This window comes from Podarcis raffonei, chromosome 1 (assembly GCF_027172205.1).
Source record: "Podarcis raffonei isolate rPodRaf1 chromosome 1, rPodRaf1.pri, whole genome shotgun sequence".
NCBI classification, from domain to species: Eukaryota; Metazoa; Chordata; class Lepidosauria; order Squamata; family Lacertidae; genus Podarcis; species Podarcis raffonei.
The window spans coordinates 70,157,770-70,274,222 of NC_070602.1; the positions used below are offsets into that span (position 1 = coordinate 70,157,770).

General features: G+C 41.9%; 3 protein-coding genes and 1 long non-coding RNA gene across 4 annotated transcripts; 2 read left to right on the plus strand and 2 right to left on the minus strand.

The window, feature by feature from the left end:
• Positions 1 to 16,310: 16,310 nt before the first annotated feature.
• On the minus strand, positions 16,311 to 38,717 carry COPB1 (COPI coat complex subunit beta 1). Its single transcript, XM_053392203.1, has 22 exons — positions 38,496 to 38,717; positions 35,482 to 35,632; positions 33,956 to 34,185; positions 32,615 to 32,784; positions 31,118 to 31,232; positions 30,014 to 30,106; positions 29,131 to 29,268; positions 28,268 to 28,387; positions 27,933 to 28,040; positions 27,610 to 27,756; positions 26,594 to 26,739; positions 24,778 to 24,874; positions 24,229 to 24,389; positions 22,539 to 22,659; positions 21,982 to 22,209; positions 21,674 to 21,853; positions 20,599 to 20,743; positions 20,387 to 20,506; positions 19,800 to 19,945; positions 19,210 to 19,299; positions 18,501 to 18,656; positions 16,311 to 16,640 (listed from the first exon to the last, which is right to left on the minus strand). The coding sequence occupies exons 2-22, from the start codon at positions 35,570 to 35,572 to the stop codon at positions 16,581 to 16,583; spliced, it is 2,862 nt and encodes a 953-aa protein (XP_053248178.1). The 5' UTR covers positions 35,573 to 35,632; positions 38,496 to 38,717; the 3' UTR covers positions 16,311 to 16,580.
• Positions 38,718 to 40,836: 2,119 nt separating this feature from the next.
• Positions 40,837 to 52,064, minus strand: PSMA1 (proteasome 20S subunit alpha 1). The gene is made up of 10 exons (XM_053392218.1): positions 51,821 to 52,064; positions 49,899 to 49,943; positions 49,038 to 49,139; positions 47,901 to 48,004; positions 47,134 to 47,222; positions 46,230 to 46,300; positions 45,053 to 45,182; positions 44,064 to 44,143; positions 42,806 to 42,910; positions 40,837 to 41,169 (listed from the first exon to the last, which is right to left on the minus strand). Exons 1-10 carry the CDS (start codon positions 51,821 to 51,823, stop codon positions 41,113 to 41,115), a joined length of 786 nt encoding a protein of 261 aa, XP_053248193.1. The 5' UTR covers positions 51,824 to 52,064; the 3' UTR covers positions 40,837 to 41,112.
• Positions 52,065 to 52,114: 50 nt separating this feature from the next.
• LOC128415677 (uncharacterized) lies at positions 52,115 to 54,483 on the plus strand. The gene is made up of 2 exons (XR_008331037.1): positions 52,115 to 52,205; positions 54,224 to 54,483. It is a non-coding gene; the product is annotated as an uncharacterized LOC128415677 (long non-coding RNA).
• A 6,647-nt stretch (positions 54,484 to 61,130) lies between these two features.
• Positions 61,131 to 110,876, plus strand: PDE3B (phosphodiesterase 3B). Its single transcript, XM_053392238.1, has 16 exons — positions 61,131 to 62,503; positions 85,880 to 85,930; positions 90,395 to 90,643; positions 91,148 to 91,287; positions 93,213 to 93,319; positions 94,824 to 95,028; positions 95,576 to 95,652; positions 96,770 to 96,870; positions 98,995 to 99,132; positions 100,794 to 100,905; positions 102,732 to 102,845; positions 104,187 to 104,386; positions 105,652 to 105,855; positions 106,623 to 106,784; positions 108,804 to 109,050; positions 109,697 to 110,876. Exons 1-16 carry the CDS (start codon positions 61,487 to 61,489, stop codon positions 109,921 to 109,923), a joined length of 3,351 nt encoding a protein of 1,116 aa, XP_053248213.1. The 5' UTR covers positions 61,131 to 61,486; the 3' UTR covers positions 109,924 to 110,876.
• Positions 110,877 to 116,453: the final 5,577 nt, after the last annotated feature.

Sequence of the window (116,453 nt, forward strand, 5' to 3'; positions counted from 1 at the left end):
TTTCCCTCCCTCCCCAACGTAAAACATACAATAATAATATTTCATTGCTGTTTCATGACACCCAGAATCAGCTACTTGCAGTGACCACCTCACTCTCCTTCATGGTAGGACTGCCGCTGCATAGAACCACACATAAGGTGACAACCCTTTAGCACAGTGGCTCCTAAACTTTTTCACTCATGGACCACTTGAAAATTGCTGACAATGATTTTTCTGCCTCTTCTATTGTGTGATGCTAGGGGCTGCATGATTTTAAATTGTATTTTTACATACTTGTGCTAAAGCAGGCTTCTCCTTAAAAAAAGCTCCTGGCACAACAAACCAGCATCCCGGGTCCCTCTCCCCAACTCCACAATCATCACTCTTATTAAAAGTTCATTTACTTCAGGGAGAGTCATATCTGGCTTAGACAGGAATGTCAGAGGCTTGGTAACTGCAACAGCATGCAAAGCACAGCATGCGCAGCCACTGGTAACTCTGCAGCACAACTGAATTTTTACACACTGATGTCAGCAGCATAACAAATGAATCAGTTGTCACCTTTGATGTTACCACAATAATGGGAAATCAACTCATCATTAGCAATGAATTCTTCAGTGTATACTAGTGACACCGCCAGCTTTTCCAGCAGTAGATCCTATCTCAGTGATTGTTGGTTACTTAGAAAACCACACCTCAGGTCTTTCTTTTCTGTTTTTTCTTTTTTTAATTCCTGGGCTCAACACCTTTATGAAACTACACTTTATCATATTCAAGCAGGATAATAATCCACAGAGTTTCTCTGGGGGTCATGGATGTGGTTTGCTGGTTTATTTTCTTAAGGTCTGGTCCAAACCCCAAATCCAGTGGGCTGGAAGGTGTTAAGATGTGGTACATCTTCCCACCAGCTGAGAAGAGCCTCCTCAGGGCAAATATCACCTTCTGGCAGAAGCCCACCAGGCAAAACCACACCTGCTGGAGATCTTCCTAGCATAACTTTCCCCAAAGGACAAAGATGGGGCAGGATACAAAGAGTTATTGACATGTGGGGTTGTTGATTTATCTTCTTCATTTCCCTCCCCTGCCCCACCATCTTATTTTTGTCCACCTCCCCATTAGCCATGTACATTTATTTCTGGGAGGTTTCTTTTGAGAGCTCTTTAATGGATATTGTCAGCGCTGCCCGAGGTCCCAGCTCACAGAAGACCAACGCTGCTTCGTTGTTTAGTATAAAAGTCTTTATTGAAGTTCAGTTCACTTCCACAGCTGCAGCGTGCAGCACTACGTCTCAAACTTTAGACCGCCGAAGCTCCGTCTGAATCTCCTCCCCCCTGACACCAGTTTAAGACTCTAGCCTTGCTCCACCTCTTCCTCTGTTCCTTCCTCCTCTGGGTCCGCCTGCCCGTCGGGGTCTCGCCCTTCCTAGACTCTTCTGACACTGAGTCCCCTGACTCTTCCCCCTCCCTCCGTCGGGCTTTAGGACCTGGCTCCCAATCCGGGTCTTCTGCTGTCCCGCGCGCCTGCACATTTGAACTTGGCGCGCGCGCCCAGCCTCCCACTTTCCTTCTGACCGTTACACTGCTGTCACTGCTCCCTCCTTCGGGGAGGCTAGCTGGACCTGACTTCCCCTCCGTTTCCCCACTTTCCGATGGGGGCGTGGTCAGCCCTGACTCATCTTCTCTCCCCGCTGGAGGAGAGGCTGGTCCTGACACATGTGACTCTTCCCCCCCCACTGCGCTCTGGTGGGGGAGCTGGTCCTGATCCCCCGCTGCTGCCTTGGGAGTCCCCGCTGGCCCCTTGCTTCTGGTGCGTCCCCCCTGGGACCCCCCTTGCCCTCACCATCGGCGCCCCCTTTTGGGAATCTTCTGATTCGCTGGAGAAGCTCATGGAATCTCTCGGGTCACTGTCATACTCCCCTACGCTCCCCTCGGATTCCTCTCCTTCGCTCTCTATTTCCTCTTTCCCCTGTGCTTCTGCTCCTGAGCCCCTGACAGATATGTATGTCACTTTCTGCCTCTCTCTTCGCAATGGAGTGACTTGAGCCCTGAAAATTAATAGCTACAAATAAAACAAACAAACAAACAAACAAACAAACAAACACACTGACAACAATGTTGTGGTGCCTGGTGACATGAACAACTCCTTATATAATGTTCACGGTTAGTTATTAAAGGCATTTTATAAAGAGAGCAACTTATTGGTTGGTTGGCATCCATATCGGTCTCCGCAGAGAGCAACAGTTGCTCGTGAAAATACAAGCTGTTTCATCCTTGTTTTTGTAAGCAACTGACAATGAGCTAAAACCATACTTTATTGAGGAAATGACAAATGACGGATCAATGTTGTGCTGGGTATGCTGACTTCAGATCAGGGAGGTACATCTTCACATCCATCCCCAGAAAGAAGGGACTCTAAGCAGGCCAACTAGGCATGTGTGTGTATTCAGCATCTGCCCGTCTGTTTAACTGCCAAACAGAAATGTCGGTCCTTTTTATCTCAAAGAAGGATGCAGGTGAGGAGAGCAAAATCTGCTCCCTCCCATCCCTGCTGAATCCAGCCAATCAGAGACAGTTTTAGGGTAGCACAACCAGTTTGGCCACACTGGACTCCGTGCTGCAGGGGGTGCCACAACAGTGCTGTTGTCAGGCTTCAGGAAACCTGATCCCTCCCCCTCATGGCAGGCTGCCAGTAATAAAGAGACAAGAAGCTCTTACCAATGCCTTTTATTCAATGTTCACAGAGAGAAGCTTAGAAATGTCGCCTCTCAGGTAATGGCATTGCTCTGAGTAATCTCCCCCCCCCCCCAGTTGTCAAAACACCCTTCCAGTGGCTGCTTAAGGCCATTTGCCTTTTAGTTTTCTGCTCCACCACTTTCACTGTTCTCCAGGTTCTGGGAACAGCAGGGTCTGGAATGCTTTCTAATGATAACATGTCAGCCTGCTGCTCCCCGCCCCCCTTCTCCCATTCTCTCCCAGCTTTGCCCCTCTTCTCTCTCAGAGCCACGACCTTCTGCAAACCACTGTTGTAAATCAAACTGTCTTCTTCTCTGGAAGGTGCAGGGGTGGGGTTTCCACCATTCCTCCTCAGTCCAGTCCTTGACAGCTGTAGAACAGCGTGTGAGAGGTGGGGGGCACCAAATTTTAGCATTGCACATGGTGCCACTGAAATTTGAGAGCCCCAAGTCTGCCACTGAGCCAATGGCTTATCTGGTCCAGCATCTTATTCTTAGAGTGGCCAATCAGAATTCTGTAGAAAGCCTACAAGTAGGCCATGAGTGCAACAGTGCTCTCTCCATGTGTGATTCCCAGCAACTGGTATTCAGAGACAAAGCTCACTATACTTCAGTGCCATAAAAAGCCACCACCCCCATTCCCCAGTCCTACTCTGATACCGGCTTAAAGGATCTGAGTACGATGAGGCAAAGCAGATTTTGCTCCCCCACAACACTCCATGTGTTCAACTTTATATAAAAACCAGGCAAATGCTTTTTTTAAAAAAGGAGCAAGCTGTTCAGCAGACGTAGGTTTGGGATTAAAAAAAATACAGCTTGTCTTAACATGTTGTATTTCATTTCCGTCTCACCTTTATCCTCCAAGAAACTTAAGATAGTATACATGGTTCTCCACAACCACATGTTATCCTTGCAACAACCCTGTAAGGTAGATTAGGATGGGAAACAGTGACTGAGCCAAGGTCAAACTTCATGCCTGTGTGAGGATTTGGCCTGTGGTCTCTCAAACCTCTAATGAAAGAGCCTGGGACAATGGACCATGCCCCCTCTCCCATTACATGACTGGACACGCAGTTGAATCTTACTTCAACACTGGCAGTGGGATTTCCAGTGCACTTGACAGCCTGGCAGTATGTGATGGGCCTGTGGTGTACATAGATTTGCTCCCCAGCAGAGGGGAATGGCCAGTGGTCTCAAGAAGAATGGCTGGGAGGTTGTCAACTGCTGCCACCTGAGGCACTTGCCTCACTCTACCCAGTGGTAGGACCACCCCTGGCCAATGTCAACTCAAACTTAATATTATTTAGTAGAGGGAGTACATGCAATTGGTTGAGAGTTGCTAAATGCTAAGCAAATAAGAGGTGACAAGTGATGCATACATGGATGCGTGGGTCAGCTTAAATTCTAGGTGGAATGAAGCCTATGGCAGTCAAAAGAAGCTAAGAGGCAAGAATTCAAGACAGGCAGCAGGTGGAAGGACATGTTCACAAAGGGTGCATGGTAGGAAAAAATGGAAGAAAAGAAGCCCTCAAAGCAGTTGGAGGGAGGGAGGGCTCACAGTAAGGTGCAACGTGGTTGTTCTGAACTTCTGAGTAAATCTGATAGCCTCAGATTTATCAGCAGCCTCTTCCTGCTTCCTTCTGCTGGGGTTTGCTGGGAGGCTGAAGTGCACAAGGCAACAGGGACCCAATCCGGTTATGCCTCATTGCCTCTGGTTGTCAGGGCACATTTGAATACCAGATGGTACAAACAGAACTCCTGGAGTAGACCATGTAATCCAGTACAGTGGTACTTTGGTTCTTGAACTTAATCTGTTCCATGAGTCTGTTCGACTCCTGAAACCATTCGAAAGGAAGGCACGGCTTCCGATTGGCTGCAGGAACTTCCTGCACTCAAGCGGAAGCTGCGTCGGATGTTCGGCTTCCGAAAAATGTTCACAAACCAGAACACTTATTTCCGGGTTTGCAGCTTTCAGGAGACAATTTGTTTGACAACTAAGCCGTTCGGGAACCAAGGTACCACTGTACTCTGTTTTCAACAGCAACACCTCAGGGAAGAACATGGGTGGGGCACAAATGGACCAGCCCATCTCTATTGAAAGGGAGGGAAGTCTGGGGCAATAAGCAGAGCAAGTCTGAAGAGTTACTGCTTGCACTCTAAAAAATCTTATTTCTTTTTCCTTAGGCTGTGTAAAGCTTTCTGGCTGTAAGTTGTGTAACTCCTCAAAGCATGACACACATATGATACATTTACAGAGAAGTGTTGGGAGGAAGAAGGTGGCCACGTGCTTATGCCAGAATTATTATTGGCTTTTGTGGGGGCCAGCCCCCAGAAAGAAAGAAAGAAAGAAAGAAAGAAAGAAAGAAAGAAAGAAAGAAAGAGGTGGTAACAGCTACCTGAACTAGGTCCCGGGGGGGGGGGGAGAGAGAACAGGGCAACCCAGACTTGCTTGTGAGAATGCCACAAGAGTGTGGGGAAATCCAAAGTAGCCTCCAGGCCTGTGGCAGGATGTGAGAAAGTGAAATCTAAACTAGGACCACAGGTCATAGACAAGAAAGGATTTTACCCCAAGATGGGGCGTTGACAAGTCTGTGAATCTTCCTTCTTGTGTAATGGTGATTTTGGTAATGGTAATGATGTTGAAAAATGTCAGCTGCTTTACATATTTCCTTCTAAAATTAGGCCTGCTACAGATAAATCCAAGAAAATCAGGTGATTCCCTGAACTCTAAAATATGAAACTAATGCTGAGTCCCACAAAAAGACCATTGATATATCTTAATAAGGAATTTGAGGCTTCTTTTCGCCATTACTGTTCTTGTGCTCTTATTCTTGGCATCAACATTTGAAAAATATTCATGCAAAGGGGTAGGTTTTCCATTACTAACAGTTTTGCAGACTAAAAGTTTTATAACACCAGTATCAAACAAAGCTCCTTTCCATATGCAGCCATTATTTGTTGCTCTTCATCCCTTATCCCATTTAGCAATGCAGGAATTTTTTTATGATTCCTCTCCGATGATACAAGCCAATGAGACATTTCAAGCTGAAAGAGTCTGTGTTCTTCTGGAGTGCAGAGTGCCCAGTTATTTGGGGTTTCTTTCATAATAATAATATTATAATAATTTATTATTTATACCCTACCCATCTGGCTGGATTTCCCCAGCCACTCTGGGCATCTTCCAACAAAATATTAAATATTAAAATACAATAGTCTGTCAAACATTAAAAGCTTCCCTAAACAGGGCTGTCTTCAGATGTCTTCTAAAAGTCTAGTAGTTGTTTTTCTCTTTGACATCTGGTGGGAGGGCGTTCCACAGGGCAGGTGCTACTATTGAGAAGGCCCTCTGCCTGGTTCCCTGTAACCTCACTTCTGGCAGTGAGGGAACCACCAGAAGGCCCTCAGTGCTGAACTTCAGTGCCCGAGCTGAACAATGGGAGTGGAGACGCTCCTTCAGGTATACTGGGCCAAGGCCGTTTACGGCTTTAAAGGTCAGCACTGAGTGATAATTGGCCATATTGGCCACATCTAAAGATGGTTTTTTAAGAAGTGGTTTGATAACCACCTCTTTCAGCGGGTCTGGGAAGGCTTCCTCACAGAGAGAAGCATTCACCACCCCGCGAAGCCCATTGCCCAGCCCTTCCCAGCTAGCTTTTATAAGCCAGGATGGGCAAGGATCAATGAGACAGGAGGTTGGTTTCACTTGTCCAAGCAGCCTGTCCCCATCCTCAGAGGTAACAGATTGGAACTGATCCCACACAACTTGACTAGACAGGACTCTAGCACCATAGCTGTCAACTTTTCCGTTTTCTTGCAAGGAATCCTATTCGGAATAAGGGAATTTCCCTTTAAAAAAGGGAAACGTTGACTGCTATGTTCTAGCACTCTCCTGCCCTGGCCCTGCTCCCACGGTGGAGTCTAACTCTTCCCAAATCTGAGCAACTTTATGTGCAAAAAACTTTGCATATCATTGCAGGAGATCATGTGGCCTGTACTGGGCCCCGATGGAGCAGGTGGTTCCACCAAATTGCGAACCACCTGAAAGAGTCTCCTGCTTCTGTTTTCTGTAGATGCAATAGAGGCGGCGAAGAAGACCCAGGGTGTCATCGACCTGGCTGCCGGCTGCTGCTTCAACTCCACCCGATTCCATCGTCTGCACCCCCTCTTATCCCCATGAAGCCCCACAGCAGAGGTGGCTTCCCAGTTCCCTGCAGAGCTTGCTCATCAGAAATAATATTTTCAGCGTGATTAATTCTTCCTTCCATTTCTAAATCTCTCCCCCACAACTGGCAGAATGTCTCCCAGTTCGTGTTGTTACAGAAATAGCACGAGATGGCATATGTTAGTGTAATTGCTTTAATTGATCATTTCTCTTCATTTGGAGAGCGTGCTTGAGCTCTTATCCCCGCAAAATGAAATTTAAATGGAGTTCATCTTCAGATGGCAGACACAAGTACAGGGAAGCACAGGAGACACTGCCAAGAGCAGCCCTGCCAGAAGGCAGGGTGAAGCCTCAGCTTCAGGCTGTAAATGGAGGCACAATTAATGGAGGAGCTCCGTTTGACAAGTACCAAAACACTGTATCTCTTTAAAAGTGCCTTGACTGCATCATGCATGCTTCTCTGGTACCAGGATGGAAAGAGGGGCATAATGATGCCAAGAACATGACCCTTGCACACACAAACAACAGTGCATTGCACACAGACACTCTTGAGAAGTCCCGTGACATTCTGGATGCATCATGCCAAGAAATATCAAAGATACCAGTGGATTGGGTGTGCATGTGCAAAGGAGAGTGGCTGGATATTGTGTTGTTGTTTTTTACCTTTGCAGAATCAGGTACATCTTCTGATCAGAGTATAGACATTTACTGATTTGTTTTCATATTTTGCATTCCTTTTCATGTCTATCCCACCTACATTAGTTATTTACAGGGCCACAAGGAAGATTATTGCTGAAACATGATTGAAACGCTTCGGGCAATTTTGTTGCAACAATAAAATTGGGGAAAGGCCATAGCAAAACAGCTTGCCTCCAGGTTTCAGGTTCAAGTTCCAATCCTCATCTTCTCTAGGAAGGGATTGGGGAGATCCTTGAATTCTGGAGAGTGGCACCCAGTCTTAGTAGACAAAGGACCAAGCCCAAAGGATCAAGAGTCTGACAGCTTCCTGTGTTCCTTATAAGCAACTACTTTTGAGCACCAGTCTAAGGATCCACCCCCTGCTGTTTTCAGCTTCTAGCCCTTTCCCCTTTTAGCTGGATTTCATCTGCACAGTGAGAAGGCTAAGGTTGCCCCTTTATGGATGAGTTCCCTCTCTTTTTCCCAAGCACTGGACTCTTCCAAACATCCTCTGAAGGATCTGTTTTCTGGGGAGGAAATAGAGCACTCTCAGTGATTTTGTAAAAATGTTTGCATTTGCACACCTATACTGTATTTTTCCGTGTAGAAGACGATGCTTTTTGCTATTTAAAAAAATGGCAAAAATTGGGTGTCGTCTTATACACGGATAGTGAATGCAGAGGGGGGACGTGCGATTAACAGCAGCAGCAAGCAGGAGATTGGCAGCAGCAACTGGGTGGGTGATTGGTGGCTGCGGCAAGGCCTGCTGGCGATTGGCTGTGGCTGCGGCAATTGGGCAGGTGATTGGTGGCTGTGTCAAGTGGGTGAGTGGGCTGTTGGTGGCGGCGATAGGGCAGACAATTGGCGGCTGTGGCGAGGTGTGCGATCAGCAGTGGCTGTGGCAAGCGATCAGCAGTGGCGGGCAGGCGGGTGAGCGATTGGCGGAAGTGACCTCTCCCCCCCCAAAAAAGCTAAACAACTTAATTTCTTAATTTTGGGTTTAAAAAAATAGGGGTCGTCATATACATGGGGGATTCTTATACATGGAAAAATACGGTATATTGTGAAGGGAGGTTTAGGATTCAGCAGCAGGCATGGGAAGTACCAGTAGCAAGAGAGAATCAAGAGAAAATTCCTTCAGAACATACAGTCTGAGAGCTTAGCAGGGCACCTCTGCCAAGGCTCTGTCACCAGCCTCTAGAACCACCACTTAAAAACTACTTATTGACTGCCCTCCAGGCTGCACCTGCATTCCATGTATCAGGTTTCTAAGCAAACTCTAAGCATGGCATGAGGCTTTTTGGCATCCTCGTTTCCCTATAAAATGGTCACTTGTTTCCATTAAGAATGAATCCTATGAATTGCAGCAGGAAGTGAATGGAGGCGGAGTGGGGAGGAATGATCTTCACAATGTGCTATAAATTTATCTGGCCACACTGTCTCATCATGCCATGTTGACCATATGAACCTATAATGAGAAAAGATGGTCAGGTTTGATCACTAGGTTTCATCCTTCCCAGCTCTCTGATGCTAGGACACTAACCTTTCAAACTAACATTTTGTTGACAACATCTGCAACTTCTCGAGTGGTATTCCTGGGGTCTTTCTTTTCCCTTTGTAACACTAGTTAGTTGAGCATCTCCTCAACTAGCAGAGAGCTGGTTTATGTCACTGAATAGATTCACATTGTACTTTGTTCACGAGACTTTATCGATTTGTTTATTTGTGCCTTATGCCTGGAGAGAATAAGGTCCATAGCTCAGTGGTAGGGCACCCTCTTGGCAAGAGATTCCAGGTTCAATCCCTTGTGTCCCAGCTGGGCCTGGGGAAAACCTTCATCTGAAACATGCTAGTCTGTGTCAATAAAGGTCTGACTCAGAATCTAAGACAGTTTCAGTGCATGAGTTTCATGAGCATCTTCCGTCGTCCCAGCCACAAATCTTAAATTTCTATAAAAACCAATGGAAATAATAAGGCAAATCATAACAATAATGCAGCTGAGACAACTGATATTACCGTATATAAGCAGCAGGAATTCTGAGAGATTTTGAATCTCCCTTCACCTAAAATCTCATCAGGAGTGTCACTCTTGTATAATTGGTGTGTTTGTTTCCACCCTGAAATGCATGCATGCTTGCACGCTTATTTAGTTAAAGCATTTACCAGCTGCTTTTGCATTTTTTAAAAAAATGTTCAAGGCAACCTATAATCACAGTACATTCTCATTTAAAAAATAAAACAAAAATTAGGTTAACAGAATCTGTTTGGATCTGTTTTGTGTAGCTGCCAAAAGACACAACTGAAATCTATGGGACTCCTACAAAGCAAACTGCTCACATTGAGCAGATTTATCTACTTGTTTTCCTTGATCATTGTCAGCCATCACTGCTTCAGGGTAGTTTTTTTACCATACTGCCTTACAGTGTATATGCTTTCCTTTTTAAAAAGGAAATTCATCTAGTGAGTCAGAATCCCTATAAATGTCAAGCCAGAGCTTAATGTTGTTAAGGTTTAAACCGGGAGCTTCATCTAATGAAATGAAATACTTTTTACAATCTGGGCTTCTGAGTCATGATCAGGTGAGATCTCGGAAAGGTGAGTAACCACAGAAGCAACTTTTCTTCTGGGAAAACTCAGAAATCTATTTTTGATGTTTGCATCCATCAGTGTTTTTAAATAAATATTTTAGATTCTTCTATGTAAACCGCTTGGAGGTTAAATTTTGTTGATTAAGTGCTATAAAAATTTCAGAAGATAAAATAAAAGAAAAAAATATTAAAGCACCAGTGGGAATTTCTTACATGGAAGGCTAGTTGAAATCAAAGGGCTCCCATGGGACTTTGTGCAGGAGAAATGTCCAGAACTCAATGTTTTCAAAGAATTCTGGGCACTGTCGTTTACCCCTCACAGAGTTCCAATTCCCAGCAACCCTTAGCAAACTACAGTACCCAGAATTATTTGAGGCTTCAAATGTGCTTTAAAGGTACAGTGTCCACATAGTCTCATTATTTGAAAGCCTTCATATTTTTATTTTAATAATATTCATTCATAAGCAATGCTGAAACAATTATGAAAGGGGGAAATGGTAAATTTTCAGGAAGACAGCAAAAGAACCTCAAAACCATGGTCATACAAGGAACAGCCACCTTTCCTGTTGTCCCATCCTATGCTGTGAGAGGAGTTCAATAGTCTCTTTCAGCATAAAATGACAATACAGAGAATGTGTCTTAGTGCTGCTGCAGTGATCACATGATGTTCCCATACCCTCCAACATGCCACAAAGGAAAATTGGGACGTGCGTCGTTCATAGCTGCACTCCCACACAAGTCATGTGACTCGCACAAGAGCGTGACCCCCTCAAATGTGCATCTTTTGTGGCCACACTCCTGTGTGAATCACAGCAAGTATGTGATCCCCGAAAACATGCATCTTTGGGGGCTGGGTCCTTGCAGGAGTCAGGTGACTCATATGATAGCATTTTCTGGGGCCATGCTCTTGCGGGAGATAAAATGGGACATCCCAAGATCCAATTAGAAGCAGGGATGGTTTCTATAATTCCAGCATACTCCACTCAAAAGCGGGACAGTTGAGGGGTATGTGTTCCCTGTTCTCCAACATGACACTACAAGAGGCAATGAAACTTCCCTTGCAGCACAGTATGGGAAGGCACAACATTGCCCAGTTGTCTTGGCAACTCAGGAGCCTTATACCAAGCAAGACTATTGGTCCATCGAGATCGGGGGTTGTCAACCTGGTCCCTACTGCCCACTAGTGGGCATTTCCGGATTCTGGGTGGGTGGTAGGGGGTTCTACAGCACAAGCTGAATCCTCCTTCTATCGAACACTGCTGGGCGGTAAGGAAATTTTACCATCAAGAAAGATGCATTAGTGGGCGGTAGGTATAAAAAGGTTGACTACCCCTGGTCTAGATCAAGGTCTCAGATTGGGAACATTACAGCCCTACTTGGGGATGCCATTGATCAAACTTGGGAGCTTCTACATGCAAAGCAAATGTTCTACCCCTGAACTAAGGCCCCGGTGGTTAAATCCTTTGCCACTTGGATGTTCCCTGAAAAAATCACTCAATTGCAGGAAGGTGCTTCATTGGAGGGGCAGTAAAAAACATTCCCCGTTTCTGGTTAGACCAAAATAATTACTCAATCTTAAATTTGAAAAAAGAAGAGAGCAAGAGAGTGTCCAATGAACATAAAGGAACTGAAAATCCTAGAGCTGCACTTTGGTGATTTCAAACAATAAGAGCATGGGTAGGCAAACTAAGGCCCAGGTGCTGGATCCGGCCCAATCACCTTCTAAATCCGGCCCGCAGACGGTCCATGAATCAGCGTGTTTTTACATGAGTAGAATGTGTTTTTATTTAAAATGCATCTCTGGGTTATTTGTGGGGCATAGGAATGTGTTCATTTTTTTCTTCTTCAAAATATAGTCTGCCCCCCCCCCAAGGTTCTGAGGGATAGTGGACCGGCCCCCTGCTGAAAAAGTTTGCTGACCCCTGAATAAGAGCTCCCTCGTCTTCTCTTTTTAGATGTCACCAAACTATGAAGCTGGGAGCAACTGAAAGGGTGGTCGAAATGACTGATCAGGGACTTTTCGCTCGAGTACCCATGATATGTCATGACTCAAAGCCAAACCCTCCACTACTGAAATCAAAAAGCTGTTAATGTTAGATATTTTGGTAGAGGGTCCCATCCAGATGTCTTGAGCACTTCTCACAAACCACCAACACCGGTTGATCACCCAGACTTGTGTGAGCAGCTCTAAATGCAGGAGGCAGGTGTGGATGGGCAGAAGTAGGTTGGGTATCTCAGGAAATGGCAGAGCATTTGGGATGAACCTTAGGGGCTACAACCACCACCATCGGAGCTGTCCTTGTTTATGAGTGGAAGTAGAGGTAATAGTAAAAATTAACTGTAGTGTGTGTGTGGAAAATGTGTGCAAAAGTCAACACAGCGCAGGACTTAACAAATCCAAAGCAGATGGGAATGTGCAAGCATCCCTATGGCTCGTCAACTTCTTAAAGGTAAAGGTATCCCTGACCATTAGGTCCAGTCGTGGCCAACTCTGGGGTTGGGGTGCTCATCTCGCTTTATTGGCCGAGGGAGCCGGTGTACAGCTTCCAGGTCATGTGGCCAGCATGACTAAGCCACTTCTGGAGAACCAGAGCAGCGCATGGAAATGCCGTTTACCTTCCTGCCGGAGTGGTACCTATTTATCTACTTGCACTCTGACGTGCTTTCGAAGTGCTAGGTTGGCAGGAGCAGGGACCGAGCAACGGGAGCTCACCCCGTCGTGGGGATTCAAACCACCGACCTTCTGATCAGCAAGTCCTAGGCTTTGTGGTTTAACCCACAGTGCCACCCGCATCCCTCATCAACTTCTTACACCCCAATATCTACACCACTATCCTGACTCTGAAGCCAAGATTTAGGTCACTATTGGAGAATGAATGGCCCTCCAACTCCCATCAGTCCCAGAGAGCATGGCCAGTAGTGAGGAACGCTGGGAGTTGTGGAGGGCCACAGATCCTTTATTCATGATTTAGGTTGTTGTGGTCACTGGGAATCTCTGAGCTAGTGCCAAACATGCTACATTTCAGTAAGTCAGCAGGGATCATTTTCCATGATGATATTTAGGTAGGGAGGCACACAAAAATATATTAATTCTCTTCCTTGTAGAATAATAGATGAAAATCAGTGCAGTATAGCAGACACATATTCAAGCTCTTCCCTTGGATAGCTGAAAATTAATCTAAATTAAGGGTCGTTGTTCTCAGAAATGACACGTTCTGCTTCCTCCAGTAATGACCATGTTGTGGAATGAGCTACAATAGCTCGGATATGCTCATGGGAAGAATTCAATTGAGTGACCCTATAATGATCCAAGACAGCACAAACACAATTAAGAGAACCATAGCATTCATTAATGAATGAGAGCATTAGGACAAGAGGAAGCTGGAGCTCTGTTAATGAATGCTCATGCCATTTAGGAGCTGAAGCTTCAGAGAGTTACTTAACTTGTGTGTTTTGATGCTAGCAAGTGAGGTTCTTTGTTGGAATCAGGCATTTATATTGGACACTCTTTTAAAAGTCCCCAAATTCTAATTTCATTGGAGCTAGTATTGCATCATGTAGGGTATGCAGAACTGTAAACATAATCCTAATAAAAATGCAGCTTGCTTTTATGTTCTTAAGCCATTTAAAATTGCCAAAAATGATAAAAGCCCCCCAAATGCATATTTTTATTATAATTGTGCTCACAGACCCCCATGCCATGTATGATGCAATGTGCTAGCTCTAGTATATTGAGCTAGTAGAATGGGTTATTGCCATCATGCCTTCCTTGTGAGCTTCCTGGAGGCATTTGATTGGCCGTTGTTGGAAAAAAACTCCTGGAGAAGATGGACCTTTGGGTTCATCAAGCAGGACTCATTCTTGATGAAGCAGGCCAACAACATGGTGAACCTTGTGTTGTGGGCCATCATATAAATCTCAGTGAAAGGAAGGATTCCATTCTTCGTTGTTGTTTAGTCGTTTAGTCGTGTCTGACTCTTCATGACCCCATGGACCAGAGCATGCCAGGCACTCCTGTCTTCCACTGCCTCCCACAGTTTCGTCAAACTCATGTTAGTAGCTTCGAGAACACTGTCCAGCCATCTCGTCCTCTGTTGTCCCCTTCTCCTTGTGCCCTCCATCTTTCCCAATATCAGGGTCTTTTCCAGGGAGTCTTCTCATGAGGTGGCCAAAGTATTGGAGCCTCAGCTTCAGGATCTGTCCTTCCAGGGAGCACTCAGGGCTGATTTCCTTTAGAATGGATATGTTTGATCTTCTTGCAGTCCATGGGACTCTCAAGAGTCTCCCCCAGCACCATAATTCAAAAGCATCAATTCTTCGGCGATCCATTCCATTCTTAGACATCCTTAATAAAACAACTGGTTGTGACAGGCATGAAATGCATTCCACCCTATAACTGGTGCTCTTAGAGGTTAGCATTTCACTGGATTCAACCTCTGGGGTTTTTTTTCTGGGGGAGGATTGTAAACATAAAGCAGTTTAACATAAACCTTTTGAACAATAAATACATAAATAGACTTGCAAAGTTTCTGTATAGTTCACCAAGAACCAGCAAGTCAGAACAGTTGTTTTTGTTACAGAACAAAAATTAATAACCACTGGTGATGTCAATTATTTGGAAACAGAGAACATCAATATGAACAACACCCAGGTATCTTATCTAATCTTCCAACTCTCTTTATTTTACTGGCATACTGGGTTCTTTGATCCTGCAAAGAACCCTTAACGACAACACTTGGTGAGCCCCCCCCCCCAATCTCTACAGGTGGCAAGGCACTGATTAGTTCAGAGGCAATTCTTCATTCCTTCCTTAAATTACAAATCACATCTCACACTGTTGATGCATTCGTTTCCATAAATAAATGGACCTTACTGACTCACAGATGAATGCCTTCATCTGCTCCTCATGCCAGCCTGCTGACAGAACAGATTTATTTGGTACTCCGACACATCATAATTATCCTTTCTAAAAGCGACAACGTTCCTATGGCAACATTTGCATTTTAGTATTTAAGATCTCACGAACATTCCAAAGTGAGAATATGTGTAAGGAAGAGTACAGGGGGGGGGGGGAGGAAAATTCTGAGCTGTCACTTATGAAGGAGGTGGCATAAAAAGCCAGGTGCACTTGTCTATAATGTGAGATGTCCCGGCATATCTGGAGGAACACAATAAATTTCTGGTATGCACTTGCAGGAGAGTGTTTATCAGTTTGTTTTTAATATGTTGGAAGTGATCTGACAAAATGTTATAAGAGCCTAACACTGAGACAAGGCATAGATTCCAATGGGAAGCAGATAAGGCTGCACAGGAAGTACCTTCAAGGAATGTACACCTAGAATTAAGAACCTAAAGAAATACCTCACACTGACATTTTGACCTCAAGTACAGATTTCAAAACTGCCCTGAATTTTTTTGTCTCTTAGAATCTAATGCTGGGTACAAGGCTTCTATTAGCCAGATTAAGATGCTTTGAAGCAGAGTGTTGGTGATTTTTATTAATTTCTTACCTGCCCTTCAGCAGGCTACAACAATTTTAAAAGACAATTTTTAAATCAATTAAAATAAATAATCTGGTGCAGTGCTTGGACTAAGTCCGTTGCCCCCAAAACCTGCTGCAGTAGACTTGTTAGCACCTCGTGTGGCGCTGGCCCCCTCCATCCTCTTTCTGCTCAAAGGCAGCACACTGAATTCAAAACATGTGGAGCCCAAAATGTTCTGCACAAATTACTGTCTCTGTTATCAGCACCCAATAATCACATTGATCACAGCTTGATATTGCATCAGTAAACCAACATGTCCCAGGAAGGAAGGAAGGAAGGAAGCAACTGCCCTTAAGTAGGGAACAATCTTGATCATCCCCCCTCCTTTTCATGTATTCCTTCTCAGCTCGCTGCATGGATCTGATAACAGCACGTTGTTGACTTAAGAAAGCTCACCACAGTGTGGACCACTTAGGACTCTAAACGATACCAGAATATGTTTGCCTTCTGAGTACTTTTTAGTTAACTGAGAGGCTATAGTACATATCCGCCATACCTTGGCCAGTGCACTGCTGACATGTGGCTCCTGGAAGGCTGACTGAGAGGGAATATGGTTTTCAGGTCAAAAAAATATTCCCCATCTCTGAGAAAAACAATGCAGATTAAAGTACACACCAGAAGAGCCAGACTAGCAGAGAATTTGTTTATTTTATTTGAAATAGTACATAGAGAAGACAACATTACTTCTAGACATTTGAGAGAGAGAAAATGTAGATTTAGAGTTTTATCAACAATGATCTTGGAGTGATAAGTAAAACCTACAAATTATTTGCTGGAATGCATTCAGCACAAGAAGATCAGCTTCTACAACCAAAGAACATAGAAGAATACAAGATGTTCTGAATCCAACAAGCGAAATTCCAAGCATTTAACTGCAAATAATCAAAAGAATCTTACATTTATAGATTAGTTTTCTTCTGAGAGAGATTGATTTTGTCACCGAGACTGAGAGCCATTCCCTGCAAAAGAGATGAGAGATTAATGGGTACATGTCTAAATTAATTATTAACATGCAAAAGAAAATTTTTCTCTCTATTTATATATCCAACCAGAAATAGCTGTCATTCACAGTTCAAAGCAGGGTTTCTAAGGTTAGGTCTGTTTTCTAATAGAATGCTGAAATAGCTATATTGCAGGCAACCCTTGATACAGAGGGAAACCTAAATCAGCATTGGCTACTTCAATCTTTCATCAAATTAAATGCTGCCAGGACAGCAGCAGAGAGTGTCATAATTAAAGGAGGAATGTGTTACATGGAGAAGCTTTACTGGAGGGAAGGGGGGAGGGGCTCTCAAAGGCAAGTTTAGTGGAGAAATACCCAGTAATAATTCAATTCCTATATTTTGATTGAGAGCAAATACCTACATTTCCATTCCCTTCCAGTAAGGACCATATTATTCGGCAGATTCCCTCCTATATGTCAGGCATTATAACATCATGAAGAGTGAGATGGGCAGAGCTTTGTGATATTGATACAATATTCTATTCTGCTCCTGAAGTGAGAAGGGAAGACAGCCTTTGGCTCTGGAAAAGAAGTTTCCTATCCCATTCTGGCTCATATTTTGCAAACTACAAAAGATTATTGTAAAGTGGTGGTCATTTTCATCATGCAGTGTGGGCAGATAGTTTTCCATCACTGCTTTTAATACCACTGCATGCATTAAGGCAGAGATGGGGAAACTGCTCCCCAGGAAGACGTGGTCCTTGGAAAAGGAAGAGAGCTTGGTGGAAGAGCATCTGCTTTGAATGCAGAAAACCTCAGCCCTGAAGCATTTCCAAGCGGGGCTCAGAGAGACTCCTGCCTCAATCCCTGGGGAGCCACTGTCATCAATGTAAACATTACTGAGCCAAAGTAGAAGGCAGATTTCCATGTTGGACTACTGCTTCCATCGGCTCTGACCATTGGCCATTCTGCCTGGAACAGACAATGAATTGGTGTCCAGGACCATCTGGAGGGCCAGGGGTTCTCCATCCCTGCAACATGCATGTGAATCCTCCTGCAAACTGCTTTTATCCTTTTTTTCTGGATTCCTTCCTCATTTCACAACTCCCCAGCAGAAACCTCTTTTTTTTCCTTTTCTTTTTTTGAGGGGAGGTGGCAGTGGCATGGGGAACTGCAGTGAGGAAACTTTATTGCATAAGTGTCCTTCTGCTTGCCTAAGTTTAGGATGCAATCTTGAGCGTTTCATCTCATTCTGAGATTTCTTAGCGATAAGATGCTCAAACTCAAATCCCCCCACAGAACTAAATAGTATGTGCTGGAGGCAAAAAAGCGCCACTTCTGTCTCTGACACTGCTTCTTCCATACATAGTTGAGACACAGAGGAACTTTTTTCTGTGGAAAATGCAGTTTCTATCAAAATAGCTTCTGGTGCAATGCAAGGAGCCATTGTTAGAAGTGGACTTTGTTGACATTCTAGTATGTCCATGAAGGGACTGGATACATACTAGAATGTCAGCCAAGTCTGGTGCTCCTTGCATTGCACTTCTGAGAGTCGCCTCAGTTTCATGAGCACATTTTCCAGTAGACTGCGATGGTATTTACAGGTCCAAGAATTTGTCACACACCTGGAAAAGCATCATTTACAACCAACTATTTCAGACACCATCCTGCTAAATAGAGATTTATGTCTCAAATGTTTACTTGGAAATTCATCTGTAACTCTATTCCAGGACACAGTTGCCCACTCTACCTAGATAGCCTAACACAGAAAGACATTAACCCGTTTACCAATTAAATAATATTAATTTGTAAATTTCAAACTTGCAACGTCAGTTTGCGAGTTGACTATTTGAAGAGACATATAAAATATAATTACCTGACTTTTTGCACGAATTCTTATGTGTCCGGTGACTGGAGCATCAGGCCCAAGATGAATGGGCTTTTCAATGCTGACATTTGCAAGGGCATCTTCTCCGAATATGGACCGTGCATATAGATTGGCTGCCATGAAGCCACAGTAACCAGAAAGTGCCTAGAAAGACAATATTTTATACACCTTTTACAAGGGCATTTTATTTATTTCTTTTATGAAATTAACTCATCACTACACAGCGTCTTAAACTACATATTTACTCACAGGCACGCACACACACACCCTGCACCCCATAAGGGATTAAAGGCAGATGGTGATTATTATAATAATTCAATAATAATAAATGCATGGACTCAATGCGGAGCTAAATTACACTTAAAAAAACCCTTCAGTTTCTAAACCCAAAAGACAAAGAGAATCATATAATTGCTTGGATCCTAAGTTGCTCTTCCATTTGTACCAAATGTCCTTTCATTTGTAGCTCTTAGCAACATAACCCAAACGTCTCCCAAACCTCGGAAGAAAATTCTCGGGGGGGGGGGGTTATAGAGGGCCGCTGATGGAAAGGGAGGTGGGAAAGCCCCACTCCATGAATGTAACTTGATTCATTCACAGAAGGGAAGTTAGGTAACAGAACAGATTTAAATTCAATGAAAGTGGTTTTATTTGTGATTTGAGATCAAAGTTATAATTTATTAGCAAAAGTTATTACCTTTTCTGGAGTAAGGCACTTCATATTAGTTGACTTTAATATATGTTGCAAATATTCATTCAGATCTATTATATTCGTATTCACAGTGACCTTGAAAAATAAATAAATACAATGACAATCATCGTACCAAGAACCTACAGAAGCTAAATTCACTCAAGGCTGATAAGATCTATGTGGAAGGCTGTTAATCTAACATGGAAACAGGGGCTGTTCTACCTCGTAACAAGTTCTATTCTATTTAATGTGATCAAACAAAACAAAATAGCCTTATATCTGAAAGGTCCTGCACAACTCAAAAGCCTGTATTTGAAACAAATTTCAGCCCAATGAAAAGTGTATTGCCATGGGAGGTGCACCTGAGCCAGAGTGGTAGTTTTTCTGAAAGCAGTACAGTAGCTCAGATGCAAAGACCGGCATGCGGTGTTCTGCATGTATACTTGGGCTCTTATGCTCCTGCAAATAGCTGCATATGTTCCCTAGAAAGCTGCTTCCAAGGGACGAAAACAAACAATACCACATGAACACCTGTATGGTTTCTTAATAATATTCTATTTTAAAATGTGGATAAACAAAGGGTAGTGAGAGCTTACTTTGTTTTCCCATTCAAATTCTGCCCACATCTGACGGAACTCAGCATCAGTACAAGTAGCAGGCTGGATATAATCCATGATGTCAATATGGATGTCACTGAGGACAACACAGTTTCTGTCACTAGCTGCTCCAGAAACATCATACACTAAAAGAGAGAGAGATTAGGAGAATGGAGACCATTACATAACTTGCAACAGATTTAAAGGTTGAATGAAACTCATACTCCTTCCAATTCAAAATAGTGTTTTCCTAAAGCTAAGTTTGTGAAATAAATACAGTCACATTCTTATAAAATAGAATCAAAGCAACACACTTTTAAGACTCCTTAGTTACTGTATACTATCAGACTTGTACCCAGTATTGCTCAGTAATTCTAAGCAATCAATCAGTGCAGCTTTGAAAGGTAAGGTCCACCATCTTGATTCAAAATGGGGTTCAGCCATATCCAAAAATCTGTTCCTTGATCTCAGAAAACATCATGCAAAATTTGGTCACAGAATCTTAAAAGGTGTCCAAATGAATAGAGAAGAGACAGACAAGACAAACAATATTCCAAAATATATAGCTGATAATACAGAATACTTACCGATATTACCAAAAATTATTCCATTCTCGGTGGAAGCGACTTTCACATTGGCCTTAATATTGGCAAAATCATGCGGAGCAAGTGTCAGAGGAGATGGTTTTTCCACAAGCTTCAGATCACCTGTTTAAAGAGAGGATGCATAGAAGTTATCCAGGGGGAAAACTATTACCAGTAAAGCATTTTACATAATTGTTATATCTGTAATTGTTTACCTAATGTAGCTAATTCTAGTGTGCAATTCTGCAAAGTATCACTGGTCTGGTTTACCACGAGCACATCCAAAACAATATCATATTGGTTGACATGAACGTACGCCTCTGCATAGACTGGATCTGAGAATCCTGTCAACTGAGTCACCTGCCAAACATAAATAGAGAGTTAGGCTGCAATCCTATCCTCACTTAAATGGGAGGAAGCCCTGTTGAAATTCAATGTGACTCACTTCTGATCAGAGAGGTATAGGATTGTGCGGTTAATGTCTTAACAAAAAGCTGGCATACATTATTGAAAATGAAGCATCACTACTGAAAACTGCATTATTCCCTTACACTATTCCCTTCCATTTAGGTCCATAAGGAGATTTAAAATCTTCCACATCCCAAACCATTTCCGATTATTAATACCAGAACACAGCTACCCTCTCTGGCATCCATATATTTCTGTAAACTGTACACTTGGGAGATATGTTAAATAAGACACTCTAATGAACTAATGTCATTTCTGTGTTTTGCCCAGTAAAAACAACTTATCTTGTCTGTTCCATTCTCTTCAACCACAGCAAGGCCCCCGAGTTGCACAGATTTTTCTCAAGGCTTTCCTCTGCTTGTTTAAAAAAGCAGCAAGAATCCCTACAGGACTGACTGCTGTAAGAATGCAACTTACAAGACTTTTCAATACGTATTCTAATAGCACAAGCCAATGCAAGGGTAACTGAAGCATTAACTGCCTAATTGGTTTGCTGCAGGGGAAAGTGACAAGAGTATGCCAGCACTGTGTCAATTGTAATTATGGGACTAACTCAGTGCTGCACTTTGTTATTTGTTCCACCAGGGCATGCATTTCAGCTGTGCCCTATTCTGAAGGTTCACCTGACAACCCCCCAAGGGAATACTGGGGGAAAGCACTGTTGGCTCAAGTGGAAGCCTTTGTGCGGGCTTCCGATTATGGGAGTCAAAAGCTGAATCCTGCCCATTTTTTAATAATTAAAAAACAACAACATGGAAAGTGAAAGGATTTCTTTTGCTTCAGTCCTAAGGACCGCCTGGGAAAACGGATATTTGACATCACCTTGTTGAGCTTGGATGCCAGTGGATCTGCAGCTTCTTTCCTTTGTGTGTTCCCCATAGCTGCTAGAAGACTCAGCTGAAACTGATCTTCCTTTGAGCTCATTTCATTTTTAGCAGTGAGTTGCATAAAGGAAATGGGATCATCTGGCTGAACTGTCACACTTCTCTTCTCAGACTCTTTCTGTGGTAAAGAGGAATAGGGATGAGTTGAGATATAACATACACACAAGGAACAACTCTCTGTTACCTGGGCTTTTTGTCAGAGGCCTACAAACCATTACAGTTACACGGGCAATTTTGAGCTCTCACCTTCTGCGAAAGCTTCTCCTCTTCCAGCTTAGCAGACAACATGTGAGAAAGGGACTGCCTGCACTCCTTGTTGAAGATGTCATTCATTAGCGGGGAACATTCTGAGAGGACCTTCAGGCAGAGAGAAATCCGATCCACGTCATCATCCGTTATTGGTTTCTTGGGAAGAGATGACTTTCCCAAATGGAGGATAGTAGCCATGAGCAACATCGCCTCAGCTACAAAAGACTGAAGGAGGGGGAAAGAGGAGAATATTAGGATGTGCATTTCCTTTTGAATTCCAAAAACTGAACACTCCCTCTTAAAAATAACATGCAAAACCCAATCAAAAACGGGGGACACAGATTATATCTGAAGCTGACAGCAGCAATTTGTTAGCTTGAAACTAAGTAGTACATCTTCACACAAAGCGAGCTGTAAAAGCAGTGAAGGTGCCTTGAGTGTAAAGAGACTGTCCAAAAGGTGTGATCTTCAAGTAACTAAGAGAGATGGCTGTCCTCTCACCAAGTATCAGAGGCAGGAATCCCTTAAGCACAATTCAAAGAAATATAACGTACATTTTGCTTCTTTTTTTCTTGAACCAGCATCACATAACGTAATGCAATCTTGGTCAGAGTTGTGGCGAGGGAGGCTGCGACAAAGAAATCCCCATCCAGCAAAAACCCTCTCAGTGGAGGCCTACCAAAAAAGAGAAAAGGGCAATTTAGAAACAGCACCCAACATATTGCTTAGCCATGTGACCTATATGGCAGACTTCAGAAACAAAAGAACTCATCTTACTGTACCTAAATGTTTTGAAATCAGGAGGCTATGTGAGAGAAGCAGAAAAGATAGCCTGAACATCTAAATCAAAGTGCCCTGTGGGCTTGTAAGCTATATATGTTTAAATATTTACAATACTTTTTTATACAAAACAATATAAAAGAAGGAAAAGTTATTGTGGTGCCCTCAAGATGTTGAACTACAACTCCCAGCAGCAAGGTCACTGATCAGGGGTGATGTGACTTTTAGTCCAAAACATCTGGAGGGCACCACACTGGCTGCACCTGATGTAACAGACTACCTATCATCCCACCCATAATAAACCCTCAAAATACACAAGTACACAGAAAAGGGGGGGAATGGGGGGAGTGAGCCACGCAGGTTGACTGATACATACTCATCTATTAAGTTACTAATTAATTTTATGAAATGATGCATTTTCAATTTTTCCCTTCCATACAGAAGAACAGAATGGCCAATAATGTTCCATGTTGGATAAAAATTCCGCCCCACACTACTGGCTGGGACTGTAAGTACTTGGTGGGCTGTTTTTTTGGGGGGGGGCGGTTATTTTTTTGTAAGCAGCTTTACCCAAGCTGCAAACAACTCTTTGCTTTGTGTCTATGCCCTGGGCCACAGCAACAAGATTCTCTTCTCTAATGACTCAGCAGGACTCGCTGCCAACATGCAGATATCCCGTCTGAACTCAGTGTCTCCTGCCAATGATGTGCTTTCCAACTCCTGGCTGCTTGCTAAGAGAGAGAAAAAATCTCCAAGGAATTTTGTATTGAGTTTTGTTTCTTAAAAACTTGAAACAATATACTCGGCTCTGACCAAATGGCAGTAAAGGCACACCGCCCTCTTCTGTCCAATATTCACAGACAATAACTGCTGCAGTCTGTTTAAGCGTCATTACTGGAAAGTTGAGACAATTAGAGAGATTACAGGAACAGAAAGAATTGCATCAAGCATTATATATCACTTGGATTCTTTGTGTTCTTGCCCTTTAAGGTGGCTTTAGTCTGGCAACTGTGTTTTATTGACAGGTTATTGTCATTTTTATACATATTTTCATATTTGGCAAGTCATTATGAGCAGCTCCTTTCTGGAAGGGAGAAACAAGGTATACATTTTTGTATAAATAAAATGTATCACATTGGCAGACTTGTGTAAACATTGATTTATTTATTTTTAAAGATAGGTTTATATATATATATTTAAACCCCACTAGTGCTCCTGCTGCTGTTGCACCATCTAAGCACAGAAGTAGTGGGGATTTCCTTCAATTCTCTCTCCCCACAAAGTTCCTTGGACCCCATTTCCCATCTAAAAAAATTGGGGGTGGCAGCTGTGGAGTTAATGGGGAAATCAGCTCCACACATTTTACGTGAGTGGACACCTCCTGCCAGATCTAAAGCCCTTGCACTCACACAATAGCACCAGTTGTAAATCATCCACTACTAACAAAGGCAAAAGCCAAATCACCTGTCTTCTTCTTTTTTGGCAGGTCTGGAACTGCTAAGAGCACTCTGTGTAGCATACGTTCCCATTTCAGTAACCAGTTTTTGGGCTGGACCCACAGTAATTTCCTCCTCAGGCTTCATCTCACCGGCTTCTTTCTTGATTTCAGATTCTACTATTGGGATCTGAAAGATTAACAATGTGACTGATAAACTTCAGCCTGAAAGATGGGGCTATATTCTCCCAGATGCCCCAAAGAAAATAAGCTTAACCAATCTCCTCCTGTACGCACCTCCATATATTAATTTCTCTCCTTCCATTAAAGTACTCTCTGTTCCATTAACTATTAATGAAATGATGAATTATTTCAATACGATTAATCTTTGATTAATTTGTTCAGCAGAAACTACAAGTTGGTATTAGCATGGTATTGTTTTTCATTTGTACAGTACATCCTCAAGAAACCACCAAATGTAACCAATTTTAAAATCCTGTGGTTTCCAAAGGCTTATTTCCCCCCTGAAGTGTATAAAAACAGAAATATGTGTTTTGATTAACAATACAGACACCTACCTCTCCCAGTGATCTACGAACTTCTGTCATTACGCTCTGTATATCTTCCTTTGTGCTACAGTATTCTCCAAGGATCCAGAGGGCTCCGCGATAAATTCTATAAAGCACAAATAAATAAATAAATCAGCCTTGCAATTTTATACAGATAATCGATTCAAACTGCACCCTCATACATTTCATGGGCACATCAGCCATTCCGGCTCAAAAGGATTAAGTAGCCTACAAAAATTATTAGTATTTGCTTAGCAGAGGCTCAGTTGTCCATTGATCTGCTTACCAGATATATGAACTGCCAAAGGTAAAGGAGACAAGTGGAAGAGCATCCTCCTCCCTCCTTCACTCTTTCAGTTACCACTCTAGATTTATTTCCCAGTGGCAGAAAAATATTGCAGGAACAGTAAAACTCATGGGATATAAGCCATTGCTAACAAAAGCAAAGTCTAACCACCTATCTTTCGGGGTATTATTGTGAATGCAAGGGCTTTTATCTGGCAGGAGGCATCCACTCATGGAGGAGGCAGGAAGGTGAGAGGAAGTGGGAATACAAAATACATGTGAATGGGCTGTCAGAAAGGCCAGGAAGATGAAATGTTGGCACAAAACTATATATATTTACTCACAATTAAGTTACACTGGTCTACTGAACACAATGAACATGTGAGCAGGACTGCAGCATGAGTAACCTTTTAATATCACTTCCCCTGCATGCTGAGCAAACACGTACTAAAACAATTAACCTAATGAGGTTTCTTTCCCAGCAACCCAAGTTGCTTTTGAAATTTGAGAGGAAGGATTACTGAGTACAGTTGTACCTTGGAAGCTGAATGGAAGTCCGTTCGACTTCCAAAACTTTCAAAAACCAAATCAAAGCTCCTGCAGCCAATCAGAAGCCACAGAAGCCCCGTTGGACGTTCAGGTCCCAAAAGAACAAACCGGAACAATCACTTCCAAGTTTGCAGCGTTCAGGAGCCAAAATGTCCGAGTTCCAGGGTGTTTGGGATCCAAGGTATGACCGAATCAGTAAGGTAAATTTTGCACAATTTCCATCTGCACAGGCATTGCAGCTTCCTATATAGAATGGTATTCCCTGTCCTTGGGGGCTCTCCTGCCTCCCACTCCAAGCCACGGTTGGGAGGTGTGGTGGAAGTAGGAGGAGAAAATCCCTGTTGTGCTAGCAGACGTCCTCACACAAGGCTGCTACTGATGCGGCTTGTTATGTGTCAATCCCACCCAATAATTTATTTAGAAACAATCACATGCTGCTGCAGATGTATGTAATGGAAACAGATTAATTTAACTGCCCAATCACTTCAGGTTTATAAAGGCAACACAAGTAAGTCTCGTGACAGTAAGAAGTAAGCCTTTTTAGCAGTGTAGCAAACATACGATTTATTTTCACATCTGTTCAGAGGCACACCAAAATTTGAAGGCAATAAAATGAATTAAGAATTTTAGCCAAAGTCCTATGCGCCCACATCGGTTTCCTCAACTCGCTTCTATTTTAACAACTTAAAGCAGGGGTCGGCAAGGTTTACCTCGCCTGGGCTGGTGCACTCCAGTGGAGATCCCTCCATGGGCCGGATCCTGAGCGCGCATGCCCATGATTTACGGCATCAGCGTCTGCGCAGACATGATTTCCGGTGCCGCAAAAGCGAGTCCCCGTGCCGTGTTGGTTTAGTGCAGCGCATGGGGACTCGCCAAGCGGGCGGCTCGTGGGCCAGTTAAATGACTCCTCTGGCCTGCTTGTAGCCCATGGGCCTTAGGTTGCCGACCCCTGACTTAGGTTGCCGACCCTTGAGGCATATGTTAAACTTACTTGACAGATTTAATACAGTGGAACACTTCCAGCATCTTCTCCACAATAAGTAGTCTGAGATTATCAAAACGCTGGATGGCTTCACGCACAAACTCCAAGACATCAGCAGCCGCAGCTTCATTATAATCACTGAGGAACTCCATCAACTAGGATGAGAGTGAACAAGTCACACAATTTGAAAGACATCAGCACCCTATTAGCCAGATCAAGAACTAGAAGTTAACAGGATTTGGATTGACTGTACATGTACAAGAGTGCTTTAGGCTCAACTATTTCTGTAAGACACAGTGCACGGAACAAGGTGGCAGTTAGGTACAATTCAACAGCCGCTTTGCATGCATAGAGGCCAACAGCTGCACAATTCACATGGAGTGATATTCAACAAATGAGTACCTTCAACAGAAGCCCTGTGCAAAGACTTCCGCTTGTGCAATGGGCTCCCCCCCCCTCCAATTCCTCCCTGCACAACTGGCTCGGGTTGGGGTCAGGGAACCCTTGGAACAACATGGTGGGAGAAAAGGGGGATAATTCCATCTGGCAAGCCATATTGCTTGCACTGACAGAACTATCAGAACAGCATGATATTGAATTCTTTCTAAAAACTTTAGTAAACTTTGGCCAGAAATCCTAAGGAACTCAGTGCTTTCTGACTCAATAAAGTTGTTCTGAAGCTTTTATAATTCAAAATAAAGATGACAAATTCTTGTTTAAACATCTACAATGTTGTCTTGTTACTTTCTGGCAGTAATACAGTTTGTTCTTCCAACTACAATTCCACAAAAATAAGAACCTCTTCTCACATAACGAAATTATGAAAATTTATAATAAAGTGTGTGCTTTAACTAATAGAAAACAACAAATTGGGAACAAGAATAGACTTATAAAGGGGGGGACCAATCAGGGTTACAAGAAAAGTAGCTGAGAAGGTAAGCAACTATTAAATATTAAACAATTATTGCAAGTAAATGTAACAAAATTTGTGGAACAGGAAGCAAAATGTTGAATGAGTTGCTTACCACAGGAATGACATTTGCAGCCATATCAGGGAACCGAACGCTACAGGAATGTAATGTCCGAACAAGCAACTGTCTGTATTTATCAGTATCTTCATGCTCTGTCACATTATTTGTTTTAATTACTTCTTTCTTCAAAACAATCACCAGCTAGACAAAAGCAAAGCATAAAGCAACAATTACCTTTTTTAAAAAAAGGTCAAAAAATTAAAGCTAAAGTATTATGTAGTTACTCAAAAGTAAGCTAAGGTGAATTAAGAGAGACTTTACTTAAACATTAACAGGTATAGGATTCAGCTGTGGAGGGAAAGGAACATGTGTTTTACCTCTTCTACATTTCTGGAAGATACAAGATCGAGAGCCAACTGCAAGGTCTTCTTGCGCACTTCCAAGTCTGGTGTACTCAGAACTCTTAGTATGTCCATTACTAGATCCTGAAATAAAGTACACTTTGTTTGTAGGCACGGGCTATTTCATTTCTGTGAAATGCGCTGTTTATATTTATTTCTATTTTACTTTATTTATTTAATCTCTATACCACCCTTCATCCAAGGATCACAGGGAGGATTAAGATATAAAAAAACCAAAAATGCATAACACAGTTTTAACATACAACATACATTTGGTTGTATAGCTTTGAATTTGGGAAAACTATGCCTACCTGCAGTACTCTTTCATGGGCTGGGTGATCCTTGAGTTCAATCAAGCGGTCCAACACAATGAGCTTCACATTGTTGTCACTTTCTTTAATAATTAGGTCAATATAGCACTGAGCTGCTGCCTTCAGTTAAAAGAAAAATGAAAATGCTTAAAGCATTCCAATTTGTGATATAGGAAAAGAAGTTGACAAACAAATTAGGCGCAAGAACACAAGTTTTTCTAAATTGACAGGAAATGTTACAAACTAAGGAAGATGGGCAAGCCTGCACAATAATTCTGAGCACTTGAATTGATTTGCCTGTTGGACATTCTCTGGTAGTTTGCACGGATATTTGTGGCACTATATTTTCCATTAAATCTTAGGCATCAGGATGAAATATGGTGTACACATTCAGAAAACAATTGTATGTATATTTCAAGTGCAAAATGCAGCTCAACTTTTGCATCCATTTCTGGGGGTGGGCAGGATGCAAATACGATGCTATACTATATCTCAGCTGAAGAATAAGATACTGGAGTGTTCTATTACCATGGTACTTTTGGTCAACATACAGTTTGAAGTCCTTCTAACTTGGCCTGTTCCTGACTTAGTACAACATCATGGAATTGCAAAATGGTCACTTTGTCTCTGATCACACAGTATGCTCAAAATGCTTTCTTTAAATTATAAATTGGATAATGGTTCATCCGATGTTCATATTCATGTGCCAATAATCAATAAACAAAGCAGTACCTTGGTGAGACACTCCTAAACTTTACCTGCTGTTCCAATTCACAAGCCTTAAAATGCCTTAGTACCAAACGTATACTGATGTCCAAGACACTTAAAAAAATATTTTGATGTGTCACAATACGATGCAGTACCTTGATTGCTGTTGGTGCACTGGAAAGTGTAACTAATGTTCCTGCTGCTTCATATTTTACTGCAGGGCTCGACGATTGCAGTAAATTGTAGATACAACGAATAAACCGAGCTCTTTCTGATGGATTAGCATGGCAAACCTAGATTTGGAAATGAAAGATGCAGAAGCAATGTTCTCTTGCTGAAGGAGGAATGGATTATCTCTTTTTTAAAAAACAACCCCCCCAACTGCTTAGTTCTCTTATTACTACACTACAGCTGGTTGTCAAACACCGGGGAAAACCTGAACAAACGTACTAACCATACAAACATTAGCAGTACCAAAATGAAGAATATCACTGATACAGAAGTCTTATTCAAACAACATTTGTTTCTAAAAATACACCAGTTTGAATCTGACAAACTACAATAACTCTGATTTTGGAACATTGCTTTTTTGTCCTCTCCTTGCTACAGCTTCCAAAAATCACTTCTGTGAGTTGGGAGACCCTCGTATTCAGCCTGGGTGACTACATATGGAAATGAGTTTTATCAGAAATCACAGAATCCTATTGTGTCAGTGCAAGTTCCTTCTGATTGCACTTGCATCCAGCCTATCATCTTTCCATCTGATGATGTGGAATCTGGCACACAAAACTGTAAAGGTTGTAAAGGTCTATTGTAGACCTACTAAAATGAATGGGCACGACTAACTTAGATTCATTAGTTTCAATGGATCTACTCAGAGCAAAAGCTAGCTGGAGAGAACTCTCAGTTACTAACACATTTGTTAGTCCTTAACTTCCATTTTCCCAGTATTTGCAACAAACGAGCTGAGGCTCATTTAATTTTTTTTAGAAACAATTTCTTTCCCAATGAAAGTTGAAAATTATTTCTTTCCTGTACCTTATAGATCAGTTCCACAATAACAAGTTGTAGAATATCACCAAATGTCTGGACTTGGTCAATACAGGTACTCAAGTAATCCAAAGCACGATCCTTCAGAAATAAACAAAATAATTTTCACATTTGAGTTTTGCCATTTCTCATTATAATCCAAGTAGTATGTATTCATTTTTACATTTTATATCCTTTCAGTTTACCAGGGACACTCCAAATTACAGCAGGTAGTTTTATTTTTAGTCATATGTTGCCATCTTTGTACATGGATGACACTGTAATAAAATAATAGGCTCAAGAGGCTTACAATCTAGAAAAAGACAAAAGGGAGACAACAGAAGGAAATGGAGGTGGGCAGGCCTGGAAGATAATGCGTATATTGAAGTTACACATACATGGGCATACTGGGAGTAGGAGACAGTGCCAAAGGGATCATTGAAAACCTGTGTTTTGAAGAGGAATTTGAAGAAAAAGAGAGAGATGGCATCACAAAAGGCATTCTGGGAGATGTTTCCAAGCATAAGGGGCAGGAAGGGAGAAAGGTTGCAGTTGTTTGATGAAGCAGGAAACATTTAGACAGCTTCGGGTGATAAAGCTGGATGAGTGAAGGCAAGGCAGGGATATGCCTCTTAAATTAAAACACAAATTCAAAGTGTTGGTGCTGACCTTTAAAGCCCTAAACGGCCTTGGTCCAATATACCTGAAGGAGCGTCTCCACCCCCATCATTCTACCCAGACACTGAGGTCCAGCACCAAGGGCCTTCTGGAGGTTCCCTTGCTGCAAGAAGCCAAGTTGCAGGGAACCAGGCAGAGGGCCTTCTTGGTAGTGGCACCCGCCCTATGGAACACCCTCCCACCAGATGTCAAAGAGAAAAACAACTACCAGACTTTTAGAAGACATCTGAAGGCAGCCCTGTTTAAGGAAGCTTTTAATGTTTGACATACTATTGTATTTTAATATTTTGTTGGAAGCCGCCCAGAGTGGCTGGGGAAACCCAGCCAGATGGAAAGGGTACAAATAAATTATTATTATTATTATTATTATTATTATTATTATTATTATTATTAATAATTCAAAACCAAGAAGGATGGAGGGACATTTATTTTTACCTGATCAGCATGAATAAGCATCATGAAGGCATTTCTTTTGCAACTTGCATCTTTCTCATTCACCAGAAAATCATGGATCAGTTCAGGGGCATCAGGTATAAGATGCTCAAAGTTTCTTTTAAAAGAACAGAGATAAAGATTACAAATGTAACGCTCAATAATGCAATTGGATTAATACAAAATGTAGATGTAGCCTTTTGAAGAAAAGTTAAAGAACAATTGTTCTGTGCTCAATCTTTATATTCAAAAAACAGCAAAATAGGTAAAGTTCTTTCAATTCTTTTATCCGATGCCATTTCTGCAGGGTTACAATTATTTACCTTTCCTGTGAGCTTGTAAATACAGAAGACTACTAACAGGGTAAATCTGTAACATTGTAATTGTAACTTGGCTGCAATTCCTGGGCTACACACCAAACTCCTAACAATCACGATGGCTTCAAACCTTTCCTTATGCACTGCTTGACAAACCAATTTGAAGAGTTTCAAAACTATAATCTGCTGCAAAGAAAAAAGCCACATAGAAAGGAGTTCCATGGATTGCAGCCTCAGTTTATTTAACAAGCTACAAACAGTTGTGTTAAGTCTTATGATTTTATTTTAGCCTGGTTTACATTAGCTTGGACCAAAAAGTAAACTTAAAATAAGTATTTCTGAAAATGAAGTTAAATGCTCCCACTTTCTCACAATGGCTCAATGCCATTTCTTAATTAATGTGAATGATAGACTGGGTCACAAGCATCCCGCATAAAAAGCTATCAAAATTGTGGTCATTAACTGTTTTTCACCAGAACCCAGTGTGCTATACCCCTAGCTCTGCAGGTCTGTGTGTACTCGTAAAGGGGCTTCTGGACAGATTGGAAAACAACTGTGGCATCCCACTTGTGCAATGGACTTCCACTCATGCAAACATTACTTTCCCTTCCTCTCCTCCCTCCTGTGTTCCTCCAAAATCCCCTGAGAGCTACAGGGAGAAGGAGAGATCACACTGCATTAATTGGTGCAACAATGGATTTCATCCACTAGGGTCAAGGAAACAGGACTACTTTCCATACTTGATTTAATTTCAGTGCACACAAAACTGATAAAGTTCTTTCATAAGTAACACTCCCATGCAGCATGTGTGAACAGTTTAGTAAAGGCAAAATAAACCAAACTAAAAAGTATTTAGAAACATTTCTCTGCTAGAAGTAGTAACTGAATTGGGATGTAGAATCCACAAAAATATAAAAACCACAACAGATATGAATTATGAATTCTTCAAGCATTTATTGAAATAAGATTTTAAGTCGGTGTTTTTAACAGGTGATGATCAAGCTTAATTTTATAATTTGAGCATTATATAATTACTAAATAGCTTTAATGCATTAAGAAGGGGGAAATATGAAGTGTTAAAATGATGAGCATCATTTTAGGTTGTCACCCCCCCCCCCCAAGATACAGCATAGCTATGTTCCTAGTCTGACAGCTGGGACTTTAGTAAATTTGCAAAATTTACCTGTAAATAGTGTAGATTGCAAGGACTGCATTCCTGCGCACATAGCTATGACGATGTTCCAGACATGCACGAATAGCTGGCATCAATGGTTCCAGCAATTCTGCTTCTTTAAGCTTGCAAAGGAAACGGAGAGTGGATCCTCTGATGAACTCGTTTGGATGTTGAAGATCCTGAAACATCAAAATCAAGATGATATACCGTATTTTGCACCCCATAGGACGCTCCGGCCCATAGGACGCGCACCTAGTTTTTTTTTGGGGGGGGGGAAATATTTTAAAAAAAATTATTTCCCCCCCAGGTGCGGGGCTGGAAGAACCAGGTCGGGGAACAGCGGGAAGGCGCGCTCTGCCTCCCCGCTGTTCCCCGAGCTTGTGGGGCTGGCGATGGGGAGAAGTGCGCTGATCCCGGGACTGCAGGCAGCTCTGCGCGGCCATCCGGAGCGGGGCGGGACTTCGCGCCCCGCTCCCGATGGCCTCGCAGAGCTGCGCTGATCCCGGGACTGCAGGCAGCTCTGCGCTGCCATCCGGAGCAGGGCGGGACTTCGCGCCCGGCTCCCGGTGGCCGCGCAGAGCTGCGCTGAGCCGGGGACTGCAGGCAGCTCTGCGCGGCCATCCGGAGCGGGGCGGGACTTCGCGCCCCGCTCCCGATGGCCGCGCAGAGCTGCGCTGATCCCGGGACTGCAGGCAGCTCTGCGCGGCCATCGGGAGCGGGGCGGGACTTCACGCCCGGCTCCCGGTGGCCGTGCAGAGCTGTGCTGATCCCGGGACTGCAGGCAGCTCTGCACGGCCATCCGGAGCGGGGCGGGACTTTGTGCCCGGCTCCCGGTGGCCGCACAGAGCTGCACTGAGCCCGGGACTGCAGGCAGCTCTGCGCAACCCTCGGAGCTGGTCTCCCGAGGGTTGCGCAGAGCTTCCTGAAGCCTGGAGAGCGAGAGGGGTCGGTGCGCACCGACCCCTCTCGCTCTCCAGGCTTCAGCGAAAGCCTGCATTCGCCCCATAGGACGCACACACATTTCCCCTTCATTTTTGGAGGGGAAAAAGTGCGTCCTATAGGGCGAAAAATACGGTATGTATTTGGAAACGAAGGACAATTGCATTCTATGTCTACTAAATCTGGACAAAATAAAAATCAACTAAATCTGGGCAAAGGCAAAAATAATCTAAAACTGAAAGTCATTTTTACAATAAAACCACATCTTGGTCCAAAAGAACAAGACAAAAACATTCCACTTACAAAGCGGGTTATTTGGATATATGCTATAGCATTAGGATGGTTGATTACAAATTACGTTGATTACATATTATGATTCTATGCTACAAGCAGAATAAATAAAAGATTAACCTTTCTGTAGGCATCACAAACAAGGATCATTTCTTGCAACAGTCTACCATCTGGAGTGGTCTTGGGAACAATCTCCCAAAATACTAAAAGCAGTTTTTTGATGGTGTGGTCCTGAAGTGGCAGCACAAACCGAATAATAGTCATCAAAAGTCCTGGCAGCTTTTCACCATTTAAAATCATTATGATTACTTTCTTCAAGGCCTCTGTCTTAGATTTCACATCTCCTTTTTCTGTTAGACAAAAGAAGCTGCGTAAGTTACATTAACCACAAACTATGATAGCAGAACATTTTTTAAACGTTGTTGCATTACATACTATCATTCTGAATCTCTTGTTCTTTATCGTGCTACTGCTACATTTTGTTACATGATAAACACTATAGAGGAGACTTCTACACTTTGGCATAGTAAACCGTAGCCTTTGCCAACCTGGTGCCCTCCAGAGGTAAGCCCTAGCCAGTATGATCCATGCTGGCTGGTGATGACTGGAGCTAGAATGCAGAACACCTAAAAGGCAACAATTTGGTGACGGCTATCTTACTGTGTAGGGAGGCGGGTGGCGCTGTGGGTTAAACCACAGAGCCTAGGACTTGCCGATCAGAAGGTCGGCAGTTCAAATCCCCACGACAGGGTGAGCTCCCGTTGCTCGCTCCCTGCTCCTGCCAACCTAGAAGTTTGAGAGCACATCAATGTGCAAGTAGATAAATAGGTACTGCTCCGGCGGGAAGGTAAACGGTGTTTCCGTACGCTGCTCTGGCTCGCCAGAAGCGGCTTGGTCATGCTGCCCACATGACCCGGAAGCTGTACACCGGCACCCTCGGCCAATAAAGCGAGATGAGCGCCGCAACCCCAGAGTCAGCCACGACTGGACCTAACGGTCAGGGGTCCCTTTACCTTTGCCTGTCTTACTGTGTACTACTCCAAACAAAGGAACACAAAAGTAAAGGGGAAGGGGAAGCATTTCTGGGTAGACACTATTGGGCTTACATGTGCCTCACATTACTGACAATTCAATTTAGGCAAAATTCTTACATACAACCACCACACACAAAAATGCTTGAAAAGTTCCCATATGGTAGCTCCTCTATGCAGTGGTTGTAATGCACAAGAGTTGCATGCTATAGAACACACATGCACTTACTCAGCAATGCCTGTACTTTTGCTGCACTCCACTTTTTCAGTAGAGCTGCAACAGAGTGCAGAAGGAACTGAAATTTAACTTGTCATTCATCACTGTTTGCTCTGCAACATGCTTACTCCACTTCCCATGTTATGCCAGTGAGACCTTATGTATTTCCTCACACTGATGTATGGTCCGTTAACCGTTTCAGCTGCTACTATATGCTTAAATTAGTTTTTTTCACTTTTTAAAGGCTGTTTTACAGCATTTAATGTTTAAAATATTTTCATTTCATTTTTTTCTTTCCTAACACTTCTCTGATTGCCATGACAGCAGAACAGGCAATAGAATATTTGAAATAAATGCACATACAACTATAAAAGTATGGTCCAGAAAGCATAACATACCCAAGTCATTCTTTAAGCTCATTTCAGAGGGTGGCTCCGAGTCCATTGGAACAATGATTAATGTATAGCACACATTTTCTGCAGCCGTCATTTTGTCTCTTTATCAAAGTTCTCTCAATGCAAGATTTTTTTTAAAGATGTCTCCCAAACTCTGGAAAAGAATTCCAATAATGCAGTTAATTGATAACTATGCTTCTACTGTAGTCCATGCATTGCCATAAAAAATCCCCAAATATCTTCAAGTCTGTATTTTGTCTACTGTACTGAGGCCTGCAGGACAATGTACTCTATTGAAAATAATGCAACAAATGTGCAAATATATGCAACCATATTTCAAGGGGAACAGTGCAGCCTTATATTCAGGCATAGGCAAACTCAGCCCTCCAGATGTTTTGGGACTATCATCATCCCTGACCACTGGTCCTGTTAGCTAGGGATTATGGGAGTTGTAGTCTCAAAACATCTGGAGGGCCAAGTTTGCCTATGCCTGCTTGTATTTAACAACTCTCCTGCTGGCCACAGTAATCCAGGAATGCCATACAGGTGAGGCTAGTAACTTTTGTGGGCTGATTTACAAATCTAGAATAACCTCATCAGAATGCTCACGTGTACCAAAGCTGCAGTCTCATATATGTCTATTCAGCAGTAATACTGCCCCATTTGATTCAGAGGGATGTACTTCCAGGTATGTATGAGATTGCAGCCAAAATGCAACAGAACATCTGAGTAGAAAGTGTTTTTTAAAAAAGCAGTAGCAATATACAGTATCCAGTTCTCAATTGTTATTTAGACATTCCAAATGCTTAACTACATTATTACAAACCCATCTAGTAAAGAATACATACACAATAAGGTCCTAAGAAAACATAGTTGGCTGTATAGTCACTAAAATAAGTGGACACTGTATCATCAAAATAAAGTACCAAGTGCTTTATAAATTTCAGTGCTAGAATAAAATTCATGCTTAACCTTTGACGGGTTCATACGCACTGAGACATTATTCATTGAGCAGTCAAATGCCAAACCCCAAGTTATAGCCAGTGGGGAAACAACCTTTTGACAAAGTCCCTCACTAAAAGCTCATAAATAAACTTAGCAGTCATGGAATTGGAGAAAACGTACCCTTGCGGATGGGTAACTCCTTCAAAAATAGGAAGTGTAGGATAGGTACAGATTGTTCTCAAAATGAAATGCAGTATGAAAACACACAAGGTTCTGTATTGTGATATTTGTTCATAAACAATCTGGAGACCAGGGCTAGCAGGAAAAGTAGCCAAGTTTGCAGTTGACACCAAATGATTCCACGTAGTGGTAGCTCAAACAAGTTTTGAGTGTAGCAAAATAACTTCTCCAAATGCAGTGAATGCATTTGCACAAGATGGCAAATGAGATTTAGTGTAGCTTTAAGGTGATATACATTAGCACGTGAAAAAATCTAGATTCACATATACACCAATACAGCATACATTGATGGGAAGCAACCAGACAGGGGAACTTAAAATCATAGTGAATCACTAATGAAAACATTGATTAAGTGCACCACATCAGTAAGGGAGAATTCTATGCTAGGGATTATTAGGTAAGGAACTGATGACGAAGTGATCTGTGCAATAAATCCACAGTGTAGCCATCTTCAGAATACTGTGTTCAATTCTGGTCATCCCCCGTCCCACCCACTTGAAAAGTGGTCCTCACACAGCTAGAAAAGGTGCAGAAAAGGGGGAACAAGGCTATCAGGGAATTTAAGTAATTTCTCTACAAGATTAGGTTTAAACTTAAAAACAAAAGAAATTAATAGGGTGGCATATAAGATTATGCATGGCATAAAGAGAATGGAAACTTTTTTATTTTTATGCCTTCTCCTATAACAAAGACTCACTCAGTGAAATTGATTGGTAGTGGATTCAGAATTTTAACCAATTGGTGGAAAAAACAAATCACTCCGGCAAGTGAAATCACTGGGCCAGATAGTTAAAAACAAACACACACGTGTTATTGTAGAAAATTGTCCTCATATTTTTAACCAAGAAACACAGACCCTCTTCTATGAAACTCACGAGTACAAAAATGTACATGGATAGGTCAATCAGTAGTTCTCACCCATGGCCACCAAATGGAACCTCCATGTTCAAGGGCAGTGTGCCACTCAATGCCAGCTCCTGGCAAACCACAATGGGAGAGGGCTGGTGCCCTCATGTTCTGTTTGTGGGCTTCCTAGAGGCACCTAGCTGGATACCAGGAGAAACAGGATGTTGGACTAGTGGCAGGTCCTTGGGATCTGATCCAGGCATAGCCAAACTTGGCCCTCCAGATGTTTTGAGACTACAATTCCCATCATCCCTGACCACTAGCCCTGTTAGCTAGGGATGATGGGAGTTGTAGTCCCAAAGCATCTGGAGGGCCGAGTTTGCCTATGCCTGACTGATAAAAGGAAGGAGGACGCCTCTGCACACCAGAGCCAACGAAACAGCTTTCAGGGCCAAGATTCTCTTTTTTTAAGTTGAAATCAAACTTCCAACTTCTCCCGTTCCCCCGGTTTTTCATTAATCTCCGGACTAAGCAACCTGGCAAAGAACTGAACCCGGGTGTTTCCAAGCTGCTCGCCGCCCACCGACCCAGCAGCAACGACGCGCCCCTCTTGCGCCCGTGTAATCCAGGGGGAAATCCCACCGCCTTCCGCCCCCCCCCCGGCTCCTCCGCCCTGAGAAGGCAGAGCCAGACTCGCGACCTGAGGCTCCTGACCGACCCCCGTGTGACAAAGAGGCGCCCTTCTGCCTCCCCCTTCTTGGCTCGGCGACGGCGCCCGCTCGGCATTAGGCCCAGTCGAGGGATTTGGCGCCCGAGCCTCCTGTGAGGGCGCATGTTGTTCCAGCCTGAGGCTGGAGACGGCGGGGAAGGTCCCTCTCTGCCTCACGGCGACGCTGAAGCCCCTCAGGAGACTCGGCGGGCCCCGACGCTCCGTGCCTCCCCGGCATCCCTTTCCCCGCTCGCTCGGCTGCCCCACTACTACTAACCTCCCGCGGCTCCGGGTCGCTTCCCCTTGCTGGCGGTCCCCGCTGCGGCCTCGGAAAACGGGCGCTGAGGCTGCGCGGCCGCCGTCTAGTCGCTTCGGTAGCGGGCCGTAGCGGGTCCTCCCCGCCTTCCTGGCTCCTCCCGGCGCCGCCGCTGCCTCCTGCAGCTGACGTGGAAGCACTCGGCGCGCAGGGCCACATCGATAGTACGGCGGCCCGGACGGGACACGCCTCCTCCGCCGCTCGCCGAAACGCGCGTTCGCCGGAGGCGGAGAGCTGAAGCGCGGCCTCTTCCGCCTCACGCCGGGTCGCCGTGTCCGGGTTGGAGTCCAGCCTGCGAGGGCCGAGGCTGCTTCCCCACCCGCTCCTGGGAGCAAGACGTGGGCGCCGACCGCACCAGTGGCGGAGGGGCCGTTACACTGCGTGGCATTCAGTGGCCCCGCGATAGGGCTTTCGGGGTTCAGGCGCCCGTTTCTTTCTAAGAAACTTCAGGACCAGGGGTCAAATTCAGCCCCTCTCCATCTGGGCTGTGGACCTCTTTCTCAGGCCGTGTACCAGTGCCGGATTTCCGTATAAGCTAAACAAGCTATAGCTTAGGGCCCCACTCTCTTGGGAGCCCCCCCCCCAAAAAAAAAAATTAAAGGGGAAACTGGATGTACATTTCCAAAATATAAGATAAAAAACAAATAAAATAAAACCTACATGTAGCAGCTGTGTTGTGTTGGCTCCTATTTGTTATGTGCAAATGGCTTTAGATACCTATTAGGTCCATGAATTACCGTATCGCGTATATTTAACACAAAAAACAGCGGCAATTTGTTGTTGACAAAGGACAGCTGGACATCTAAAGGGCCCCATTACCTTCAGTAGCTTAGGGCCTCATCAAACCTAAATCCGGCCCTGCATGTATCCTTCACCCCAAGGAACGCCCCTTATCAGTCTTTGCTCAGCCTTGTTTGTGGTAGCTGGAATGGGTCCCTGAACTCTGACTGCTTGCCTGACAGGTTGTGTGAGGGTGTGGAAACTAGGCTAGGGTACAAAGGCAAAATTCACATCAGTTGCCCCATCCAACACTGGCATACTGGCTCAGGGAGGGGGTGTTGCCTTTGAACTGAAAAGAATTCCTGACAATGGCATTAGGTTGCAATCCTAAAATGCTTGCTAGCGTAAGCCACATTCAATTCAGGATCACTTCCAGACAGACACGCATCCAGTATCCTATTCAAAACTTGTGCTTTTTATTTTTGTAGAATCATACAATGGTTCATAAATTATCTAGAGTTAAGGGTGAGTAGTGTGGTGGTCAAGTTTCCTGATGATACTGTTCAGAGATGTTAAAGAGATTGTGAAAAGCTCCAAAAAGACCTCTCTGAACTAAGTGAATGGGCGGTAAATGGACAAGTGAAATTCAGTGTAAACAAATTTAAAGTGATGTGCGTCAAACACAATCTTAATTTCTTATATATGCTCATGGAGTCTGAACTGGTGGTGACTGACAAGCAGTAAGACCTTGGAGTCAAAGTGAATAGCTCCATGAATGGCCCAGCGTGTGGCAGCTGTGAAGAAGGCAAATTCCATGCTAGGGATCATTAGGAAAGGATTTGACAATGAACTGCCAATATCATATTGCAATTATTCAAATCTATGGTATATATACTGTGTTTCAGGGGTCGGCAAAGTTTTTATGGCTTGGGCCGGTTCACGGTCCCGAGGATGCCGCAGTGGGCCAGAGTGTGCGCACGCACGCATGCGCAAACACTATTTCCAGCGATCCTTCCGGCGCGGAGAAGGCGTGCGCAGCTTCCTATTGGTTGCAGGAAGGCGGTCCCCTCTGCTCCGTGCCAGTTTAGCGCAGCGCATAGGAGCCAACCAAACGGGTGGCAGGATCCCTGAATGGGTGGCGGAGGTCCATGAGCTGGTTAAACGACCCCCATGGGCCACTTGTGGCGCATGGGTCTTAGGTTGCCGACCCTTGGTTCTGATCACATCTCAAAGGTCAGAAAAGGGCAACGAAAACGATCAACGCCTCTGAGGAAAGGTTGCAGTATTGAGGTGATTATGCATAGCATTATTATTATTATTATTTATTGATTTTATATACCGCCCTATACCCGCAGGTCTCAGGCATGTAGATAGAGGATAGAAAAAAGTCCTTCCCCGCCTCATAACACTAGAACTCAGGGCCATCCAATGAAACTGAATGTTAGACAATTCAGGACAGAGAAAAGAAAGCACTTCTTCACACAGTGCATAGTTGAACTATGGAACTTTCTCCCTCAAGAAGCAGTGATAATGATTTTGCTTTTCCTGATTTAAGGAATTAAAAAATAAAAACCAGAACAAGTTGTTTCAAGAAACAGGTTTATTTAATCAATGCCTTTATGACAGGAAAACAAGCTTTTTCATATAAAACAATATTCCATAGTTTCTAGAAAATGACATCTCAAGAGCAGTGGTCAGTTATTAATTCTTTGCTGCCAGTTTAGGATTTTTGGCAATACATTTTTGTAGACCAACTCACTAGAATGTATCACTACAATATGCATTTATCTCAGAGTTATGTTAACAGAATACAAATGCATGCTCTGGCATTCCTGTGTCTGCAGTGCATGCACAATGATTAGTGCTCCATTGGTTCTTCAGCCTTTTCTGCAGTTTCTTCAGCAGGTTGAGCAGTCTTGAAAAGGTAAAATAAAAATATTAAATACAATTAAAATTATGTCAGTTTTAATTGTCACTGGTAGCAAATTATAGAACAAAATCTTACAAATATAAAACCCCAGCAATATTTAATTTTAGAGGCCAAGTCAATTCTGATTTTCAATATTCCACGATTCTGCACTAAATAATTGCATAGAATCAAAATCAAATTAGGCCATGATATATCTTTTTTAATCAAATCTTTGCAACTTTAATATAATTCCCATTTAGTTCCCAAGCCTGACAGCAGTCATACTATACATGCCTGCTTTAACTGTAATTTGTTCCTCTTATTTAAAAAATGGTTCTGACGTTCCAATATAGATAAGAGTGTCCAACATAAAAAACTTTTTAGATAAACATGATTCTGTGACTGAAAAACCCAATAATGGTTGTATCAAATAATTTCATACTGGAGCCTATTAAGTGTCCTCTCATTGTCCCCATTTACAGGACAACTTCCTTAAAAAATACTTTGTGATATCCAGCTTATCTTTAGTGCCATGGCATCTGAAGGGGCTATTTTTGTTGATTCCCCCCTCCTGCAGCCGTCAGAAAATGTATTCTAGAGAGTTAGAATCTGTTCAGAACAGATTTTGAGAGCTGCTGGGGTGGTAGATAGGGAGGAGAAATCAGCAAAAGTTGTTGCCTTTCATTAGCAGATGTCTCCTGCAGGACCAATAAAATAATTACCTATTAACAATTACAAATATAATTATGGCAATTAAGACAGTTAAACATAGGCAAAGTATAGGAGTCTCATTTCTCCAGAGGTTAAATATTGGACCAGGCTTGTTAATTTAAAATAATGCCTTTTTCTAGTGCCAAAAGGACAAAAAGCATATCTCAAGAGAACTACACTGGGGACAGCTTTCCATAGAAGGGGTTGCACAACCCCGAAAGATCCTCTCCCCAATCACTACTCCTTCAAAGACAGGGAAACTAGACAAATGCCTCAGCGGAAGATTGCAGAATGTGGCCAGGTTCATTACAATTGAGGTGGGGTGAGGTGGATAGTCCCAAAAACTTTTGAGATAAAAGAAAATACCGTATTTTTCGCCCTATAGGACGCACTTTTTCCCCTCCAAAAATGAAGGGGAAATGTGTGTGCGTCCTATGGGGCGAATGCAGGCTTTCGGTGAAGCCTGGAGAGCGAGAGGGGTCGGTGTGCACCAACCCCTCTCGCTCTCCAGGCTTCGCGGACCTCTCCGCAAGCAGCGGGAGCGCTCCCGCTGCTTGCGGAGAGTTGCCTGCATGCTGAAGCCTGCGCGTGCTGAGCTCAGCACGTCCAGGCTTCGCGGACCTCTCCACAAGCAGCGGGAGCCAGCGCTGGGCTCCCACGGCTTGCAGAGAGCTGCCTGTTTGGGGGCTGGGGTCGGGGGAAGCTCGGGTGGGCCTCCCCCGCCCCAGCCCCGCGCCTGGGGGGGAAATAATTTCCCCCCCTTTATTTCCCCCCCCAAAAAAACTAGGTGCACCTTATGGGACGGTGCGTCCTATAGGGCGAAAAATACGGTAGTAGTAGCAAAACCAGAGTTTACAGAACACTAAAATCAGGTATTTTACAAAATGTTACTGTATAAGTAAATTCAATGTGTTGTATTAAATTTGCATACCTTTCTCTGGGGTCTTTCTTCAAGTCCTTCTAGGAATGGTGCTACATCATCATCATCATAAATAGTGAACTCCATGTCTTTACCAACAATCCCAATGGAAACATTCTGTTAAATGATAATTGTAAAACTAAGAAAGGCGCCACTGTCTTTCTGCAGCACAGATTATGCACATCTGTTCAAAGGGAAGTCAGGAGGATTTAGACCATTCTTTCCGAACATTGTGCCCGTGCAGAAGTCTTTGTGTTGGGCTTCTGCTGATGAGGCGGGTTAGGTAAATCCTGCCATTAAAGCAAAAGATTAGCCACCTCCATGACAGACACCAAGCAACACCTCCTGTTCATTTTAATCAGGCATCCCCATACTCGGCCCTCCAGCTGTATTGGGACTACAATTCCCATCATCCCTGACCACTGGTCCTGTTAGCCAGGGATGATGGGAGTTGTAGTCCCAAAACAGCTGGAAGGCTAAGTTTAGGGATGCCTGATTTTAATCATGATGACAAGCCAGCATAAGTGAAGCAAGGTGCACCTTAGCTGGCAAAGCATCTCACAATGTATGAATTGCTATGAAGGAGCAGTCCTGTACCCTTGTGGCCTCACAAATCAGTAAAATGACAGGATATGGAACACCACCATGGAGTAGATACAAAAGTGGCAGGTACATACAGGACATTCCCCAATATATATAAGCCTTTGATCACATACGTATGTATTTGACTGGAATAGGTCCAGAAAAACCTGCCCATCCAAGAATTCCTGCAGCAGCTCAAACATTGCCTTTATTACTTTGGCCCCAAACCCCAGAATTTCACATAGACCTGCTGTTATTCAAGCTATCCAGATAATCAGAACTAGTGTTATTATGCATACAAGTGTCTCCTTGCTAGTGCTGGTCAGTATCCAATATTAGCCATATTCAGAGCAGATCCACTTGAATCACTGGCAAATGACTTACTTGGCTATCACCTGCTATTTATAAGTAGGTAAGCACATTTCCAGTGTTTGCACAAACATGTATAAAAGTGATGCATGCAAGTGCTGTTCAAATGTAGCTGAGTTGCTTAAGCTAATGATACAGTTCAGGAGTTCTGGGTGCACTGGTAAAAGGGTTATTTTGTATCTTTTTACCTGAATAATCTTCACTACGTACAACTCTTCAGTTGTGAATTTTGGCTTCCACTTACACAAATGATAGGATTCATCCCCCTTCTGTACTGTGCTTTGCTAGACCACAAATAAAAAAAGGTTCCAGCACTTGCCTTAGTAGTCAGATCCTGTTCTGCAGGAAGAGTCTCTCTCAAGGCACGCAGACCATGCTTAACTAGCTCATTCAGATTACCTGTAAAATATGTTTTCAGTTATGACCAGTTCAGAAAATCAGTACAGTCGTACCTCCGCTTACGTATCCCTCTGGATACGTAATCTTCAGGATGCAAATGTGGCAAACCTGGAAGTATTTTTCCGGGTTTCGTCACGTGCGCATGCGCAGAAGCGCTAAGCTGTGCTGCGCACATGTGCAGAAGCAGCCCTCCAGTTGTGAATTACTCAGGATGTGGCTGCACCTCCAGAACGGATCCTGTTCGCAACCGGAGGTACCACTGTATTTCTCCGGCAAGGAAGGAGAAGTTTCAAAGCGCTGTCTCCCTCCCTCCCCATGCCTGTGATTACCAGTCAGTCTGCTCAGCAATAAACCAGGAAAACAACATGTACATGAGAAAGGGGGAGAGCAATATGTGCAAAACATCATACAGTCAAACCTCGGTTGTCGGACTATATCCATTCCAGAAGCCTGTTCGGCTTCCGAAATGTTCAACAACTGAGGCGCGGCTTCTGATTGGCTGCAGGAGCTTCCTGCACTCAAGCAGAAGCCGCATTGGACCTTCAGCTTCTGAAAAACGTTCAAAAACTGAAACACTTCCGGGTTTTTGGTGTTCAGGAGCCAAAATGTACAGTAACGGAGGCGTTTGGGAGCCTAGGTTTGACTGTAGAGTGGTACCTCGGGTTAAGTACTTAATTCGTTCTGGAGGTCTGTTCTTAACCTGAAACTGTTCTTAACCTGAAGCACCACTTTAGCTAATGGGGCCTCCTGCTGCCGCCGCACCGCAGGAGCACAATTTCTGTTCTCATCCTGAAGCAAAGTTCTTAACCCGAGGTACTATTTCTGGGTTAGCGGAGTCTGTAACCTGAAGCGTATGTAACCCAAGGTACCACTGTACTACAAATCAGATAGAGGAGACCAAACACTTACAGTCAGCAAATTCTGTCATGTGTCGCTCCAAGTAAGTTCGAGCTGACTGGGACCTAGCTCCAATGGACATTGCTTTGCAGTCAAAATAATTTGCAGAAGGACAGGTCTGGAAGATATGGGGACCCATATCCTAGTAAAACAAAGGGACATTATTTATTTACCATGAAATAGCATAAAGATATTTCCATTCTATTTTATTTCAGAAGAATGCAACATATAAAATCTGTAATTAACATATATGGGTACATATACAATTTTCAATTTTCAGGTTTCCTGACCAAAGGCCTAAAATAATACGGTGCTAATACTATACCATATGTTTCATGCCTTGCATATAGGATGAAATACAACTGATTCTCCTTGTATTGTTACTGCAGCAGTGGAGTCTTCTTATTCTTATTCTTAAATAAATTTGTATACCACCCTATACCTGTAGATCACAGGGTGGTTCACAACATAAAATTACAATACAGTCATACCTTGGAAGTCGAACGGAATCTGTTCCGGAAGTCTGTTTGACTTCCAAAACGTTCAAAAACCAAAGCGTTCAGAAGCCCCGTCGGACGTTCGGGTTCCAAAGAACGTTCACAAACCGAAGCACTCACTTCCAGGTTTGCGGTGTTCAGGAACCAAAACGTCTAAGCACCGAGGCGTTCGGGATCCAAGGTACAACTGTATAAAAAGCAGAATAAAAACAAGAACAAAAGCAAACCAATAATCCTCCCTTCCACGACACAATTAAAAGGGCATTGAATGTCAACCGGCCAAAGACCTGGTTAAAGAGAAACGTTTTCACCTGGTGCCTAAAGGTGTATAACGAAGGCACCAGGTGAACCTCCCGGGGGAGAGCATTCCACAAGCGGTGAAGAAGTGGGTTTTGCCTATTCCCCGTCCTCCATCCCCCCAAAACGTATTCTGGAGATTATGGCCTGTGACAGTATAGAATGGGGGGGGGGGAGAGGCAATCAGCAAAAATCACTTCCTATTAGTGGACACCTCCACTAGATCAAAAGGTCTTGTGCTCACAGGAGGACAGCCCTTGGACAGAACCCACTGTTTACTGCCATGTTGCTAATATAGTATCATGCTTCTTCTAGCATGAAAAACTCTCATTATACTTTAGAATAAGGTATCATCCAAGGAATATGTGATAGACAAGTATGAAAAGCAGCCTTACATCATAGCCTGCAATGAGAAGTCCGACACCATATGGCCTTCTGCCATACCGTTGTGTTGGTATCTGTGTTTCTTGGACAAGCTGAGGAATGTGTCTCAAACGGCATGCATATTTCAGTTATAAAAACATGTCTATCCCACTTTTCCACCCTCAAGGGGGCCCTAAGGCTTATAAATAGAGAGAATAGAAAGACAAGTAATGCTAAAAGCAGATAGCATTTAAAAGGAAAGCTATTAAAACCATCAGCAACACACATTTCAATTAAACACAGCCCACAAAACAGCTGAGCAGAGAAGCCCCCCACTAATCCAAATGCCTGTGAATACTCAACACAAATATTCAAGTTATATGCACCTGATTCATTGTGGCAACTACACACAAGTTATCACTTACTGCTCAAGTAACATGAACATGCAGAACCATTCAAACATTCTGAGTTATACTCAAGGGTGTCACTCAGTGGATATTAAGACCTCTGATAGCAGAAGATAATCAATTTTCAGATATATTCTCCCTCCCTCATCTGCTCTGGAGGACCTCCCAATCCTCTAGAGCAGAATTTGGGGGTTATGGGTGGGCTGGAGCTGCAGAAAATTACTTCCCTCCCAGTTTTGGTAATAGAAGCCTTACCATCAGCTGAGTAACACTGTTGAATACAACTCTTCAACTTTATCATTTGGTTTTTACCACTACCATCTGTGGCTGAAATTTTCCAGGGATCAGTGGATCCAGCACCTTTAATATTAAAGCAAAAGGTCTTCAATGACCTGCACTAGTTTAGTTCTTACACAAGTCAATACATTGATCAATACACTTATTGAAGTAGTAAGAACATTGGTCAAGAGCAGAGCATAATCTTGACAACTATGAGCGTCTCACGATAACAATCACAAAAAAAGGATACTGCTTCCAATCAGAGATACTAGTCGAGACACTGGAAGAGGTCTGTCAAATACAAATCTAGAATCCAGACACTCCTGGCGCATGAAATTGCTGCAAGATTCAAAGAGAGAAACAAAATACACCAGTAGATGGCTTGTGATGCACAGGTTTCATTCTAGGTGTAGCTTTGATCCTTGTTATGATTACTGGAGTGCCCTGCAGTAGCCCCATCTAGAGGGCATCAGCTTAGGCAAGCCGTTCAGCTACAATTATATTGCTTGGGGGTCACAGCAGCAAGCAGTGCTCAAATCTCACCTCTCCAAGAAGTTACTGGACAGAGTGTGTTTGGCCATTGTGTTTTATACGAGGTTTTAATGTTAGTTATGCTGCAAATCACTTTGGGACATTCTTCTGCATGTGAAAAGCAATGAATAATAAGAAATAGTGTTTATTCAGGCTGCAATCCTATATTCACTTACTTGGGAACAAACACCACTGAACTCAATGGCACTTACTTCTGAGTAGACATGCACAACATTGCCTGGCAAGTCACTGTTCTGCCCATTTCAGCCCCTTCCCCTGCACCCTCACAATACTGGTTACCTCTTAGCTGAATCCCAGACAATGTGTTTATAAATTTGCTTTAATTCCAGTCAATGGTACCACTGGGGTTTATATGCAATTTTATGTACTCTTAAAAGGAGGCATATAAATATTTGAAATGCACTAAAATATGTGTAATTTTATCTCTGTGCCCTATATATGAAATAAACCAATTTGCAAAATTACCATAGAAGTCTTGCATCAGCAGTAAGCCCAGCAATTGAAATACCGATATGGTTGTCAACATATAAGATTTTTTTCTGATGAGCTGCCAGCTCAGACTGTGCCCTCTAAACACAGAAAAAATAGTTGTGAGTCACACAAACATTTTGACAATGACAAGTATGGTTATAGTAACAACTGAATGGAGAGTCTTTTATCCATCCCTTCTTATGAACACATGAAGATGCGGTACACTGCCAGATGATTGGTCCAGACCAGTGGTTCCCAATTGGTGGTCCACAGACCCCAGGTCTGCATAACCCACCCAGGGGGTCTGTTGCACCATTCACATAACAAAAATTACCATAGACATATCAAAATTTTCAAAAGTAGTGGGTCCATGGCTTGGTTTTTGAAAAACGGGATCTGCAGTACTTCGCCAACTGGGAACCACTCTTCTAGGTAGCTCAGTATAGGCAACTCCCCATTTATGTTGGGGTTACATTGTGAGGCACAGCACATTTTAGTGAAATCATGTATATTTGAAGCATGACTGAAAAAGTCTGCAAACATACCATTCTGCCCCCGCCCCACTTTTGTGACGTTTTCTAATCACTTCCAGGTTTGGCGCAGTCGTGCACATATCAGACACGCCTAAAACCATCACTGCTTGTACTGTCTATCTGGCAGCAGCTCAGCAATGATTAATGGTGGGTAGTGTATTTAGAAAGGAAAAAGCACCATTATGTTCTATTATTTCCAGAGCATTTAGAATGCAGTACTTTACTTCATGGTAGTTAGGCTTACAATTGTATAATAGAGGAGTTCAGATATATTATAGAATCATAGCATTGTAGAGTTGGACAGGACCACAAGAGTCATCTAGTCCAACCCTCTGCAATGCAGGAATCTTTTCCCCAACATGGGGCTCAAACCCACGACCATGAAATTAAGAGTCTCTTGCTCTACCAACTGGGCTCTACCAGTTACAAGGATGCTTGGCAGCGGTGGGATTCAAACCCACACTTCCAGAGATACTTGCCCTATACAATAGTCCCTCTTACCACTGACATATTATTATAGTAGGAAAGAATTGCATGCATCCTCTTCTGATTTTAAAGAGGGTGAGGGATTAATTCCAAGCTTTACCCTAATGTTTACCTTTAAAGCAACTAGAACAGCATGGTTCTTTGATTTTAGTCCAACAGTTGCAGAGCCTTGCTTCACAGCCTCCATTGCATATTCAATTTGGTGAATTCGCCCCTAAAGAAGAAAACACAGATTAAAATGTTGCTCTTTTAAAACGTGCTGACTCCAGAAGTACATTGATCATATTGCATACTGCAATAAGCAACCTTCTGGCACCATTGCAACTGGGAAGGTGAAAGAGATAGAGAGAGAGAAAATACACACCAAGTTACAGTAACAAGGAACTTCTGAACTAACATAGTTAAGCGCTGCAACTTGGCTTGTATGTGCATTCTCTCCCAGCACCAAACCTTCCTTCGTTTTTTTTACTTTGGGCTGCCAGATATATTTCATTCCAAATATATATATATATGCCTTTTGTAATTCCATAGTTTACCAACCAATGGAATATAACAAATGCCTTTTTATGTTCAAGTGGAGTTAATGGCTTCACAAGACAGTGTTTGGCACATTGATACAATTATGTTCTGACCAAGCAGCCCTAAATACTTTTCACACCAAGTTAAACATAAAATACCTGAAGAATTACCATCCATTTGGCAAGGATCTCTGTTGTTCATTCACAAACAGCACATGCATACACACAAAACAAGAATTGGTATAACTGTGTACACACTAGTTCCTACAACTTTCCCTTTAAAAAAAAAGATTGAACTTTCCACAATGGCAATCAATCAAATTCATATGGAAAACTGTTTACTAGCATATTCCTTTGGCTATTAAAGTTAGGTACAAATCACTGCAATGAGTTGAGAAAAATAAATAAATAAATAAATAAATAAATAAAAATAATAATAATAATAATAATAATACCTGAGGGCTCCAAACGGTGACATCATTGTCATACTGGTTGCGAAACTAAAGTGCACAAAATAGAATCTATTAACATGAGTAGCATTATCAGCTACAAAGGTACATTATGCTTTAAATCATTTTAAAGTAAGACATAAGAACAGCCCTGTTGGTTCAGGCCAAAGGCCCATCTACTGTAGCATCCTGTTCTCACGGTGGCCAACCTGATATCTACGGGAAGCACACATGCAACACCTGAGTGCAACAGCACTCTGCCCACTTGTGATGCCCAGAAACTGTTCAAAGACATATTACCTAGGGCAGTGATGGTACAGCCAGTAGCCACAAAAATATACAGGCAGGGACAAATTTTAATTTCAAGATAAGACTGAAAAAGGTTTGTTTGTTTAAATGTGGCACTTCACAATTATTAAGGTTTGCTAAGAAGCTCAGAATGCAAAGCTAGGCATAGGGAGGAAGGGAGAAGTAAGGTAAGGTATGGGAAAGGAAGAGATTAGAATTACTCAAAGTTATTGCAAACAGTGCAGTAAGTAGCATAGGCACATGGCCTAATCATGTTATCATGGATTAGGGGTAAGAAAGAACATTTTAAAGGAGAGGAGCTTTAAAAAAATTATTCGTCATCAGCAACCCAATCCTGAACATGCTGCACAGAAACAAGTCTGACATAAATACTGAAGTCTAACACTACAATCCTGCTTCCTTAAAATCAAGGAAAGTTTTGCTTTAGATTACAATAAGAGCAGCATCATGCCTTTTTCAGCTGATCAGAGGATGAATCAACACACTACTAGACAACTGCAGAATAACAGCTTTCTACAGCATTAACTGCCCCACACTAGCCATGTTGAATCAAATGGTTTCACTTCTCTTTGAAGGGCTGCATTCAGGGTCTACAAGACATTGAAACACTTTTAAAACAAAATTCAAAACTCCTACTTGAATGAAATTTTAACAGAACACTTTTCTGCTATTTTAGTGGGGATCAAGAAAATTCTAAGATGTCTAATTCTAAATTTTATTAGAATTTTACAAGAAATTTGCAGATTAAAATTTGATAATATGAAGGTGCGTGTGAGGGCTACATGAAGGCCTATATTAATTCAAGAAATCATGCTGAAGTACATGTCTCTTGCTCATAGAATACCCGGAAGAAGTAAAACTGGAGACTGGCACCACCGGGGCTCTAAGATATTTGATACAGCCACATACCTGTTCAACTTTCACCCTGAGAAAAGTCCTCCCCCGCCACCTCAAAGTCAGAGGAAAACAATGGAGTCATGAAGCAGAATAAAATGCTGCATCATTGAGCAATGGTGAATGATTCGCTCTTTGTGCAAACTGGACATATGCTTCCTCTGGAGGTTATAGAGAAAAACTGGACGGCAAACAGTTTCTTGTCAGACATTTTATCTTGCCTGACAAGCCTGCGATTTCGAAGGGATGAGAAAGGAGTTTCGCTTTCGGTTAAGGAGGAGAGAATTTGAGATTATTATCGGGTTGAGGAGTTGGGGAAGCCATAATAGTCCCTGCATTTTAGAGAAAGGTGGATTATCTTCTTCTTTTATGGAAAAAAAATCTGAACAAACGGTGCGGGAGGGATTGATGCTGCTGCTGCCCCTTTCTTGCGGAAGGGACTTAGAGGCGCGAAAATAAGATTTGGGATCGCAGGAAAGTTTGATTTAGGGAGAAGGCGGAGGGATCAGCCAAAGAGATGCGGAGGCAGCGCTGGGAGGCTTCAGGCTCCTGAAGGCAGCAGGAGAAGAGGCACAACCTGGGCCCAGACACAACCACCACTCCGATGTGCTGACTCACCCACCTACTCCGACGAGGGAGACGCAGCCTCCCCGCGATCTCTCCCCGGGGTCCTTCTGGCTCTCCCTCCCTCCCACCCGCCGGCTCCCGATCCCCACCCGTCTCACCATGTCGGCTACTTCCCGAACACCACCACGAGCGGCTGCACCGGCGAGGGTGGCTTTGGAGAAAAAGGAGATCGATAGCTCGGCGAGCGTCGAGTGCGGGCTTCGGGACTTCCTTCCGGCTCTGGCGAGGAATCGCAGCCGATCGCTAAACCCCCGACCCAGGACGGCTCCTCCCTCTGGAACGGCGGAAGGTCGGCGCGTGCGCACTGGGTACTCGCCGCTTCGCGCTGTGAGCCGACCTGAGATCTTCGGAGGAAGGGCGGTATACACATTTAATGAAAGTATACGTAATAATAATAATAGCGACCTGCCCCATCCTTTAGCTATTGTTGTTTTCCCCCTTTTAAAATACTAACAATGCAGTACTATATGAGTCTCCTCAAAAGTAAGTCCCCTTGAATTTAATGAGATTTAGTAAAGGTAAAGGGACCCCTGACTGTTAGATCCAGTCGTGGCCGACTCTGGGGTTGCGGCGCTCATCTCGCTTTATTGGTCGAGGGAGCCAGCATACAGCTTCCGGGTCATGTGGCCAGCATGACTAAGCCGCTTCTGGCGAACCAGAGCAGCGCACAGAAACGCCGTTTACTTTTCCACCGGAGCAGTACCTATTTATCTACTTGCACTTTGATGTGCTTTTGAACTGCTAGGTTGGCAGGAGCAGGGACTCACGGGGATTTGAACCACCGACCTTCTGATCGGCAAGTCCTAGGCTCTGTGGTTTAACCCACAGCGCCACCCGCTCATCCCTTAATGAGATTTAGTCCCAGGTAAATTAGTGTGGGACTGCAACCTAGATTGACACAACTGGGCGAGTTGGTGGGAATTGTAATCCAAAATGTCTGGAGGGCACCAGGTTGGTAAAAACTGGTATACATAAAAAGCTGTGGAATTATAGAGGCAATCAGGTGGCACTCTTGGCAGCACAGAGAGTCCAGAGCAAGGCATTAGGCCAGGCACCCCCAAACATGGCCCTCCAGATGTTTGGGGACTACAACTCCCATCATCCCTAGCTAACAGCACCAATGGTCAGGGATGTTGGGAATTGTAGTCCCAAAACATCTGGAGGGCCGAGTTTGGGGGTACCTGCATTAGGCCAACCTTGCAGGAAGGCAAGTGCACTCTGTTGATGGGTGGGGCCAAAACAAATGAGATGGGGCAACAATTTCAAGTCAAAGCAATTTACAGAAGCTTAAGCAGCCCAGGGAAAATATCGAGGCCTTTGCCTGGCACTGAAATTACATCAAGGTCACATACAGGACATCATACTTTAATTCTGCTGTATGCATCTCAGTTACCCCTTCTGTTGCTACACTGAAGTAACTTCCCAGAAAGAAGTTGCACATGCCTCATTCTAAGTAGTATGCCAGTGTAGTGAATAAATCATGCTATTGGTCTGTGTTGATCATCTGTAAGGATTGATGATTGTTACATCCTGATTCACCAAAATTCACCCAACAACATTTTTACACCTGGACATCAGGATTTTTCTACTACTACTATCTTACCAATAACAGTCTGAATCATATCTAATGAGAGAAAACATGGGCCCTGGCATGTGTGCACATCCCTCATTCCTACCTCCTGTCTGCGCACCCTTCTCAAGGTCTTCTTGTGAAGAAAGATACATGCATCTGTTATATCCTTCCTTTTTGCCGTAGCACATAGTCACTCTTTTGGGGGTATGAGGAAGAATGGGCACATCATTCTTTTTTTCTGTGCTCTCACGTTTGAAAGGTACTATCTCATCACTTCAGGGTAGGAGACCTGTTGAAAGAGGACAGGATTCCTGCCCTATTAAATAGTCTGAGTAGAAAAGGTACCTTGTTATGCAAGTTACACTTGCTGAAATCCTCTCTTCTGCACAAGTATTATTCTTGCTCATCTTCACAGAATAGTAACAGATCCTAGTTGTCACAAGCTATGTCCCTAAGTATAAGCATTTTTGTTACATTTTTGCCTTATGTATAAAGAGGTTTTGCTACATTTTTGGCTGTTGTGATCAAGGATATTATTAGCTCATTGCTATATTTGTTTTGTTTATTTATTAATTTATTTGTTTTGTTTATTTATTAAATTCCCATACTTCCCTTCAGCTGAGGATCATAAGGCGGTTTACAATATATTTTGACTGCCAACGCAAAAGAAAAGTTCTGATATGGAAACTTATCATTTGTCTGGAGTCTCTTTTGCTATTTGTGAGGCTTGTGTCTTTTTACCCTTGTAATTCCCTACTATACGACTAGATGGGAACTACTGCTTCAATTGCTATTTATTTAATCTATTATTTTCATTATGCCTTTGTATATTCACTCTCAGAGTTGGCAGCCTTGTTCAGCAAATAATCTTTTCTGTCTTTCATATCTTGTTTGCCAGTTGTGTTTACTCATCCATTTTTCTCTTTAGTTGTCAAGCAGCAACCACCCAAACTGCATCCTCTGTACCAAAAGCCATCTAAGGAAGCCCAGCAGATGGTCTAGCTGCTGTGAAACAAAGAGTTGCTTTCATTCTTAAATTTGTTTCCTCAGCTCTTTTCATTTGGTAACTCTGTAATAGAACATTTGACCTTTGCAAAGATCAAAATGTAAATAATGTTCTTTTCATGTTGTTCTTTAGCAACCATTTAAAAAGTCAAATAACATTAAAGTCCTTTTTTACTTTTAAAATGTTATTGCTGCCAAGATCTCTCTCCCCCTCTGCCTTGGAGTCCTTCTGTGATTTATCACAATACGCATTAGACCTGAACAGGCTTGTCAGCATCAGGTGATCAGAACTATAAAGCCCAACCCTCTGTGGTTTAACTTGGAAATAAGTCCCAGTGAAATCAATTAATCTAGGCTGTAGCCTTGCAGCAGAAGGCCCACTGGGTTCAGTGATGCTTATATCTAGATATGTATAGGATTGCAACCTTTTTCAAGGGAAAAGGGAGTTAGGGGGCAATCCTATACATTCTTACCTTAAGCCTTCTTGAACTCAATGGGTCTTTCTGCTAGGTAAACAGGAATAGGACTGCACTGATGGAAGCAATAATATGCTTTTACTTTGTCTTAAACTCAGAAGAAAACAGGTTCAGATTCAAGACCCATCAATAAAAACATGCATAGGATTGGACTAATTTACAAAAACAAACTGAAAAGGTTGTGGTTAAACTTACATAATGATAAAGTATGCACAGTATGTCACATTCAAAAAACCCAAATGATTTAATACATCTAGATTTTACTCTACAGTAAGTTGAAAACTTGCCATTGCATGAAATGTGAAAAGCCATTTCTTAGAACTTTATATTGTTTCCAAGAATATACTTATTACTGAAATACCAATAAGCATTTCTCAAACTATCTTATGGCTTCATTTTTGTGTTTTTTGTATAATTATGGTATTGGTTTTCACTTTGAAACATCTGCCTATTATGAAAATTGAACTAATGCTCAGAAAAAGTGTTGCCGATTTTAATTTAGCAACCACCCTGCTGTGAAAAACCTCACCTGATTTCTTCAGATCATGTTGCTGTGAAAGGAATGGGAGCAGAGCAGCTTTTCGGAGCTCATTTTGCAAATCTAGATCAGATAGCTAGATAAAGGTCTTGTGCTTAAATTCTGCTTGTGGTTTCCCAGCAGCTTCTGGTTGGCCACTGTGAGAACAGGATGCTGGACTAGATGGGCCATTGGCCTCATTCAGCAGGCTCTTATGGAACTACATGCACAAAATACGTTTTTAGCATGGAAGCATGCCTGGATCATGATCAATAATTCTATTTTTCTTCCCAAGATATAGATTTATGAGGCCCATCGATATTTCAGTTATGCTTCTACAGTGGAGTATACATAGCTCAGTTCCTTGTAGCAGTTCTCTGAAACACATCAATGCACTTCAAATAAATGAAAATGGTAAGCAGAAATGTTTGTAGGATCCAAGCCAAGGTGTAGTGCAAATAGAAGAAGAGCATGGGCCATGAAAAAAACATTTTTACAAAGACTGCAGTAAAGTCAGTGTTTTTCTTATCTGCCTTGGGAATTTAAAACAAGCTGCATTGGATCAGATTAAAGGGCTATCTAGTTCAGCATCCTGTTCTCAGATGCCTATGGGATGCACACAAGCATGGCATGAGTACAACAGCCCTCTCCCCCCACTCATGTTTCCCAGCAAATATAATTGTAGATAAAATGTTAAGTATAGAAAATTTAATCATCCTAGCTTATCTGGCTACAGTTCTGAATTTTTGTATACCATCATCCACTAAAGAATGTCATTTTAAAACACTGGAGAAGGCACCTGGGAGACTGTTCGGATGATGATTAAAATGTATCTGCCATTGATAAGAAACAGCTATATGCATAAGATGATAGCTGTAGATGTATGAAGTCTGTGGTACTACTTAACTTCTGATTTACAATATAGGAAATGACTTTGGTACAATATACCCAGCCAAGTTATTGTATTTCATAATATTTTTCAGAGTGAATTTTAGTTTTGGGAGTCCTGTTGACATCGTTCACATTTATTTACAGTTTGCCAACCTGCCGAATAATGCATTGGCTGCAACCGCTTTGTGTTAATTCAATTCAACATTATGTACAGCAAACATTTTCTTTGGCAGCGCCATCTTAGTCACCTCTGCTCCAAGACCATCTGCTTTGGAAGCAGAAATATGATCCTGCCTTGACAACAGCGAGACAGCTTCTGGCAATGAAACATCCTTCCTCTGCAATTGTTTTGACAGATTCCTGACTTCAGACAGTACATAATGCATGATGCCTACATTATTAGAGATTTCACTGGTGTAAAGACATTTCTGAAAACAGTGTATTTGATTTTTGTCTGTGTCCATGGAACATTGGTTACATGTAGGCAATGGTAAAATGACTACAACAGTCCTGTAGAACTTGAGACCCCTCAAGGCAACCAGACCCCACTAGTGGGGAATACTAGTGATTGACAATTCCTCTGCATTTGTAGTCCCAGACCTGCAACAGAAATAGTGTTACGGTACTGAGCCTTCAGTAAGTCACCATTCATAGCTCATAGATGATATACAATTTCATAGAATCAAATAATTGTAGAGTTGGAAGCAGTGGTGTAGCATGGCAGGGTGGGCTCACAGGGGCAGTTGCCCTGGGTGCAAAATTGTTAGGGATACAAAATTTTAACACCTGATGCTTCCTCAATACAACTGCGCGCTTCCATTGATGGGCTCTGTTGAAAACGGCTTCTCCATGAGAACCAGGAAGTGACCTCTCCTGACAATGGAATGACTCTTCTTTTCTTATCTCTGCAGCTGCAATCTCCTGGGTGATCAAATACCATTAGACAGTTGAATGCACATGCATATTCTGTCAGTTTTATAGTTTTATTGTCTTACTCTTTTTGTGAAACACTTTACAATCAAGCAGTATATAAAAGTGGTGAAATAATAATATATATAATGCAAACATTATTCAATTTTTACTTACATTTCAAGCCTATTCCACCCCAAATGTTCAGGATGGGCTAAAACATATAGAAATATATACATTAAGCTATTAAAAAGATGAAAAAATAGGCAATACAATATATCCACGATCTTTTTAGCAGTGGTCCATCAGTCGTGGAATCCTGTTACTTGGGAGGTGTTCATAGTCTTCTCATTGCTCTTTCTTCAACCTTAAGAACATTATTTTCCGGCCATGTATTGTAATGAAGATTGTACTGGTTCAATATATTAGTTTCTACTGTTTGTAACTATTGACTTGTTTTTAACAGTTTTGACTAGACTAAAGTTTTGAGAGAGTTCCTTTTAAAAGGTTGTGTGTGTGTGTGTGTGTGTGTGTGTGTGTAAATAAAAGGTCACCTTGTAAGAGTAATCTCCTTGGGATTCATGCTATCTTCAGGCAAGGGCTAGAGATAAGGGGGGGCAGGTTTGCAGAAAATTCAGAGTAAGGTGAGAACCACTTGTCTGCTGGCTTTTGTATATACATAAAAGCTAATGGCATGAAGGCACCACCATCTAAATTTGCATCCTTGGATTATCATTCTCACCCAAAGTGAATATAGAGCTGGTGGAAGAAGTGGGGTTATAAAATGGAAAGCAGATAAGTATGAAATAACCCCCCCACACCATGTCAGCTATTTCCCAGGACTATCTGAATGCTGCTCGAGCCCCCCCCCCCCGGCTGAGATTAAGCATTGAATGGTTATATAAATCAAAACTAACATTTCCCAATAGTGGCCACTCAAAGATAGTCCAGGAGCAAGATATTCTGAGCTACCTTTACAAATGGAAAGGGGGCCAGAGTGTCCTCTCTGGAATGGGCATTTGTAGGAGGGGTTCGAAAAGATTTTGTGCCTTCAAACAGTTATATTCTATGTGTTTCACCATGGCTGCCTGGGTACTAGGTGTACCAGGCAGTTTACATAAAGAGATTGGCACAGTGCCCTTCCTGAAACCTTGTATGGCTGTTGATTCTGGAGACATTTTCAGCTGAATATCATGAGTGCCAGCTAGATGTGTGACTTGGGTGACTGACACCAAATGATCAGGATTGTTTTCGTAACTGGGATAATGGCACTGTGTCCAGTCTCAAACTGACACACAGAGGTGAGTTTAGGAGAGGATTTCTTGCAGTATACTATGGACACCAGATAGAAGAGTTATGTCTATGCTTTGGCAGACCTTGGATGCTAAAATTGCAGGAATTCTGGATTGCTTTACAAATGGGGTGTGTATCAACAGAATCAAGTTTTAAGCATGGGCAGTTTGGGGGAAGAATTATTTTGCAGACAGAGAAATATAGGCACTTTTTATGCACTGTTTATGTTCTTTAGGAATACTGTCATTGAACTTCATAAAAACCTAAAAAATCTATGTATTTCAACTTTTAACACTGCTGTTAAATGGTACATAGGCTGTATTTTACAGCTACAGCACGAGAGAAGATGAGTTGTGCTACTAAAATGTTTGTAGTTTGTATTTTATACCCATAGGGGTGGAACTGCAAAATTTGTTGCTAGGTGGATATTGAGGGTGTTTTTGTTTTTAACATTGTCTCATTTTTGTCTTTGTGAGAAGGTGGTGTAGCTGAGCTCCCTGGTAGGGTCAATTTACCTGCAGAAGTGAAAATAACATCTTGTTCAAATTGGGAATAGCATTAAGAGCATTAAGATAATGGTCTTTTGAGTCCCCATCTTTAGAACATGTTGGTTTATGTGCCTAGGGAAGGGAAGTAGCAGGGTGGAACAAGGAGCTATAATCTCTGTGAGTATGGGCAGATATAGTCTGGGGAGAAACTATTCAGATCTTGTAAAAAGGGGTTGACCTTAGTAATCTTCTAGTTACTGGAGTTTACCTTAGTAATATGGTGCCCTGTGCAAGGCCAAAATGTAACACCTGCCCCCTGCCAATGCATATAAGGGACCTGCAGGTCTTTGGGAAGGAGTCGTGAGGCTCTGGCAGGTCATAGAGCCCTGACACCTCCTTCCCAAAGTTGGTCAAGTGCTAGCAAGGCTTTGGGAAGGAGGGAAGAAGACTCTAGGAGCCCTCACACCTTCTTCCTAAAGTCCAGAGCTTTGGGAAGAAGGGAAGGCGCCCCTTTGTGGAGTAACCAGTCACGCTGCCCTAAATCTGCCTCTGCTAGCTATTATAAAGCCATTATCCAGTGTCAGCTGATCCCCAGCTCACAGATATGGAGTAGCCATGTTAGTTACTCGTTCTCTGACAGTGTTATTGATAAATACCGGGTTAGTCCTGAAGAAAACATCAATAAAGGACCAGCCTGGTATGACTTGCAGAGACCTGGGTGATTTACCTTTGACCCAGCTTTGCACCCAAGGGTACTCAATCCGGCATCAGCACAGATTGGAGAGAGGGTGAGTGTCACCATCATTCATATATCTTTCACTGTCCTCATCAGGAAGCCGATCCCCTTTGTAACAGCATTTGAGGGCTTGTTCTTGGTGCTGATCCTGAAAAACAGACTAATGCAAAATATGGCAGCCACAGTGCTATTGAGGAGCAGTCTGAACACACAATTCCCATTCCAAAATGATTACACTGGTTAACAATTATTTTTCTAGGCCCAATTCAAGGAGCTTACATTTCTGCTTAAAGTCATGAATGGCCAGGGACCCCCAACCCTTAAAAAAAAACACCTCCTCACATACCAACTTGTCTAAGTCTTAAGCTGAATGGATAAGGCCCACCTGGTGGTTCTTGTGCAGGGGGATTGCACAGCGCTGTGAAATGCATAGCACTAATTTCCTACAAGGGAAAGCGCAGAATCCATAAAATGGGAGGATAACATATGGAACGTGTAAGGTGCATGTATCATTACAATTAGATGGAAATTATTTTTATGGCGAATGACCCCTAGACATGTTGCATAGCCCTACCCATTCTTGAATCCTGATAATTTATTGGGCTTTAGATTAGACCTGAAGATGGAATGAAATGGTGAAAATGACCTTTTACCGGCTGTGTCTAAAATGCTGTTTTAATGGGGGCCTAATCTAAAATCCATTTGAATCAATTGTTTTTCATAGTAAGAAGTTCTATTTGTTCCACTGCCAACACTTTAAGAGACAAAAATATTAAGCTAATAAAAGTTGTATGTTAAAAAAGAAAGGTGAAACAGAGAAGCATCCAATGTGAAGGTTTGAGAAGAAAAGTGTTACATCCCTGACGTTTGAACTGCAATTCTGTACTCATTTACCCTGGATCTATGCCCCACTGAACTCAGTGGAATGAACGGCACATGCCTATCCATTTCTACTCAGCACGGCCAGCCCAAATCTTTTTGGCATCTGAGATGAACCACAGAATGGTGCCCACCGCCCACCAGACCAGGAAAGAAGGGGTTTGAGTGAAGATCTACATCAGGAACCAAGGTGGAAAATCATATCAACCCCACCAGTCAGTTGAAAGGGAATCAAAGGCTGTCATGGGGCAGGGAGGGAAAAGGGTCCCACTCTGAACCATGCCAGGTGGGTGCAGATAGACCAGGAGACCCCAGAGGGCAGCTCCTGCCATTCCCTCCTGGGTCTGCTGTTCCCGTGGAACCTGCGGTCGCCTCACTTTGCCTCATGCTGGCCCTGCTACCCAGAAGCCAGTCCTACGGAAATCAGCGGGGCTTACTCCCCATTAAGCAGGGCGAGAACTGCAGCTTTACTGCCGATATGGTCCGAGTTCGTGCGCTGTTCGGCCTCCCGCCGCCCTCCACCTCCGACCGTTAGGATCCAATTGTCCTGGGGGGGGCGGGGGGGCGCGTGGCGGATTTTCTACTTCGTCGGTGCTTTCGGCGCCTACTGCCACGTGACTTCATGCGGCGGCGGGGCAAAACTTCGTTCGCCACACCGGACCCTCCTGAAAGTCGTTATTTCTCAGAGCGTGGAAGCGCGCGCGAACGGACCGTTGCAGCCGTTGAGCTCTGGGAGGCGACCGCGAGTTCCCTCTGAGGGAGCGCAGCAAGCGAGGGAGAAAGAGATACTTTTACCTTTCCCTCTCTCTCTCCCTCCTCCCCCCTTTTACCCACCATGCTCCGAGTCCGGACTCTCAGCCTCTGCCGTCGCCGCCGTTTGGGCTCCGCTCGCCGCCGCCGCCTCGCTCCGCGTGCCTTTCTTTCGACGAAGATGAGCGAGGCAAAGCCGGGAGGAAAGAGAAGCTGACGGCCTCCCAGCTTTTCCCGCGCGACCACCATGAGGGAAGAGAAAGAAGCCTCCCCCTCCTGCTCCCCCCTCGCTCCTCACAGGCATAACAACAAACTTGCCAGCCCGCCTCCTTCTGCCCCGGCCGGCGCGGAGCCCAGCCTGAGGAACGGCTACGTGAAGGGCCACGCCACCCCGCTGCCGCAGAGCCCGCCGCTCGCCTCTGTCTCGCTGCTCCGGGCCGCTTGCCCGCGGGGCTCCCTCTCCGTGGGGCTGGGCGCCCTGGCTGCCGCTTCGGCGGCGCTGCTGCTCTCGTGCTGGCTCGCCTGGAGCGAGGGCGAGAGGAAGGCGGCGGCCGCGGCTCCGGGGGCGCTGCTGTTGCCGCTGGCGGGACTGGGCCAGTGCCTGAGCCCGCTCTTCACCCTCGCCTGCGCTTTCTTCTTCCTCACCTGCTACCTGGCCCGGGACGAGCCCGGCGGCCCCCGGTGGCTCCTGGCGCTGCCGCTGTGCTGCCAAGCGGGGGACTTGGCGGCGCTGCTCTTCCCCTGCCGAGAGGAGGCGGCCCCCGACCCCCCGACTGCCCAACTGCAGGTGCTGGCGGGCCGGCTGCTGGCCACGCTGAGCACAGTGGCCGGGCTGACCCTCGCGCAGCGCAGCCTCGGGCACCGCAGGAGACTCCTGCTCCTGGCTTTCTCCGCCCTCGTGTGGCTGCTGTCGCTCTCCAGCCTGGGCTCTCTGGCCCCGGCCCTTAGGCCCCTGCTGTCCGGCGCCGTCGGAGTGGCGGGGTGCCTGCTGGCGCTGCTGGGCGGACCGCACTGCGCCTTCGCCTCCTGCTGCTGTTGCTCGCCCGGGCGGGAGCCCCAGCCGCACCACCAGCCCCAGCCGTCGCCGCACGACCACCGCCAGTCTCCTTACCCCAAGTCGCCGAGCGGCGCAGCAGAGGAAAAAGTGCCCGTGATCCGACCCCGGAGGAGATCCAGCTGCGTGTCTTTGGGGGAGACGTCCACCAGTTATGGGAGCTGCAAAATGTTCAGGAGACCCTCGTTGCCTTGCATTTCCAGAGAACAGGTAAGCCTTCCTCCGGCAGGGAGGTGAAGGGTAACTTTTCTCTTACAGAAAACTTTAGCCTCAGCCAGGGACGCTGGAGAAAGAAGATCGCAGTTTGCTTGCTAGGCGCTCAGGCCACTAATTTTGATGCTTTAGGTTTATCTTAAATCCGGGGTGAAACTGAACATTCCGATTTGGTCTGTACTTAGAACTCTAGTCTCCTGGTATAAACTTCCAGAGAGGGAGCTGCTGAAGAAAAAGCAACAAGAGTCTTGTATGCTCTGATATTATTGGCTTTTGAGGTGCTACATGACTATTTGTTCTGCTTCCTGATATTCTACCCCTTTTGAAAACTTGCATGCTCCATGCTCAGTTACATAGGAACATAAAAATGAAACCTTATTAGAACTTTGTAACAGGACAGCAAAAATGGTGAAGTGATGTATTTTGGGTCAGTAACTTCTACAGCAAGAAAGACTTTTCAGTTGCAAAGTTAGTATGAATTTCCAGACTGAATTTCCACGCAACCATGGAGCTTTTGGAATTAGCCAGGTAGTGCCATGGAGAAGGATGGGGGAAAGTGTGAACATGCAAACAGAATTCTTTTGCCAATGAAGAGGATGTTTGTTCACAGTTTTTCATGCAGCATTGCTTATCATTTGATCCATTGAAATCCAGCAAACTGGGCAAGCTTCACTTGCTAAAAAAACAAAGGAGCATTTTAACAGAATTTGAGAGGCAACCTGTTATGCTTTGAAAACATAGAGGACTAATAATGGTTTTATGTGGCGCCAAGAAACAAGGCTGAGGAAAGAATACAGCGAATCCTGTATCAACATTAGAGAATAGGGTTTCAGTATGTTAAGCTAGTAGCATTTGTTGTATGAAAAGCTGAAATTCAGCTCTGAAGTGAGACAAAGCATTTACTGGCTGTACTGTCATAGGAAACAACTGGCATATGTAGTGTGTATGTGTGATTGAATCAAGCCATCTTTGTCAGCAGGAATTGTGCTTGAAGGGATTTTTAGTGGGCACATTTTTTTTCTATTCTTCTGTAATTTACCTTGTGCATAATACATTATCTTGCGTCAGCAAAGTGAATACACCAAATAGAAATAGTCAGATACTGGAAAAACTTCAGAGTTGACAGCTAGTATGGGATTTCCTCCTAACTGGAAAAATTGACTATCACACAAAAATTGGCCAGTAACAAATTAAGAAAGCATTTGAGGAGTTTCTATTGAACTGGCTCCACCTTATGTTGCATCAAGAAACTTATTATTAATGTGTATCCTAAGGCTGCAATTCTATGCACAAATACAGTAGTGGGAGTAAGCCCTATTGAAATCAGTAGGACTGGTTTCTGAGTAAACATATACAATATATGGTTGGGCAGTCTAGTTCTCAGACACCAAGCTTTTCTATACTGAGGTTTTGTGTGAAGTGAAAAAGCATATGGATATGCTGGAACTTAGAAATGTACTGTATGGCTGCTTAGTTTGTTTTATTGTAATGTGATTGTATTTTTTGATTAAAATCTTAAGTTCTGTGTGTCTCCAGCAAGCTGTTCTTGAACACAGTCTAAGATTTATTGCTTAGTTTTCTAAAACTTTTTGTTCATATTTACTATGATAAAGGAAATTTACATTGCATTTTTATTTTAAATAAAGTAGAAATTAACTGAAAGTATCATCTTTGTTATAGAGCATAGGATTATTAGTAGGCCTTCAGAAATAGTTTTGTAGTCAGATGTTTGAAGTAGCCTAGTAATAAATAGAGTAAATAATGTAATGTATACAGTATAAATAATAGTAAATGCCCTTTGTATATAGGGCTTTTTTAGCGTAAAACATTGCAAATAGAGGAACATGAATATTTTAAATTCCACACCTTTTTCTTTAGCTTTTTTCTTTAAACATTAAAAAACCAATTCATATTGCTCAAAAGGAGTTAATAGGTGTTGTATATCAGTTAGTAACTCTTAATGTAGCCAATTACCTTAGTATTCAGATCATGGCCTTATTATGCCAGAAGTTTGTACCAAACTAATTTTATGTAGTTTTTTAAAGTACACTCCCTTCTTTCTGCAGGGAGATTCAAGCAAGTTTAAAAAATCCATTTAATAATACAGTATATTATATTATATACATATGATCGATCTTAATGGTGCAAATATCTCTTCCTAGCTTTCTAGCCGAGACCATATAACACTGGTCCTGAGAGACCTGCATTGGCTCCGAGTACGTTTCTGAGCATAATTTAAAGCGTTGGTGCTGACCTTTAAAGCCCTAAACAGCCTCGGTCCTGTATACCACTCCCATCATTCAGCCCGGACACTGAGGTCCAGCCCTGAGGGCCTTCTGTTTGTTCCCTCACTGCAAGAAGTGAGGTTACAGGGAACCAGGCATAGGGCCTTCTCAGTAGTGGTGCCTGCCTTGTGGAACGCCCTCTCATCAGATGTCAAAGGAAATAAACAACTATCTTACTTTTAAAAGAAATCTGAAGGCAGCCCTGTTTGGGGAAGTTTTTAATGTTTAATGCTGTATTGTGTTTTTAATATTTGGTTGGAAGCCACCTAGAGCGGCTGGGGAAACCCAGCCAGATGGGCGGGGTATAAATAATAAATTATTATTATTCTATTTTTTAAAGCAGTACACTGTGTGTTTAATCCTGTACGTATCTGCACAGAATAAATCACATTAAGTTCATTGGGGCTTACTGTCAAATAAATGGGCAAGGAGCTGCTGTCTAAGAGTTAATTTATTTGAGCATTTAAAGAATTTGTTTCATACATATAGCACTTGAATTTTCACTTTCAGAAAACACAAAACAAATCAAATTCTTTCATTAAGGGAGTGTGGTGGAAATGCAAGAAAGTTAGTCTGTCCCTCAGTACAATTTTAGATCTAGAAACTTACTTTAAAATTGCACAATTGGTACATTATTATGGTGTAATTCTGTGGTGCCAGTTCCAAAGCACAGATCAAACAAGATGGAAACAAACACATATTATATACATAAATTTGGGCACGAATGTGCCCATTAAATTATTTGTAAGTTTCTTGAACACTGGAAGCTTGCACTAAAAAGTATTTGTTTGCCGTATTAGACTACAGTGGAACCTTGGTTCTCATTTGACTCCCAAAACCGTTCGAAAACCAACGCGCAGATTCCGATTGGCTGCAGGAGCTTCCTGCACTCAAGCGGAAGCCATGTCGCACGTTCAGCTTCCGAAAAACATTTGCAAACCGGAACACTTACCGTATTTTTCCATGTATAAGACAACCCTTATTTTTTTAAAACCCAAAATTAAGAAATTAGGTTGTTTAGCTTTTTGGGAGGGTGGGGGAGGTCACTTCTGCCGGTCGCTCCCCGCCTGCCTGCCACTGCTGATCGCTTGCCACAGCCACTACCAATTGCACATCTGTCCGCAGCCGCCAATTGTCTGCCCGCTTGCCACCACCAACAGCACACTCACCCACTTGTTGCAGCCGCCAATCACCTTCCCGCCTCGCCACAGCTGCCAATCACCTGCCCAGTTACCACAGCCACAGCCACCAATCACCGACCCAATCGCTGCTGCCAATATCCTGCTTGCTGCTGCCATTAATCGCACGTCTCCCCTCTTCATTCACTATCCATGTATAAGATGACACCCAATTTTTGCCTAATTTTTTTTTAGCAAAAAGCATCGTCTTATACATGGAAAAATACAGTACTTCCGGGTTTGCGGCATTCAGGAGCTGATTTGTTCAACAACTAAGCCGTTCTGGAACCAAGGTACCACTGTAGATACATGATGTACTGTGGTAAGAGCAACCGTGTACATTTCCCTGATACAGAAATGGTGTAATGTTTGGAAAGGAACCTGTATGGAAGAGGTGTGCAAGTTTCAGATGAGGAAATTACTTGTTTATCTCCCCAGTGCAAGTTCCTTTTTTAATGTCACACTAATCGTGGCAAAACAGGAAGCACATCTCATTCATGAATTGTGCTTCTTCTCTCACATCAAAAGAACATGTAGCATTTGTAATTTGCTGTAATTATTCCAGTCTCCCCTTCTTGGGGAAAGTTCTTGAGTGGGTGGTCACTGACCAGATCCAGGTGCTTCTGAAAGAAACTGATTTTCTAGATCCATTTCAATCAGGGTTTAGGCCCAGTTTTGGCACAGAAGCTGCTTTGGTCACCTTGTATGATGACTTCTGTTTGGGAAGAGACGGGAAACATGTCCTTGTTAATTGTCCCCAATGTCTCAGCAGCTTTCCAAACCATTAACCATGGCATCATTCTGGAGTGGCTTCCTGAGTTAGAGGTGTTTGGCACTGGTTTGCAGTGGTCTGGTTCTACTTGGATTATCGTTTCCAGACGATGATGCTTGGGGAGTGCTCTTCAGCCCTGTGGAGCCTTCAGTGTGGGGCTCATCAGGGCTCATTTTTATTTCCTGTGCTGTTTAATATCTACATGAAACCTCTGAGTGGGGTTATTCCGAGTTTTGGAGTATGTTGTGAGCAATATGCTGATAATACCCAGCTCTACTTCTCTTTTATATTGTTTTGCCTCAGTAATGGATTGAGTGAGAGCCAACAAACTGAAGCTCAATCCAGATAAGATTGAGGCACTATTAGTGGGTGGTTCCCTAGAGTAGAGTGGCCTGCTCTTGATGGGGTTACACTTCCTCTGAAGGAGCAGGTACATAGCTTGGAGGCACTTCTGGATTCTTCGCTTTCTCTTGAGGTGCAAGTGGCCTCGTTGGCAAGGAGTGCCTTCCATTAGCTTCAGCTTGGTGGGGCCTCACTGTGCTGCTGTCTTGACAAGGATAGCCTAACTTCTGTCATCTATGCTCTGGTAACCTCCAGATTAGATAACTTCAATGTATTTCAGCTGGTGCAGAATTCAGCGCCAGGTTGTTCCCTGGGGCAAGACTGTTTGAGCGTATTGCACCAATCCTGGCTCAACTGCACTGGCTGCCAATTAGTTTTGGAGCCCAATTTAAAGTGCTAGTTTTGACCTATAAAGCCTTAAATAGCTCAGGACCATAGTACCTGAAGGACCTCCTGAACTGACCTGGACCCTGCAATCATCACCTCCCCATGGCTGCTAAGGGGCACCTAACACTTGTCAATGCAGAAAAGTGGGGAATGGAAGAGGCGTGAATTTGGAGATATTTTTGCATCCGGGCAACACTTTTTCTTCTGAATTTCTAGGCAAGGAAGGGATTATCTGCCTTGTCAACTTCTGCACAATGGAGATGGGATCCTTTTTAGGCAGACACAGTGGTTTCTTTATAAAGGGCAGGCTCTGAATATCTACATCTTATCCACAGTCTGGTTAGACATTGAGTTAAATCAATGCCACGATATTTCTGTTAAATAAACATTTATTGTAAGGAAATCAGAAAAATACGATCTTTCAAGTATAAAAGGAAATAACCTGTTTCAAAAAAATGTTAACACGCCACCCCCTGCTGGTATCTAGGATACAGAAGGGACAAGATACAAAATACTTTCTTAGTTCTAGTGTTTTTTTGAGTCTTTGTTCAAGCCTTTTTCATAACTTTCATACACCGTCAGACTCATGCTGCCTGGGCTGGCTTTCCCTGGCTGGGAACAGTTTCAGCTACAGATGTAGTTCGGATAAGCATTAGGAAGTGAGATTATTCTAGAAGAGAGTGAATTTAATTTCCCAGGAGATTTGTGTCGCACCCTTTAATAGGAAAATCATCCATCATTTACCAAGGTGTCCACACCCCTTTAGAAATATAGCTGATCAATATTGCAGAGGCAGGGCATGTGAAACCTAATCAGGGCTAGAAAAGATATGAAAGGCAGTTCACGCACCTAAGCTTGGGGAAAGTTCCGCTTAGCAATGAAGTGCATTTCAGTTAAAGATTCTAGAGCAGGGCGGTCCAACTTTTCATACCAAGTAGGCTGCAAGTGTATTTCAGCACGGGCCTGCACACTGCCTTGTCGTGCACTGTGCGGGGGGGGCAGGGGGGAGCGAGGCCAAAATTGGAATTCCCCCAAGCCCTCCTGCCATCCCAAAGCTGCACTGGTCTTTGTCATGACAGGCTCTGACAGGGTCCTAGAGCCCTGCTACCTAGATTAGCTTCAACCAGAGCCAGGGCCTTTTCAACACTGGCTCCGGCCTGGTGGAACGCTCTGCCTCATGAGACCAGGGCCCTGCAGGATCTGATTTCTTTCCGCAGGGCCTGTTAGACAGAGTTGTTCCGCCTGGCCTTTGGCTTGGAGCCAATTTGATTCCCTCCCTCCCTCTTTCTTTCTTTCTTTCTTTCTTTCTTTCTTTCTTTCTTTTTTCTTTCCTTCTCTTCCTGCGAGGAGGCTACATTTTAATAATTTAATGTTTCAATATTTTAATTTTGTTTTAAGTTGTAATCATTCAACTTGTTTTTATTATTGCTTGTAAGCCGCTCTGAGCCCGGCCTTGGCTGGGGAGGGCGGGGTATAAATAAAAAAATATTATTATTATTATTACTTTCCAAAGCTGGGAAAGCACTAATTAGGCTTTAGGAAGGTGTTGGGAGGACTCTAGGACCCTGTCAGAGCCCTCACACCTCCTCAAAGCCAGTGCGTAACTTTGGGAAGGCAGGCAAGGGCTGGAGGAGGCATCAAATGTTGCCAAGGGATGCCCAAAAAGGCCTCAAGGGCCACAGAAGAGTTTATATTTACTGTATTTTTCGCTCTATAGGACGCACTTTTCCCCCTCCAAAAATTAAGGGGAAATGTGTGTGCGTCCTATGGAGCGAATGCAGGCTCCTTGGATTCAGCGATATCAACGCGAAGCCTCCAAAGTGCAGAGGGAGTGCTCCCTCCATGCTCCGGAGGTTATGTGTTGCTTTCGCTGAAGCCTGGGGAGCGAGAGGGGTCGGTGAGCACCGACCCCTCTCGCTCTCCAGGCTTCAGGGATAGCCACCTGAAGCCTTTGGAGCGCAGCGGGACCTCGCACTGCGCTCCAAAGGCTTCACAACCTTGCCGCCGCTCCCGGACCTGTTCTGGGGGCTTGGGCATCACCTTGTCACCGCTCCCGGACCTGTTCTGGGGGCTGGGGTCGGGGGAAGCTCGGGCTCCCCCAGCCCCCAGCCCCGCAAGCTCCGGGAGCCAGGGCAAGGTTGCGCGCAACCTTGCTGCCGCTCCTGGACCTGTTCTGGGGGCTGGGGTCGGGGGAAGCTCGGGCTTCCACTGCCCCAGCCCCGAGGCTAAAAGCAAAGCCAAGACAGTGAGCGGGATCCATCCCGCTCGCTGTCTTGGCTTCTGCCAAAGCCGCGCGCAACCTCTCCACCCGGAAGAGGTTGTGCGCAGCTAAAAACGAAGCCAAGACAGCGAGCGGGATGGATAAGATTTTTTTTCTTGATTCCCCCCTCCCTAAAAACTAGGTGCGCCTTATGGTCCGGTGTGCCTCATGGAGCGAAAAATACGGTAACTCCTCTCTGAAGACTGATTAGCTTCCTTTAGTCAATGGACAGGGACAATATACATCTGGTTGATGGTAGCTTCACAAACTCTTGTTTGACTGAAGCCTGCATCTGTAAGTATGTATTTATAAACATACAGTGGTGCCTCGGTTTAAGAACAGTCCTGTTTACGGACGATTCGGTTTACGAACTCCGCAAAACCAGAAGTAGTGTCCCAGTTTGCAAACTTTACCTCAGTCTAAGAATGGAATCGGAATGGTGGAAGGGCACTGGTGGCGGGAGGCTTCATTAGGGAAAGCGCGCCTCAGTTTAAGAACGGACTTAAGGAACGGATTAAGTTCATAAACTGAGGTACTACTTTAAAAATATATATATGTATGTATTTATAAACATATATAGGTAAAGGTACCCCTGCCCGTACGGGCCAGTCTTGACAGACTCTAGGGTTGTGTGCTCATCTCACTCTATAGGCCGGGAGCCAGCGCTGTCCGCAGACACTTCCGGGTCATGTGGCCAGCGTGACAAGCTGCATCTGGCGAGCCAGCGCAGCACACGGAACGCCGTTTACCTTCCCGCTGGTAAGCAGTCCCTATTTATCTACTTGCACCCGGGGGTGCTTTCGAACTGCTAGGTTGGCAGGCGCTGGGACCGAACGACGGGAGCGCTGGGATTCTAACCGCCGACCATGCGATCGGCAAGTCCTAGGTTTTACCCACAGCGCCACCCGCGTCCCCTATAAACATATATAAATATATATATGTGTGCTCATGGTGACCCAGTGAGCTTCATGACAGAGTGCAGATTTGAACCCTGGTCTCCCAGGTCCTGGTCCGATGCTAGTTACCATGATGTACAACAATTTGTTTGTTTAAGTATCTTGAACTTGAAATGCCAGCCTTTTGCTGTCTAAATAGAAGACATAGTTCGTGTTTGTAGCCTGTATTTATTGCTTGCTAATAACTTAAAGTGCAATACTAACCCTTTATCTTGCCACTGGAGGGACTGAGGATAAGGTAAAGGTAACTCTCCACCAGAACTCCACCAGTGGGGATGGCTCTGCAGAACCCTCAGAACCTTCCCATTGCCACTGTTCTCTTCCCAAAAGGGCCCTGACAGGATATTACAGCACAGGGCATGTGGCTTTGGTGCTGGTGGGTTCAAAGCCTTGCCGTTCCCCTGTAGCTGATACAAGTGGAGTGAGGTGGTGGGGGTGGGAATAAAAGAAAATACCTCCATCTTCTGCCCTGGCTGGTGCAAGCAGCAGGATGTGGGACAATGTGGCTGCTCTTCTGCTTCCCTCTGCCCTCCTGCTCTGTAGCTGGGGCTTATGTTTGCTCTGCCCCCCACCCCTAAAATTCCAAAAGATGAGTGGTGTTGCTCTGTTGTCAATAAAAAGGAATTGTGGCATTGTACAAGCTAACTGGATCATCGTGAAATTAACTGAACCTTTCTAAAAGGAGTCCTAGATGTAACACTGCAACAGTATTTTACATTTTAAATAGTGTGTGGATTATGGCTTACGTAAAGCAGCATGTGCTATCCAATATTCACAGTTTTCCTTTGAATTACTCCCATACTTTTAATCCCATACTAAACTTTTCTCTCTCCATGCTGAAACAAATTAGTTTCCCACAAGCCAGAAATGTACAAAAGTGCAGCAGCGGAGGAAGCCGCTCAGGCGCCTGGGGCGGCGTATCCAGGGGCGGGGCACACTGCAGGGCTTCCAGAGTTTGCCTGCCTCCTCCAACTCAGCCGCCGTACAGCTGGGGGGAGGCAGTGGGTGGACTGTTTGGGCATTGCAGAGCATGCGTGTGCCCAAGCCACTGCTTCTCTCCCAGGAGAGATGCGTGGTTCTGGCGCGCTGCAGGCCCTGTGGTGAGTGCCGCCCGACATTTTGTCACCCCCCTCAGCGGTGACACCCGGGGTGGACTGCACCCACCACACACCCCTTCCTCCGCCCCTGCAGAAATGTTCTCAGTTAATGTTTATATCTTTTACAATCAGCAAGGTGAAAACAGAATGCTGCTTTCTCCAATGACTCAGCATCATGCTAATGCTCTTTAGAAGTATGGCACTAACCCAAAGATTGAAAATTATTTATTTATTTACCGCATTTTTATCCCACTCTTTTGAAAAAATGTTCCTAGAGTGGCTGAAAAATGTCAGTGATAAGACAGTCTCTCCTCAGATTCATAATCTAAAAGACATAACACAAAAGGAAAAGAGTTTGTCAGGGAGGAAGAAAAAAGCAAATTGAAACACTAATTCTTACTTACAGAATTCTTTTAATGACCAGCTGGAATGGAAATATTCAAGGACAGAAGCCAAATGTTGTTGGTCTTTTAGTAGAGCAGATGGAGAGGCCTTGCAGTCTTATCTCTCTCCTCTGTAGCCTGATGGAATGGCTACTGTACATGACAGTTGAGGGAAGAGCCTGATGGAGCTTGTCTTGCAAGCCTCCAATAAGCATTTCGTTGGCCACTGTGAGAACAGTATGGTGGACTAGATAGGGATTTGGTCTGAACCAACAGGACTCTTCTGTTTGAATTCTTTGCCCATTCCACAGAATAGCTAATAGACTGGGTTTTTCTCACTCCCATTAGGGCTCATTTGAGCTAGAGGAAAAAGTGGGTACGGTGCATCCTGGGATATCCCTACTTCAATCTTGGATTGCATCCTTACTGTAGCAGCCGTTGCTATAAAGGCCCATATGCACTACTGCTGTCTGAAAGAATGGTGGTCTGAAAATTGCCTATGTCATTTTGGTTTGTAGAGCTATCCTGTACAAAAAGCTATTCTTTTTCAACCCAAGGTCCGCATTCCCTCAGGGGGAGCTTTTCACAGCCCACATGCAAGCGATATGTAGGGGACAAGAGGCAAAAATAGGTGAATAAATGAATGTAACTCTTTCCTCCATACCGTAGACTGTATTGTAGCATTGCAACCGTTAGAGGTTTATACACTGTCCCACCCATACAATTACTTAATCCTCTATCCAGGGAAGCAAAAGACATTATTACAGTCAAGAACACCTTTCAGTCAAGCAGAAGCACTCAGGGAAAGCACGGAGCAGGAGTAGGGTGGCCTGGGGCAAAAAAGGCTAATGCTAAAAAAAATTATTCAGTTAGGCAGAAGTGGGACATTTTCAGTTTAAGAGTGGCTAATGCAAAAAAGGCCAATTCTAGGCTATTCTAGGCTGCATCAACAGAAGTATAGTGTCCAGATCAAGGGAAGTAATAGTACCACGCTTATTCTGCCTTGGAAAGACCACACCTGAAATACTGTGTCCAATTCTGGGCACCACAGTTTAGGAAGGATGTTGAAAAACTGGAACGTGTGCAGAAGAGGGCAACCAAGATGATCAAGGGTCTGGAATCCAAGTATTATGAGGAGCGGTTGAAGGAGCTGGGTATGTTTAGCTTGGAAAAGAGGAGACTGAGAGGAGATATGATAGCCATTTACAAATTTCTCAAGGGCTGTCACATGGAAGAGAGAATATATTCTCCAAGTGTATCAGGACATGCACATATGTGAAAAGCAGGTAGCAGGTTTATGCTTACTCTGATCAGTAAATTTTACAATCCTGTGAAACTGGATAGTGCTACAACTGAAATTGCTACTCTTCAGTGTCATATTGTGTATTTTTCAAGCCCCTGCTGCCTTACAACTCAGTTAGCACTCATAGATGTTTAACAAGTCTTACCTCTGGTAGATAGTAAGGTATGTATGTATGTATGTATGGGCTTGATTTTTTAAAAAACTTGCTTGCTCTCCAGTACCTATGTTAGTCAGTTTTGATTTGCAAAACAGAAAGAACACACTTTTGTGAATGCTTGACTTTCTGGTTACCTGGAGTCATTTCTTGCAGGCAAACTTTATTAATGACTTCAAATGGCATCAGCTGGGTATCACATATATATTTGATTTTTATGCTTATTTTCACTAAAATGTGACTCATTTTGTTATTTATTAAACTTAGATGTGCATGCAAGAGGTACTAGGTAAGAACTGAAAAGAGGAGGTTAGGGGTATGAACCATTACAATGTGAGGGAAAGACCCCTCTTCTAGCAATAGCAATTATTTCCTTTAGAGGAAGTTTTATTTATAATTTAGAGCAAATTTGTAGTTATTGGTTTGTGTTAACTTTAAAATTATTTAATTTTCTTTGTCTCCCAGTAGATATTTCTTTTCCATATTTTCACACTTGTTCTTGTGGTTAGAGATGTCTTTTCAAATATATGCATAGTTTTGTTTAGTTATGTTTTGAAGAAAGGTTTTAATTTGATGTAATGAAAAAATAAATAGGAACATCAAAATACTGGTATGAAAGAATCTATGAGAACTTTTAAAATGATAGTCAGGGGTTAAATTCTGCATTTCAGTGTCTTTTGAGTAAAACAGGATGTAGTGACTTTACTGTCAGACTGCTGGTGTGAGTGCAAACAGATGAGGAAATGCTAGGGCTGGCACTCCAGTATGGGCTGTTGTCTAGGAAACTGTTTGCGTCATTCCTCCCAGCAATTAGCTTACAGTGCTTTTATTTTTGATAGTGTAGTAAGCTGAACTTGACTGTAACAAAGAAAAGGCTGGTGGTACTGTTGCAGTTCTGAAGATATAGCTTTTGTGGGAAATGGTAATAAAATAAATATTAAAAACATAATAGAATTTTATATCCATTGATAATGAAAACTAAGTTATTATTTTATTAACGAAAAGGTTTTTTCTGATCCGTTTTTAGATAAATTATTAAGACTTTTTGTTGAAACCATAAAAAAATGAAAAAGCAGTTTAAAATACTATATTGAAAATACATATTGTTACTAGTTCTAATTTGCATATAGTTTGATACATTTTTCATGTTGAAATAAATTATACATTGCTGTGGTATGAAAATGGGAAAGTCCATATTTGCATTTTTAAAATGCAAATTCATAGTCTGATGGTGCAATTACATATATCTTTATGCAAAATTAATGTCCCACCGTGTAGCGAGGTGCTTATTGCCTAATAAATGTGTCTAGGATTGCAGTCTTGACATAAATATCTACTTATTTGAAATTATAAGGTTGTATGTAGCTTAAGTTTGAATTTGTCTGAACCACCCAGCTGTACTGTAGCATGTGGGCAAATGTTACAACTGAAAAACTAATCGGTTTTGCGTAGGTACAGAGGTAGTAAGTATAGAAACAGGACTTCTTTTTCTACCAGCACATCCTATGTTCAGAATGATGGAAGAAACTAAAGATGGCCTATCTAGGAAGCACTCTGCTTACATTAATAATGGAACTGATGGATCCAGATTCAAGGTCCCTGCTATAAAATAGAATTTTGCCATAAGATGAGTCTGCTAGATCAGGCCAGTAGCCTATCTAGTCTAGCATCCTGTTCTCACAGTGACCAACCAGAAGCCTGTAAGGAAACGCAAGCTGGACCTGTGCACAAGAACACACTGCTCTTTGGTTTCCAGCATCTGGTATTTAGAAGCATTACTGTGCTGACTGTGGAGATAGAGCATAGCTATCATGGCTAGTTGCCATTGATACCCTTTTCCTCCAGTCCTCTTTTAAAGCCATCCCAGTTGGTGACATCAATACCTCCTGTGGAAGCAAGTTTCATACTTTAACTGTGTGCTGTGTGAAGAAGTAGCCATAAGCCTCCACTATCTGTGGTGCACTTGTGCTACTTTGATGTATGTTTCCCAAGCTACTTAAGTTTCTTACCTTGCTGAATCAATGTTGGGATAGGAGAGTTTCAACAGCTGGTTCTCTCTGGTGTGTTCTACTGAAGCTGGCTTGGCTAATGGCTACTGGGCTGATGTAGTAGTTACTTCACTCTACAGAACCAGTCTTTGTTGGAGGAAAAGTGTATATATGTGGAAGTTGTTCAGACCCATCACTATAACAAGTATTGCTGGTTTTTCAATAAATGGTAAATGAGGAGCTAAAAAAAAGGCTGGTTTTTGTTTTTTGATTTTTAAAAAAAGACTTAGAAAATGGAGACCTAGTTCTTTGTATTATTAATATTAGAAAAGTTGCTGTGAAACATTTAAACACAGTTTAACTACTTAGGAAAAAGCTTTTAAAGTATTCATGTTTTTGTATTTTTTAAATAAAACTTACTCTTCTTTCATTTGTACAAATAGAAATTTTGCATTGAAAGTTTCTAAGAAACTGCTGGTGTCAGCTGGAGGTGTACCAGAAAGCTTGGGTAATTATCTGTGGAGACTGACTAGATCTGCTCCTGCAACTTGTCATGCTGAGTAGTGACACTTTCTACTTTTTTTGGGGGGGGGGATAATATTTGAGTATGTTTCTCTCTCAGTCTCTCATTGTTAAATGAAATAGAATTTTGGAAACAAACATTTTTTGCTAGTTCAACTTTATTTATTGATTTAAATTAAGCATTATTAAATCTCAAGAGTGCACAGTAAATACACCAAATAACTAAGTGCATGCACATTGTAAATACCTATAATATACAAAAGCTTGTATAGTCAAAACCCATAGGGTTCAATGACGGGTAGGATTGCCAAAGTCATTTCCTCCAAAACCCTGCCCCCTTTCCATCCCCGATTGATTGATTGATTGATTGATTGATTGATTGCCATGTGTGTAAAGCTGAATGCACACAAGTTAAATGTGCACGGTTGCGGGCTTACTGTACTATAAACTGACAAAGAGGAATTTGAGATACACTTTGAGTGGGCAATCAGAGACTTCCAGATCTCATCCTCCCCCTTCAAAGACATTGACCAAAAAATGTGTCTTGATCCGCTGTGGAAAAGCATTGAAAGATGTGCCAGATGCTCCTCGAAAGGGAGAACCTTCCACAACTTGGGGCCACTGCAGAGAAAGCCTTCTCCCGCGTTACTGCTCTTTGATCTTTACATGGTGCTGCTGCTTTTTTGTGACGAAACCATGTTCTGTCTTTATAATGATACTGAAAAGGCCACTTCCTTTACTACAGAAACACTTCTGCAGTTGTATGGAATTTTTAAACATGCTTGTCACATTAAAAAAAAAAAAAGAATCTTAGACAAATACCAAAACTGTTATGAGTGAAACCAGGAAAGAAATATCATACATTATAACTTGACATCTGAAAAAACTTGTTGTCTTTCAAACATTGTCTTTCCTTGCTTTCAGTTGCATTTTCAGTAGGCTTAGTGAGCTAATTCCGATAGGTTTTAATCATTATGAAGCCACATCATTCAGTAAATGGCTAGCTACTACAGATCTGGTTTCAGTTCACCTCTTGTTCCAGATAGCCTTTTGAAATGCGAAACTTCATTCTTTACATGGTCCTGTGATTTGTCTAGAGCTGATTAATGTCACCTGATCAAGCAAATGAGTCCGGTAAATGCTTAGACTCTGTGTTTTTTTTAGTAGAGCTGTTAGGGTTATGTAAAGAAATTCAGAAATCTAATTAATCTGGAAAGAGACAAAAGTATTACAAGTTTCACATTTGGCTATTGTATGACATTAGGAAAGAATGTAGTCCTTTTAAAAAAACTTAACCATTAAAAATCTTTGTAACATGAGCATTTCAGACAAAGCTTCTGTCTCAATAGATTTCTTCATCATGGAGTCATGGGACTGTATCCTAAGGATTCTAATTGTGAGCCAACCAGCATTTGACCATCATCGGCTCTCTGTTGTTAAAACATGGTCTTCATTTATTAAATTGTAGCTCATCTCATTTATTAAATTGTAGCTCATCTCTGATGTCATTGTAAAAGATTTCTTCAGTAGCTTTACTTTTTTTCAACACATGACATTTCATGTTTGTTTGTTTTAAAAAATATATACCAGCAGTTATAATATTTTAAATGAAATACACGCTTCCTTACATTGCAATTCTGCACATATATACTCAGAAATTAGCACCTTTAAATTCAGTGGGACTTACTTCCAGGTATAGAATTGCAACCTGAGAGGTTCATAGAATAGCAGACTTAAATTGACTGCTGTTTGTCATTCTATATTTTTCTGCGTTTCCCAGCTCTCTTTTCCTTTTTACTGCCACCCTCCTACTTTCTCATGCTCTCCTATTTCTGTACCATTCCATAAATTCCCTTCTCATCACCACCAATATTGTTATTCCACATTTTTATTGGAACCAGTTATGAAATTTACAGAAGGGTCTGGTTGAAATTAAATCTTTTTCCACCCAGATTTTTTTTACATTATTGCAAAGCAACTTCGCAGAAGGTTGGGAAAGGAAGAATTCATTTGTGCTTTATAATGTGTGTGAATCAATCTGTCCACTGACAGTTATGTTTTCATCTGTGGGTATTTGTAATTTTACATTCAGTACCTTTTCCTTCAATGTATGGGTCAGAGAATCATAGAATTGTCCACTTTAAATATGAAAATAGTTTTCACTCTTGGTGAGATAGTGACAGAAAATTACTGTGGTTTTAAGATTGTTATTGAGAGGGCAAGCAATGGGAGAAATGCCTTCAGCACACAGCTGTGGAGACTGCTTGAAATTTTCAATTCCAGGGGAAATTAACATGTTTGATTTTTTTCTGTATTGGTGGACTACTAGTCAATGCCACTTGGAGTAAGTGATGCAGGCTTTGACACATGGAGTAAGTGATGCAGGCTCCCAAGTGTTGTGGTTTTAACATTCAGTGCCCTATCATCCATAGATAATTTATCGGTAGCCATTACCTGCAGTAGCTAAATGGAACCTCCAGGTTCAGAAAAATACTGCCTCTAAATATCAATTGCTGGGTGTAGAGGGAAGGGCTACTGTTTTGTGTCTTGCTTGTAGGCTTTCTGGCCCTGTTAGAAACAAGATGCTGAACTTGATAGACCTGTGGTCTGATTCAGCAGGGTTCTTGTGATGTCCCATTAAGCAAAGTGTTTAGATGAACAGCTGGAGGAGACTTTTGAGAGTCCCATGGACTGCAAGATGATCAAACCTATCCATTCTTAAGGAAATCAGCCCTGAATGCTCACTGGAAGAACAGATCCTGAAGCTGAGGCTCCAATACTTTGGCCACCTCATGAGAAGAGAAGACTCCCTGGAGAAAAGACCCTGATGTTGGGAAAGATTGAGGGCACAAGGAGAAGGGGATGGTTGGACAGTGTTCTCAAAGCTACCAGCATGAGTTTGACCAAACTGCGGGAGGCAGTGGAAGACAGGAGTGCCTGGCGTGCTCTGGTCCATAGGGTCACGAAGAGTCGGACATGACTAAATGACTAAACAACAACAAAAAATGTCTAGAAAATATATATGTTTAAGTTAATAGGTATACAAGGTATTGAATCTATGCATGACTTTGTCAAATGCATAATGCGTAAACATTGTCAAATCCAGGGCATTTTTTCTGGTAGACCTCTCCTGAATGCTGTACAGGCATCTCTGCCAAGCCACCTCTTCTTCCCTATTCTGAGGCTTACTTTAAAAAAAAAGTGGGGGAAGGAAGGAACAGCATCCTGTACACTTAGGATACTATTGTTAACCAGCAAGGTGGACCTTGTGGTGGGTGCCCCAGGGAGGAGCTTTTCTAAATTGGGGGTGAAGTTCCTAAAGTAGTGTGTGCGATTGATTGATTGATTGAGAGAGGTATGCATGTGTGATTTGTGTAAGAGAAGGAGAGGTGTGTTTGTGGTATGTGTGTAATGGAGGGAGGGTGATATCTATATGTTGTGTCTGTGAATGTTAGAGAAAAGGAAGTATGTATGCTTTCTAAGTTTCTAATTTTATTTAATTATTTAATCAATTTTCTTGAGACTCCCTTTCAGCTGTTATTTTTATAAGTGTTTTTTCTAGAAGAACAGTCTTTTTATCTGTCTCCAGTTCATTTTTGTATACAGAGTCTCTTCAGATAGTGTCATAATATCCAGATCCTATCTGGAGCCCCAGACCTAAAATGTTTGCATAATTTGGGTATTGTTGGGAGATTTATTAATGCTTCTTTGGATATACCATTGTATATGAGCCAGACTGGCTTCTTTCCCAGACTGCACCATTGGCATCTCTTTTGCTTAGACGACCTGCTTCTGTTAAAAATTTAAAAAATCTGTAAACATAAAAATTGCTACTGTTTCAGCAATGCTTTTTAAAAAGAATTTTGAATCTGCATTTCATTAATGGTCGTGACAGAATCACTTAACATACACTTAGTTACATTTAGAACCCTTTCAGGAGCTATAATCAGTCTGTATGCTTTCCTGCTTCTGAGCACTAGGAGGCAGCCGTTTCTGTTAGAAATTCCAAAATCCTTACTGAAGCAGTATCTTCTTTATTAGGCCAACCAAAATGTTACAAAATGGAATGTAAGCTTTTGAGTTCCCAGAACTCTTTATCAAGCTAGACGGTAAAATGTGCAGAGGGAAGGAAGCCATCCATCCTTGCCTACAACTGGTAGATGGAATGTGGGAGGAGTTAGCAGATGTTCAAGTGACCCTCTTTCACCTGTTTAGCAAGTTTCTGATTGCAAACAAGCCTCCAGAGAAGGAGAAAAACACAAAGGCTGAGCCTTCATTTCTGCAAATATAAAGGTTTTCCTTACAGTCCCCCCTCCCCAATTTCCCTGTCTACACAATGCATGAAGGTATTTACTGTTTCTAAAATCCATCATAGACACATTTGAGCTTATTTCCTCTATCTCAGGGTAACTTTATCTGAAAACAATGCTACTTCTTTGCTATTGATTCCCATCCTTTTGTTTCTAGAACAAATGGAAGTAGTGTTCCAGTTCATAAAATACCAGTTCACCAGCCAGTCTTACTTACTTACAATAGGTCAGACAATTAAAATAATTTTAGCCAGTTTCTGGAATTGCCCAACATATAGTTTGTCTTTGCAGAAATGGCGGGACAACTGTCAGACCCAACACTGTACCTTTTTCCTTTGCAACTATGCATGGCATAAAAGCTAGAGAAGGAAATATTTCATAGTAGCTTAAAAGCTTTGTGTCTTTAAAAGGTAGAAATTCTTCATAAAATATGGGTAACAATAAAACAATCTTCTTGTTGCCTCTCTTCTCAAAAGAATATTGAAAAAGATTTCAAGTTGCTATGGTGTTAGTATCTTTGTTTAGTTAATTTTGTGCTAAGTTGCTATGGAAATATTTATTTACTGAGTTAGTGCCTAACCAATGTCAAACAGATGCTGCTAGCAAGTACAAATCATGTTTTAATCAATAAAATACCCAAACTATTCCTAGTCTTGAAGATGGAAAAAATAATGTAGCAAAATACTTTTATTTGTGTTTTTCATAGCACATACTTTTTACATTAAAATGCTAGCTTATTTGATCTGCTAATAACAATCAGGTTATTATTAGGGTTCCACATTGTTAATGTTACAAACTCATTCTTATCTTGCAGGTGTTGCCTTATTTGTGAAAAAGTGTATATGATCCATCTGTTATTTTACTAGATACATTCACCATAACTTCATGTCTCTGGTTTTAGTACCTATTTTCAAACATACTTACCGTATTTTTGCCCTATAGGACGCACTTTTCCCCCTCCAAAAATGAAGGGGAAATGTGTGTGCGTCCTATGGGGCGAATGCAGGCTTTCGCTGAAGCCTGGAGAGCGAGAGGTGTCAGTGCAACTCCCGTGGGCTCCGAAGCCTTGCGGATAGCTGCCTGCAGCCTGAAGCCCGGGGAGCGCGGCACTGTGCGCGGCTTAAGGCAGCTATCCGCAAGCCTGTGGCACCCGGCGGGAGTTGCCCTAAGCCCGGGGTGCACAGCGGGCTACAGCGCTGCACTCCCCAGGCTTCGGATAGCAGCAAGCTCCGGGAGCGATGTCGAGGTTGAGCACAACCTCACCATCGCTCCCGGACCTGTTCTGGGGGCTGGGGTCGGGGGAAGCTCGGGCTTTCCCCGCCCCCAGCCCCGCAAGCTCCGGGAGCGATGGCGAGGTTCAGCACAACCTCGCCTTCGCTCCCGGACCCCCAGCCCCGAGGCTAAAAACGCTCGCTGTCATGGCTTCTTTGCTCTTTGGGGCTCGGGGGGGGGGAAATATATATTTTTTCTTTATCCCCCCCCCAAAAAAGTGCGCCCTATGGGCTGGTGCGCCCTATAGGGCGAAAAATACGGTAAGTCAGCTATACCACATTTTAGATGACATTTTTACTCTAATTTAGAATGTGATTTATCTCAGTGGAGCAAATGCTGATCAAATCGTCAGTTGAGTATTTCAGATCTGAACCATTTCCAAATATTTAGTTGTATGTAGACAGCAGCCTTGAGGAATTATAGTTATTGGGTAACACATCTAAACTACATGTCACCTTTGAGTAGGGATGAACTGAGCAGCCTAATTCTGTCGCACTTCATTCTTGTAAATACTCAAGGGTTCCTTAATTGTATTGTATGCATTTTGATTGTACTGTTAACATAAAATATGCTTTCAGTGCATTAATCCAAAAATAGGCATTTTATGGGTATATTTTATGTAAAATAAAAATTTATGTGTGCACCAAAACTGTGTTAAAATCTAGAAAAGTGTTTCATCCAACTGGGAGTTGCATTCCAATCTTCAAGAAAGTTTGGGAGCATCTGATTGGGTTGTACTTTTTGTGAAAAGTGGAAAAAGCAAATTCTTCCCCCATCCCTCATTTTGAGTAACTATACCTAGAACAGTTTTTGCCTCTCTTCCCTGTCACATGCCTCTCTTCCCTGTCACATGCCTCCTCATACATAACTACTCGTATATACTAAATCTTTTTTTAAAAGACCCTCTGTAACATTCAGAATACATATCCTACACCAGTGAAATTCAGAAGAGAATACAAATTAAATTAGGAACAAATGACTACTAATTGGTGTGCTAAGAGGTCAGGGAGAACAAAATAGGAAAATAGTTGGTGGTACACGTGTGGCGCTGTGGTCTAAACCACTGAGGCTTGCCAATCAAAGGGTCGGCAGTTCAAATCCCCGCGACCGGGTGAGCTCCCGTTGCTCGGTTCCAGCTCCTGCCAACCTAGCAGTTCAAAAGCACACCAAAAAGTGCAAGTAGATTAATAGGTACCGCTCCAGCGGGAAGGTAAACAGCATTTTTGTGCACTGCTCTGGTGTTGGTGTTCTGTTGCACCAGAAGCAGCTTAGCCATACTAGCCACATGACCCAGAAAAACTGTCTGCGGAGCAGACAAACGCCGGTTCCCTCGGCCTGTAAAGCGAGATGAGTGCCGCAACCCCAGAGTCATTCACGGCTGGACTTAACCATCAGGGGTCTCTTTACCTTTACCTTGACTGCTGGAGAGAGGCATTCCAGGACCTAAGAGTGAGAAATTCATCTACCTCTTGGGCAGAGCTCCAGAGATACCACCACACCTGAGAACTCTGCTCTCTGCCCAGCTCAGCCTCCTTTGCAGTAGCACTTAAGAAGTAGGCATTTAGACTTATTTTTTAGTTTAAAGAAGTTTATAATGTAATTGTCATTGTCCCTTTTATCTCCCAGACCATTTTATTTTCTTAAATTGTGACCCTGTTGAGTTCTGTCAGTGCAAGCCCTGTGCAAGTGTTTGCATTTGTGCAAACAGGGTGTGCCTCCCAGTGTCCCCTCCCCCCAAAAAATTGTCTGTGGGAGAGTCCCCATTATTTGTGGTTGCTGCTAGCCTTCCTCTTTCCCCAAGTAATCTAGCACACATGGAAGACCTTACAGAGGGCTGAGGTCTCATCTCTGACATTTCACTGATCTAGAGTGCTACAACTTCACACTTGTACCAAGTGCCTTTGATAATGAAGTTCACTGATGTCAGAGAGATGTCCTCAGATGGGTTGTAGCATCCTCCAGCAATGGAAGGCAAAATCACTGGTCAACATTAAGTTAAACTGGCTCTCCATAACACACTTCCTTTCCACCCTTTCTCCTTAGGGAAAAAGGTTCCAAAGTCAGCTTGATGGCTTAAAGCCTATATTTCATTAATCTATGCATGTTTGCATTTTACTCCGCCTATTAGTATTTCAGCTCACTCAGGTCAGCAGCAGCCTCGGCATCTTTTCTTTAAATGTTCTTCTGCAAGACTTTTGCAGGTCTGCCACATGAAGTGGATTGGATCTTAATGCCTCTGGTATGGATTCCAACAAACAGTAATGGTGACAAGGGACCTTGCTTTTATTTATTTATTTATTTATTTATTTATTTAATTTATTAGAATGATACACCACCCTTCATCAAAATATCTCAGGGCTTTGTTCCCGTGTAATCTTCATTGGCATGGAGTCCATATCATTAATTTGTATGAAGGAGGTAGAAGGAGCAAAAAATTTGCTGAATGGCATGCAACATTGCTGGACCTATTTGTATCTTGCTTAGTATCTATAACAAAAAAATAAAATTAAAAAATGCTTTCCATACAGTCAAAGGCAGTCTCTTGGACTTGCCGATCAGAAGGTTGGAGGTTCAAATCCGCACAATGGGGTGAGCTCCTGTTGCTCTGGCCCAGCTCCTGCCTACCTAGCAGTTCGAAAGCACACCAGTGCAAGTAAATGAATAGGTACCGCTGTGGTGGGAGGGTAAATGGCGTTTCCATGCGCTCTGGTTTCTGTCACGGTGTTCCATTGGGCCAAAAGTGGTTTAGTCATGCTGGCCACATGACCCGGAAAGCTGTCTGTGGACAAACACTGGCTCCCTTGGCCTGAAAGCTAGATGAGCACCGCAACCCCATAGTCACCTTTGACTGGACTTTAGGGGGTTCCTTTACTAATCTTACAATAGTGAATGATACTCAGTACTGTGCATTGAATCTGCAATTTGCCTCTGCTGCTCTGCATTAAAAAATACTTCTCTTAAGATTTTAGATTTGAGTGCCACCTTGTGGAATGTTGTAAAATGTTAAAAGAGTATTTCTGAACACATCCTTGAGCCTTACTAATTGAAACTCATCCAACATAACAGGACTAGACAGTGCTCTGGGCACCTCTCAAGATTCATCTGCTGTAACAGTGGAGTCAGGGTCCCAGTGGATGCAAGCAATTTGATCCTCAAAAAGCTTTGCAAACAAGTCACAGGGAGCTACCATCTGTTCTGTCACCTTCAGGCCAGACTATAAAAGGTTCCACAATACCTGGAAAGGCTCTGTTGGACAGCTCAAATGAGAATGCATTGGAGGCAGCAAAGTATGCCTTATTTGCTGCCTTCACTGCCACTAGGTAGGCACAATGATGAGCCCTCACCAGTGTTCAGTTACATTCAACTAGAGTTTTCCTTCATTTGGATTTGAGTCGTCTCTTAACTTGTCTAGGCTAAATCATGGTGGAATGACTTGTACCTTGAAGTGAGATATATTCTCTTCACCTGACTAGTGATTATAAGCACTAAATATTTTTTAAAAATCCAAGTGTACTAATGTTGACATTTTTGTCAACAATTTATACTGTAATTTTTAATATAGTTTGGAATTTTAAGTAATTAAGTATTATATGAAATCAAATAATCCATGCAGCAGAAGTTTGAAAAGAGCTGTGTAGTTTTCCTTTATCCGGTTTGAGGAAGACATTCTGGACTGTTTCTTTCAGTATGGGCAAATAGATGAGGGAACTTTATGAGCACAGTGCTTGGATTCTCTTCCCAGGGCTGCAGGATGCAGGGGATTTCCCTCCCTCATGCAGCAGCTTCTTGGAAGTGTCCTAAGGTGATTGCCTCTTGCTAAATTGGGGCCTGTATCTTTTGATGGGTTAGAAGTATCTTAATTATAGCTGTAATTTGTATTCTAATACTTGAAAGCTTCGTTTGGCACATTAAATAGGGAAACTCACAAGAAGAGGAATAATAATAATACTGCTACTACCACATAATTAAGTTTCAATAACTGTGCTAAGCAGACTTAAGTGCATTACGTACAGTTCCTTTTTCACTTGGTTATGCTTATTGGAGTGTAACTACAGCAACTGAATGCTATACTGTTAATCTAGTCATTTAGATAGATAGTAACAAGTGTTCTATTTGCAAAATATTTATTGTTTGTTTATAACTTCCAGTTTTGTTGTCTTACAGATGATCCTTTGGGACTGGGACTTAAAGCAGTGGTATAAACCTCATTATCAGGTCAGTATATCTAAATATAACCAGTATATGATATTGCACAATCAAGTCTTTGGGTAGCATACCTCTCCCCTCCCCTCTCTCCCCCCTCATGTGTTCCAATTAATTAATAACTTCCTGGATTGAGCAAGCCATAATTTACTGCTCCATCCAAACCAAGAAACTGGTGTGGTGATTCTCTAAACAGTGATTTTACACTGACTTTCAAAAGTTTCACATTGGTTCTTAGGTGTAGCTGGAACCTCTAAACTGAACTGCTATAGTTCCTGCACTTTCTCTGGCAAGGCTGCTTGAACTGCATCTCTGAATTTGCTCTGCATTCTCATTTTATCTGTTCTCACCTCTGCTATTTCATGTAGAAGCATTTTGTGATTTATTTATGTCAACTCTTCCAGGCACTCATCCTCATAAAACTCTCTTATCTCTTTCGTCTGTTATTATTCTTCTAAGTACATTGACCGTTACAGTCTCTCTCTCTTCCAGAATGTGCAGACATTTCTGACAATCCAGAAAATGTGTTGGTCCTTCCCTTTTTCACCTAGGCCTAGCATCCAGCCTCAAAGATCTAAGTGGTTAGAGACTGGAAGCTGGCAGTTGCACTTGGCATCCATTAGCTATCTCTCCTAGAGGTTACCAGAACATAGACAACAGAAGCAAGGCTGTTCCAGTCGAGATAAGCGTTTAGCTAGGTGTGCAGCTGATGGGAGGTACTCCATGCCACTGAGGCCACTCAAGCCTCAAGAGAGAATAATGGATACAGAAGTACCCCTAAGCTGTGTAAACCCATCCAGAGCAGACATTAATCTGGGATGGGAGAAGTTATAATCTCCCCTAGGATTACCAAATGCAAAAGAGAACAGGGTTCCTACATCTCTAATTGCTGAGCAGGATTTCAGCAGGTGCAGCTTTTCATGAAAGCAGCATAGATTTGCATTCAAAATAAAAAGAGCAGGAGAGTTCTTTTGTCATATACTTGCCCAAGCAATAAGCAGGTAAGCTATATTTTAAGGAGGTGCATAAGATCCATGCCAAAAAAACCAGTAGTTTTGACTCAGAAATCAAAGTCTCTCTTCTAACTTGGCAGTAGAGTAGAGCTTCTGCAAATTGTACTAAACGCCCCAGACACAGGACTTGGCTGTATGTTGTAGGAAACTTGGCTATGAAATAGATGTGATGGCGTAAACTGATTTAGAAATGGTTATTCGTATATGATATATAGCCAGATAAGTCTGGGCTTCCCAGGGCAGGTCTGGGTTTGTCCTAGCCTATTTACATTCAGTGTCTGGTGTGAGATGGTAATGCTCTCTTGCCTCTCACAACATTTGACGCAGGTGGGCTTTTCATCTGTCCAATAGAGATATTACATTTAACTCACAAGGAATTAATGTACTAGGAATAAAATATGTTAAGTTATAGAAGTTATTGCACTCCTCTCACCCAGGACCACATCTCTGATCCAATAAATTGTCTCCAACCCCGTGTGTGTTGAGAGATCCATGCACATATCTGGTGTGTCGTTTTACTTTCCCCCCGCTTCGAACACAAAGATGGGAGTGAATATTTATAGACTATAGGCCCAGAATAAGGTAAACTTACTTGTTAATTAGTCCCTAATTCCAGGGTTTGGCTGCAACCTTTGATCCTGATCAGAGACCTGAAGAACAGTTGAATTAAGAACTGTCATCCCACACTCATAAGGCAGGGCATTAAGGTGATGTACGTAGGCCAGCTGTTTCACCATAATAATTATGTAATGTTTAAAATGTTTAAAGAGGCAGAACTAGTACTGTACTAAGATTTAAAAGAAAAATCAGTCTGTATCTTTTGTTTTTCCCAGAAGCAAACATCAAGGCAATCATTAGTTTGTAGTTTCAGGATCATGTAGGGATGCACACAGGCAGGCCTACAATGGGCATAATCGTACATTAAAAAAAGAGAATATTGAGTCCTATCTGCATCTTCTCCATCCAGGAGAACATAATGAACCACAAAAGGAATATAGAGAGTTGGAGAGCCTTAGACCAGGCTAGCAAATAACCATTCATCTGGGAGCCTGGGGTGAATGAAAATTCCCTCTGGGCAACCAGCCAGACAACTCATTTTTGTGAACACCTTCTTAGAAGGGAGAGAGAGGATCCCAATATACATCCTTCAGAGTAGAACTTTACTTAAAATAATTTCAACCCCCCCCCCCAGATTAGAGCATGGGGCTGATTCTTCCTCCCTCCCTGGAATAGGAGGAAGGACAACCCAGAACAAATGTTGAAATTCCCTCTTCGTGCTCTTCTTGCAACCATCTGTCTCAAGAGACAGTGGAGTGCGCCTCTGGGGGTGAAGTAAAACCTCTGAGTTAGCAGCACCAAAGTGACCTCCCTTGGGCACAAGCCTGGGCAGTGTGTATGGAGGTCCTGGGCTGCTCAGACGAAAAGGCCTTGTTGATGTGGTCCAAAGGAAAGGAAAGCAAGACATTTAGAAATAGAAGGTACAAAGTTTATTGAAGAATGGAGTAAATTTGTGACATATATTGAAAGTAATTGTAGAAATTTAAAAACTACAGTAGGCTTAACATAAATCTTGTGACGTGTACATAATTGGAACAGAAACTGTAAGAGTAGAAGTATACCAAGAAAACCGCAACAGGATAGGAAGGAAGTCAAGGCTTGATGCAACACAATGTAAATAAGATGATGGTACCAAAGAATGATTGTTAAGAGTGTTTGTTTTAGTTTTTGACTGTTTGTTTTGGTTTGTTTTCTGTTTAACTGAAAATCTCAAAAAAGAAAAAAAGGGGAAAAAATAGTTTGGCTGCAGGAATTGCTGGAATGGGGTGTACAATGTGCCACCCAACCGTCTTTAGGGACTCTGAATTTGGACAGGGTTTACTCCTTAGCCATTTCTTCCAAAGGTGTCCCACAAGGCAGCAGAGGTTTAGGATCAGAGTTTTCCTGTTCCTAAATGGGTTTTCTTCCCAGGTTGACGGGTCTCATCTGCCCCTCTCTTCCTCTACAGCACATGCAGAAACTGCCTTTTTGACCATTGGACCCACTATTGGTCTTGTCCACTCAATCTGCCGGAGCCTGTCTTTGCATGTAGGGGAAGCCCCTATCTCACCGAGGGTTTGAGAACCATCATCTCCTCTCACCTGGTTTAGCTGCCATTCAAAGCCATTTCCCAGGGTGTGGCTGCTTTTGCATTCTGGCAGGTTTTAGGAGCCACAGGTGAGAGCTGAGTGCAGAGTGGGGACCAAAGGTGGACAAACTATCCCAGAAGGAATAATGTGTCCCCCACCAGAGGTACTACCTCTCCCCTAACACCTGATGCACCCCAATTCCCTCTTTTACACAAAAGAGGAGCCCTACCTCTTTTGGCTACCATAGTTATTTGTGGCTTTCCTCTCTTTATTCTGGAAAGGAGATGATCTCTGCTCTGCTGTCTTGAAGGCTGGCTGGATTTGAGTGTGTTTTTCTGACTTTATTCTAGCCACCTGTGGTGTGGATTAGGTTGAAGAAGAGATGAGAAAGAATGCAAATCAAGCTAGCCACTCTGTGTTTGCTATACTAGCTGTTTCCTTCCTGTATTCTGTCCCTCTAACCAACTCAGTCATAGCATTTAGAAAGGTTGAGCCTTCCCCTCCAGAAAGTGAAACCGCTATGTACTCTGCCTTCTGCATAGAGCCCGGCTTTAAAATGGCTCTTTTTGAAAGGCTACGCGGTGGGGCTGCCTCTCTTCTACCCCTTTCTTTTTCAGAAATAGGAAGGAAACACTTCTGTATTCTGCACTTCTGAAAGCTGTACTCTAGGCTTGATGGACTTTGTAGAGGCAGTTGTGCTTGGCTTGCCTGCTCCTGTTCTTTCTCTTTCACTCTCCCTCTGTAATGCGGTTTTGCAATTTTGCACCAGAGAGACACTATGGAAGGATCAGGCTTGGGCTCTTTTTTCCTCCTAGACATAAAGACTCAGTTTGAAAAGGCGAAAGAGAGACTCCAAGTAGAACTGCCCAGACAGTTCAGTGCTAGAGGTAGTACCCCCTTGTCTCAGACTGGTTGGACTCAGAGGAATGGTGGGAAGAACCAGCTGGGGAGCCCCCAAGGAAAGAAGGCTCAGAGTCTGGTATTATTTCAACAAAGAACAGCAGGAGATTTGTTAACTCTTTTAAGTAATAAGCCTGCATGTATTGCATGGAAACTGCAGGTTATTCACCCTTTCTTCAATCTATGTGTGGAGAAAGGAATAAATGGTACAATTTGAAATTATTTTTCTGCTAAATTGTAAATAAATGACCTTACATCAAATGGTCTGTATTAATTAATTTAATATTACAGAATACTTAGATGAGCATTATTATTCAGTTTAATGTGCATCTTACTGAAATCCACATCTCAATTTCTTTTAATATTTTGATAAATTGACCTTACAATAACAAAAGCCTTTTGTTGTTGATAGCTAACAGCATGATTCTCTGTTCTAGAATGCTTGCAGTGGAACCGGAGTTGATTTTTCAGTACTAAATGAGACTCGCAACATGATGACTGACCTTCTGAATGATCCAGTCCTTCCTCCACATGTGATTTCTTCCCTCCGAAACATCAATAGCTTGATAAGCGCTTTTGCAGGCTCATGCAGGCCAAAGGCTAACATGTTTACCCCCTTTCCGGGCTTTTATCCCTGTCCAGAAATGGAAGACTCATCTGAAAGAGGGGACCGTAAACTGCATAAGGTCAATATATATATATCAGAATACCTCTAAGTGCAATTTCCCCCATATGGTAATTTTCCTATTCTTCTAGTGTGAATTATAGTTAATTCTATCCAAACTGACAAATTTCTATTCCTTTTAGATGCTAGGTTACAAAAAAATTAATTTATTGAGACACTGAACAATATTATGTATTCTTCCAGCTCAGCCAAGCAGTGTCAGAGGCTTCACTACCAAAAGTTCATTATGCTATAGAATTATTATTATAATTGCGAACCGTTCCTTTAGGAAACATAGGTAGCAATGCAAATGGTACAAAAGAGCTAGACACTTATCAAGGATTCAGCTGTTATTTTTCTATATAGCTGTTTAAAGTTAAATCAGTTCAGCCAGTTATAATATAGCGTAATAGACTTAATTTAAACTGAGCAATATTTATATTTAGTAAAAGTGTATATTACCACAGAAGTGTGGAAGAGAGCTATTTTATCAGAAAAATGTAAACTTTATCAACTTGTTCAACAGGGGCTAAACAGCCGAAATAGCTTACCAACACCACAGTTAAGGCGGAGTTCAGGAACTTTGGTCTCACTGCCCATGGAACCATCTTCTAGGTGGGAACGCAATAATGGCAAAAGATTGCATCATGAGTATAATTCTTCAAGGTAAATATTTTATCACTATAGAATTCACAGTATTATGAGGTATTTCTTAAGTGCTGAAATTAAAAGTTGCGTTGGGATCGGAAGAAGGACAGACAAGATGTTTTTCAGATAAAATATTTTGAATTGAATTAATCTTCCGTAAGTGCTGCAATCAAATGTTTAAAACTAATAAAGTATGCTTGTATAGCTTTGTTCATCCAGGATATTTGAAGTATGGCACTTGGATATGCAGTTAATATTTGATGACAACCACTAATTCTGAACTTAAGATTCTAAAGGAAATTACGATGAAAGATAAATTGTAACATTCTGTATAGTCACCATTTATGAGATAGTGAAAGAAGATCCACCCATCCATCTCTCTCTTGGGCTGAAACATAGGAAAGTAATATAACAGGAGTGGCTGACAATAACACACTGCTCTATGTTTATTAATCATCACAGATTTATTGGTTTTCTGCTTGTTTGGTATTGTAGTTAGTAACTAGATCAGTTTTTACACTTTTTTCAAATATTACAGCAGATAATAATTTGTTCCTAACCTTGAGAACCAAATATACTGTATAGGAGAAGTTCTTTTCTTCATTGATCATTCTGTATTATTTTTATGGTTTTTTGTTTTGTTTTGTTTTTTGCACTTACAAATTTTGTTCTACACCACCCTGGTATTTTATATGAGGGATGGTCTATAAATATTTTTATAAATAAAAAAATTAAGGGAAGGAAATTGCTGTTTGAGGTTTATGCAAAATGTATTTAAAAATTGCTTTCTCCACCCAGAAAATAAAATAGCAGGCTCTGAATGCTTCCGGGATTAGACATCATGGATATTAAATATTGTGCTGTGTATGTATCTTCAAGCTTTCAAACAGCAGATGGCATGCTTTAGCAACATAAGTGTCAGTTTATAGTCAGTTATCAAAGGTGAAAAGTACTGAGCATAGAAATTAAAAGTATATTTCCTTAATGCTATGTATTGAATAAAGCACCAATAGCATTGATCAAGATCTTGCTAAATATGCAATGGAATGACCTATTCACAAGATTTTTCAACTGAAAGAACAATTTAGACTGTAGTTCTAAACCCTGGTTGGCACTGGAGGGGCTTGATGGAGTGCCACATCCACAGCAGCACTGCTAGCATTGCCCAGGGAGGAAGGTGCAGGGTTGAAATGGGAGGGGGGAAATAGCCATTTACTGGATTAGGCCTGTTGCCATCATGTAGGTAGCAGGGCTGACTCAGGGTCTAGTAGATGCTGTGCCAGCCCTGTCCCCAAAGTGTTCCATCTTGGGGTTTCCACTGAGTACTCTCAATGACATTTCTGCTCCATCTAAACTCCTTTCAAAACAGTAGATCAGGTGTTTGGACTGTTCTGCCCATTTCTGTTCTGAAAGAGTGCTACTGCAGATTAAAATAATCTTTAGCAGGAGGAAGCTGATGCAAATACGTTAGTGTCATATTTCACATTTTTCTGGGATGACCTGCTAAAAGTGGCATTAAGTTCTGGTGTTGCTCATGTTAAATCCTTTAGATAAAACTTTATTCTAGTTGGAGCATTCTGTTACCAGAATATCACTCCTGGTAACTCTGGAGAGCTGGATGACATTGTTTTCAGTGTATCTGACATTTCAGGTTTATGTGATTGCCATCTTAGATACTTGGCAATGTTTCTGTTCAAAATTTTAAGTATGTTTTTAAAGAAGACTTATGCAGGTTAAGATCACTAATTTTTTGAAGGCTTCCTCCTAATTTTAAGTGCTCTTTATTATAGCTGTTGATTATGTACTTGCATCTAGAGATCCTTGTTCACAGGGTGCATTTAACTCTAATTTTGCTTTGATTGTTTACATTTTAATTAGAAGATTAAAATATGTGTACCTACCTTTTATTGAGTATAATAATACTTTTTTCTGTTTTGAATTAGTCAAGGATCTTATCCAAATGGGCCTTTCAACATGAACCTGTTGACAATACCAAAACAAAGATCATCTTCAGTGACCCTGACTCATAATACAGGCTCCAGACGAGCTGGTAGGATAAAAGCATATTACTACTTTAGAATTATTTATATTTTGTGATAGATAATTTGTGAAAGTGTATCTGGAGCAATTTGATTTTTTAAAAATAACAGCACTATAAATCTCACATAAGATTATTTCATTTTGTTAAGATTTTCATAAGCATGCTATCATTAAGCATCTACCTAGTTGCTTGTTCATATATGATATTGCATGTTTTACAAATGACTTGGAGACACTGGATATCATCATCTAAACTAATAGCAAACTCATAATATTATAAACCGCCTTGTGATCCTCAGATGAAGAGTGGTATAGAAATTTAATAAATAAATATCAATAGATAAAATTATCCAAGTGCCCATTCTTGTGTAGCCAAATGTCACTGCTCATGAACAAGAGGGAGGTATCAGCATGTTTGGTAAAACCCCAAGGTTTGCAGAAGTATGCAAAATACCGTGAATGGGAAAACAGCCCCTCCAACAGCAAAGTTAGGAATTAGCAGTCAACATGGAATGCTGATTGTTTTGGGAAGGTGAGAGGGCAAAACATTGGATGAGAGTGGGGAGTGGAATGTAGTACTAGAGAAAAGGGCATGGCCGATTGGCTGGAACTCTGAACAAGAAGACTTCACACTGCAACATTTTGTTGAAGGTCTCACTTGTATAATATCTGTCCTGCATATTACAAATAATGACAGTTATCCAGAAACCTATGTTACCAATTGCATACCAGGCTGCAGTAGGGTTGACCCACATTGTGTAGCAAGCAACTACAAATCAATAGAGCAGCCAAAGTTGAAATTCTGCTTACCGTTCTGGTTACCACACCTCAAAAATTATATTGTAGAGCTGGAAAAGGTGCAGAAAACTGCAATCAAAATTATCAAGGAACTTGAGCAATCCATCTAAGAAAGAAGGTTGCAGTGTTTGTGCGTTTTTAGTTTAGCAAGAAGGGCTAGTAAGAGAAGACATGATAGAGGTGTATAAATTATGCCTGGTGTAAGTTTTCTCTCTTACTGTACTAGAACCAGGGGTTATTGAATGAATGTCAGAAGATGCAGTGCAGACTAAATACATGCTATTTTACACAGTGCACAATTCAGCTACAAACTTTTTTACCGCAAGATGTGATGGCCACCAGCTTGAGCAGCTTTAAAGGTGAATTACGGTAGTCTGATTCATGGAGGATAAGGCTTTGAATACCAGTTGCTGGTGATTAGAAGCAGGAAACGTGTCCTGCATTTGGGCTTCTCATAGACATCTGCTTGACCCCTATAAGAAGCGAAGCTAAGTTTTTTGGTTAAGCAATAGCCAACGGAGAGATTCTGCAGCATATTACTTCCAGTGTATGTGTGATAATGCTATCTGCAAGAGCTATGAGATAAGATACATTTTCATTTTTGTCTGTCATCTTTTATTTTCTGGAAAATTTAAGGCACTGTTCTTAAATATGCATAAGTTGCACTTTAAGATATATTTATGACTTCCAACATTTTATGCCTCTGTTTCCTTTAGGAACTTCTCCAAATCTAAGTCCTGTGGCCTCATCAAGTAATGGATTTCTGTCAAGTGTGTACCACCGGTCACCTGTAGAATTTCCTGATACCGCTGATTTCCTTTCTAAGTCAAGTGTTAATATGCATAAATCTGTGGGATGCACAGTTAGTTCTTCAGATTATCAGCAACAACTTAGAACATCTTCACATTATACATGTAGTAGGTAATGTTCTCTTTTTATTTAATCAGTGATTCATGTGTCATCAGCATAAAATTTCTTATCATATACTGTCTTGGATATTTCTTTGGTAGAAGACTGAGAGGGGCCATTATTTCCTAATTGCTTCTTAAGTACTCTTTTATCTCAATACTTGAGTTGTGCTCTCACCACTCTCAATATTTTGCATTTTTGGGCTGTTTTTCCTCCTCCTTAAATAATCATTCCACCCTGGTGATCTATATATTAGCAGCCAGCTGTAAGAGGAAAGATTGCATGACTGCTGTTTATGAAACTTCCTGTTTTGTAGACATTTGTACCTACATTTGTGAATCTCTGTGGGACACTGACACTTGACAAAAAAAATAGTAGAAAAGAGTCTTGGACCTCTAAGCCTTCTTCTTGGATACAGCTAAAATTGCATGATTGTGAACACTGTATAAAAGCTGCTTCAATTATATTCTATCAGTGGTTTAATGGATGCACACAAGACTTAAGAAAAGTATTAAAAAATTGTTAATAGAAATTATGAATAACTTTTATTTTTCTTAAGTTGCGGACGACAGATATTCAAGTCTGTTGCAGCCTCATTATCTGAATCTGCTACAGAACATCAGAGTAAAAAATCAGGTGGGATTATGAATTACAACTATATAGTCTTTGTTTCATTCCCCCCCCCATGAACTTGTAATAAGAGTAAATATTCCAGATCTGTTGAAATAGTGAACTTGACTTCAATCAGATATGAAAATTGTGTGCAAATATTCTTATCTGTTTTGCCACAACTTTAGCCATACTTAAAAAAATACAGCTATACATGTCTGAAGTAAGACAACTATTTTATGTAGTTCTTCAAAGCATTTTTATCTTGCTCTTTAGCCAAAAGAAGTTCCCAGAGCAACTTTCAAATGTCATTATTTTCACATTTTTGGAATGACAAAGTAAATGATTATATTTTTCCTTTTGATTTATTCATGGTATTACAGAGTTTTTGTTATGTTGTCCCTCTCCCGTTTTCATTTGTCATATCCTTTCTTTTCTTTTTTATTTCACTTGTTTTCTTGTATCAGAAGCAAGAATGTTTGACATATAATGGTGTTTGCTATATATTGTTATGATATAATTAATAATAATTATATAAAAAAAGGAATGGCAATCCAAGTGCTTGTAGCATGCTTATAATCTAAAAGCATGAAACTAAAGGGAGTGGCATTGGGAAGGATGAAGAGAAAAGCAAACTTAGCTATAGAATATTTGTAATGAAAAGCTGGAATGGAAGTATTCCAAGGAGTGCAGGAGCCTAAAGTTGCCAGTCTTTCAGCAGATCACATAGAGCGGCTCTCTCACAGGCTAATTGAATAGCTCCTATAGCTGGGAGTTCAGGGAGGAACTGATGAAGCTGGTCTTTAAACTGTGGCTGAGACTTAATAAGAACAATTTTTAAAATTCATTTGATCCCATCTATGAGCTGTTTCCGTGTGCTACGCTGGTTCTGGCTCACCAGAGCAGCTTCGTCACGCTGGCCACGTGACCCGGAAGTGTCTCCGGACAGCGCTGGCCCCCGGCCTCTTAAGTGAGATGGGCGCACAACCCTAGAGTCGGACACGACTAGCCCGTACGGGCGGGGGTACCTTTACCTTTACCTTTATGAGCTGCTTCCCATAAAAAAAATCAAATAAAGCATTACAAAATTTTTGTTGTTAAATTTACTTACATTAAACTCACTGTATTGTTTACATTTCTTAAGGTGAAGATGCAAATAATTATATTTCAAAAGACTCTGCTCACCTTATAGAGAAAAAGCAGGATGATACAGAAAATCACAGTCATCAAATGGATCAAACTAATGTAAGCATATCATTGCAGTAATACCGTGATGCAATTCATGTTTTTAATAGAGACGTACTATTTTATTGCAACGTGCTATATTTAATTTGTTTTATAACATCAATGCTTCACATACAATATTCTGAACAGGTCTAGAATTAACTTTCAAAATGTGAAAACTTCGTAAAAACATGGGTTAAGTGCATGATAAATATAGGATTCAGAACATAAAGTAGCTTTTTATTTTCTACATTCCAATACCCAACAGGTGGAGATATGACTTCTCCAAGTGATCACCAGGCACAACCAAAATCATGGTTGAGATGTTGTTTTTTTATTATTGTTCTTTTATTATAATACTTGGTTTGTTTTAAACATATTTTATGCAGCAATAAAACTGCTAACCAGGGTCCAGTATGGTTTCACATTGGATGGGGTACTGTGTGTTGAGATTCCTGCACTGCAAGGGGTTGGAGTAGATTACCCGTGCAGTCCCTTTCAACTCTACAATTCTTTGATTCTGTATAGTGTTAATTCTGCCAGTGTTTAACTGTAATTTAATGGTTGGTTTTTCTATGTTTTAAGTGATTCTTGTTTTCATATGTAAGCTGACTTGAGTCCCGTTAGGGGGATAGGTGGGGTATAAAACTCTTCTTCTTCTTCTTCTTCTTCTTCTTCTTCTTCTTCTTCTTCTTCTTCTTCGTCTTCTTCGTCTTCTTCGTCTTCTTCGTCTTCTTCGTCTTCTTCTAATTCTAATTCTAATTCTACTGCTTCTGCTTCTCCTCCTCCTCCTCCTCCTCCTCCTGATTTCATCAACAATTATTGTTAGATCTCTGAGCTCTTCCAAACTCTACACATATTATATCATTGATGCCCCGTATAGGCACTTTTCTACAGCAATAGTATATTATCTGCTTATGTTTTGTTGATGGAGCAAATACTTCTTTTTTGGCCCTTCTCCACAGTTCTGCTCCAGCAGAAACCCAGGATGGTGACAGGAAGACAGCTGTGTTCATGAGGTTCCTATTGGGCCTGCTGTGGTACAGTCCCCCCCTTTCTAACCTGTGCCCATTAGGGAGGATTGTATGTAGCAAGTGAAAAGGGAAGACTTAGCTCCACATCCATCTCACCTTCCAGTTTAAGCAGAGGCGAGTGGAAATAGAGATACACTCATACCAAAAGTCAACATGATCAAGAAGTACAATTTCCTTTTAAGTATATGATAGTTATCTTCCCATAAAATCATTAATGATGTTGTTTTACACAAATATCAGTATCTGCAAAGAAGTACTAGTTCTTGTAACATATTAGTCTTTGCCCTAGCATTGCTAACATAGGCAAAGATCACTGCTGGACAGTTAGTTCTCATTTGGCAGTGCCATCTGCATCATGGATATGAGCATGAGGGTATAGAAAACGAAACAAGAGAGAAGCCAAATAAAAAAATAAAGTACTAGATCCACAGGTTCTTGAACAGCCAAGAGTAGATGTTAGCTGCCAAATAGTGCTCAAGAGTTACTACAGTTTTGTGCTGTGCTAAAGTCTCCTCTAAGCCCAATTTGGCAGTCAGAATAGCTGCTTGAACGAATGGGGCAGACTAGCGAATATTTTAGGGATTCTGCTGGGAAAGTAAGGCTAACAGAGTTTTACGCATTATGATAATAGAGCGATTCCTGAAATTATTTTAGATACCACAGATTTGGCAAATGTTCATTATTCTGATGTGACGTGAAATATTTTTTTTGAGCCAGAGATCTTGGGCAGTTGCTCCTGCACAGCAAGTAATCATTCTGTGGTTGTTAAAAACCTAGTGCTTCAGATTACATAAATTTGCCCCAGAGTATCAGGAGGCAACCACCTTGCTGAATCTAAGACGGTCTGGATTTGGTCAGTGCCTGGATGGTTGTCCATATGGGCACCACATGTACGCTCCCTTGGATGATGGAAGATGGGTGGGATATACATGTTGCTAAATAAATCTTATTTTGTATACACTATCTTACCTAGTTTGATCAAGTTTATCAACGCCCAATCACAGACAAAGTGATTACATTAACTAGCCTCAGAAGATTGTGGACTTATTTAAATATAAAACTAAATGCATATAATAAATTAGTATTTTTATGTTATACTTTTCTTATACAGATGGAGAAAGCTCCTTCATTAGAACTGATTCTAACAGAAGACCATGATTCATTAATGGAGAAGATGAACAACTGGAATTTCCAAATATTTGATCTTGTTGAAAAAATGGGAGACAAATCTGGAAGAATCCTTAGTCAGGTTGGTTGTTCCTAGATATATGTCATTTGTTACACACGAACACCTTCTAGGCTTTGTATGTGCTATTATAGAATTATGCTATTTTTCTAAGCTTACATGTAGATAAATGTTCAATGTAGGAAATGTTGTTTTGCAGTTAGAGAACTTTGAAATACCCCAAAGCGGGGAGGGACAAACCTGTCCCGTAGCAACCCTACTTTTAAGCTTTGATTAAAAAAGAATGCATTCTGGAACTGTGTATAGTAAACATTCAGCTTCCTATACTTGTGAAGACAAGAGATTTATTTATTTGTTTGTCACCGTTTTCAAAAAATTACATCAAAGCAACATACAAAAACAAAGATTAAAAAAATAGGTGTGAAACAATAATAAAACCCCCACTAAAAATATGCAGAGAATTAAATTCCATAGGCCTTGGCAAATAAAAATGTTTTTACCTAGCGGCTACAAACAGACACTGAAGGTGTCAGGCATGCCTCTGGGGAAAGCGTTCCAAAACTGGGGTGCCACCACTGAGAAGGCCTATTCTCATGTTGTCCCCCCACCCCCACTTTCCTCAGAGATGGAACCTCAGAGCGCCTTGGGTGGAGAATGCAGGGTGTGGGTTGGTTCACCTGGAGATAGAATTGGTGCTATTTGTTCAGCCCGTCTTACCCCAGCCAGTAAAATTCTGCACCAGCGGCAGTTTTCCATGCTGTCTTCAAAGGCAGCTCCACCTATAATGCGTTGTAGTACTCTAATCTAGAGGTTACCAGAGCATAGATAACAGAAGTTAGGCTAGCCTGTCCAGATAGGGCAGGCATGTCCAAAGTCCATTTCGGGGGCCCCCAGCCCAAGCTGATTGAAAGCACTCTGCATCACTGAAACTTTTACTAACGATGTAGTGGATGCAGAATGAAACAAGGGGATGGCAGAGCGAACAGATTCATCTCTGCTTTTCTCCCCTCACCATATACTTCCTAGTCAGAGCTCCAGATTGCCTTAAGAGAGCTCTGGTTAGCAGTGAACTTCATTAATGTTCATGTAGATGTTCTGCCATACTGTAGTCAGGAGCTTAGAAAATGGAGTGGGAGTTGCCAGAGGAGATTCAATGCAATGTTTAAAATATAAATAGTTGCATGTAAGCCTAATAAATATCACACATTCTTGTGAATTATACACAGAATTCTTTTAGAGAGCAGGAATTAGATGGTTTTTACTAATTAATAACTACACCTCTTTGGTTAGAAAACCTCAATAATTGGTTAGTAAAATTGCATTAGGCTTTAACTTAAGATATCCATAGCTTGATCTGCTTGCATAAGGTGAACCACTGATCCTTTCCCTATACCGCATCCCATATTCTAGAGAGGCTCTTCACCCTCAGGAGCAGCTTTTGAGGAAGAGGGGTTTGCTACGTTGAGGAGTGAATGAGAAAACCTGTTCTGCTAGTGCTTATACTTTTTGGGATGCAGACCTAACAGCTTTATCCACTCCATTGTTTATTTATATTATACATCCTAACGTTCTTAGTATTCAATATATTTGAGCCTCATATTTAATTATTAATTTAAAAAATCTAGTTTTCTTTTAAAAGACAAAATGTAAAACCTAAAAAATGAAGCATAAATAACTGTACATTAACTTTCCTTACAATGAAAATAACTATATTCTGCATTCAGGTTGCATTCACATTGTTTCAAGACACTGGTTTATTCGAAATTTTCAAAATTCCAACTCGGCAATTCATGAACTACTTTCAGGCACTAGAAAATGGTTATCGAGACATTCCCTGTAAGTAATACCTTACAACATTAGGATTATTATTTTTTTCCTTTAAGCCACACTGCGTAGTTTATCATGTTAGTCCTATTTTCAAATATCTAATGGTGCGATGTAATATTATGATAATGAAGGCTGGGTTTCTTTTATTAATGTTTTTCATACGTTATGGAATAATAACAATAAATAGATTTAAATTGCTAATACTGTGATAACAAAAATGGATAAAATGAACTGTATTCGTGTAAATCATTTGCTAGCTTCGCAAATACAAGGAGATATTAATCAGTCTTGTACAAAGTTTAATGCTGAAACTTTTAAATAACTTGGACTATCTTTTAATTTTTATCCTTTATTCTTTCTCACATGCACCATCAGTATTCAAACCCATCTAAATAAACTCCCCCCTCCCACAGTGTTAGAAACCAAGATATGACAGCTAGAAGCTAAATGGCACCTTATGGGTGCAACAAAAGAATGTCTAGGTGCGCTATTTTATAATAGGAGTACAAATCTGAAAATGAATGTACTGCAGCTAAAATATTATGTACATTTTTCACATGGTCTAGACTTTCCCCTGCCCACCCCCTTAATATTCTTAAGAGGGTCTCTTCTTCAGTCTTCAGAGAGTAGCTGGAAGTGGGGAGGCAGAAAAAGGTCCTCCTTTTCTTCCACTCTGCAGTTTTAATCTGAAATCTTAGGCACAGTACTGTGCCCAGAGCTCAAAAACTGCTCACCCTAATGAAATTCCCTGCTGCAAATGTGCCTAGAACAATGGGAGTTTCAAACACTGTCCTCCCATTCAAGGAATTTTAGTTTTCTTGGTGGTAGAATGCTGGGGGATTTCTGACAGAATTATCAACAGCCACCTTAAGCATTCACATATCTATTTCTCTTATTGCAGACAAACTTTAATTTTGAAACAACTCTTACCTTCTTCTTTAACCCTTCCTTTACTCTACCATGCCATTATGCTTGTCTGCAACATTGTTGAAATATTATTGAAAAACTTGTGTGGAAGATACTTTGAGATACTTAGCTCAAATAGCTGTTTTGTAGCAGCTAATACACTCCATGCTGAGCTTTTTTTGGTACTTAATTGTGGGGTTTGAGTACCTTTATAATGTTGACACATTTGTCACTCCCCCCCCCTGTACTGTCATTAGAGAGTGGGGGACCTTTCTGGCCAGTAGGCCAGATCCTTATCTCCCCTGGGGGAGGGTGCATGGGGCCATCAATCTGTCAATCATCTGTCCCAGTTGCCTCAAATGGGGCGTGCAGGGGGGAGGATGTCTGAAAGCCCCATATGAAAGGAAGAAGTCCTGTGTGCAGGCAATGCTATCAAAGGGCCAGATTTTTTACCCCACCAGTAAGGAACTGTATGAGCTGGCTGTGAATTACAAGAAAACTAAAGTCATAGTGTTTTCAAGAAACTATAGGGTCCATAGATGCTATATGGATAATCAAGTTGATCTAACAAGTTAAATATCTTTAAATACCTTGGCCTTATTTTTCAGTCAACAGGGTCATGGGGAGCACATCAGAAATATGCAAAGGAAAAAGCATCTCAGAGTGCCAAGATTCTGACACGCTTTTTCCATACGAAAGGAAAATACCATCAGCACTTAAAATGTTTAAATCTAAACCCCTAGCACAGTTATTATATGGGGCTCAGATTTGCATCTTTGATCTACAGAAGCAGTTCAGTCTAAATTCCTAAGGCATTTCCCCCCTCTTCCATCCTGTGTTCCAAGTGCTTCACTGCTAGCAGGTTACAGATGGTATGTTTAGTTTATATTATGATAACATTTGGATTTAATTAAAAAATCTTATTTTAGATCACAATCGAATACATGCAACAGATGTTCTTCATGCTGTTTGGTATCTTACAACAAGACCAATTCCTGGATTTCAGCAACTATATAGTGATTCTATAACTGGAGCGGACATTGGTATGTGACTTCGTTTGGTCTTCCACAGAGCCCCCCACCATAATATAAAATGAATATATTTGAAGTGGAGGAAATGTCTCCTATTTCTTTCTCTTATTACTTGTAGATTTCATGGTTGAAAGATAGAACTAACAGTCTATGTCATTTACAAGCACTGTGTGTCTGGTTTTAGGATAATTGATTGAATAATTGCTGACATGCTTTGCTTCCTAGCCAAGGAAACTGTTTCACTTAGATCTCTTATCCAGAATGAGACCTATATCTTCCTGCAGTGGTCAGCATGTTTCTAGCAACTAAAATACATTAGGCTAATATTTCTTTATTTAATTAAGAAATGAAACATCTCAGACTAAAAATACCTAAGGCTAAACTATTTAACTTAATTAGAGCTTTTCCTAATTATTCCAATGTAAAAATGAAATAGTCCTGAACATTCAAGGTCTTACTTTAATTAATATATACTCATCTTAAAATGTTCTGTTAAGTTTAACTCAGTATGACTTAAAGGAAATTGTTTAGTCTTCGTTTTACACGATAGAGATAGTGATAGTAAGGCAATTTTTTTTTAAATTATGTATTCTTTATATAATAAAAGCATCATAATATCTTTGGGGTGGGGGGAACTTGAATCGCATGTGTGTCTTAGAAGGAAGTATCTATTTCTGATGCATCGCAATTACACGGGATCATTCAGATGCAAGAAATACAGCTTGAATCTTCATTGTAGCTGCTTGAAATTTGTACAGATTTCACTAACATTGAACAGAAAATGAAGTCATTCTTTTTGTGCAGTGGAATAGTGGAATTGAGAAGTATTTTATTTATAAACAGAGAAAATGATTTTTGGAAATAACATTTTTAAAAAATCATTCAGAAAAATACCATTTCATTTTTGTAAATGTACGCCTGAAGTTAAGATAGTTAATAGTGAATGATATGCATGAATTAGACATTTGCCACACCCTGCTTATAATATCATCATCTGATTTTGTTCACTAGGCATTTTAACGCATTTTAAATGATAACTGTACAATACAATTTTTGTTGACATATATAAATATCATTACAATTTGTCCTCTTTAAATATGATTTCTCTGGCTATTGAGTGGTAGACTTCACTTTCAAGGGCTTCAAAATCCAGAAATATGTAACACGTGATTTCTTTCTCTTGAAGAATAGTCATTACCAACTTTCTGGTTTTTTTACTTTTTAAAGATTATATTTTAAAATTTAAACTCAACACAGTGAAATCTGTTCATTGATGGGTTTAACATAAATATTTATGAAGATCCTATCGCTGAATATTCTTAAAATGTAAGTTCATGTCTGTTTTTTCCCCAGATACAGAAGATGATATTTCAGCTGACCGAGTTGCCTTTATTTCCTCCAGGAGTTGTGCTATGGTTGATGAAAATTATGGATGCTTAGCCTCAAATATTCCAGCCTTAGAATTAATGGCTCTTTACATTGCAGCAGCTATGCATGATTATGATCATCCTGGCCGTACAAATGCTTTTCTGGTAGCTACAAATGCTCCTCAGGTAGGATGTTTTGTCTTCTGGAATGTTTCTGGTATTCAATTCAATTCCTGAAATTTAGCAGACACATGCATTAATATTTGCTGGCTTTTAAATGTGTTTGATATATGGGTACTGTGCTAAAGGAAATCATGCAAAATCATATATTTCCAAACACATCAGAACAAACAAGATTAATAGTAATACACATACCTCATCAGTGTTCCAATTATATAGTCTTACTGCATTTTTATAACAGGATTTTAAAACATAGCTGGATGTAATAGCAACAAAGTTAAACATTGTAATAGGAAATTCCATTCTGAATAGCCAAGCAGGCTTCATAATTGAATATTGTATTCAAACATAAGAAAAGTTATAAATGTAATACATAACATAAATAAAACTGATAAACCCTACAATATACCGTATTTTTTGCCCCATAAGACACACTTTTCCCTCTCCAAAAATGAAGGGCAAATGTGTGTGCGTCCTATGGGGCGAATGCAGGCATTCGCTGAAGCCTGGAGAGCGAGAGGGGCTGGTGTGCAGATCTCTGCAAGCCATGGGAGTGCTGGGCTCCCGTGGCTTACGGAGAGTTGCCTGCATGCCGAAGGCTGGGCGCGCTGAGCTCAGCTCGCCCAGACTTCGCGCAGCTCTCCGCAAGGTGCGGGAGACCAGCGCCGGGCTCCCACGGCTTGCGGAGAGTTGCCTGTTCTGGGGTCGGGGGAAGCTCGGGCTTCCCCCGCCCCAGCCCCGCACCTGGGGGGAAAATAAAATTGTTTTCCTTTATTCCCCCCCCCCAAAAAAACTAGGTGCGCCTTATGGGACGGTGCGTCCTATAGGGCGAAAAATACGGTAGTTTTGCTCAAGAAAGCTTTTGATTGCCTAGAATGGGATTTTCCCCAGTGGGCACCAGGACACTACCAAGTGCGTAATATTGTTCCTCCTGTTGCTTGAGGCAGGAAACATCATCATATCAGCTTTTGGAAATACCTGGCTAGGATTTGATTTTGTAATACTGGATTAAATATAACTGATTTATAGGGCCATCCTTTGGTTATTTCGTTTGACTGTTTAAATATTTTAAAAACATTTGGAGGAAATATCACAACCACAGTTCTTCCCAATATTTTCAGGTACAACAAACTGCCAGCAGATTAATTGTAAAACATGGACCTGCTTGTACATTATCTTTGCTCTGAATTATCTCTGGAGTCAGAAATTTTATTTGGTCTATACATTTTTGTGAAATGTCAATCTTTAAAGGATGTGTATTAATTTTGCAGGCTGTGCTGTACAACGACAGATCAGTTCTGGAAAATCATCATGCTGCGTCTGCCTGGAGCCTCTTCTTATCTCTGCCAGAATATAACTTTTTGCCTAATCTTGATCATGTACAATTCAAGCGATTGCGATTTTTAGTGATTGAAGCAATTCTTGCTACAGATCTTAAGAAACATTTCGATTTTCTTGCTGAATTTAATGCCAAGGTTTGTAGCCCAAGTTTATGCCTGCATGCAGCCTATATACCATAATGATTAAAACTTTACGTATTTAGCTACCATATTTTTTCGTGTATAGGGTTTCCCCCAAAAAAACAATAGGTTTAAAATTGGGGCTCATCTTATACACGGGTAATGCTGGGGGGATGTTTTCTTAATTTTGAGTCCCCCAAAATAGGGGGCGTCTTATACATGGGTTTGTCTTATACACGGAAAAATGCGGTAAGTTTTTTTAACCACTAAGTCAAAAAAATCTTTTTAGGTGATGTACAGAATTATAATAATTATCAACAACATGCAGATAAGCTTAACAGAATTTACATTTGCATTCATTTGCTGAAATAATTTTTTTTTAGCGAGCATGCACTACTATAACAATAGTATTTGTAGGCCAGAAATTCCAAAGCATGGATGCCATACTGAAATATTAATTCCTCATAGATATGGAACAAACATTATATGGCACTTGTAAAACTGCAGATCAAGCAGTCAGGTAGGTACATGAGGGAAGATTATTCTCCCAGGCAAGTGTGTCTACAACAGCAGCCTAAAGCTGCTATTTTCCATACACTTACTGGAGAGGGAGACCCATTGAACTGGGAGTCATGAATAGTATTGATTTTGCTGCACAATGTATAAAATAAATAATGCTCTTCCTTATATGATGAATGCCAAGTCCACTGAATCTAATGAAAGAAATAGACTGTGGACGTTAGTAAACCAAAATACTAAAAACTGTTTTTTCTTCCAAACAGGCTAATGATGTAAACAGTCATGGTATAGAATGGAGTAATGAGAGTGACCGTTTATTAGTGTGTCAGATATGCATCAAGCTTGCAGATATCAATGGTCCAGCAAAAGTTAGAGATCTGCACTTGAAATGGACAGAGGGCATTGTCAATGAATTTTATGAGCAGGTAGGCCTGGGAAATCAGAATTTTTGAAAGATTTGTACAGTTTAAAGAATTCTATTCATATGTTTTAGTGCTAATAATTCTATACTCTTTCAGTGAATTCCACAGACAGGCAGAGGAGTCACTCAATACTTGTCAAAAACAGTGGCTAGACCATGGCCTTTTCTAACCATGTGATGTTCCAACAAACCACAAGTAATCTCACAGATGAGCAAGCAAGCCATAGCTTGTTTCTCCAAAGCCCTTGTTTCTTTTCCAGCCGCTCTTGCCTTGTGCTTCTGTTACTTGATGAGCATCTGAGTTGGTGGGCCAGTCAAATCATGGTTCAGCTAGGCTGTTGAGTTCAGACATAGTGCCAAACCAGAATGAAAACAAGTCATAAGCCAATAAGCAGCATTGCTTTGTTTCCAACTCTGCTGTTTTGCTACTGCAACAGGATTCCACTTGTGCAATGCAGTGTCCCCCTCCTCTTCCCTGCAGCCCCACTTGTACCCTCAAAATGTCATCCGGGGGTTAGGGAGGAAATTTGCGGGGAGAGGAAGGGGAAGTCACAGTGCATGAGTGGAATACTGTGCATGCAGTGTTGGATACTACCCCATAGCTTCACATCATAGTTTGCTGCCAGAAAGCAAACTGTGGTTAGTCTGCTGGGTTGGGCCAGTCAGATATTCAAACAATTTGCACTTTGCCTAAACAAAACTTGACTTAGCATTAATGTGTGGACAAGGCCACTATGTTTGGTGGGATGCTGGTGGTTTTAAGACAAAATGCATTCCTGCTTTCCTCCTTTCCAAGCAGCTGCATTAGGCTGTTGGGAATTTTCTAGCACCTGAAGTTAATTGATGAGTTATCTTTGTTGAGAGAAAATGGATTGTGAACCCTTCTCACTTTCCTTGGTAATCTTTTTAATAATTGCTGCAAGTGCCTCTGTATAGCACCTGGAGAATACCATGTTCTTCCACTTGGTCATAACTGATCACCTGTCAAACAACAAACAAGGGGCACCCAGTGGTTTTTATCACTCAGGACATTGTTTAAATGGTTTAATTATGCAAAAAGATCTGCACAGTGTATCTTTCATAAAAGTTCTGGAAAACTATCACAGCTTTATCACAGATTAACTGTTGGTTCCTAGATAATTTTCTTAATTTAAGTTAATACGTGTGTGTATAAAACTGCTTTAAGTGTCCTTTTGAACTAAGTAGTTGGATTTACTACTCATCCAACTAGGGGCTATCAGCAGTGTTTGAAACTCCCATTGTTTTGGGTGCATTTTGCAACGGAATTTCATTAGGGAGAGCAGTTTCTGAGCTCTGGGTGCAGTACTGCACCTAAGATTTCAGATTAAAACTGCAGAATGGAAGGAAAGGAGGACCTTTTTCTGCCTCCGCACTTCCACCTACTCTTTGAAAACTGGAGATCCTCTTAAGATTATTAGGGGGGTGGGCAGGGGAAGGACAAACCATGTGGAAAATGAACATAATATTTTAGCTGCTGTTCATTCATTTTCAGCTTTGTATTGTTATAAAACAGCATGCCTAGACTTTCCATTGTTGCGCCCATAACCAAGGTTTAAGGTGCCATTTAGCTCCTAGCTTTCATATCTTAGCTTCTAACACTGGCTATTGGCATAACTATAGCTTAGTAGGAAAAGTGCAACTGTATCCAGTTGTATCATCATGCAAAAGTCTGCTTTCATGACCAATGATTACTGGCTATCAGCATATGGCAGCTGTAGATTGTAGCAATACTTATTTAAATATTGTATTTACATGCTGGGCATGGCACAAATCAGCTTTATATATTCCATGACTGCTGCTTAGAAAGTGTGATTACAGTGTAGTTTCATAAGGAAATATCTGCTGATAATGTGTTCTTTGTGATGCTCTATAAGAGTAGAACAAATGTAATACAACTCCTTATTGAAATATTGGCTGTTCATTTTTGCTTTATGTGCTCCAGTTACCAAACTTTGCACTGATACCCAATCTTTTCTAAGTGTTTGTATTTATGAATTTACAGGGAGATGAAGAGGCAAGTCTGGGATTACCCATTAGCCCTTTTATGGATAGACGTTCTCCTCAACTTGCAAAACTACAAGAATCTTTTATTACTCATATTGTTGGTCCTCTCTGTAACTCTTACGATGCAGCTGGCTTGCTTCCAGGCCAGTGGATTGATCAAAAAGATGATGATATGGAAAGCTCTGAAGATTATGATGAAGAAGAGTTGGACAGTGAAGACGATGAGATGGAAGATTTAAGCACAAGTAAGTCTAAATACTTACTTAAACTACATACGGAATTTTAAATGGATTTGGATCTAGTTAACTTTTTACATTTGTTGGAAGCTGCCTAGAGTAGCAGATGGGAGGCATATAAATAAATTGTTGTTGTATGATCCAGATATCATAGTAAAATATCACCATTACAAGTATCTGTAAAGGGTAAAGTTCAAAGCTGCTTGAGTGAACTTTCCCCATCTCCTCTTCCTCCCTGAACACCAGCAATCTGTTTGATAGAGTCCCCTGAGCCTGTGGAACATATCTTGGGGGTGCACGTGAGGCTGCAGGTGAGAGGGAAAGCCCCATTTCACCAGCAGAATTCCCTTGGATCTGTGCTGCTCATTCAAACATTGCACCAAATTCCTTCATATTCCCAATTACAAGTTCCCTTTACCCCCCAGGTCCTTTCTTCCTGCCATCTCACAAAGCTCGTCTTTCATCATCATTCTGAGCACACAGACCATTCTCCTTTAAGGGCATCCTGTTCCCTGTTTAATCAGCTAGAATGCCTGACAAAGGCGTATTCATAGCCATTCAGATTGGTTCAGTATCACCACTTTCCTAAGCATAAGGAAAGTGTTTCATACTTGTTTAGCTCTCTTTTGAAAAGTGGCATTTCCCTCTTCTGCAGAACTACAGAGAAGAAAAAGCAGGCAGCGAATATTTTGTCAGCTGATACACCATTTGAATGAAAATCATAAAGTATGGAAGAAAGTAGTTGAAGAAGAAGAACTAAATAAACCAGAAGAGAGTAAACAGTCAGAGAACACATCCTTATGTCAAGCAGATGAAATTCAGGTTATTGAAGAAGCAGATGAAGAAGAGGAACGACATCAAGGAGCAGAAAAAACATTTTAAGAAGCCTTCAGAATGATGTACAGTACTGCTCCAGAAATAATGTATTATTTCACATAATGCTGACTGACACAGTGAACATAACTGTAAGAGAGATTTGAATACTGTGAAAGGACATATTTTCTCTTAACAGTATCCCACTCCTATGCACTTTTACCACATGGAATTTGAAAACTTTATTCAAAGGTTGAATATTGCATTCCATAATGCAAAGATCTTATGCACAAGTTGGTGTTCAAATACCTTGTTTTGCTGTCTTTCTGAAAACAGCTTCTTAATATTAAAGTATATACCATTTTTGAGAAAAAAAATTTAGCTGCCTTATTTTACAAAGTCACCAGAAGTATTTTGTTTATACGACCTACCAGTAATTGGGCTTAATACCAATACATGTTTTGGAATTTGTATTTTATTTTTAATGTGGATTCAAAAATCACTGTTTCTTATCTGTCAGTATGAATGTTACAGTTTACACCTGTTTGATTTGCAATTGTTTTATTAATTAAGTTTTCTTGGATTGATTTAACCATTAGATGACTGCAACCAGAATAGATTAATTCTGGATTTTGTGGTTAAAATTTAATCCCATGTGCATCAATTTGATGCTTTTTACTGTGGTGCACAACCTGCCATTTTATTTTATTTTGAAAATGTTCAGGTTTGCAGTGAATATCCAGGCTAGTTTGCTAAATAAACACCTGTTGCCTTGTTTTCATTGTTCTGTAATAGAACACAAAAGCTATCTCACTTTTGATAATGAAGGGACTGTATTCTTTTAGTCAATAATATTATAAATATGTTCCACTCTTACTCAGGATTCATGTTTAGAAACATGACACAACAGATTTTATATTTACAATATTGTGCTAATGCTAGGTGTTCATTTAAAAAAGAGAGTCTACTTTTTCTTTGTATGTAAACCTTTGAAGAATTAAAAGATGGTTTTCTATAAACAATTGTTGTTCTTCACTTTGCAAAATAACAAGCACATGGTAAATATTCCTTCTTGCAGTAACCACACATTACATTAAAAAAATAATGAAAATACAATAGTAATTGAAGTCCAGTCACATGCCCAGGTTATCTGTTGTCTGCTCATTTTAGTTTCACTTTACATACAGCCCATATTGCATTGGGCAGTAAGTCCCTGAACTGTGTGCCTGATTAAAGCCCACTTAGCTTGTACTCTTTTTGGAAGAAACATTAACACTCTTCTGAAATGATGGGGAGGGACAGTAGCTCAGTCATAAAGCACATTCTTTTCTATACAAATGGTTCTAGCTTTGGCACTTTCACATAAAAAGGAGCAGGCGAAGCGGAGAGAAGTCTACCTGAGAACCAGGAGAGCTTCTGTCAGCCAGAGTACACAATACGAGATTTGATGTTCCTTTGCCTGCTGTGTGTCTAGAAACAAACCATATAATATCTATCTCAAAATAATTGGTTTTGCTTACAAGCAAATCTATGGAGAGTCAATTACTCAATTAAAACTCATATGGATGTTAGGATATTTCCGTTCCACCTTAAAAGGGAGCAGGATGTTTGTATAACAGCCTGCGCGTTTCCTGTCTCACAGGATGTTTATGTTGTCTGTTCCTTTCGTTTTCTGCTGTTTTGCCTGAGCAGTCGGAGCAGACGGTCATGTCTTCTCATGTTCTGACATTAGGTTTCCTCCCAACACCTGGCACTCTGCTTGAGACCATACAAGGATTTCCGCAGTTTACAGACCATTCCCTTCTGTATCTGCATCCCGTCAGGTGGAAGCATGTACAGCTCCTCCCCCAAAATCCCGTACAAAAAAGCTGTATTTATGTCATGATGGGAAACATGCAGTTTCTCCTCCGCAGCGATCTTGAGCAATGTTTAGGTCACAATCCTTGCTGCCTGGATTAGAACAACCACCAGTGGGTGGGTGGGCAGATTACAGGTCACTAAAAGCCTGGAGTTGGTACAGTGCTCAAGCCCAAATTGGGCCTGGGTTCTGGGGCAGCTCAGCCTCTTCACGCAATCAGGAAAAAAAACCTTTTTGTTGGTGGCAAGCCTGCCACTACCACATCTACCCCACCTGTTCAGCAGTTGGAAGTGGAATCCACATATCGGAGTGATGACAGCACTATGCAGGCAACGGCTGGAAGGGCTGCTCTGTCCAATCCAGCCCCACCCCCTGAAGCCCAGGGCAAGAGGGCGGGGCTTGCATTACACTGCCAATCAACTAGCTTTACTGTTGCCTGGGCAATAGCCCTATTTGAAATCTTAAATTTCATATCTAAACAAGATTCTGTAAACCACCCTGAGATCAAATGATGAAGGGCAGTATATAAATCTAATAAATGACAATAATTTTGTTTAGTAAAATTCTGCATCTATTAAAAGTCACTAGCAAAACTCTCTAAGGCACATCCTGCCTTAATTCTGTTAATCAGTTTCAAAATCAGGGCAAGACCCATTGCATTCCCCCCTCCCCCAAAGTGTGAATATGCTTCTCTGCCTTCTCTAGGGGCAAGACCAACCTTGCAATAATAATACCTTAACACCAACATAAATTTTCAGGTCTTTATATTGGAAGACAAAAATTGTCAGAACACTCAAGTGTAAGTGATAACTGAATTGCACTCTAGATAGATATTGCTCAGCCTTTCCAAACTATTGAAATATAATGCCAGCTCACCCTCTAATAACAATTAATATAGCTCAACCTGCATTTATAATCATTTCTGTTTTTCAGAGCTGAGCTCAGTCAGAATGAAAGCCAGCTTTAGTGAATTCCTAGAGCACTGTGCTGGAAAAGGGCAGGTTTTAAAACAGTGCAAACTCCTCCAATAAAACAGAGATTAATGATCAAAAACCTTTTCTGTACTCCTATATAAAGTGTATGATATAAATAAAAAGGACATTTGGACTTGCTACCTAGGGGTATGGCAAGAGGGCTGTAAGTATCATTAGGATTTTTATCCTTTTCTTAAAAAGCAAAAAAGGAAAGAATCAGAAGGGTTAAAAAATATCAAGGGTGTGTGCTTGGAAAAAGAAATTGGAGGCTTTCATTAGTGTGTGAAAAAGCCAGCCTGCATCCCACCTCTGGAGCTACAGAGGTGGGCAGATATGCCCTGGCAGTTGTGTGGCAATCCCTGCTACCACCCCAGCGGATGGGGTGGATGGAAGATTGGGGATTGATAGCTGCATGATCAAAGCCCCGGAAGAGCCTTGGGCATTCAGAGCCAAACTGGGAGCAGCCTTTCGTTGAAGATGCTCAGGGTGGTCTCAAGCATCCAGAAAACATAGGGTCCCTTTCAAGCAGCTGCACCCAACCTGGCATGCTTCCCACTGGTCCTTTCTTCTGTTAACATAGCGGGACCTGCTTCTGAGACTGAATAGGTTTGTCCCTCACAATTAAAAAAGCTTTTGATAAATTAGAATGTTAGATATTCCAGCTGTGATCTGGATCTGTCTGAGTCTTGGACATCGAACCACATTTGGTTCAATCTGGGAGTCGGTCAGATCAGGTTGCGGCAGCCCCAGGGTGGATTGGGTCCACCCAGAGTGATCTGGGACTGTCGCAAGGGCAGTGGTGGTCCGGCAACGAAAGAGGAAGAGACCAGCATCTCCTGCCACTGACCACTTCTAACTAGGGTTTAAACCCATGATTAAACAGTTGGTGGGGAGGAGAAGGACACATGATTGTGCAGGCCTCAAATAGGTTTGAAGTGTGAATCTGGGTCAGGTTGGCTCTGGATTACCTTGGATCAGATCAGAGCAACTCTGAGCACTGGATCAGGTGCCGCTCAGGAAGATGGACCATTATTAAACACCCTTAGACATGTTTAATAACATATTTCTCAAAAACAGAAACTTTATAAACTACCTGGTTCAAATGGTGACCTCACAGTATTTAGCAAGACACTTTCAGATTTTAGTCACTTTTCATCCCACAGATACCTTTCTTTAATAAATGCTGATGGCCTTTTTAACTTTACGATTCACTGAATGATGCTAACATTACTTTGATATATAAGACTACTTTGTGCTGACTGATCTCTCTTCTGAAGCAGGTTTCTAATATCATTGCTGCTTCACTTGCTAAAAGATTAATTAGAATAATAACCAAATATGTACACCATACTCAAGCAGATTTTATATCTGGACATTTGTTATAAGGAGGGCTTTTAATATAATCAATACATGTAGTCAAAATGCGGGTAACACCTCTGTATGTTCCTTAGTGCTGAAAAGCTTCTGAACATCGCAGATGGAAAATTTTATTTTATTTATTATTTTATTACTTTATTTCATACCATGGTTCCTCCTGAGCCCTAGGAATGTGTTGGCAGTGAGAAGAGGGTGATATATGCAGCACAACAGACCTGCAGTGCTGCCAGTGGGTCTTACTCTTCTGTAGTTGCTGCTGAGGCACATTAACGCAATAACTTATTAAAAGTGGCCCAGCGCTCCTCCGTTCAACCTGCACCTCCGTTCAACCTGTGGTTTAGTAGCAGCAGCCCACACTTTCTCAGACCTCAGAAGAGTACGCTGGTTACTCACAGTCCAATCCTAAACTCCCAGTAGCCCAAATGCTAACCATTTCAGCACATGGGGATTCTAAAACCCTGAGGCTGGCAAACAGCCAAATTATTCAGAATAAAGGTAGGAGAAAAGCTGGCAGAGGTCCAAACAGAGTACAAAAATAAAACCGAACCCTGTAGCTCTAAAACTGAACTTACCGTAGCCTATTCCCTACACTCCTCCTTCACATTTACTCACAAGGAATCGGCAAGGCTGGACAACTTCACAGAAGATCCCATCTTGAAACACTGGTGCTGGAAAAAGAACTGGATCACCTGCTCTTGGAAGGGGAACAAGTTGCAAGAAGCTTGCTGTTGTTGGCACCTGTCAGCTCAGCTTTTTAAAGGCTCTTTCCCTGCTTATTATGAGAGGTGGGGAGTGTGGCGTTTGCCCTCCTAGGTGGGTCATAAGGAAAGGGTTAAATGAGTGTGAAGTGATTGGCCAGTGGGAACCCAAGGGGAGGAGTTAGAGTTAGAGTTGGAGTTGTTGGGAGTCAGTTGGGAGTTGAAGAAGGAAGAGGGAGGATAAGTCTGTGGGTTGGTCTGGTTTTGGTGTGAGAGAGTGAGAGAAACTGTTAGGAGGAGTCAGATAGACAGTTGGGATAATCAGTTAGAAGTTATTAGGAAGGTGTAGGCCAGTAAAGAAACTAAGAAACCTTGTTAATGCTTATAAAATAAACTTGCTTATTTGATTTAATGTTAACTGTCTGGACTCCGTGTGTACCTGAGAGAAATGGGTTGGTGGCAGTGGGGAAGCAATCACAGTGGTGGCACAGGGATCAAACATCTGGTGACCCTGTGTGATTGCCACAGGGAGCCTTGGTTCTTTTTCATCACATTTCTCAGGTAGGCCCTTTAAGTGACCTCTTTGCAGAAGCAGCTTGGCAGGTGGCAGATGTCAGGTTGACCTGGGGAAATGGCAGGCTGCCAGAGGGCACCAGAAGATGGTAATGAGGACTCTGAAGGGGAGGAGGCGGCTATGCATAAGAGACTGCTTGAGGAAGTCCCCTTCCTTTCCCCCAGATGTGCTCAGATTCGATGAGGCAGGAAACCCTTTCCAGACAGTGGAGGATGAGGAAGGGTTAGAGGCCAAGCCCTCTTGTGACAGAGCAGAAGACCTCTGAGGAGAAGGTGCATCTATCAATCTCTTCCATGGAGACGCAAGGTATCAAGAGAAGGGAGATTTGCTCCCCTTGAAGAAGGACCTGCCTCAGGATATGAATGATCACAGGGATAGTGATAGAGAATCTCCTACACTACTTCCATGCCTCTGAATACCCATTGTTTAAAGAACAACAGTACCGTTGTCTTTAAGTCCTGCTTGCAGGTTTCCCATAGGCCCCCTGGTGCCCATTGCCAGAAACAGAATACTGCATTAGACGGGCCTTCAGTCTGATCCAGCAGGGGTCTCCTTATGTTCTTACTTTAGATTTCGTTTTATTTTGAAAGTCATTTTCTTTTAAATCTGTATTGAAGTTATTTGTTTGCTTATCAAAAACAACAACCATGAATGAGTTAATGATTAGAAGCCCCCCAAAACACATAGAACATGTCCCAATTCTGGTCGTATCTTGTGAAAAGATCATTTCTAAAATACGCCACTGTGTATGCAAGGTTTAGGGGTACCATTGAAGCAGGCATTGAGTTTTGTTATTGCAGAGCAAGTAACCCCCATCCCTTGCCACAGAGCACAAGGGCATCAATTGAATCCCACCTGATTACACATTTAGATTATTTGCTTTCTAAAATGACATTGAAATTTATATTGTTTTGAACTTCAAGTTTTGGAATTTCATTGTCTTTTCCAAAAATTTATTTCTGCTGTAGCTGTGGATATGTTAGCAAGATGTTCACAAAACGGCGGTATGTAGATAGAAGAGCACTTGCAGAATGAGCAGTGTTTTTGAAGCTCACCATTGAAAATGTGTGTTCCTAACTTCCTCAGCACAATGATGCCACTCAAATGTGCTTTGAGAC

Bases quoted from the DNA above. Each gene is read 5' to 3' on its own strand.
- COPB1 (XM_053392203.1), bottom strand. From the start codon at position 35,572: ATGACGGCTGCAGAAAATGTGTGCTATACATTAATCATTGTTCCAATG. The intron at 32,785-33,955 runs GTTAATCTTTTA...TTGATGTTTCAG, and splicing joins TTTGTGATGCCTACAGAAAG to GATCTTCAACATCCAAACGA. The intron at 19,946-20,386 runs GTAAGTATTCTG...TCTCTCTTTTAG, and splicing joins AATAATTTTTGGTAATATCG to TGTATGATGTTTCTGGAGCA.
- PSMA1 (XM_053392218.1), bottom strand. The intron at 49,140-49,898 runs GTATTATTATTA...TTTCTTCTTTAG, and splicing joins TCACCGTTTGGAGCCCTCAG to GGGCGAATTCACCAAATTGA. The intron at 46,301-47,133 runs GTATCCTTTTTT...AGCTTGTCCAAG, and splicing joins AGTATCTCTGATTGGAAGCA to AAACACAGATACCAACACAA.
- PDE3B (XM_053392238.1), top strand. From the start codon at position 61,487: ATGAGGGAAGAGAAAGAAGCCTCCCCCTCCTGCTCCCCCCTCGCTCCT. The intron at 95,029-95,575 runs GTAATGTTCTCT...ATTTTTCTTAAG, and splicing joins TCACATTATACATGTAGTAG to TTGCGGACGACAGATATTCA. The intron at 95,653-96,769 runs GTGGGATTATGA...ACATTTCTTAAG, and splicing joins ACATCAGAGTAAAAAATCAG to GTGAAGATGCAAATAATTAT.